At 40.5% G+C, this 118,899-nt stretch overlaps 3 protein-coding genes across 4 annotated transcripts; 1 reads left to right on the top strand and 2 right to left on the bottom strand.

Annotated features, from left to right (window-relative positions):
* Positions 1 to 29,064: 29,064 nt before the first annotated feature.
* Positions 29,065 to 50,421, top strand: tmem125a (transmembrane protein 125a). The gene is made up of 2 exons (XM_077584469.1): positions 29,065 to 29,383; positions 48,819 to 50,421. Exon 2 carries the CDS (start codon positions 49,151 to 49,153, stop codon positions 49,850 to 49,852), a length of 702 nt encoding a protein of 233 aa, XP_077440595.1. The 5' UTR covers positions 29,065 to 29,383; positions 48,819 to 49,150; the 3' UTR covers positions 49,853 to 50,421.
* Positions 50,422 to 57,399: 6,978 nt separating this feature from the next.
* On the bottom strand, positions 57,400 to 90,344 carry ap1m3 (adaptor related protein complex 1 subunit mu 3). Its single transcript, XM_077583995.1, has 12 exons — positions 90,088 to 90,344; positions 84,649 to 84,805; positions 84,078 to 84,145; positions 82,889 to 83,019; positions 72,290 to 72,437; positions 71,695 to 71,821; positions 62,918 to 63,060; positions 62,238 to 62,309; positions 61,844 to 62,002; positions 59,998 to 60,123; positions 59,844 to 59,919; positions 57,400 to 58,099 (listed from the first exon to the last, which is right to left on the bottom strand). Exons 1-12 carry the CDS (start codon positions 90,127 to 90,129, stop codon positions 58,077 to 58,079), a joined length of 1,272 nt encoding a protein of 423 aa, XP_077440121.1. The 5' UTR covers positions 90,130 to 90,344; the 3' UTR covers positions 57,400 to 58,076.
* Positions 90,345 to 92,377: 2,033 nt separating this feature from the next.
* c13h1orf210 (chromosome 13 C1orf210 homolog) lies at positions 92,378 to 109,543 on the bottom strand. Of its 2 annotated transcripts, XM_077584404.1 has the most exons (6): positions 109,423 to 109,543; positions 108,054 to 108,176; positions 107,277 to 107,339; positions 95,849 to 96,254; positions 95,533 to 95,712; positions 92,378 to 93,245 (listed from the first exon to the last, which is right to left on the bottom strand). In XM_077584404.1, exons 4-6 carry the CDS (start codon positions 95,901 to 95,903, stop codon positions 93,052 to 93,054), a joined length of 429 nt encoding a protein of 142 aa, XP_077440530.1. In that variant the 5' UTR covers positions 95,904 to 96,254; positions 107,277 to 107,339; positions 108,054 to 108,176; positions 109,423 to 109,543; the 3' UTR covers positions 92,378 to 93,051. The 2 variants fall into 2 exon arrangements, with proteins under 2 accessions (XP_077440530.1, XP_077440529.1); XM_077584403.1 differs by lacking the exons at positions 107,277 to 107,339; positions 108,054 to 108,176; positions 109,423 to 109,543 and adding an exon at positions 104,243 to 104,332.
* Between the last annotated feature and the right edge of the window lie 9,356 nt (positions 109,544 to 118,899).

Below are 118,899 nucleotides of genomic sequence, written 5' to 3'. Positions count from 1 at the left end.
TTCATCCTTTATCTCCCACCTTTAATCCACCCCTCTAAATAATTACCTTCCTCACTGACTCATTGTCGGGTCATTTGTCTTCCCTTCCCCTATCTGCATGATTACCAGGCAGCAAATTGTGTTTCTATCCTTCGAGCTTCTTCTGATTTTTGTACTGAACAGCTTTTAAATCATTTACCAGGTACGTATTGTACAGTGTGTCATTATGAGGATTTAGCTGCCCTATTTTTACTACCACTCTATTTTTTTAATATATTTTTTTGCCTGGTTGTATTTGTTCCCGGTGATTGACTGGCCATACTGTACCATGTCTCTCACCCAAAGAGATTAATCAGTACAGAAAATGGGTGGATAACATTTATGCCTTGAGAAAATAAGTCAAATTTAACATCTATTGATTCAATTGTGCCTCTAAGTCTAAGGAAAAAGCAAGCTCAAAATTAGCTTTGTGGTACAAACCCTAAACTCAGGAACTGTTCTCTCCTCAAAGTTGACATTTCATGGAAATGTCAATTAAAGGCAATTTGCAATGTTCAAGCTGCTAGCAAGATTTGAATCAGAAGCTGCATCAAAAGTCTGAAAGAAAATTAAAAAAAAAATACAAATAAAAAAGGGGGGGAAATGAAAAAAATGAAGAAGGAATATCTCAATTATTTATCAAACACAATGTACAGTTTGGAATTAAAATCACACATGCGCTACAGCCTACAGTAATCAATTCAATAATGATTAATCTAAGGGTTGATTCAGTAGTATGGGCACTATTTTTTTCTTTCATACATATTTTACATTTATTGAGTGGTGAATCTGATGACTTATTTGCTGTACTGTTGGAAGACAGTATGCTATAGTTTAAGTTTTCATTGTATAGACATCATTGTAGCGTAGGCTGTAGGTATTGTTAAATGATGATATAATTTGTTATCTTTCGTGTGTTCCAAAAATTGGAGATGAGACTTCTTTGTGACAAAGGCTCCTTCGAAGGATGATTTATTACAGAGATCTCCGGTCACACAAATTGAATATCACGTAAAGAGCGTGTCGATCAAAGAGTGCGTGCCCCCTCCCTTGCGAGAGAGAGCTCTTTATACACCCCAGTTTGAAAGCAAAACGCCTTTTTCTCCTCCCATGAATAAGAAAAACAGATTAGTTCTCACAATGTTACATAACAGAAGAAAAACAGAGAAGAAAACAGAATCTCAGTACACAGTTTGCACCTGTGTTCATCTTTTAGACACAACATATTCTTCAGAGTACCAGTTCGTACTTTTTCCCAAAACAAAATCTCACAAACAGATTGAACTTGACAGCTCCTAATGTAGTATAGTTGTGGGAACTGTGTGTGCTTTCTCTCTCACGAACAGAATATGTTCTCACGCAGGACACTGAGAAGAAATTTTAGATAAAAACAAGGTACCAGATAGGTTAAGGTCAAGTTATACTGAGTTTAACATTATTTCACCTGCTCTACACATCTATAACTAAATTCAAAATAGTTAAAATATAAAATAAAGAATTAAAAATGTTAACAATGTTAACATTCCCCCTATTGGGCTTGAAAAAGCCCAAAAATTAAACATTTAAACATTTTTACCAAAAGATTCCAGCAGGATCTTCATCGTCGCAATGGCTGGTGCAACATTAAAATAAGAGCAAATGAAAACATTCTTTTAGCAGGAGAGGAGGTCAGTCATATGTCAAAAACAGTGTGATTCATTAAAAGATTTTTTCAGTAAAATAAGCATATCATCTATGAAGACGATGTGTTGTGAATATGTTCAAAATTGTGGCGAGGGGATCCCAGAAATACCAGATTGGCATGACAGTCAGTATGAGAAAGAGTGTCCTGATGTAACCGCAATTGAAGACACATTTGAAGACGCAATTGAAGACGTGTTTTTGTTTTGAGCGATGAAGTTTGTTGAATGAGAAGGACATTTGTCAGTTCCGTTTTTGTTCTTGCGTTTGTTTTTGTTTTTAAGAGGGTCCTTCAGCTCTGTGATTGGCTGGCAACCCGTTCAGGGTGTACCCAGCCTACTGCCCGAAGCCAGCTGGGATAGGCTCCAGTACCCCCACGACCCTTGTGAGGACAAGAAAATGGATGGATGGATGGGTCCTTCAGCTCTTTTAGAACCCACGTCAACTGCCAGAGATGCAAGGATGGATCACCGGGATTTGTCTTCCCAAGGTGTGACTCAACCCTTGTGGAATGATGCCCGGAAAAGGACACGTGCCTCCAATCTCCATTGAGTGATGTCCTCAACGAAACTCAATCTCCATTGAGTGATCCTCAGCTCCATTGAATGATGTCCTCAGCTCGTCAGGTGGACACTGGAAGCAGTTGGCTGGTTTTCCAGTTGGCTCGTCAGGTCGTTCCCGTTGGTGGGGGTTGAGTAGAAGGCGGACCTGGCAGGTCTGATAGGCAAGATGTGGAATGATGTGCCCCCAGTGAACTGGACCAGATTGACCTCTCCATCACCTCATCTGGGTGCAGAACATTTTCATTTAGTCACTAATAAACATACATATTCATATCCCTTCTTTTTGAAAGAGCATCTGGTAGTTTTTTGTTAGTTTGGAGTTAGTAAATGTTAGTGAAGTTCTGTAGGTCCGTCCTGGGGAAAAATTCTGTTTGTTGTGACATTCAATCAAAATCCAGCCTTTGGCTGAGTTTAACGACCTAAGCACATTCATTAATGCTACAATGAAAATCTTATAGCCAATTCAAATCTGACGAGGCCAATTTTTGTCTACAGCTTATAATGATTAATGAAATGTTTTATCATAATGTTTACTGTTATAGATATGGCATGAATGTGCTTCCAGCCATAAAATAAATGCAACTATCACCAGCAAGTAAAATCATAAAATAACATCTGACCGCCAGAGCTGCTCACTAATAAGATATTCATGGGAGGATAAAATAGAACATATTCACCTTATTTTCGCCACTCTCTTCCATGTCTGTAGGTCCAATCACCAATCATCAATTGTCCTCCTGTGAATTCATTCATTCTCACGGACTTTATAGTTATCACATTGAGACTAACTTATAATTCTATATTTAATTCAATATGGACTGTTTGTGCCCTTCGCGACGATATACCCAGACAGACCAGTAATTCCCCCATCTGAAAAAAGATCGACTCAGATCATTTTCAGACCAGTATATAAAAATAGAACTGCAGCAGTAAATAAATTGTTGCTTTAAAAGAGGGAAATTTTTAAAAATTTAACCAGTAAATTCGCCAATGAGTCCCAACTCAGTTGTTTAAGTTTCAAAAGAGAAATGGGCAAAATATTAGAAGACCAAATTCAACAAGCGTCAAATAACAGAAAATATAATAATTAAGATTGAAATAAATTTTATCCTATCTTTATTCACATAAGCTGTTTTCAATTTCAGAAACCACACAAAATTTAACAGTATTGTCTTTTCTACTATAAAAATAGAAATATTGTAGCTTAAGCCCATAAATTTACAAAGAACCCCCGTTTTCAGCCAACCATCAATTATTATTAAGATATGAAGTCGCCCTTCATTTATCATTAATATTGCGGCACCCAAACGGAGTGGGGTATTAATTTTAAAAAGTTATTAGAGCCACTTTAGACAGGCCCATATCAGTTGGGTCAATAGACCACAGTGCTGCAGTTTAGTTTAGTTTTGTAGTTTTAACATGTCACCATCAAGCTTGCTAGTCCCCCTTGTTTTTTTTTTTTGTTTTTGTTTTTTCTGGGAGATCTCAGTATTGATCATTTGACATGTCATCATCATTGTTCTCCCTTTTTTTTTTTTTTTTGTATGTGTGTTTGTGCGTGTGTGCATGCGTGCGTGTGTGTGTGCGTGCGTGCGTGCGTGCGTGAGAAAGAAAAAAAATAAGAATTCCCATACCGTTCACCTAAACCGAACACTTCAAAATCTAGCCAGAGTCGTGGGGCCGCCAGGAGACCCGAAGGGGGACCAAAGAAAAGAAAGAAAAGCGAAGCCCAGCACCGACCAGACACCACCCACCGGGCCACTAACCTTCACCAACCCCAGAGACATCTAAACTCCAACAAATCAGGGAAACCTCAAGGGCCCAAAGGAGAAACTGAGGAAAGGTAGAAAGGACAGACGAAGCAGAGTGAGATCCACAGACACCAGCCTCCACCGAATCAATGACCTGAGGGAGAAACAAATTGTGTCTGAGTCTCGATAGATGCTGGTGTGGTGGATCTAGCATGCATGAAAATCTCCACCAAAGAGGGGAGCCGTCTACCCCCGCCAGGACAGAGCAAGCGCAACACCTCAGGGCCCCCCAGGTCGTGGCCGCGCCAAAGGACGACCCCCGGGCCCCGCAGGGGCCACCGGCCGGAGAGCAAACCCCGGAGCAGGAGCGCCCCCCACCCCAACGCGGCCCGCGCCCCCAACGCAGCAGGACGGGGCACTGCAGGCCCACCAGGCACCCCGCCGGCCCACAACCCCCGCTCCCCCCACGACCCTGCCGCCCCCCCACACCCGCCACCCACCCCAACCCAGCCCCAACCGCCCCCAGGTCCCCAAATCCCCAGACACCCTCCCCACCCCAGCACCCCCCCACCCCGGCAATCCCACAACCACCACCCCGCCACCAAGCGGAGCGCCGAGACCCGGGCCACGGATGGAACCCCCGGCCTAGGGGAGGGGGAGGAGGGCGGACAGGGGAGGGGGGAAGGAGACGACAGGAAGGGCAGGAGGCAGCGGCAGGGCCGCAGAGAGAGGGGAGAGGAGGAGGAAGGGCGACGAGGGAGAAGGGACAGGGAGGCGGGGAGAGGTGAAGAGGGAGAGGAAGCAAGGGGGAGGAAGGGGGAGGGGAGAGGGAACCACGGGGCACCCCGGCGGCCCACAGGCCCCGACCCGCGTCGCCGGACCCAGAGCGACGGACCGCGCCGGGGCGGCGCCGCCCCGGACACCAGGGAGAGCCCCGCAACACAGCACCCCCCACGAGACCCAGGGAACGACCAAGACGCAGCCGCCACCCAGCAGCCAACAGAGGGGCAGACCCACCCACGCCCAGCCAGGGGGGACAGCACCTGTAGAGTTAGTCCCCTGGCATGCAGTGAATCCGAATATTAGCCTTTAGTGCCCATTGGAGGTGAATCTGCTCGATCCTGTTGGCAGCAACTGGGTTCCTGACTATAAAAATACAACCATTAGTTACAAACTGTCAAATGCAGAGACATCAATGTAAGTTATCACGATGTGGTGGCTCTCGCTAACAGGCAGAATTAAATAACCAGAATTAGGTTAAAATATTCTATATACGTAGACCATATTTCTATGAATTTTGATATTTGTTTTTTATTTGAGGCCGATATTTTTTCCATTAAAATGTGATTTATGAGGAGGTTAGACCATTGGTCGATATTCAGAGTTTGTTTATTTTTCCAGTTAACAAGAATTGTTTTTTTAGCGATAGTAAGGGCTACAAGTGTAGATTGAAATTGTTTATGTGGTAGGTCAGTTGTTGTTAGGTCACCTAGCAAACACAAGTTTGGAGATAAAGGTATCCTATAGTCCAAGATAGCGGAAAGTTTTTCTAAGACTTTAGTCCAGAAATACATAACCGGAGTGCATAACCATAAAGCGTGAAAATAAGTGTCTGTAGTGTTTTGTAAACACTGGAGACAAATGTCGGAGTCGGAGAGCCCCATTTTCTTCATCATATATTGAGTAATGTATGTTCTATGGATAATTTTGTATTGGATAAGTTGTAAATTTGTGTGTTTTGTCATTTTAAATGCATTTTCACAAACTTGAATCCAAAAGTCAGATTCCGGAGCTATAGACAAGTCTGTCTCCCATTTTAAGATGGGTAAAGACATTTTATCCGTATATGAAAGTAACTTATATATTTTTGAAAGTTTTTTTGTTGTTGTCGGAGAAAGCTTGGTAATATCTTTAGCTAAGCCAGGCGGTTGGAGCGTACCCTGAAGTGTTGGAATTTGTTTCTTTATCATATTTTTAACTTGCAGATAATGTAAAAAATTTCCGTTTGTTATTTTGTATTTTTGGAGCAAAGATGTATATGATATAAACATATTATCTGAGAAGAGATGGTGAAGATGTGTGATTCCTTTCTGCTCCCACACACCTAAATAAAACGTTTGGTTGTTAATTCGAAAGTCAGGGTTATGCCATAGGGGAGAAAGCCCACAGGGCTCCACTTGGGCTTTTGTAATTTCTAATGCCTTCCACCAAGCAGTCAGGGTGGCGGAAATCATTGGGTTTTTAAAACAATTATGTCGCTTAATCGATGTTGTAATAAAGAGTAAATCTAGAAGTCTGAGGTTATTACAATCCTTCTGTTCTAGTTCCAGCCAACAGTTAGTATCTCTGTTGGGTTGTGCCCATAGAACGATATATTGTAGCTGGTTAGCTATATAGTAGTACATAAAATTTGGTGCCTCTAGACCACCTTTGGATTTACTTTTCTGAAGAGTAGATAGACTAATCTTTGCTTCTTTTTTTTTTCCAGTAAAATTTTGTAACGGCTGAGTCCAACAACTGGAACCATTTAGCCGTAGGTTTAAATGGAATCATTGAGAAAAAATAGTTTATTTTAGGTAAAACTTTCATTTTAACGGTGGCTATTCGTCCTATTAAAGAAATAGGAAGATTATTCCAGCGTTCCAAGTCACTATGAATGTTATCCAGAAGTGGAGAAAAGTTTAAATGAATTAAATCAGTTAATTTAGGTGAGATTTTTATGCCTAAGTATTTTAAATTACCTATAGGAAATGAGTAATGTGGGTCCTGGCTTGCAGGGTTCCATGAATTTTCTGTAATAGGTAGAAGTGTTGATTTTGTCCAGTTAATAGAATAATCTGACAACTGTGAGAATTTAGTTATTAAGTTAAATACTTCCCCTAACGAAATCGCCGGGTTTTCTAAATAAAGTAAAATATCATCGGCATATAGATTAATTTTATTTTCTGTTACCCCAGAGTGAATTCCTTGAATCCTTCTTTCCTGGCGTATGGCTATTGCAAGTGGCTCGATAAATATTGCAAATAATAAAGGGGATAGTGGGCATCCCTGTCTTGTGCCTCTCTGTAAAATAAAGCTCTTAGATATAATCCCGTTAGTAGTAACTGTAGCTTTGGGAGAATCATATAATACTGACACCCAGTGGATAAATGATTTCCCAAAGCCAAATTTATTTAAAACAGCAATGAGGAAGGACCAGTTAACTTTGTCGAAAGCTTTTTCTGCATCCAACGATATAATAACTGCCTTCTTATCATGCCGCTGTGACATGCTAATAAGGTTAAAGAGCCTCCTAATATTATTAGTAGAGTGACGATCTTTAATAAAGCCTGTTTGGTCGCTATGAATAATTGTCGAGATTACTGTTTCTAGTCTAGATGTGAAAGCCTTAGTAATAATTTTGTTATCAGTGTTAATTAGTGAAATCGGACGGTAACTTGATGGAAGGGTGGGGTCTTTTTCTGGCTTTAATAAAAGTTTAATTGCTGCTGTATTCATGTGTGGACGTATGTAACCATTAGTTTTAATTTCTGTTACTACTCTTAAGAATAGCGGAGCAAGCATTAACCAGTAGTGCTTAAAAAATATAGCCGGATAACCATCTGGGCCAGGTGCCTTGCCATTAGGCATACTATCTAGAGCACTGTACAACTCGTTTATAGTAAGTGGCGCTTCTAACATATCTTTATATTCAGTAGTTAACTGAGGCATATTTAAGATACTGAGGAATGCCTCAATATGCTCAGGGTTAGGTTTGTTAGTTTCTGAGTATAGGTTGCGATAATAGTTATAAAAATTTTGATTAATTTCTTCTGGTGATTGTGTACATTCACCAGTTGTCCCTTTAATAGCCGTTATAAGAAATTTTTCCCGATTGCGTTGAAGTTGGTTTGCAAGAAATTTACCTGATTTGTTATTATATTCAAAGTTGTTGTTTCTCAATTGTTGTATTATAAACTCTGTCTTTTTAGTTAGCATATCGTCTAACTGTATTTTTGTATTTTGTAAGTCAGTCCATATTTGGTCATTTGGGTTTATTGCGTACTCATCCGTCAGTTGTTTAATTTTATCTTCCAAGTCATTTTCAAATTTTTGATCCTGTTTCTTTTTATAAGATGAATATGATATAATTTTACCTCTAATTACTGCTTTCCCAGCTTCCCAGAGAAGAGATGGCGATAGGCCTGGAGAGTCATTTATTTCCAAAAAGTCTGCCCACTCTTTCCTTATAATTTTATCAAACTCTGCATCGTTTAGCAGTGAGATGTTAAAACGCCATGTTGGTGGTGGTTTAAAGGTATAATCAACTTGTAGGGAAAGTGAGACTGGTGCATGGTCGCTAATAATAATAGGATGTATTTTTGTAACAGTTTTATCAGCAATAGAGTTATTTGTAAGAAAATAATCAATTCTTGAAAAAGACCGGTGTACAGTGGAAAAGAAGGTAAATTCCTTCTTATTTGGGTTTTTAAGTCTCCAGCTGTCGACGAGGCCAAAATCATCCATATATTCCCCTATTACTTTAGTAGATTGTAATCGCCTTATACATGTTGTGTTATTAGAACGGTCTATTAATGGATTTAAGACTGTGTTAAAGTCTCCTCCAATAATAATAGTAGAGTTCGCTGCTAAATCAAACAGCTGAGAGAAAAATTCATGGAAAAAGGCCGGATCATCATTATTAGGGGCATATAAATTGCCAAATGTATATATTTTATTAAATATAGTTACCTGAATAATAATGTATCGGCCCTCTGGGTCTGTTATTATATTATTTAGAGTAAAGAGTAAATTCTTATGTATGAGTATACAGACTCCTCTTTGTCTGCTGTTATAAGGGGCAGAGTATGCTTGGCTAAAATTCTTATCAATAAGTAATTTTTCTTCAGATTTTTGTAGGTGGGTTTCTTGCAGGAGGCAAATATCTGCTTTTAATTTTAAGAGATGGTCTAAAGTTTTTATTCTTTTTGCCTGTGAGTGAGCGCCACAAACATTCCAGGAAACCAGAACTAATTTATGCATACAAACAATATAGGCTCAGTCCTGTGTAAATATCTGCATCGGCCATTTGTCAATACTGGCATGTTATAGGATAGAATCAAAGTAGTTAGGTGATTTATATAATTTGTGTAAAATATAAGGAAATGTGTAAGTAAATATAACAGTGAAAAAACGGGTAGGGATGTGAAAGTGAAGGAAGTTAGTGGGGAGTTAAACAACATTATAATACACCAGTAACTGGTAACCCAAGCGAGATTTTTTTTTGTTGTTTAAATCTACTTTTAGATATAGTTATGTATTATTATTATATTTATAATATAGCGTAAACATAATGAGTATTCATATTTTAGGTTTTATAACCACATATACATTATATGTATATGTATACATCTAATAATCAAACAAAGTTTAGTTCCATCGATGCTAATTAGAACAGCCAGGGAGTGGAGTTGGGGTTCCGGAATAGTTGGCCATCGATGTATAGTTTATCAACGACCATCATAGTCCGTTTACCCTCCTGCCTATTTTGTTTCATTATAGGAAACAGTACCTTTCGCCGCTCATTAATCTCTCTAGGGAATTGGTCATTTATTCCAAATGAGGTCCCTTTAAGCTCCCGTCCTTTACTTTTAACAAATACTTTTTGTTTAAAATGCTCAAATTTGGCGATAATAGGACGGGGTCTGTTGCCCCTACGGGCTCCAAACCGATGTACCCGGTGAAAGGAGATGTTATTTACCGTCTCCTGAGGAATTTTTAACGATGTCGTCATAAATTTTTTTATCTCAACCTCTGGATTGTCAGAGGTGTTCTCGGATATACCTAAGAATATTAAATTATCCTGCATGCTACGGGATTGAACATCCAGAATAGTTTCTTTTAGCATTTTATTTTCCTTTTTAATGGTTTCTAACTCGGCTGAAACAGTCACGAGTGTAGCGTGTATCTCGGCATTGTTGCGTTGGAGATCATTTATTTGTTGGCTGAGGAATTCCATACTTACCTTAAATCCTTTCACCTCCTCGCAGATTAGGGAGAGGACCTCTAATTTTTTATTTATGGACTCCAGCATACTGACCGAGACCTCCGTAGTGGTTAGGTCGTCCGTGTCTGTCGCTGAGTCATTCTTTCTCTTTTTAGAGGGTTTCTTAGACGGTTTCTCGACAGAAGAGTCCTCCATCGCGCAGTTGTAAAAATAACCGTCAATGAAGCGTTCGAGGTCCTCCACGTTGGATGGTATTCCAAATCTGTCGGATGAAAGAGAAAAGCCAAGATATATGATGGTTAAACTCGAATTAGTTTAGCATAATAGAGCTAGTTCTATCTTAGCAGCAGGGCGCTGCCATGTTGGGGTGTCCCGGTCTCGCTGTAGGTCTCGCGATAATCACAGCATCTCGCGCATGTGTCTCCCTTGTTGATGTCGGTCCAAAAGCTGATTGTTCTAAAACAGACATGGAGACAAACAAATCAGATTAAATCAAAATAGGCATCAAGAGTTTTAGAATATAATAAATCTGTGTGTATAGAGTGTTGCCAATCAGTTGTTTCTGTGTACGGAATGTTTCACTATATACAGTATGTTATCACCTTCTACCTGTTAAAAAATAGAGTGCAGTGTACACAGTCAGATACCGCATTATATGGTCTGAGATCACTAACTCAAGGAAACATTCTTGGTGGGGGCGGAGTCACCAGCGCAGTGGAGCAGTTTTTATGAGAAGATCTTTTCCCATAGGATTCACAGGACAGTTCGGGGCGCAGGAATGCATGCAAGGAAGTCTGTGCGGAGCACTGTGTATTGGAGCAGTTTGTTTGTATTTAAAACTTTTGCATGTCAGGGTACAGTCATTGTGGAAACTGTCTACCAGGTGGCGCCAGGAACCGCTGCTGTTCATCAGGTGGCGGCCGGGACTGCTGTTGTTCATCAGGCGGCGCCAGGTAGTGCTGATTAGGGAAAAAGGGCAGATATTGTTGTGATGATGCCCGCGTACGTAAGCCACGCCCCCTCTGCTGGTGGTAGTAGCCGCGACCATGTTGTTGATGGAAGCCGTGATCATGTTGATGGAAGCCGTGTCCTCTTTGCTGTCTGCAGCCTCTGCTCCAGATGCCACGTGTGTCCTGTCTGCATTCATTTACAGCCATTTGTCCAGTAGGCAGTTGACCTCAGTTGAGACAATGATCTTGATTAATGAAAGGCACCTGACTGAAACATAATAAAATCTGCCCCAACATTATTAGGTGATGACATATCAGTAAAAAGTCGGAAGAACAAAATCCTCCTTTATTTAAAAATAATAATAATTTTTTTTTTTTAAAAATGAAAAAATAAAAAAATAAATAAAAAATAATAAAATTCAAAAAGTTTGCAATTAAATATTTACTAATTATAATTCAGTATTGTTATGTTTTACAGTATTTAATTTAATGTGTTTTGCATACCTTCGTAAATAATACTTAAGATGAGATAGGATAGCTTTGCTCTAAAAATTTACAAATATAATACAGAGTCAATTGGCAAGTGTCCAATTTTCAATGAATATTCCACAAGATTACGGTCAATGAAGGCCGCATTCCCCCTTGTCAGCTTTTGGTCAAACATCAAGTCAGAGATTATTTTTAATTATATATCACCTCAAATGATGTCAAAAATGTGACAACTCCCAGATGACGCCCTCACATAATGTCCTGTCCAGTCTCAGGGACCCGCATGCAAAATGGCCAACTCCAAATTCTGAAATGGGACTCCAGGCAGAAAATAAAGGTTAAATAATGTTCTCGCGTACGAGGAAAATTATGAGGGAAAGACAATTAGCTATAACAAAAAAATATTTCATCTAAAAAAACAACCACAAAAAAAACCTACCATATATTTCTAAAAGCAGACCTTATTATAAAAATAAAAATACGGATGTCACCTGCCTCTAGCATCTGTAAAAGCAGACCTAATTAAAGCACATACAAGCGCAACAATCACACAATTAACCCTATCTCTTTTATAGAAAAAATTATATTCCCTCTTTCCAAAACTTTTGAGGCTTTCGGCTATTTAATTTGGAAAAAGAGTGACATCTGGCGGTCAGCTAGAGTCATAGCAACTATAGTCTTCAAAGTGATTCGCCTAATTAATTTATATTCCAATATCACAGCAATACATTCAGTCTTACAGTTGTGTATGTCTAATGAACGTGAGGTACACATGGAAGTGTTGCAATATTTTGACACCGTACATCTATGTTATGTGCTGTTATTCGTTCGATTTGTATTAAACATAATTTAGATATGACGCAAGTGCGCTGTGATGCCAGATAATCAAGTATGTCAACATCAGTCTTTAGGAGATGTTATTGAGGGCCTTAGAGAATCAGTTACGGCAACAATTTATGTAATGTCGTCTAATTATTTAACGTAGGCACTGACGTTCGCGGCCTGTATAACAGAGTCGCGTTGGAGATTTTTATTAGTAATATTACCGTCCCAATCAATTTATCCCGTTCAGCTTTTGCTAAACGATTTTATTTATTTTATTACGTAAATTCGTCGTCTACAGCTGTTTTTATTTGCAAAGCGAGAAAAATTGAAAGCTATTTACTTAGATATAATCAAAGCCATCCGAGCTTTCTTTACAAAGCCATCCAAAGTCAACATTTCAGCATTAATCATCATTTAATACACTTTTCTTACAGTTACGTCCGGGTTTTTCCTCTATATAAAAAAATACATATATCTCTAACACTTTTTTTAACCAGCGATCGGCGTTTACATACATATACAGTTGAACTGCCGCCTTTAAAGACATCAAGCAAACCCCAGATCTTATCGGAGTAAACTAACCTTTTCCACAATAAATTTAAATCCAATAGTTCAATATTAAATACATTTCACGTCATTATTTGACGACTGATTACTTAACCCGGAAGCTTCTCAAGACGTCTAGCGGAAGTACTATCAGGTCAACCCATTCGTTTTTTCAGACAAAAAGCGCCCCCGTAATTTATATTAAACATTAACCTATCTAGTTATTATTATATTAAAGTTATATAAATAGTTATAAATGCAGTGACGTCTCACTTATAATACAATATCATTAGTCGACAAAATAGCTCATCGCGCCTCCGTAAAAGTAATAAATGACGTCAGACAATTGTACTAGACAAACATGGAATACACACAAAAACAAATATCATGATCTCTGTCTTCTTAAAATAATAAATACTGCTTTAAGTCAATCACAAAGCAGTCTATCGGCTCCTTCGCAGCGAAACGTTGTTTCCAACATTAAAGCAGACCGTATTATAATGAGACTGCCATGTGTTTTCCGTAATTTTAATAAAACGCCCACTTCAGCCTGTTTGTCACAATTATTTGATTCAATTGTGCAAAAACCATCGTAATGTTACGTACCAAACTCTGGTAATATATCCTCATCTGCGCATGCGTAAATCAGTTGTCTTTCAGCTGAACAAACTTGTCCAAGAATCTTTAATACCAAATTATTCAAGGACCTCTCGATTGCACTAACAGCGGCGTACTATATCCGCTTGTGTCAATCTGTTTTACAACGCTGAATAAATGTTCAAGGATCTTTACGATGTCTCAACAGGACAGTACTATCCGCTGTGTCAATCAGTAGTCTCTCCGAAATGTATCCAAGAACCTTAGTTTGTGTAAACAAACTGTTTTCATCTAGCAGCTGCGCACTTACATTGGCAGCTGCGTGCAAGGATTTTAAGAACAAATTATCCAAGTACCCTCGTTTGCGTGAACAAACGGTTTTACTATTCAGCTGCGTATAAACCAACGTGACGGCATTTCCGTAAACAATGCTTTCGTCACAACGTACGTGTACAGTTCAAACACCGTGGTAAAATCCGAAATCAGAGACTTCGCGTCCAACCAAACGACTTCAAAATTCACCACTACCTTTCTCACATAGATCCCATCTCCAATGTAATTTTGCAAGACGAATACCAGCTGCAGCGCTCCCAAACAGACAGAATTCCTAAAACGTGGATAAAATGTCCACCAACCGTAATTAATGTGGCCTGGAATTCTATCCGTCCGTGAATGCCCAGCTCGCAAAACGTCCTTTTTTTGTCGGTGGTCACCATTTGTTAAATGATGATATAATTTGTCATATTTTGCGTGTTCCAAAAATTGGAGATGAGACTTCTTTGTGACAAAGGCTCCTTCGAAGGATGATTTATTACAGAGATCTCCAGTCACACAAATTGAATATCACGTAAAGAGTGTGTCGATCCAAGAGTGCGTGCCCCCTCCCTTGCGAGAGAGAGCTCTTTATACACCCCAGTTTGAAAGCAAAACACCTTTTTCTCCTCCCATGAATAAGAAAAACAGATTGGTTCTCAAAATGCTACATAACAGAAGAAAAACAGAGAAGAAAACAGAATCTCAGTACACAGTTTGCACCTGTGTTCATCTTTTAGACACAACATATTCTTCAGAGTACCAGTTTGTACTTTTTCCCAAAACAAAATCTCACAAACAGATTGAACTTGACAGCTCCTAATGTAGTATAGTTGTGGGAACTGTGTGTGCTTTCTCTCTCACGAACAGAATATGTTCTCACGCAGGACACTGAGAAGAAATTATAGACAAAAACAAGGTACCAGATAGGTTAAGGTCAAGTTATACTGAGTTTAACATTATTTCACCTGCTCTACACATCTATAACTAAATTCAAAATAGTTAAAATATAAAATAAAGAAAAATTAAAAATGTTAACAATGTTAACAGCATGCAGCCTACCCAAGCGGTTGATGACACACCATTTCTATAGAAATGCCACTGAGACATGCATGCAGTTTAGCTGAGGAGTCTATAAGACAACATGACCTGGGCTTTGACCTGTGCATTCACCATATCAAAGTTCAGAAGCCAATTATGAGGATGAAAAACGGACATAAACAAGATGAGGCTAAATTGTAAAAAAATATCAGTCAGTCTCTGGAGATTACAAAAAGGGACCATCAAATAAAGGAGACTTTTCCTTACATAGTGTTAGTGTGACATTCAGTTGCTGAATCCACAGATCAAGTCTGAATATAAGACAGCCCTGAAGTCTACACTGATGATGCTTAACATCCCATGCTTTTAAATGACTGCCAGTTGGAGGTAGATACTATTGTTTTGCTTTATTTCCCTTTTTCATGAGGAGAGCAGTAATCAAAGGTATGGTAATTATGGTGTCATTTCCTCTCATCCGTCCAAGTTTAAACAAGCTGCTTGGGATGCAAGCTGTCATGCTTTGAAGAAGAGAATGGCAAAGAACCCTTGCGGTATCTCACTGAATCATCTAATCATCAATCACATTTGCACAAGCCTTTCTAAATCCTCCATAATGCTTTCTTCCTTGTTTGTGCTCAGTCAGTCGTAGTCAAACATCTTGCATGCTGATGCGAAGGAGCTACCATTGTAGGCTTGAATGGTCATACTGAGCAATTGCCCAAGAAAAGAAAACACATGTAGGGCTTCACCATATACTGATTTGCAATCCTAATCCTAACTGCCTTAATTATCCAGTTTTACAAACCTTCTGAGCAATAATACAAGCAATGTATTGTAAAACTCAGCATTGTGTAAAAAGTGACCTAAAGGGGAGAAAATTAGCACAAACGAATCCCTGATAATGTTCAAATTGATTCTGGCATCAAGAAGTCCATTAAATCAGCCTCTTTAAGCAATGAAACATGACTGCGCACACCAGCTCAATACACTGCATCAATATTGTCCCAAACTTTGCCCATTCATCAGTGTGTGTTGCACAAGTCCGATCCTTTGCAACAAAGTTCTCTGTACTAGTTTGCATAGGGCTGTGTTATGAGGGCTTGGTGGCAGTGACGTGCAGTGAGCTCTAGGTTTGGGTAGGCAGGCAGTCACAAATTGAGACACACACACCAATTACAAATTTGTGTGTCGGCAGGCGAGTGTACAACGTATCCTAGGGTGACCATATTTTCATTTCCCAAAAACGAAGACACTCAGCCTGACGTTGAGATACTTGATACTCAGATACAAGATGCCATACATTCAAACTATTTTAACATATGCCTCCTCTGTATGAGTAGAAAATAAAACGAAAAAACATTACTCTCTTTTGAAGTCTTACATTTTTTGCCCTGCAATATATTTTTATTTATTTTTACTTCGAGCGGGGTTCGTACCCATTGCCTCCGGTGCGGCTGCTCAATACTTGCCACTCAGCTAAAGTTCTGGGCCACCGTCAGCCAGTGCGCAGTATGCCAGCCACAGTAAACGTTGCAATGCACTCTGCCTCCCATTTGCCGCTCAAGGAAAAACGGACAATTTCAAACCCGCCCGGAAAGAATGTAATAAAGTGAATATCTCCCTGTTAAACAGCTTAATTCCTCGCAAAATCAAGCTAGCAATAGCAATAGCAATGTCAAACACCATGTAGAGTGAAACAGCCAGTTAATCGAAGCACATCCACAATCTTTCCTTTTGCACCATTCTTTGTGAAAAGTACAAATAATTCTTTGTCCCTTACTTTGCTGAAGATCCGGTAGCTAAGGCGTTGGTCTCCCATCCTTCAAAAGATGGCGTTTTCCCTCGAAAGAAAGGCATGAACATTATTATGCACTCACACATTCACACTGTGGTGGCGGTAAGCTACTTAAGTAGCCACAGCTGCCATGGGGCAGGCTGACGGAAGCGTGGCTGCCAGTGTGCGCCTACGGCCCCTCCGACCACCACCAAACATTCACACCTTCCATTCACCAGTGTGAGTAGCACTGGAGACAATGTGTGTGAAGTGCCTTTCCCAAGGACACAACGACACATGACTTGGGGAGAACGGGTATCGAACAGCCAACCTTCTGGTTAGTGAACAATCGTCTCTACACCCTGAGCGACGGCTGCTACATACCAGTAATTTGTTGCATTTACTGTACAGAACTATTCTATCCATTCATTTTAAAACCTAGCAGAATAACTAAGGCAAGTGCAACATTGATTGACAGTAGTTTTGTAAATGCAACTAATGGGAAGATAACGCGGATTATTATTGAATGATGTAAGTGACAGACTCCTTAGTACAGTGAATTCACCAGAAGCAATTATGGCTTTCAAAGCATAATTTATACGCAATACGTACGCACGTGCAATACTTGAGTGTGTAAGTTTATAATACTTATGTGCTATTAGTATTTTAGTGTGTATGTGTATTTAATTTGACGTAGAGTTTCTCACCGTCTCACTCATGAAAACACTATAAACTAATTTGTTTTTGATTAAATAATTTCCTTCTCCTTTCTTAATGTGATAATTTATTGTCATTCATAACACAATATGTCCAACATAGTAATTCATTTGGAGTAGTAGTATAATAAAAGTAAGAAGTTGTGAGTATATTTTGCCCAATTATCATTTGTAATTGGTTGTAGAATGTAAACAGAAATGTTAGGTAAACTCTACCCAACATATTTAACTACAGAATGTATGTAATATTTAACTACTCTATGATTTATATTTACCCAATTAAAATGGCTGCAAATTGTTACCCTACATTTATTGGGTAAATTTTATAGGTTTTTTTTTTCAGTGCCATGGCAAGAGGTTTATGAAGAGAACACCCACTGAGCAAGCCGTAGATAGGCATACGTAGATTGCAATATCAGATTACGTAATTTCGTCAACATCATTTCAACGTAGATTAGTGACATATATAAAACGTCTGTGCATAGGTGAAATCGGGTTCAAAACAGGTCACGTGGACGTCCTTTTGGGGCTTTATATGGACCAAATTGTAAGTCTATATTCATCATTTAAAATGGCTAAAATAATGGTCTGAAATCATGCATGAGATTGCTCAATAAAGAAATTAAATTATATTTTACTAATCCAGTTTGTTGTTGTTTCATTTAAAGCCATATGTGTGCTTTGCTATGTGTCCATCAGATGGTTCGGTCCAGATGAATGGCATCCTTTTCTTTGCCCTCCTCCTCCCACATTGCTTTAGCATGCATCTGAAAAGGAGTAATGCGACTTATCTTGAGCAGATCAGTCGGACCACTCCCTGAATGTAGATATGCGAGAGTCTAGAGAGGTGGCGCCTATAAACTCTGGGCACCCTGTCGTGAGCTTTCTCCAGTTCTACAAAGACACAATGCAGCTCCTTCTGACCTTCTCTGTACTTCTCTATCAGCATCCTCAAAGCAAATACTGCATCTGTGGTACTCTTTTTTTTGGCACAAAACTATACTGCTGCTCACAAATGTTCACCTCAGTCTAGCTTCAACTACTCTTTCCCATAGCTTCATTGTGTGGCTCATTAGCTTTATTTAGTTGCCACAACTCTGCACGTCTCCCTTGTTCTTAAAAATGGGCACCAGCACACTTCTCCTCCATTCCTCAGGCATCTTCTCACTATCTAAGATCCTGTTGAACAACCCAGTAAGAAATTCTACTGCTACCTCTCCTAGACACTTCCATACCTCCATAGGTATATCATCAGGACCAAGTGCCTTTCCATAACTTCATCCTCTTGAATGCCCTTCTCACTTCATCTTTGCTACTTCCTGGTCACCTCTTCTACTCTTCATTCTTTCTTATTTTCCTCATTCATCAACTCTTCAAAGTACTCTTTCCATCTTCCCATCACACTATTGGCATCTGTCAACACACTTCAATCCCTATCCTTTATTACTCTAACCTGTTGCCCTTCCTTCCCATTTCTGTCTCTTTGCCTTGCCAACCTGTATAGATCAGTCTCACCCTCCTTACTATCCAACCTAGCATGCGTCATCGTAAGCCCCTTGTTTGGCCTTTGGCACTTCTACTTTCACCCTACGCTGCATGAAAATGATATATATATATATATATATATATATATATATATATATATATATATATATATATATATATACACAAACAGAAATAGGCAATCCCATAGAAATCCCATTTCAATAATTTTCAAAATTCACATGAGTACAATCAAACAAACAACAACATAGGGCACTTCCATTTCAAATAGACAGAAAGGGCAATAAAAAAACAAAAATCACAATTACAGTCTTTCAATAAATGACGCCAGTCTTGCTGCATTCTTTGTATTAATAAGTAACAGCAAATTATTACATGATTTCAATTCATTTTTCTAATGAGAAATATTTGGTTTTGTTCTAAAAATATATATTTGTGTATATATTGTTTACCTAGTAAAATAATATTGTTTATGCAAAAGTCAAAATTCTTATAAAAAAACCCAAACCAAAACATATTTCATATCCATGATGGTAAGATTACCAATCTGTGTCTTTTACAACAAATACAATGTTGAAAGTCAAGTCAATTTTTTTTTAACATACTCGCAGAAAAAAGAAAAGATTATCCAAATCTTCATTTACACTTTCACAATAAACACAATTTCCCACATCCATCTTAAATTTATCTTTCAAGTTATTTTTTGGGATAAATATTATTAATAATTTTCAATTAAAGTGCCTTGGTTTTTGCTTTGACCAGAAATTTCAAATATTTACATCTCATTGCTTTACTATCTTCTAATGTAAAGTAATTAAGTATATAGTCATGTTTGAATGAACTAAATAAACAATTGTATAGTAACTGGCTAAATATAAATTTGTTGTTGCATTTGTCATTACAAAAATTAATGGCATTAATGAATAGATGCCTTAAAGCTGGCGGGATTTTCAAAATGTATTAGGTGGTGTATATATATATATATACATACATATACCACACACAGGATAGAATGAATTTCTACATATGGTCGAAACGTAAAATTTAGAATAAAAAAAACACACAACAACAATAAAATACAAATTCGTATATATTTTTTTATTAACTAAAAAAATAAAAAAAATTGTTATGTTGTAATTCTAGGTGATTCATGGAACTATAGGATAGACAAAAATAAGCCTGGTGCTTCAGTCTATTCCTTTTTCAGTTATTTATTGATTTGTTCAAAAGAATGTGTACAGGTATGGGTTTTATTATAGAGCTGAAATAAATCATTCATTCATTCATTCATTCATTCACTCACTCACTCACTCACTCACTCATATATGCTCATGCTCAGACAAAATTCATATCATTAACAAATGAACACTGTTCAAAAAGAAGGATATGCAAAACAAACGTATTCTTGATTTTACGATGATTCGACAACACAAATATAATTCTCACCATCGCCACAGGGATGTACTGACTTATTAGTAAAAGAAAGTTCAGAATATGAAGTATTCTGTTCTAGTGACCCCTTTGACATAAAGATTTACAAACAAACAAACAGACAAACAAAATCTACATTTCTAAAGTCAAATTTATTGGGGGGTGAGTGTTTGGGAGAAAATGTTGTCTTAAGTGTAGCAGCCCCTTATTTTGAGTGTGTACGTGTTAGTGGTTGTGGTGTTTTGTGTGCACCAGTTTGTGCATGTCTTCCTGTCTGTATGAGTGAGTGTGAATTTGTACATTCATGAATAAAGATTTGCTTGGAGTGCAGCAGCTGTTATGTTGCTAGATTGGTTTGTGACCCTTTTAATTAGAATTTATTTGAACTTTTCATTTGATCATACGTCTGGTTTTGTACTGGCTTACTGATACATTATTGTTTACATACATTACAAACTTTTTATCCAGACACATATAGATGCCCAAAATGCCCCTTTGTCCATTTATATATTTATTTATTTTATATTAAAATAATAATAATTTGGTTTGTGAAAGTACTGTAGTTTTGTTGCCGTTCAAAACAAAAATTCAGCAACACAATTTACATAAAACTAATTATTATTATTATTATTATGTTATCCTTGGATGACGTCAAACTACGAGTTGTGCTTTCATTCTGCCAGGTCGCTCGCCACTACACCTGCGGTCGGTAAATTGGTTGCTCCTTTGGATTTACGTAGTCTCACTCACAGTAAACAAAAGCCAAGTTCATAGAATGCAGAAAACGTAAGCAAAACCAATGCCTTTATTTGATAGATCTTGTCGACATGAGCACAAAGCATGCTGCGTCTTAACCATTTGGGCGCAGTTGGCTCTGAGGAAGATGTTTCAGTTTCATAAAGACCGCGATCTTTCCCATCCACTTTCACCACGGCAAAAATCTCCGCTGGTAAAACTAACGTTCCTCTTCCATTGGGACGGGGCATGGCGCTTGTGTAGTGTACAGCTTCTGCTCTCGTGCTGTGTCATTCACGTACGTTTCGTTGAAAAATAACAAATCTTTTCAGTGAACGTGAGTGAACGGATCACTTCCTGAAGTGATTAGTTCTTTTCTCAGATCATTTGAGCTCAGCCACGCTCATGTCGTCAATCTTCGTGAACGACCAATCAGCAGCCAACGTCAGACACGGGCGAACGTACTCCCATGCTATTGGCGTTAGCCAACGCGGATCAGTGAGTGAAGGAGTCAGTGAGTGAACGTGTTGCCATTTCCGGTTCACGAACGTATCAGCGAGTGAACGATTCTTTGAGTGAACGATTCAGTGAGTGAAAATATTGCCATTTCCGGTTCACGAACATATGAGTGAGCGAGTCAGTGAGTGAACCTGTTGCCAATTCCGGTTGAGGAATGACTCAGTGAGTAAACTTACTTTTGTTTTTGATAGAAACACACTCATGACAACAAATATAGCAACATAACATTAACTGTGTGTTTCTTTATTTATTAATTTTTTATTTATTTTTACGTCTGTGCCGGGTGGGGTGGGGTGGTCAGGGGACGGTCCTTTTTAATGAACTGACTCTAAAGATTCAGTTCACTGAAAAGAACTGTCATGCCCATCACTATTCTGCTCTAACTACTGATGCGTTTAAGGTAAACGGAATATGTCAGAATTTGTAACTCTCGCCTACAATTTTAATAAACTCTTCCTGAAGACTCCAACTTGTAGCATGTACTCAATGACAGCTGAATTGAAATATACTTCAAAATACAATTAGAAATTGCTACATGATCTTTGTTTTTATTTTAACTAACAGCTCATTTTTGAGAGTTTGAGGTCAGATTAAGGTCCTAATAAAAAACAGGTAGCAGTGTGTTCAGAAATTAGGGGGACAATGAAGAATCCAAAAGAAGAATGAGAAAAAACATGGGTTCGAATCCCAAGTGGGTGGATAATGCAGGCATGTTATCATGTGCCCCTTTTTTTTGCTTTGAGCACCTGCCCCTTCAAAGGTCACTGCACGCCTCTGATAGATAGATAGATAGATAGATAGATAGATAGATAGATAGATAGATAGATAGATAGATAGATAGATAGATAGATAGATAGATAGATAGATAGATAGATAGATAGATAGATAGATAGATCATCAGACATCATGGCCTAATTTGCGTACTTGGCAATTTGCATGTAATAGTAATGGACGCTGTCGGAGAGAGGAATAACGTGGTAGAGGCAAAAAGTGAGTTCAAAAAAACATCCAAAGACTACTAGAAAAAGTCACTAGATTTGTCGCTAGCCAATTTTGACAAAAGAAAAGTCACAAGGCTAAGAGGCTTTGGAAAGTCTCCAGATTTAGCAATAAAGTCGCCAAGTTGCTCTTGTGTGTGTTTCTTTTTAAAAAATATTTTACTGTCTTCTAAGTGTACAGTTTTTAATGTATTTATTTATTTATATTTTCAATATTTTACTGTATTTTAGGTGTAAAGTTTACTCTGTTTGGACTGGAAACAAATATAGTATTTTTTAGAGTAAAGATTGATGGAGATAGATAAAAATATGTGCGATTTTGCTGCTTAATTCATATTTCATCCATCCATCCATTTTCTTAACCGCTTTTCCTCACAAGGGTCGCGGGGGGCGCTGGAGCCTATCCCAGCTGGCTTCGGGCAGTAGGCAGGGTACACCCTGAACTGGTTGCCAGCCAATCACAGGGCACACAGAGACGAACAACCATCCACACTCACACCTATGGAAATTTGGAGTGTTTGATTAACCTGCCATGCATGTCTTTGGAATGTGGGAGGAAACCGGAGTACCCGGAGGAAACCCACGCAAGCACGGGGAGAACATGCAAACTCCACCCAGGAAGGCTGAAGCCCGGACTCGATCTCAAGTCCTCTGCACTGGGAGGCGAATGTGCTAACCAGTCATCCACCGTGCCGCCCTTCATATTTCATAAATTCAATATTAATCAAATTGCTATGTGTAGCCTAGTGGGGGAACTTTTTAATTTTAACTTGACTTCTAGCCATTTTCACTGAAGCAACCCTCTTCTATCCCTGCTATTTTACTGGATTTTGATTGATTTTGCAAGGCGCACAGAATATTGTGTTCTATTGCTGTAAAAACATGGAACCTACCAAAAGAAAGATTAGAGTCTCTTCTTTCATCAGTGTATTTCTATCTGTTCCCATTTTGCAGCAATTAGCATTAGAATATAGCTACGTTTCATAATTATTCACAAATCTGCTTAGAACTGTGGGGAAAGCAGCTTGTTGCAACATGGTTGATCTCTTATACTCTGCTGCCACCTGCTGGCCATTATTTGTAATAACTACAATTGCTCCTCCGGTTCTCTGCAGTTCAGAGGCTGCATCAAAGCCTTCTGTATGCTCTAAAATTAAAAAAAAAACAAAAAAAAACACATAAAAAACATATAAATACGTGCTTGGGATGCTTAAAACATTTAAAATAGAACATGTGTATATGTAGTTTGTTTTTATGTTCTTGGTCTTGTCACTGTCTCAGCTTGTCTCTGTCTTGGTCTTGACTCGGTTTGGACTCTCAAACGCCTTGGCCTAGTCTTGATCTCAGTGACTTCTGGTCTCGGGCAAATCTTGGTCTTGGATAGTGTGGTATTGACCTTTATTGTGGGGATTTGTGTGTACACATAAACAGGGGTAGCATAACGAGGAGAAGAGTGATGATGATTTTTAAGCTCATAACTGACAGGCTCCCATGAAATTTTTTTTTTCAATTTGTCATTGGTGAGGTGGGGCCCAAAGTGATTATTTTCATGGGGCCATCATTCCCTGGTTGCTCCCCTTAGCACAGTATGTCCCATGGAATATATGCTGATTCATTCCTTCAATAAATAACCTAAAAGCTCCAGTTGTTTATCGCCAACTAAAAATACATAAAATTTCAGTGTAAAATACTTCACTTTTGAGAAGGGTAAATGTACAGACTTCTCAACCCCATTTCAGAGTGTCGCTACCATAATGAACAGATTGCCGTACATCTGTTCACAAGAGCACGCGCCCTTTTTGGGAATGGAGCTTGAGGTGTAATAAACACAGATGGAGTTTTGCTGCCGGAGGGAGTGCCCAAAGAAAAGAATGGACTCGGAGCAGGAACATGGTGAAAAACAAGTCACTGTGACCTGTGTTGGAGAGAGAAGCATTAGAATGCAGCCTTCACTCTTCAAATTACAGTTTAAAAAAAAAAAGTCATGTGGCAAAAATAGAAAATGTTGAACAAAATCCTTGTATGTGTGCACACTCGTCGCCATAGGGGCCAGACCACCAAGATGATTGTGCCACACCTTTTGAGGCATGGATCTCTAAAAAATAACCTTTTTATTATATATTTTTTCTTATTATGGGTTTTAAAATACTAATGTTGAGTTGTTTATCACAAAGACATTAAGAATGTGAAGAAACAGTGGTGTGATTTAGTTTGATTGATGGCCAGTCTTATCTGCAACAGCCAATAATGGTCTTACTGAAAATAATGTTAGGCACGCTGGCTTATATGTGAGGAATACGTCAATGTTGGCATGTAAGAGTCATGTACGTTTTTCAAAGTAAAGCTGCAAGTTTTTTTTGTTTGGTATTGTGGACAGTGGCAAGATATGTCAGTATAACATGTACGTAGTTGTAAATGAGAAGTTCCATGGACGCTGGCGCGCACAACCCGCGTACGGCAAGTGAGGAGGGACATACTACACTAGTGTCGGCAGCTAAAGAAACCACGAGAGCCACATATCGTTTGGGCATCTAAAATAAGGTTGGATTTTGCTTTCTTGTTTTCTTTTTAATTCTGCTGCAGACACCCTTCAAACAGGTGGCCCGTTCGAAGCAATATGTCAGCGCACCCACCATATTGGATGTGGCTGTAACTGTATTCACCATTAAATTGGCAAATAATTAGTAAGATTGAGTAGGAGGCATCTTTACAAACAGGTTCACTTTGACTCATCCAATATGGCTGCGACGTCAATGTACTCTCGACGGTGTCGCCGTCTACTGTATGTGTATGTACTGTAAATGATAATACTTGTCAGCGTGCACCATTCAATGAATGGAGGCACTGCAGTGCTACGTGAGTTTATCCAAATATATGGGGCAAGTTAATGCTGTCGGGTATTCATAATAATTGGGCCCCCCCATGCATTTCATGTGCCCCCCTCAAACCTGGGCTCTGGTGACGGGTCTGGTTGTGTGGTCAACTCCGAGTTTGGCAGAAAATCAGAGCACGACACAGGATTGCAGGTCACACCCACTGAACTTAAAGCTGTCTGTCATGACAAATAAATGATGGAAATGGATAATTTTGCATGGCAAACCTTTAGTCATTTGAATTCTTTTTAGCCAATAAAACATTGGAACGTCCAACACAAGTTTCCTTTCTGGAAAAGGGTTGATGAGAATATATGTAATTTCAGGTTCCATGGTCTTATCTGTGCTCAGGGGGCTGCCACAAGTTATCATCTGTGATGCTATCATCCTATTATTACTTTTTACTGCTGCGTATAGGATGTGCTGTGATCCTTCACAAATAGACACAAATAACTGTGACATTGTTAAAATAGCATTACTTTAAAAATATACTTGAAAATGTGTGGTATAATACAAATTAACACTAGGGATGGCCCTATAGGTGAAAGATATTTTGAAGCTCACATGGTAAATACAAATCAATAAATCTCAATTGCAAAATAAAGAATGTAATTTATTCATTAACTCACTCAGTAATGTGGAAGTAGAATTTAAAATAAACTCTGATAAGTAATATTTAAATGCTGGGCATAGTACATGAAAGTTATACAGACTTTCACATGGAATATTTTAATTATACAGCCAATAATTGTCAAAGTGCCTATAATGGAAATGTGTCCTTTTCTAAATGCGGGGTGTGATAAACTGAACCTGAAATTCTCCGGAACACATAGATAGTTAAATGAGCGATCTTGACACGTATCTCTTACATACACACCATTGCATCAATCACCACAATCACACTCACAAGTTTTTTCTGGCTTTGGTCTATAAATAACACTGTCTGTGCACGTGGCATCCTGTGGTAGCACTTCAATGAGTAAACGATTAGCTGTGAATGAAACACTTGATCTAAATTTGGAACGTGGCCCTGAAGGGGATGAAATATTGAATGTGAAGAAACAACGGCGGAAGAGAGTAGCCTGCTGATGACGGCAATATTAAATATGATATAAACTGGAAAACAAATGAATCATGAATCAACATCGATGTTTGTTTCTTCAGCTGTATTAAAATAATTTGTGCATCATTGTCGGGGCCGGCCCTAAGTGAGTTGGTGCCTTAGGCGAACATGCAGATTAAGCCCCCCGGCGGCAATAATTAATTAATTAAGTGATTGAGTAATTAAATAAATTATAAATTATAAATATATATATATATATTAGGGATGCACCAAAATGAAAATGTTTGGCCGAAACTGAAAACCGAAAATGAAAAATGCATGGCCGAAAACCGAAACTCGGGAAAAAAATTATGCCAATTTTTACTATCATTGCATTTCTTCTTTTACTTTTGGCTTTTCCCTTCCCCTTATTTAAATTTACAGTACAGTACAGTATTTAAACAATAAAAATACCTTACCTTACCTGTTGTGGTGTGATGGCATCAGTAGGATGATAAATGCTATGTTAATGCTACCTTAAGTTCAGTGCTGAGTTTGTGCATTTTACATTGGGCATATTGTTAGACTATTCAGCGGTCCTTGCGTGTGTTGTTTAACATCAGGCACAATGCTGAACAGCTAAGGGGGGTCCTCGTGCCAGTATTTACAGAAGTAGTCACGGTAGTTACAACTGCGCAATAATCTCTTTCCTAATTCCACTGTGGTTTGTAGCACTGCATGTTCTGCTTTGCTGACACTGGTACTGTTGTCTTTCTTTGGGCCCATGGCAAAGAAAATTGTCATGGAAAATTCAAAATGCACTCGCGAGTATGGAGCACCTCCGGGAGTCTTCACGATCTGACTGTAAAAGAGCAGTGCATCGTCTCAACTACCGCAACGTGAACATTTGGCATTGCTTGGCTTCGCTCGGCTTCACTCGGCTACGCGTTTTCAAGGTACATTCAGCTTAGCTTGCTTTGCTTGGGTGTCCGATAATGAGTTCAAACTCCGAAGCATTTTTTACTCAGATTTTTTGGTTCAAGTCCGAATTGCACGAGTTTTGAGGTTCCACTGTATATATATTTGATAGCAGACTACACAATAAATTCAACATTTCATAGATAACTGCAAATAAAAAAGAAATTCAAAAAGTACGCCTTTACTATATATTTGTTCATGTTAAACCAGCAGGCAATTCTTATCTTGTATAAATTATTGTAGAGTGGCTGCTTTATTTTTAAGCTAGTAAGCAATGCTTCGCTTTGGTGCACAGAGTAGTATGGCTGTAATGGTGGAGTAAACAAGTTGCAAGCAAGCTAAGAAGCTAACGCTATTTTTATGTTTATTTTTATAGACAATGATGATTGACTGACATAAATGCGTCTACCCTGGACCGTTTTTCTTTCTCCTCTCGCTGAGGGCTTGGACCTTTTTATTGTAAATGTTTTGAGGGATTTTTTAAAATCTTTTTTTTTATCTGCAATTTGGTGCCCCGTCCACTAGATGGCGCCCTAGGCGACCGCCTAGTTCGCTTGTGCCCAGGGCCTGACCATTGTCAATTATAGGATTAATAAACAATTGGTTTATCAATTCATCAATCCATCTATTTTCTAGCACTTGGCCTGGTTGTGGAATTTGGGTGAGTAAATGAAAAAAAAGAGAATACTTTTTAAATTAGGGTTGCGTGAATATCGATACCAGGTATTGTATCAGGCCGATACCCATCTTATTTTAAGCCAAGGCTGTATTATTTCTATAGCACATTTCATATACAAGGCAACTCATTGTACATTGCACAATCAAAGACACAATCAGCATCAACAAAACCAACAGTTAACGACATTCAGAAGCAAAGCAAATAATACAAAAGTAGTTTACACAAAGTACTAAAAAAGAACATACATTGACGACATTAAAATACATAACAGAAAACTTAAACTTAAAAAAATTTAAGAGTCAAGAAAAGCAATAAGAATTTATTTTTTTTTAAACAAGTAAAAGAAAAAACAAAGCAGTTTTTAAACTAGATTTAAAAATTATTTACACTCGGAACTGATTTCACTTCTGTGGCAAGCTTATTCCTTTTGTGTGCAGCAAAATGGCTAAACGCAGCTTCACCATGTGGCTCCACTATTGACCCAAGTCTGCAAATCTTAGGTGTCTGTACTACTCGTGATCGTGGCTGATACTGGTATCGGCCTACTCTTGTGGCTGGTTTACAATAAGGAACTTGAAATTAGAAGAATATATTATTTGGCATTAATTCCATGCAATTTGACGGGAAATGCCATATTGGGATTGATAGATCTTTCTTTAGAAAGATCTGTCTTAATTCTTTTTTTGTTTTTTCCGTTTCAATATGTGATTTGTGCATAAAGAGAACTATTTTTTCTCCAAAATTCTCTTTATTTTGCTTGTCAGCATATATTGCATTGTGCAACGACAGTTTTATCACTATAGGATTAAAAATAAAGAAAAAGATTGTTATTATTATTTAAATTAAAAGTCGGTGTTTGAGAAAATTTCAGTAAAAAAAGAAAGAAAACAAATGCTGGAACAATAAGATCCATTGTATATTAGAGCAAAGCATACCTCTTCAGATGTAGCCTACTGAAAGGTTTAATTAAAACACGATTGCTGTATACTTTAGTATAGCCTATCACAGAGAAGGTAGTGCAGTGAGTTCCCGAGTCACCACAGGCTGCTCTTCCCCACGGAGCACTCGCGTCGGTGTAGAGGTCGCTCCACCGACCGTGTCCCCTCCCACCCGCGTCCCGTGCCGCCTCGCACTGCCAATCCTGCAGCAGACCAGGGGAAGTCCGCCCGTTGCTGGTGCCGATCAGGAAGCAGTACAGAACTCTGAGACAGAAATCGGAGCTACTATTAGACTCAGTGATCCACGGAGGCTCGGATGCATGCACCGACTGCTGCTGCCACTTCTCAACCGGAGACACACCTGGAATTCGGATAGAAAGGACGCTCTGAGCAGTGCAGACTGAACACTGGGGAACGACACGCATCAGCTGAGTGCACAGTAAGAATGGCTATTGTGTTAACTCGGCAAAAGAGGAAGAAATTATATTTTTTTTTTTTCCTCTGTTGACAACTTATATTAAGTTTTCTTTCGTAAATTATGAATATCTTGTATGTTTGGTTTACCTGTACATTTATGGCACAATCTTAAATCTTGGAACAATAATAAAACATTAATGGTGCGGGGAAAAAAACGAAATATAAAACATGGGCTTCAGTTATTATATTTTGTAGGCATGTATATATGTATGCTACTTTGAAATAACATAATTTAATGTGGACTATAAATTAGATGCAACATTATACAACAATATTTATTACATGTTTTAATTCAAGAATAGTATTTCACAATTCTATTTATTCATTGTTGCCCAATTTGTTTTCAATCATAGAAAGGAAATAAAGCATGGTGCCAATGTATCATAGCCTAACCTTTGCACTTGTAGGGTGGCCCAAAATTACAGTGCACAGATAAGCACTGTACTTCCTCACATGCTGTACGTACATTGACGTCAGTTAGTTTCACTGCATTATGGAAACTCTATTAAACACACAGAGTGGAAGTAATTGTGCCACGCGGTTCCCACAGATCAGGTCAACACATTTCATATACGAGAAAAGTTCAATTGTTTGAACTGTATATGCCACTGTGCAAAAAAATTACTTAAAAATCATCCAAGATGTGGTGAAAGATGTGAAAACAAGTCAGGCTGAAAACATGTGATAGTCCTCATTAGTAAGGAGCCTCCGGTCAGCAAACAGCATTGGATGAAAGGGCTGAAGGAAAACAGTACTGGTGATTGAGTCTGGAGATGCCCGTGTGAAGCAGCTGGGCTCTTATTGGTGAGGCAGTTAGGTGTTTATGTTTGTGATACTGGTGACAGACACTGAGTGCAACAGAGACAACGGCTGAATCTTAAATATCCTGGCGAGAGGTGTCTAGTTTCTCAGCAGGTATACAAAGTCAGGTTACTATGGTGTCAGTTGTATCTGGATTCTGGACATCTATATGTGCACCTTCCACCTCTGTTCATGACTGTACCACTGTGGCAAAACCATTTAAATTCAGCCAATTTGGAAATGGTAGCAAATTGTGTAGCCTAATTGTATTGCAGTAAATTTAAAGACCCTGTAGAATCATTTTCATGATTTGTTTTTGGATACATTAAATATGTTGAAAGATAAATGCTGAAAACGTGCAAGATGGGCAACAATTTAGAACGGAATAAAGATACTATAATTAACGAAATATCTACAACTAAATTTGAAAAAAACATTTTTGTTAACGAGTAAATCGAAAAAACTGAAAACTAACTTTAAAATTAGTAAAAATGTCCTTTGGTTTCATCTTTGTGAATTAATATCATAAATCAACTTTCAGAGTGAATTTTAAGTAATGCAGAACAATTGTGTACTGAATTGTTGAGATATAGGCATTAAACTCCTTTTCAGTTTCTCAGTTGTCTGGATTTTTGGGGTGTGCCTAAAATGGGGCCCAGGGACATTTGGGCCAAAGTTATAAATTGGCCCCCTCCTGCTGCGTGCTGTTAGTTCATCTGTGGCTATCCGTTGCACTTAGTAATGAAAGATTGCCCCATTTCTACCACTAGAGTTTGCAGATAACCATTAAGCTATATCTACAAGCCCAAAAAAATGCATCTTCCCTATAAGGTGTTATGCCATGATGAGTTGGACAGTTCCACTGCAAAGTGGATAATCTTGATAATTATGCGTCTTAAATGTATTCTGGGGACGGGAATTAATAAACTTCGGCTTCACCCTGTCAGCCCTTTTTCTTTTCGGATGTAACGAATATATGTTGTGTGGTAAATTGTTATGTTGAAACTGTCACAATGATTTGTCCGAAAGGAAAAATGAATAAATAAATAAACTAAAACAAAACAAAAGTAGCGATTGTGCTACTAGCAGTTAGTAGCTATTGGCCACTAATGGGCTTGTTGACCGGCTTTGGGCCTGTCCAATACTCCATATCCTTGCTCCATGCGCCTTGCCTAGATCAGATCCACACAGCAGAGACACTTAATGGAAAGTTAACTGTTTATATGTTCGCTTTTTCGTGAGCTATTTAGTTTGCTAGACCGCGACGGGGTGGTCCCATACATTAGCGCCTTGCTTAGTGTTGGTGTGTCTTGGTCCCCACATAACAGAGGCACTTAAGGAAAAAATAACTGTGTATTTATTAAAAATAGCGGCGGAAGTTTTTCAGCCTGCAGGCGACCACTGATACAAATAATTTTATGCACTTGTAAATATTACCTTAGTTTCTTATATTTATTTATTTATTTATTTTCAGTTATTCACATTTACTTAAAAACATTAGGTATATTTTAATGTGCTACTAGGTTTTTTTTGTGTAATATTTTTTTTACAGCAAATGTTGAGGTAAATTTTAAATTGCATTAATAATTAAGATTTACTCAGTATATTAATGTGTTTAACTTTATTTTTAATTTCAAATTGTTTTCAACAGAGTCTGAAACTTGGGGTTGTCATTTTTTTTCTGCACTTAAATTCGAAATAAGTTTTTATTTTGTAATTTGAGTCTATATGTCATCGGCTTATTACACAGTGGGTAACTGGTTGTCTCGCCCGCCTCCCAGTGCAGAGGACGTGAGATTGAGTCTGGGTATATGGTTGTTCCTATCCATTTCAACAAATTTAGTAACAAGATGTATTGGGTTAAGAGTTTGGTATAATTAAATAAAGTCAAATAGAAAAAGTTAATACAATTACTATTTGTTTCATATTGGTAATCATTTCATGTTTTTAAGATTTACTAAATAGGTAATGGCTATGACCTAATTACAATAACTAAATCTTACTACAATATTGTACAAAACTTTATAATTACATTTAGTCAGAGTTACTTAATATTTTCCCACATTTAATGCTTAATTGCATCATGTAAATGTTACTTAATTCTGGTGAGTGCGATATACTTGATACAAGTCGTTACTACAAAGACCAAGATTTCTTGCGAATACAAATAAGCGAAGAAGAGGAAAAGGAGACGAAGAAGAGGTTGTGAGCATGCGCACAACAAGAGCAATGCCCTGTTGAGTCAAGGTATTCCGATTGCGTTTTTATGAACCAGTATTCCGGTTATGAAAGGGGGTAACCCAAGGGGCTTATTCAGGTTTTTTAGAAACCCGAATAAGAGCATATTCCGGTTATTGCACACATTTACCTTTTAAAACAATGAATGTTGTCAATATTCGGGTTTTAAAAGGGTTATTGCCTGCATGTAAACGTAGTTAGTGAGAGACTGACCACAACAGAGTCAGACGTACTAACTACTGCCAACATTAAAACATGTTAACTTAACCCTATAAAGTCTGAACCATGAAATAAAGGAGAGTAAATTCAGATTCTTTGTATTTATTGGTCCTTTTGAACAAAAAAAATAATAATTCTTTTGAAAATCAACTCCCACATATGAGTTTTGATTTGTGTCATATTTGATACATCCGGTCACAATGCTTTAAATTTGTACATTTATAACTGTTAAAAATATAATAATAAACAGACATATCAAACATATTAGTATTTCCAAAAATCAGAAAGAACATTTCCCAATAATAAGTATAGGTGTCTCTCCTTTCTCAATTTGGGTGATCTTGCAAGGTCGCTGGAAAAGCCATCAACTGGGTGATGCTGCCCTCTAATGGATTATCCGTGCAATACATGTGTTAAATCATATACACCAGGGTTTTAATGGGAAAAAAATATTATACTCATGAAATACAGGGCTCAAAATGTCTTGTATTTAATATGATACGTTGGCTTTATAGGGTTAAATGTTGTTAACATGTTAAGTTAAATGTTTGGAAAAAATGAGAAGGTATGGAATTTCATGTAAGGATCGCTATGTATACTTTATGTCTTCTTGCAATAAACAGAAGAACACATAATTATGCATGCTCACAATTGTTCCCTTTGCTTTACTGTGTCATGTTCTGCTTCTTTGTTCATTGTTGTCATGGATTGGATACACTGTGTCACGCTGATATGATGTCACACTATTTACATAGCTGATGTGGATATTGCAGCAGAGACTGCGGTAAGACCCAAGTCAGATCAAGGTTTACTGCTCTAAAACTGCGGAAATTAGACGAAAGAAGCCTGGAAGTGAGTGTGATGAAGATGAGCTGAGTTCACAGTCGACTAAAGTAAACACTGGACGAGGCAACTATGAAGGAGGAAGCTGTATTTATAAATAAGGACATGCCAAATTTGTTTGTTTTTCTCATGTATCCCATTTGATTACTATGAAGTCAGAATGCCACAGTACAAACAATGTAAACATCACAACACTGAAATGGCTGTAGCATACTGTGTATGTGTTTTATATGTGTGTAAAAAGCCACGAGGGCCTTGCGTCATGCTGAATTACCTTGAAGCACAAGCACACAGGTCTCTCATTGCAACACCACAACTCCAAAGTAGACAGAGAGATAAGAAGTTCGGGAGATAAAGAGCCCTGCTGGTGCAATAGAGGGCGTACGGAGTGAGGATGAAGAACAAAATGTGTGAAAGGTGGGCAAGATAAGCGCAGGATATAATTGTAAATGAGGGTGTGTGGAGGTCTTGGGCCGACTGAGGTGATGCTGAGCCGTAAACTGAAAAACGAGCTCATGCAGAAAAGTGGAGTTAAGCCATTTTAGAGAGGCCAGAGTACGCAGGGGCATGAAATAGGATGGATCTGTTTAAAGCCTCCACTGACATTCATAAACGACTCACAGCTTTGTGTGGCTGTCTATAGTCAGCCTGGAAGAAAATCTAATGTTTGAGAACACTACACAAGCATCTCAGTTTTGTAGTTTCACCAGTTTCCATTCCACTGTAAAAAAAGAATGAGTAATATTTACTTGAAAACACCTAAGAAAGTTTTTCCACTCTGACTAAAGAATATTTTTTAGAAGAGGATAATTTCAAAGAAAGCCCTTTTGTTTAGTTCTGAAAAAAAGCAAAACAGTCACTCTGCAATAGAGACTTAAATTACAAAATAAAATACTCAGAATTTAGGATTCATTTATAATAAATTAACCAAAGTGCAGAAAAAAAGACAACTCCAAGTTTCAATCTTTGTTGAAAACAAATTGAAATGAAAAATTATACAGGTTAAATGTTAAGCAAGACACTGTATAAGTTGTTGCTATATAAGTCGTAAAATACACACATGGCATTAAACAGGAATAATCATAATTAATTAATTAAAAGCACACTAATATATTACGTTAGTGTACATGCATAGTTCAATTAGTGTATGTCAAATTAGAAATTGTTTCTCTCTCTTTTTTTCTGGTAAAGTTTACACGTTTTTAGCAGTTCTAAAATTAAACACAATAATCGAGTAAATCTTACTTAATTTAATTTAAAATTTACTTCAACATTTGCTGTAAAAATATTACATGAAAAAACAAGTAGCACTATACCCAACGTTTTTAAGTAAATGTGAATAAGTGAAAAATAAATAAATAAATATAATTATGAAACCAAGGTAATATTTACAAGGACAACAAAAAATAATTATTTTTTTATCAGTGTACACATTTTTGGTGTGTATAACATTGGATGAGAGGGGCCTGCTTCACTCATAATTTATACCAAGTGTGATGGCTCTCTGCTGGTGCGTCTAGTTGTTCTACACTAAACTCATCTGAGCATGCATGTATGGACTAATTTGTGTATTTGGAAAAGGACCCTCAACAAACTGTTCTTAGTAAATTTAAAACAGACTTGTATATCAAGAATGACGATTCAGACATTCATACGAGCCATAGTCAACAATATTTATCTGAATTTTACAGCTGATACTGACATCCTGTTTATCACACACAAAAAAGGAAGGACAGGTCAATTCACAGTATGTAGCCCACATACTTCAAACCGCCTTTTTTTTTTTTATCTTGTCACAACACAGCAGACAGGTCAGATTTTCAAAAGATCGGAGATTGGTGATCGGCCAGAAAATTGTGATCGGTGCACCCCTACCATTTATTAACAATTTATAAGCATAGAGTCTTACAAAAAGGCAGAATCTTGAAATACGGCAATACTGGCGGCCTGTTAGGCCTATGAAGCACTGGGTGGAAACACTATGAATATATTTTTGCTAAAGCCAGCCACTTGTTACCTTAATGTGATTATGATCAATCTGCTTAACTATTGAGCAGGTAAATATTTGCTTTATATGGTATCGTTTGGAACCCTGGCTGACCAAGTAATAGTTTTAGTAAGTCATGGGGTCTGGCAATGTATGGAGGTCCAAAACTTAAAATCAACAGATGACTAAATAAGTAAATAAAAGTTAAAATAAAAATGGATATACTGTAAAAAAATATATATAATTCAAAAATTAAATTTTATATATATATATATATATATATATATATATATATGTAGTTTTTATTTTCATTTATATTAATTTTATATTTAATTTTTGAATTATACTTTTTATACCTGTTTTTATTTTCACTTTTATTCATTTATTTAGTCATTTATTTACATTTAATTTAGGTAGTTTTGGTCCTTCATAGCTATGTACATGGCAATAGCAATGTGTCAATAGCTAGTAGAGAGGTGGGGAGGTGATAAGGGACATTAAATTCTTCTTGTGAGTTAACTTGACCATTTTTACTCTATGGGGTAGATGCCACGGACTTCCGACTTCCGGGTTTTACACATCAGCGCCGTTTCCGGCCATTGCTGGCCACGTTCCAACACTCGCACCCCCACCCCTGCGCCCCCCAACCGCGTGCTCCCGCTCATCGGCGGGAGCACGCGGTAGGGCGTCTCGGCTATCTGAAATGCTTCGGACACTGAGACAGACACTACACACTCGAAGCCTCACACCCGTCGACGGTAACGCGCAACCGAAGGGCACAATGGCGGAAGTGCAAGTACTGGGATGCGGCCCATATGTCGCAAACCGGAAACGGAAACAAAGTTGATGGGTGAAAACCCGGAATTCGGAAGTCCCGCCTCAGCTGTGGTATATAGTCCATTGTATCTTGTGGCCTCATGGCTGCCTCAGCTGTGCATTGTGATTGTTATTTAAAAAAAAAAATCTAGTGTTTGCCAACCATACTGAAAATCCCAAGAAGAGCACTGAAGTTTCAGCACTGTCCTCAGTCAGAGCTTCAAACATCCGTTTCCCTTCCATGCCACACAAGCTTTTTCTCCTCTCCCTGTGGCACTTGGCACCAGTGCCCATCACATAGACAGATGGAGCCAACCCTGATCCCTCGCCCCGCCTGCAGGGACGCCAAGAGAATCAATGCCTGACTAGAAGAGGGGGCTGTGTGAGTGAGTAAAAAAAGAAAGGAGCAGAAGAGTGTATTGCTTTGTCACCTCGGCAACACATCACTAGGTTTCCTGTGGACTGCCCTTCAGCCCAACCCATCAGCCCTGTCATAAAACATACACAGCAGGATATTCTCCTTGCTTTGCTATCGTTTTGCTTTTTCTTTGTTGGATGAGTAGAGTATGTTAACATCGACAGCATTCTAAATATAGAGAAGATTTGAGTGAAGTATCACAAGATGAGCTTTCATGCCAAAAAGACGTCTGTTCCCAAGGTGGCAAAATAACTTTGTTCAGCTGCTTTAATTGTGCTGTCACATCCTTGTAAGGCGCAATCTGTTCTTTCCTGGCAGAAAAAAAGCGAAATAAAACTTTATTTTATTCTGCAATAAACATTGTAATATTTCCCCATATTGTTTAATGTTTTGCTTTAACACCGCACCCGAGCATCAGCAAATTTAACAAAATGTGTTTACTGTATACTTTCTTAGTCCCTCTGGATGTCGCTGCTACCATTTAACCTATTTTGCTGACAGATAATCTGATTAGCATATTGCCAGACAACCAATCTTGAAGGAACAAAGTATCAACAAATAACTAGGACACTAATGGCCAGTGGAATTAATTCAGGCCCAACATAACAGAGGGGGGAATACCGGAGTCCCAAAGCTTCCCAGGTAATTGGAGTGCAGCATGGTGCAACCCCACCACCCCCACCCCAAAGTATGTACAGTGTTCATTTATGTATTATTCATGCTACAGCTCTTTTTGTGACCTTGTAAGGCTAATCACTTCCAAGAGGCAGACAATGAGAGATACAGATTGAGATTTATGTTTGAGGTTTCTGATTATCCTTTTAGTTTTCCCATCATAACTCGTAAGTCATTTGCATAAAAAAAAAAGGAAGAGGATAGTCAGCCTGTCTTTAGTCATTTCATTCTCTGCTGCAAGCCTGAGTGGCCAACATAAACTTATCATTCCCTTCACTTCAAAGGCACCTATTTTGAATATTTGTCATGAATAGCATCACTTTTAAATGAATTTCTCCATGTTCAGTTCCCACTTTTCAATGAATAACTTATTTCCCTGGGAGTTTCCACTTTCACTTTTTATTGACCTTACGTTAATGCTGCTTGTTTCTTCAGGGCCAGCAAGCAAGCCCTTTTCTGCTGGTCTAAACGCTATCAGAAGCAATAACCTAAATTTACCACCTAAATTCAAATTTGTTCCATGAAATTGTATTAATTTATTCACACAGTGTATTGTTTTCATTTTGTAACGTTTCTCTTGGCTTCAATGGTCACCAATGTTAGATTGTTTTGTCCAATCATATTTCAGTCTCTAATGGATCTATTTTCATGAACGGTGCAAATATGACGCGGCCTCCGGTCTAAATCTGTGCAGAAGCAGATTAGAAAAGGTGTTGGCAATTTCATAGACAGGCGCAAGCTGGCACATTTAAAAAAAAGGTAGTTTGCGTTGTGGCTGTGAACACAGCCAACTAGTTGCCACCAATCAAAGCGGATCCTGCCATTCCATTTAAATACACACTCTCATCTTGTATGGGGAATCTCTGTGAGGAAAAGAAAGCAATCAGTACTACTGTAGTTCTTGAGATCGTTGTTGGTCTCGAAACATTTTTTAAGTGGTCTCGTCTTGCAGGTCTTATCTGAGTCTCAGACAGGGTGGATTTAGGATTTTTGATCCAGACCAGTCGAGATCAGGCTGTAATCAGTGAGAAACACAAAATGCAGGTGCTCGCGTGCTGCCTTCCTGGTGGCGCCAAGAGTGCCACGCCCCCTTCACCTAGAGAGTGGATGAAGACAGGAAATGCAGTGCCACCGAAAAATTTGACAAAATATTGTCAAACTCTTTTGTAATAGAATAATAAAGTTTAGTTTCCAAAACCATAAGGAGTTTGCTTGTAAAGCGACATGTAAGCAGAAACACTGTTCCAGTGCGTCGGGCAGTAGATGGAAAGGATCTTAACAAGATACGAGGGTTGTGGCTTGACGGAGGATATAAACATTGTCATTTACCATTTTTCGAGACCATTTTTGATCCCAGATCCAAAGCACCACAGCTGAAACTGACGCCAGAGCCCGACTCCGGTTGGAGGACGCCGCCAGTGACCCCGGCCGCGTTAAGCCTGGCATCGCCACTGGACACGCAACCACGAGGTTTGGGACCATCAGGTGTTGACAGTTTCCAACGTGGACCCATGTCGACTCCCCCGTTGGAGAGACACATGGGCGTGGCCTGGAAGGATTAGGACAAGCAGGCTCGAAACATTGCCAAGTTCGAACCGAAATCAGCGGGGTCCCACAACACATCAGAGTGCCTGAAAGACATTTACTACGATCTCCAGAGGTTGCCAATGGCAACCGTGGAAGATAAGTTGTACTTGATAAAAATTACTTCCAGCTGCGCAGTCAACCGACTGCTGGAACGGCAGCCTGCTGATGTGTTGTCTGATCCTTTGGCTCTGCATCAGGCCATGGCACGTGAATTTGATGGCTCTCCTGAGTTGATGGGCATGGAAGTCGCCATGTTCGTCAAACAGGTGAAAAAAGGAGCCCCTTCAGACTTTCTATAGTCGTCTTCGCAAAGCCTATTTTAGGACTCGTAACGAGCCCAACATGGAGGAGGACCTGAGTTTCAAAACATTGTTTGTCCGGAACCTCCAACCAAACCTCAACCACTACCTAGGATTGGCTTTGTGTCCTCAGACACTGAATAGCTTGCAGCTGCGCGACTTAGCCGCTAGGGGCTATGCAAAATTAAAAGCTTCAACCCCTAAGGTAGCAGATGCCGACGTCTATCAATTGGATGTGGGTCCCCCGTCGGAGCTCGAGGGAGCCTTCTCCGATGCTCCAAAGGAAGCCCAATCCAAATTAAAAAGGTCGAACCAAAACGGTCTCAATCAAACGGCAAATCAGGCCGCGCTCCAAAACTGACAGCCCACGTGACGAGCGACCGGACGGAGAAAGGCAAACTGAAAACCGCCGTCATTCCAGATTCACTAAAAGTAAACCTAATTTGCGCTACAATCTAAAAGATGAGGAAACCGAATGCGCCACGGCAACCAAATCTCGCCGCGAGTCCCGGAACTGCCAAGACGACTCCGAGACCGACTACAGTGCAGTTGCCAACGGGATACTCAAAGCACTCCTGAAATCATCAAAAGAACAGTCTGTTCAATGAGCCGACAGCCGGACACCCACTGACATGACCCGCCAACAGGGGTCACGAGCGGGTCCGCCAGAAGCTGAAACTCATAAACTGCATTCTGACTCAACGGTATTGGTACTTTGGGTTGACTCCAATACGACTACCGAGGTGTGCGAATTGCGATCTACTGACAAGCGTTCCAACAGCTTTTAGGCAAACTCACCACCAGGTTGATAGCTCGTAAATTCTATCTGAGTGTCACCCTGGAGTGACCTCTGACCTACGAAGCACTCGAAGATCCTGCGGCAGACGTCTTGGTGATGTCGACCACAGTGTTTGAGCAACTCTGTGCCGCGTCGCTAGCTAACGACGACTGCTCCGCCTACAGCGTTGGCCACTTACCGTTCGCGCCTTTTCACCGACTAACACACAACTGGAGACTGTTGTAATGGTGCATTGGTCCGTTGGCCCCATCCATCCATCCCCCTATGTGGGACCCATTGAGCCGGTCCCCCTTCTTATTGGTCAAGACCTGTTGGTTTGCTTCCAACCCATCATCGACTACCAGAAACACCAGATCTGGGCCCAGGTGCGGCAGGCTCTGCCGACAACACTCCCGGGCCATGACTGGTCTTAGCTGTGCACTCTGACTCGGGCGCAGCCACCACACATGGAAGCAGGCGCTCCCACAGGGAACTGGGGCCCGACACTTTCCAAGGTAGGACCACTCATGTCTCCTTCGAAGAACCGGCTGCGAAGCCGCAACATCTTCCTGTGTGACCTTGATCCGCCACCGGCCGACGCAGGGTACACCCCTCGCATCATCGGAGGTGTCCAGGTGCAAGGTACACCTGTTTTTGACGCTGTCCTCGCCTTGTGGGCTGACAAATCAGCCATTTCTACAGCTTTTGCTGACGACTTGCGGAATCATGACCTAAACATTTCTTTCGTCTCCAAGTCTTGCTGGTTTCCTTTTTTTTTTTTTTTTTTTTTCTTGGGAGATCTCAGTATTGATCATTTGACATGTCATCATCATTGTTCTCCCCTTTTTTTTTTTTATTTGTATGTGTGTTTGTGCGTGTGTGTATGCGTGCGTGTGTGTGTGCGTGCGTGCGTGAGAAATAAAAAAAAATAAGAATTCCCATACCGTTCACCTAAACCGAACACTTCAAAATCCAGCCAGAGTCGTGGGGCCGCCAGGAGACCCGAAGGGGGACCAAAGAAAAGAAAGAAAAGCGAAGCCCAGCACCGACCAGACACCACCCACCGGGCCACTAACCTTCACCAACCCCAGAGACATCTAAACTCCAACAAATCAGGGAAACCTCAAGGGCCCAAAGGAGAAACTGAGGAAAGGTAGAAAGGACAGACGAAGCAGAGTGAGATCCACAGACACCAGCCTCCACCGAATCAATGACCTGAGGGAGAAACAAATTGTGTCTGAGTCTCGATAGATGCTGGTGTGGTGGATCTAGCATGCATGAAAATCTCCACCAAAGAGGGGAGCCGTCGACCCCCGCCAGGACAGAGCAAGCGCAACACCTCAGGGCCCCCCAGGCCGCGGCCGCGCCAAAGGACGACCCCCGGGCCCCGCAGGGGCCACCGGCCGGAGAGCAAACCCAGGAGCAGGAACGCCCCCCACCCCAACACGGCCCGCGCCCCCAACCCAACGCAGCAGGACGGGGCACTGCAGGCCCACCAGGCACCCCACCGGCCCACAACCCCCCGCTCCCCCCACGACCCCCCGCCCCCGCCACCCACCCCAACCCAGCCCCAACCGCCCCCAGGTCCCCAAATCCCCAGACACCCTCCCCACCCCAGCACCCCCCACCCCCACCCCGGCACCGGCACCACCACCCCCCCACCAACCAAGCCGCCCCCCGCCCCCACCCCCACAACCGACAGCCCCCCAGCCCCCGACCCCAGACCCCGGGGACACACCGCACCCAGGCATCTGCGCCGAAGAGGGGGCCGGGCAGCGGAGCGGAGAGGGCACCCGCGCCCACCCCACCACGCGGAGGGACGGAACACCAGGGGCAGAAGGGGAGATGGGGGCACCGGAGGACGGGCGGCATCCCCGAACCCCAGGCCCAGCGGGGAGAGGCCCCGGTCGTCACTCCAACGATCTAAGTGAAAAACTAACCCTGTTACTAAGTTCGCCAGCTCGCTGACTGGCGAACTCTACCCCTAAACCGCACACGGACAGGCGACCGCAGCACTACTCCATACTGCGGTCTGCCCCAACCGATGCCCCCCCCCCCCCCCCCAGTTGTGTGGTGCATTAAAATTTGGAGGGGAGCTGCAGGGCGGAGACGGTGTCTCCACCCCACCCCACTCCCCCCCAAAGTGTGTTATGTAAGTTTTGCTGGTTTCCGTTGAACATGGAACCCCCTTTTCCATTTCTGCAGTGGGCGTGTGTGCCTTAAACATTCAGTGGACTCAGCGCTCACTGACCCACTCCTTCGCTCCACACCCTTTTTATTATTATTTAATTTTTTTCTGGAGTGATTTGGCATGTCATCATCATTGCTCTCCCTTTTTTTTTTTTGTATGTGTATGTACGTGTGTGCGTGTGTGCGAGTGTGTGTATTCATTAGTTCACCTAAAACCTATTAAAAAATCCCATACCGTTCACCTAAACCGAACACTTCCAGCCAGAGTCGTGAGGCCGTCAGGAGACCCGAGGAAGGACCAAAGAAAAGAAAGGAAAGTGAAATCCAGCACCGACCAGACACCACCCACCAGGCCACCAACCAGAGTCCTTCACCAACCCCAGAGACATCTAAATTCCAACAAATCAGGGAGACCTCAACAGACCAAAGGAGAGACTGAGGAAAGGAAGGAATGACAGACGAAGCAGAGTGAGATCCACAGACACCAGCCTCTACCGATTCAATGACCTGAGGAAGAAGCAGATTGTGTCTGAGTTTCGATAGATGCTGGTGTGGTGGATCTGGCATGCATGAAAATCTCCACCAAAGAAGGGAGCTGTTGACCCCTGCCAGGACAGTGCAAGCGCAACACCTCAGGGCCCCCCAGGCCACAGCAGCGCCAAAGGACGACCCCCGGGCCCCTTCGCTCCACACCCTTTTGCTGGGTGCAGACTTGCTTGTCCGCCTTGCCATCCACGTAGAACACCATCAATAATGTACTGTGGTCCCTCACCAACTCGGAACCTCTTGCGTGTGTTCCCAGTCTGGACAAACAATCCGTTCCAACTTCCACAACATCACTCTAACTGTGCCCGTGCTTAGACACATTCCAACTGACTTGTTCTTGGCTGAAGACGCCAACGGCCGAAGACTCACTAGGCCATCTCAAAGTGTCACAGTTAAGCCTGCCGGTCCCACCAACGACGAAAACATCGTCCAAGTGAACCCCAAGGATCAATACAAACGGGATTGAACCACAATCTAGCCGTATTCAAGGCCTTCTAGACATCAAAACCCCCACCGATGTTTTGAAACTCCGCAGCATCCTGGGCGTGTGCAACTTTCCACGCCAGTTCACCGAACACTTTGCTGACATAGCACGCCCTCTTACTAACTCGCTGAAGAAAGACACGCCCTTCGGTTGGGGTGTCAAACAAAACAACGCGATGAACACGCTAAAACAAAAGCTGGGCTCCGCCCTCCTGTCTCGCGTGCCCCGATAACAACAGGGAATTTTTCTTGGAAGTAGGATTCTCCGACTATTGTGTGAGCGCAGGTCTAGACTAAATGTACGACCAGGACAAACGGGTAGTGGCGTACGCCAGTAAAATGTTGAACGGAGTTGAAATACTCTGACTGCGAAAAAACCCTGCTTTTCACAATATGGGCAATAAAGCATTTCTCGAACTACATTGGATGACAATAAGTAACTATTGATACAACCTATCATCCGGTTACCTTTTTCAACAACCCATGCATTCGAGATGGTGTTGTGACAAATGTGCGCATTGCCGGCTGGCTTATGGCATTACAAAGTTACGACGTTAGGGTCCGGTACACCAAAAACTCAAAGTTACCGCTGGGTACCGATTTAGCGATTTGCCAAAACTGTGTGTCGACCTCCTCGACCCCGCCGACAGACGTCGCCGTTACACCGATGTCGGAATTCATGCGTCACCGCTATTTTGAGTAACATGTCTGCAAGGACATGCCTACAGCTTATGTGGATGGCTGCTTTTACCACCACCAAACCCAGCTGCAGGCTGAGGTGGGCATCGCTTGGGTCAACGACACCGTGCAAACCACAGCAATTTCAATTAGGCCCTCACTCTTCTCAATATGCGAAAATTGCTGGCATCCTGTTCACACTCAAATTTGCAATTGAACACGGTGTCACGTTGCTGGTTAATTGCACTCAAACTATGACCGCCTCGCATGCACCTGTCATCTACCGGCGTGACGTCGAAATGGTTTCCTTACGTCAGCAAAGAAACCCATCAAACACCGTGACCTCATTAAGACGTGCGACCCCGTGGTTTCCTCCAATAATACGTACGTCCGTTGGAAAAAGGTCTGAGTACACTCAAAAGTTACGTTAGCCTCAGCAAGGGGCCCTGAACGGGACTCCTTGGACATTCAATAACTCTGGGCTTCCCTCCCAACCTACCATAGAGTTCCACAGTTTCACGCGTCACCGCTCTGCGTTCACCACGCTGCGTCCGCCGCGCTGCGTCCGCCGTGCTGCGTCCGCCGTGCTGCGTCCGCCGTGCTGCGTCCGCCAGTTTCTTGAGACACTCCCGCACGGACTACTTAGGGACCCGTAGCGTGTATACCGGCGTTCGGACCTCCGACTTGGCCTCCCAGGAAGCCGGCGACCCCGCGTTGTTTAAAATCAGTCTACACCTGCCTGACCTTGTCACCAACCCCGTCTCTCCTGACGCGTTATGTGACGACAGAAACTTGAAAGACTTGCTCTCTGTGTTGCAAAGGCTGGTTAAATGCTTTTTTTTTGTGATTCCGCGTCTCCGCCCACCCTGCGGTTGGTGGTTTCACGGAGCCAAAGGAGGGTCTTGCTAACATATGCCTACGACACGCCTTATTCAGGCCACTGTGGATTCAAGGCTACCATCACCGCGCTACAACAAATAGCGTAATGGCCCCGCATGCATAACGACGTGGCAACCTACATTAAAGGATGGTTTGCTGCCAGTTTCGGCCAGCAAACCCGAGTCACCGAGCACTACTCCAACATGAAGGAGTCACCTTCCCATGGTCTGATCTCCAAATTGATTGGGTAGGACCCCTGGTCAGATTGCTGGGAGGGAATAAATACTTTCTTAATAATAAATATGTGTTCTCCCGTTTCGGGTTGCCCTCACGGGCCAACTCGGACAGGGGAACCCACTTCACAGCTGAGATAATGCAACAACTTTGGCAAAGGCTGGGAATTAAGGCCCGGTTGCACATTAGCCATTACCTCCAGTTATCAGGACAGGTGGAGCGGACTAATTGCACCATGGTTTGTGACTTGCAACCATCGGGAGTGGGACACCCGACTCCCACTGATACTTATGACGATTCGAGCCACCCCGAACGAATCCACTGGGGTGTCCCCCTCTGAAATGATGACCGGACGGCAAATGACACTTCCCCTGCACCTGACGTACCAGCTGGGAGAAACTAACCTAGCACATCACCACCAACCGGGACTTGTGCCAGCCAAGGACCTGCCGCAGCATCCATGCCGCACGTGCACCTCTCCACCAACCGGAGACCTGCAGCGGCCACTCAGTCGTGCGCCCATCACCATCAGTCAGAGACTCCAGTGCAGCATTCCAGCTGTGCGTGCGCCAACCGCCCAGATCGCCCCCAACAGATTTTTTTTTTCAACTGAGGATCGACTCGAGTCCCTCTCTCTCCCGTGCACCTGAACCAGCCCGTGAGTGCGCCTTCATTGCAATCTGACTATACCACTGGTGCGACGCTTTTATTCAAATATAAAAGGATTGACAGGTCGTGGGGGGAGCGGGGGGTGTGGACCAGTGGGGTGCCTGGCGGGCCTGCAGTGCCCCGTCCTGCTGCGTTGGGTTGGGGGCGCGGGCCGTGTTGGGGTGGGGGGCGTTCCTGCTCCTGGGTTTGCTCTCCGGCCGGTAGCCCCTGCGGGGCCCGGGGGTCGTCCTTTGGCGCTGCCGCGGCGTGGGGGGCCCTGAGGTGTTACGCTTGCTCTGTACTGGCAGGGGTCGACGGCTCCCCTCTTTGGTGGAGATTTTCATGCATGCCAGATCCACCACACCAGCATCTATCGAAACTCAGACACAATCTGCTTCTTCCTCAGGTCATTGAATCGGTGCAGGCTGGTGTCTGTGGATCTCACTCTGCTTCATCTGTCCTTCCTTCCTTTCCTCAGTCTCTCCTTTGGTCTCTTGAGGTCTCCCTGATTTGTTGGAATTTAGATGTCTCTGGGATTGGTGAAGGACTCTGGTTGGTGGCCTGGTGGGTGGTGTCTGGTTGGTGCTGGATTTCACTTTCCTTTCTTTTCTTTGGTCCTTCCTCGGGTCTCCTGACGGCCTCACGACTCTGGCTGGAAGTGTTCGGTTTAGGTGAACGGTATGGGATTTTTTAATAGGTTTTAGGTGAACTAAGAAATACACACACACTCGCACGGACGCACACACGCACATACACATTCTCACTCACGTACAAAAAAGAAAAAGAAAAAAAAAGAGAGCAATGATGATGACATGTCAAATCGGTAAAATTACCGAATGAACAATACTGAGCTCTCCAGAAGAAAAATAAAAAATTGGAAGAATGGATATTTGTACTTTGTCAGTGGACAACAGTTGCAACACTAACTTGCAGTTGGTCTGTCAGATGCAGGATGTGAAATGTTTCAAAGAACAGCATGTTGCCAATAAACACCCCACCTCCCTGCTGTAATTACCGTACTTGCCAGTTGCCGCGTCACACCCTTTGTATGTCAACTCGCACTCCCTATGTCACTAATGTTATTGTGCTTTCTACAAGGTGAACACTGCAGACACTCATAAACAATGTATGTAAATCTGTTTCAGAGAATCACATTTGAATTATTTTAAGTCTTTTGTCACTAAAACATGATCTCAGTCCCGAATGTGCAATTATGTTTGTCGAAATACATGGTGTCGAGTTTTGATTTTGCTGAATTGTGTTTTCCGCCACAGAATGTGAGGAGAAGTGTAACTACTATCAGCTTCTGTTGGGACGTGTGAGCTTGTGCCACACACTGCTGACTTTGATAGATATGAAGCAGTTGCCAGGTTTTAGACAAGATGCTGAGCCATAACCTTGAGGATGTTTGTTAGCATGTGTGCATACTGCGCTGTATAGATTTGCATATGGTTGCATGATGGGGCCTGTGATGAGCTTTGAAACTGTAAGAGATAAAATATGCTGTGGTAAGACAAAAGGAAAAGAGCATCACAGATAACTTTAAACTTTTGAAAAAATGCTGTCAGGAAACAAAATGCCTTGATGCTGGTCAATCTTGCAAATTTTAGCATTCCTCAAATACCAGTAGATGCAATTATGTCCTCTAGTGGCTGGAGTAGCACTGGTATGTCCACTATGTTAGAACTGCGTGCAGGTTGTGAAAAACAGCTCCCCCATTTGGAAATAATAATAATAATAAGCATTTACCTATTTTTTTTCTTTTAAAACGCATTGCTGTTGCAGATCCCTCAACAATTATGTGTGAATGCTGATGATAAATGCTATAAATTTTCAAGGAAGAAATACTTTGAAGACTGCTGTACATTGTTGTTAATACAGCACAGGATATCATGGCAATCTTTTATACCATTCACCAAAGAGAGCTGTGAGCACTGAAAAGAGAATATCAGGGCAATCTTACTGGATCCTTATTCCAGAAAACTGGTTTGTGACCAGGAAAATTTAAATAACACACCTAGATATCCCAAATTCATCAAGATGTGAAGAAATCCAACATGGCACCACAATAGCGGTACTTATTTTGAATGTAAAATGTCAATATAAATGATGTTCAATTATTTGTATTTATTAGTTTGGTTGTCAGAATGACAATAATCTGCATTTATTACGTACAAAATGTTCTGCATATAAAAACACGTAAGCCTATATCATCTTACAATAGATTTGGTCAAACAAAGTGACAAAATCTGTCAAACAAAAGTATCATCTTATCAATTGTTTTCAACAAAATCAATAATCAGATCTACAACGTGTCTGTTTTGATAAAAGCTTTGAGGTGATTATGTAAAATTATTATTTCACGCCGTGATACTGTATTGCACATTTGATTTTCAAAATTGTGGTACGGGCACCACTAGGGATACAAGGGCTACCTGTAGTGGTATGCAAAGAAATCACTACCCAAGTGCAGTTCAGTTGTATTTTTTAAGTATTTAATTCTTAAAGCGTTATATTTAAACATTTATTAAAGCTCAATGTATAAACTTGTATGTGCAATACATGTTTATAGACAACTTGATTAAATTGACTATGATTTACATGGATATCCTGTCTGACTCATTTAACATAATTCATAAACATATCAAGTAAAGATGTAGTTTAATATGCAAGTAGTTGTTTGTTTGGTAAAATCTGTGGAAAATGAATCTACGTCAATTTGATGAAATCTTGATTGTGTGTTTTGTACATTCTTCACACTGTCAGCCGATGTTGCAGGTTTCTATGTAGCACACCCACATTAGCATAGAGATAACAAGACCCAAAATGTTGGTTTTAAACAACCACAAAAATAAAATTGCTTGGATGTAAATATAAATCAACTGTGTGTATATTCAAAGTTAATTTAATGCATTTTTAATGTCACAAATGTGTAGAGCAAAACTATAATATGGCACTGATGCTCCAATGCACTTGTTACCAAAACTCGACATGACAAAATAAAAATGTCAGCCTATAGAATCCAATGCAAATACATTTATAGTATAAAATGTATAACCAATGTGCCTTTTCTTCCAGGTGCTGTCTGCTGCCTGTTGCAAATTTTCCTCCAGCTTAGACGACGGTACCTGAATTGACTCTAAAAGTCTGCTGGGGATAAAATGATATAAACGCAAGTGTTTTTAAACACACACAGCATTGCATCCGATTCCCATGCGAAAGCCTCTCAAGTGACCTCGGAGACCTACATGTTAGCATCCAAATTGACCCCCGCTAAAACCCCTGGGGTTGCTGCTCCCGACATCACTAGCTGTCAGTAAAGGTGACACGGCTTGAAAGGATTCTTAAGTGGATTCTTTTTCCTCTGTGGTGGTGGCGGCCTCATTCATCAGGCTGGGAGTGGCAGCAGGATGCCTGAACTGGACGATATTCCCCCCCTGAGGGGACCTAGAGGCCCTGAAATGGGCCTCAATGACCCCGCTGACCCAATTCAAATTCAGCACGGCATCCTGGAGGAACAAGTGGAGCTGTGGTGGTTCAGAGAACCCGGCAAGTCTCTGCTGTGCTATTCCATCGCCGTATTACTAATCGTGGGCTTTGGGCTCGGAGGTGTCAGCCTCCTCTCCACCACCACCAGCGTCTCGAGCGAATGGCGGCTGGGCGTTGGCACAGCCCTTTGCTTGCTTGCCTTGGGGGTTTTGCTCAAGCAGCTGCTTAGCTCAGCCGTGCAGGACATGAACTGCATTCGAAGCCGACAGCAGATTGACATTCTGAAAAGTGGAGGATTATCGGATTTCCTTGTGGTTTTGATTGCTGGAATGTCCATGCTCATTTGTGGAGGGGTTCTATTGCATCTGGCCCTGGTAAACCATATGCCCAAACCTGGACAGGCACTAAATGATATGTACATATCTGGTGTGGTGTTGGTGACTGGAGGAGGAGCTGCAGTTCTGGGCGTTGGGATTTACTCTCTTGTGGTCATCCTGCTTGAGCAAACACGGCATGGACGAAGATTTGTGGACAGGATTTTGAACATCTTCACCATCTCTGGACATATGGACCACCGGGCTCGTAGTAGAGAAACTACCTCCAGTCTGGCTAACCTCATATGAAATTAAACAGCACAGTTGCAGCTTCTTTTGGGATCCAGCTCCTAATTTCTGTACGTTGAACTGACTTGCGGTCTTTTTAGGGGACAGAAATGTGAAGATGACACATCTTTTCAAAACTGACATTTTGCTCCATGTTTGTCAGCATCGAAGCCAAACTTAAGCAAAACCATGACATCTACTGTATGTGAGATGAAACAAAATGAAAAGATAGAAGACTAACACAGTGTCCCACTGTTTCAGCACATGTAACAAGTACAAAACCGCATAATGCTGCCTTTAAAAACTCTTATCTGTGGAAGCGTTTAACCCTATAAAGCCTGAGCCATGAAATACAGTATATGAGAGAAAATTCTGATTTTTTGTAAATAGAGTATTCATTGGTCCTTTTGAACAAACAATTATTTATTTATTTTAAATCAACTTCCACATATGACTTTTGATTTGTGTCATATTTGATATATCCGGTTACAATGCTTTTAATTTGTACATTTATAAAAGTATCCAAAATATGATAATAAACAGAAATATCAAACATTAATATTTCCAAAAATCTCCCAGAAATGTATAAATATGTTCTATTTTAAATGTTCTAAGTGTCCCAAAGATGTATTCATATGTTGTTGTTTTTTAAAATATATATATACTAGAGCATACAAAACGCTTTGATACAGCCCCTCAACAAACGGCCAGCAGTTGGCAGCAGAGCAAAAGAGATCAACCAGAGCCATGTTGAAAAAAAGCTCTTTTACTCACATTTCTAAATAGATTTTTGAATAATGATGAAATTTTGCTAAAGTATACTCTAATGCTAATTGCTGCAAAACAGGAAAAGATAAAAAAATATATATTTTATTTTCCGGATAAAAGAAGAGACTCTAATCTTTCTTTTGGTAGGTTCCATATTTTTATAGCAGTAGAACACAATATTCGGTGGGCCTTTCAAAATCAGTCAAAAGCCAGTAAAACAGCCGGGAGTGAAGGGGATTGCTTCAGTGGAAATGGCTGCTGAAAGGTGTCTCTCCTTTCTCAATTTGGGCAATCTTGCAAGGTCAATGGAAAAGTCATCAGCTGGGTGATACTGCCCTCTAATGTATTATCCGTGCAATGCATGCATCAGATCATATACTTCAGGGTTTTAAAGGGGAAAACATGTTACACATGAAATAGAGGGCTCAAAATGTCTTGTATTTAATATGATACGTTTGACTTCATAGGGTTAACTGCCAATGTCAGTTCTGACTGGGCTACATAGTCCTAAAGTGATTCTGATGCATTGATAAAATGTAGGCCAAATGCTAAAAACATGGCATTTCCCCCACCCCCCAAAATGTCATTGGGTATTTTCCTGTAATGCCACAAATCGTACCATGTGAGTCACAATTCATGATACTGAGATAATATTTAAATTATATATTAATTTTTTTATTTTTTTAAAGATAATGAGATAATATGATCTCAATGGGCGATGCAAACAGTAAAGTTCTTTGCAAGGCTCTCATTACTTGATACAGAGATCCTGGTGAAAAACACATACTCAGCAAAAAACAAACAAACAGAAATTGCCAGTAACACTGGAAACGTAAAATGGCTGACCTCTGGCTTAAGTACGTATAAAAACATTAAGTTTTTTCCATAATGCCATGGAGTATTGACTTCTGTATGTGCCCGTGGAATTATGCGAAAATAGCCCATTGTATTGTGGGGAAAATGTTGATTTTACCATTTGGCCTACATTTTAATAAAATGTTTAAATTATTTTACCAATACGTTCAAACGACTTTATCAAGACTTTCGAGCAACATACTGTAGCTCTTTCAGAACCGTTTACTCCACATCGGCAATTTTTTTTCTTTTTTTTTCATGTGTTAAAGGGACATATGGGCTGCATTTCTGACCACTGATCCTTGTTTTGGAATTAATGATGGTGCAGAATAGTTTAATTACAAATACGGGATGTCAAATTGTTGGATCACCTTCACAATGGCCATATCAACGGAAGAAAAATGCAAAATAACAAGTGAGTTTGAGTAAATAGAATAAATCATGGCTTTTTTTTACTCTGTTTAAAACCTGACAACAATATCTCATCATGTTTTTTTTTCTATCCCCACTTTTTTCTTTAATGATAACAGTAACTGACTGAAATAACATTTTGACACAAGCTGTTGATTCAAATACTGTTAGTCTGTTGGTTAAATTAAATAAATAAACATACAAAAGCAAAAAATAGAAATGGCAACAAAATGAAAACTACAAATATGTGAAATGTGCGGTCCATTAAAGGGGACATACAGTAATACAGAAAGCGTGACTGGGTTGCTGCACATCCATTAGCTGTGCAATTACAACCAAATACATTTGTGAGCTTCCCTCTACCAAAAATTTGCCTGTGTGCAACCACCTCTGAATTTTACCAGATTGTGAAGTAACAGTGAGGCTAATTAAATAACACAGCACTAACACTTATCTGCTCATGACTTGGAAGCTAAGATGGGTGAAGATCCGCCATTTACAAGGGACAGGGGTACACGACATATCATGTCAATACTAAGAGCTGCAGTGTTAGCGTAAATATGATCAATACCTACTTTGAAACCCCAGCCCTAATCTAAAACCCCTACATTGACCTTAACCCTAGTTTAAAACACCAATTTTAAACCCATGCTGGTTTAAAACCCTACATTTTAATCCCTGCTCTAGTTTAAAGCCCTACTTTGAAACCTTAACCCTAGTTTTAAACCCAAACTTTAAACCAGGGGTGCCCAAGTTCGGTACTCGAGAGCCCCTATCCAGCCTGTTTTCCATGTTTCTCTCCACTAACACACCTGATTCATGATCAGGATCGTTATCAGGCTTCTGCAAAGCTGGCTTATTAGCTGATCATTAGATTCAGCTGCGCTGCAGGAGGGAAACAGGCTGGATAGGGGCTCTCGAGGACCGGACATGGGCACCACTGCTTTAAACCCGAATGCTGGCTTAAAACCACACCTGAGGTAGTGTGGTGTGGATGTAAGAGATGCCCCGTGTCACCTCCCCATAGAGCTCCGGTCATGTGACTATTTCTCTGAACACGCCCCCCTGCGCCAGGAAAGTAGTGGTGCAGCGTTAATGGACTGTAATGGCTAGGAGGGCTAAAACTAGCGTAACTTTCCGTCCAAGAGCATTGACAGTCACTTTGATGAAAAGGACATGATATACATGCGCTAGGTTGTCAGGTTAGATTGCCGATGAAGTGTCAGGACTCAGGAGTACTTTTTTTTTTTTTCATCTCGGCGACACTAATAGTGGAATTTCCCCCTCTTACACCAGTGAGTGCTTTCAAATTTGAGCAACAAAGGCCTTACAAGTTTGTACAATCCGGATTTATTTCCACTTTATGTGTGGTCAAAATGCCATTGAAGTTAGCAGTTTCAAGCAAGTCTTGCAGTGTTATTTATGTACGTTAGCAACTTAGCAGCTGCTAATTGGGCCACGGCCGCCGTCATTTGTACCGTAAAAAGTCTTCTTTATGGTGATGGTCAGTTATTAAATTCAACAGTGTAATATCTATTAAACCGTAGCAGCACAAATGAACGAAACTGATTATTTCCCCACTATTTTGCATGTGGCAAGAGTTAGCATCTGCTGATTTAGCCACTATGTACAAAGTGCTCCATTGGCTATGCATTGGTTCCACTTTTGGTAGCCTGGAGCATGCTCGATCCTTTTTTTGTCTGTTTTTGTTGTGGCAGCTGGTCCATAACAGCTGTCAATCATTTTTGCCGTTTACTCAAAGCGGCAGACGCATTTTCTGTGCTGCATTTTGGGACGTGTGATGTCAACATCCGGATCTCTATTGGCCCCACCCTCTGCATGTCCTTCTATAATATGTTTTGAAAAGGCAAGACTGTTAATTGACTCTAGGTGTGCTTTCAAGTGCACATGCAAGTGTAAAAAGTTCTCATAAAGAGTGGGCCATGCAGTGACCTTGGGAGGGGCAGGTGTTTAAAGTAAAAAAAGGGGCACATGATAATGTGCCTGCACTATCCACTCTCTTCCTCTGGCTTCGCCCTGCCCATGCATAGTTCAACATCTTTCGGTTCCAATCGCGCACGCTCAGACGGCACCTCGCTGACGCGGCGGCCGAGACGGGCCGGTGGTGCGCCTGGGGTTAACGCGCCCCGCGGGGCCGGGATCCCACCACGGCCGGCGCGACGCCGACCCTCACTTTCATTGCGCCTCGGGGTTTCTCTGCAAAGAGGGGAAAGAGGACGGACTTTCATATGTGGTCCTAGATCAGATCTATCTGAATTTTTGCAATGCGACCGCAGTCTGAACGGCCAGGTCGCATATATCCGACCTCGATGTCATCAAAAGTCCAATCAAAAGCGGGCGGGGGCATTAAGCTTGATTTATGCGTGACGCATCCGCGAGGCCTGCACGGCTCAGGCAAAGTTGTTTCGAGTAACAGTTGTGACTTTATATTTGACTTTAATTTAATCCCACTTGAAACCTTAAGTATAAAGATGGCAATTGTGGTGGTTATATTAGTAATTTAGCATCGTTATGAATCACTCCTCTGTAGATATGAGATGGTAAAAATATGAGCCCCAACAACGAATTTATAAAAGTCCGTGGCCCTGACATGCTGGACCATACTTATTTACTTCCGCAAACACAGCGTTGTGAGTGACATTGTATCTTCTTCTGCGCATGTGGGTCACTTTGGGTAGGCATTACGTCCACACAGCAGACAGACTGAGGTCACAATTAATAGGTAATGTGCGAGTCGCATCACAGGCGCATTGCATTCACATTAGATGTCGCATTTGTTTTTGTAATGTGAATGGTACATAAAAAGATCGGATTTAACAAAAAATCCAAATTGGGTATCACGCCCTGCAGTGTGAATGTAGCCTTAGCTTCGAATGAGAGTGCATCTTGTAGTATGGCGTCATCTTCGAGGATCTCGTGGCCAAAGAAATCGTAATAAGAATTTACCCGTAAATTATGTTGTTGAATTTTAATTTTAAAAGGCAACAAAATTACTTGCGCACACACACACACCACACAAAAAAAATAATGGACAAAGGGGCAATTTGGGCAATCAATGCCAAAGGGCATGTGCTCGGGCACCCATTACAAGTCGACTCATTGTCTGCTGAGGCATGGCATCCCACTCTTGTTCAAGGGCAGCCCTCAGGTCATTGAGGTTCCGGGGTGCAGAGTTTTCAGCCTTTTCACAACGACACAGCTGATCCCACAGGTTTTCAATAGGATTCAGGTTTAGAGAAAGTACAGGCCATTCCATTTGAGGTACAACAGTCTCCAAAAGCCGTTCCCTGATGATGCCTCCACAATGAGCTGGAGCATTGTCGTCTGTGAATTTTGCCGTTAAGCTCCTTGTGAGAGAACAGCAACTTAACTGAAACATTTAACAGATAGACATGTGCATTAAAAAGCTTAGAGAATGTCACATTCAGTTCACTTGTAAAGGTTTGAATGCATTTTAGGCTCGTCCTGAAATTTCACCTGAAAGCCAAATATCCATAACTTTTTGTGAGTAGTGTATGTGGAAACAGGAAGCGAATATGTAGAAATTTTGAATTAGGTATACGATGAACAGTTTAAGTTAAAACAGTTTGAATCTAATTGATTTGAAAAAGTAATGATTATTGACTTTCTATTGGGAAGTGTTTGGGGAAAAATATGGTAGGGATAACCTGAACCTGTTTGAGCCTTAACACAATTAATTTGCTAAAGCTCTGGTATTGAATCTCATTAGATTGAGCAGGTGTACCTGACGTGGTTGGTGCTCGCCAAAAACATTTGAAGGCATCCCTCACATTTCTGCACAATATAATGTGTGTGTGCTGAGCCTTTAAAGCCTTCTTTATCAGTCTGTGCATATGTTGCTGCCACACAAAAGTCACACAGTGAGCTATTGTTATAGCGAGGGCAGAAAAAAAATATGGAGGACCAGTGCATAAGGCGGCAGCCTGCAGGGGCTGGCACAGGTTAGCACCAAGCACTTTGTTACACACACACCCACGCACACACGCACGCACACACACACACACACACGCACACACACACACACACACAGGTCAGAAGTGGGATTGGCCCAAGGCACACAAATATTAGAACAGACAAACCACACGCAAGCCATCTTAAATCTTAATAGTTGATTTTTTTGTGTGTGTGTGATTTTAATTGCTACTGATTACTTAAGGTGCTATCTCACTGAGCCCCGAAGGCTTGCCAGTGTTTGCAAACATAGCGAATGTTAGTTTTTCATCAGGCAAATGTTTGCAAAGATGTTTGCCAGACATTAACAAACAGTTTTAAATGACCACAAACAGGTTTTCTTTTGTCACAGTGTATTAATGACCTTATGCAAGATTTTTTTAGCAAATGTTGGCTATTTGTGAATCTTTTTTTTTTAAATTCACATAAAAAAGCCAGTTCATAACACAAATCATGCCTCAAATATTTTATCAAATTTGGTTTTCAATACGGGTAACCTAATGATTAGTTTTAAACTTACAGTAATAAAGTACCTAATAAATGATATAAATCCAAAAAAGATGCTATTCCACATAGTTGCTGCTAGTATATTTTATTAGTCTTTGCAAATAGTGAGCTGTACATCTGCGACCACATCAGTCCTCACCCTTGAATGAATGAATGAATTCAAACAAGTGTTGGTGTTAACCGCTATGTGATCAACTACATTTTGTGTAATACAAGTACACACAGTAAGTCTTATTTGGGTTTCAGCCAGTTGTACATGACAAAGTGTCTGTTGTAACAGATAGGTTTCATCCAATCAAATTTAAGACTTTATAAATCAAATTCACAATCTACTTAGGTTGAGACCTATATATAGGAATACAGGCTGAACATTTATATACATATATTTGGTATGTCCCTGATGTTGTGTTGGCCTATTATACTTCACAACAAAAAGTAATTCTTTTGGGGGTGGGGTGTGTATGGAGTTTCTTAATAGATACTAGTGACGAGTTGCCTTTTATGGTAGATAGTCAACAGATAATAAACAGAGCCGAATAGATGTTGCTTCACATTTTCTACAGTATCAATCAAATCTGGCAGGTGTGATTCTTCACAGGTAATATTTTTGTGTTGGCCAGCCATCTCAGCATTTGCAGAGGATATTGCAAAACGGTTTACCTGTCAGCACAGACCGCTAAGGTACAATTGACAATAAAAATAAATCCAGTAAATAGTATTTTTGTGAACTTGTTGGTCAGAAATTTCAGAGAGCCTGCAGTGAATGATTGCTGCTGAGCTTCATTTTTGATGATTTGTGGAATTAAATGAAGATGGGAAATATTTTCAAACAATTTCAATATTTTAGAATGTACAAAAAAAATATTTTAAAATATATGTCAGAAATATTAAATTTGGAAGGAAACCTCAAAAAAGATTTGACTGACTGGTCAAGAGTTTTCTATTAAACATGATCAGATTCAACAATAAAATCATTCAGCACTGAGGGTAATGTGCAAGAGGTATAATGAGAAACTGAACGCTGAACTCCAAACTGGGAACTAGTGTTTATTATAAACAACATGTATAGCTTTAGGTTATGGGCTCTGTGGGGCCGTCAGTGATGTAATATTACCCTGTAACAGTCTCAGGCAATATTGTCACTTATTAATCATTGACCTACCGGCTGGTGTTAGGTTCACTTGACTGATGATTATGTTCACAGTGCTATTTATAATGATATATCAACAATGTATTTAAGGCAATTAACAGAATACAGAGGCTCTGATAAATACAATATGCTTCCTCAAAGGGTAAAAGAAAAAAACCCAATTATAACTAAAACACAACCAGATTATAAAATGCTAAAGGTTTCCATCATGAAATAAATAATGCAAACAATTGGCAATGTTGTTATCTGTAGGCTGGCAGTCATCTATTGCTGTTGCTCATCAAATAAATAAAAAAATAAGTATAATGTAATAGAAATTCATACATTTAAACATCCCCCCCGAAATTACTGAGAATTAACATCAAATTGAATAAGAAAAAAAGGAAAAGCTTTCAATATAAATCGACTGGAAGTGGATTTGTGGTGTAAAAGAAAAATTAGTTTTTGCCCAAAATAAGGCATGATTTCATGCTGTCCCAACACACACAATAAGAAGTTGAGAGGCATAAGGACAGGAGAGGAAGACGCAGAGTGCCATTCGTCTAGCAGCATCTTCGCCCTTTAGTTTGTCCGGAGTTGGTAATCTGCCAACAGATGTAACAGTAAAGCATTAACACATAGCTTTTGTCGCCATCATCACTCCTGCACATCCCATCATTGGCAACATCAAATCCTTTAACAAGATTTACACTCATACTGGCTGTAGTGTTGGCTCACTAAATCAAATAGTCAATAATGACTCTCCTTAGGCAAAGGTGAAAGGAAATACATTGGTGACAAAGGTCATTAGAAATAATGAATAACTAGTATGTAATGTAATGTAAATCAGATGTGCCCAAATGTATGTATTGAGGCAATATATGTATGTTATGTGCATTAGATTAGTTCCAACAGTGCCTCTAATTCTGGCAACTTGAACTCCAACAAACTCACATTAAAATAAAGTTTTTATTTTTATTTTTTTTATAACAAACATTGTGCTTAGTGGACTTCCATGGACACCATCTCCCGCAATCGCCGTACAAATTGTTTAATTTCATGCATAATTTTTATCTGAACAGGAGGATATTCTATGTTTTAAATAGCACAAATCATTAAAAATAATAACATTCTGAATGTCAGATCAAGATGCAGTGGGACATCTAACCTTGGTTTTCAAACTCAAAAGTGCTTCAGGTTCAGATTTATATTTTTTTTAAATTCATCTCTAAAAGGGCAATTCCCTCAATCACAACCTGTCCAAGAAACATGAAAATAACAAAAGACCAACAGGGGGAGAAGCCTGGTGGATTGCCTTTCAGTGCACTACGTTTTTTTTTTTAACATGTGATGGTATCACATGTGAACTTGATGTTAGTGTCCACTGAGATAATGTGCTCGGTGAAGGCTTGCACGTCTTGTCTTTTGATTTGAACCCGTGCCATTGGCTTATCTGTACCACTGACTTGGAATTGTTCCCTTAAGCTCTTTTTAACATATGCCTCCTGTTTATGGGTAGAAATTAAAACAAAAAACATAACTCTCTTTTAGAAGTCTTACTTTTTTTTTTTAATGGGTTGGGGCAGGTAACAAATCCATGCCACGATCACGTCTACAGGTTGGGAGCACAGAACGCTACCAGGGAGCTAAAGTTCTGAGCTGCGAAGCTCAGGACATTAATTTTAACGCTCAGTGTGGCACATAAAAAGATGACCTACTTTTTTCTTTCAAAAAATATTTGGATATTTTTATTATATATAAAATAACCTCCAAATATTTTGTTGTCAATTTATCGTTTAATATGCCGTTATCCCTTTCTGCATTCCTTCAAAAATAAAACTGACACTCAACAGGAAGTTACAAAATAAGAGTTACGAGATTGTTGAATATTTGGCAAATTGACCTGTTGTCACACACACACACACATACACAAGTTTGTCGTTCCCCCAACCGTAACTCCAACCATCAAAAATGATTGCCTACCCCCATTCCTTATCCTAACTTCAACCATAACCTAATTCAAACCTAAACTTTACCTAGTCTTGACCCTCAAAAAGAGATCTGAACTTGTGGGGACCACTAAAATGTCCCTACGATTTCAAGTTGGTTCCCACAATGTAGCAAAGACAAAGGCACACGTCAATTGAGTTTTGGAAGTGGTGTGGTGCATTGTCAAACAAAGTTACTGTTGGCCACATACTTTGCCATGTTGTCACTCATTGAGTTGATGCTGCTGAAAATGACTATATGGGGGAAACAAATGATTCAAAATTTCAACTAAACAGAAGCCAACATCCCAGAATGCTTTGTTTCCTTAAGTAGTAAGCAACTATTTAAGTGTGTTCTTACCTCCACTTTGTGTGATGTAGCGCACCCAAGGCAAGGCCTGGTAACCACTCTTTTCTATAATCTTTAGGTAACGCACCTTAGCACAAACAACAATAAAATGTGAATTGTACTGAAACAAAGGTAAAGGAAATGTTTCTCTAACACTGACTCACACCTGAATGCCAGACACAGTAAAATAGGGTATCTCAAAGTTAACGATGATGGGTCGTTTTGCATCCAACTCATCACTCTCCACACTGGGTAGCCCAAAGTGTGCCCGCATAATGTATTCCTTGCCGCCCTGCAGACACGTGGACAGAAAAGAGAGGAAGTTCTTAATACATCTGGTCCATTATTACATTACACTGTGTCCACAAAGCATTACTTTAAGTCAGGGGTCTGCAACTTGCGGCTCTAGAGCCACATGTGGCTCTTTAGCCCCTCTCCTGTGGCTCCCTGTGGATCTCCCCAATTTTTTTTTGTACAAATTAATATTATTTTTTACATATTTACTTTATTTTTAGATAAAATATTTTGTAAATGAATTAATAATTTAGATCAATTGTTAAGTCTTCAGGAAAAGAGAGAAAGAAGGTAAATTAAAAAGTTTTTTAAAATTACCTGAAAATGTCCAAAAGTGACCAAAAAATGTCCAAAAAGAAAGAGGAAATGCAGAAAATTACCATAAAATGTCCATAAAATTGTCCAAATAGTCAGAAATTGTATTATTATTTTTTTTTACATATTTACTTTATTTTTAGATAAAATGTTTTGTAAATGAATGAATAATTTAGATAATTTTTTAAGTCATCAGGAAAAGAAAGAAAAAAGGTAAATGAAAATGTTTTTTTTAATTAGCTAAAAATGTCCAAAAGTAACCATAAAATATCAAAAAAGAAAGAGGAAAAGCAGAAAATTACCATAAAATGTCCATAAAATTGTCCAAACAGTCTAAAAAAGTAAAAAAGTAACCATGAAAAGTCCAAAACAAAATAAAAAAATCAGAAAATTACCATACAATGTACCCAAAATCTGTAAAAATAAAGTAAACATTTATTTTAAAAAAGAAAAAAAGAAAATGTTCAAATAATAACTGAAAAATGTCCAAAAACAAGAAGGAATCTAAAAAAATGACATAAAATTTACACAAAAATTACCAAAAAGGTCAGAAAATTGATAGCCAAAAAAGGAAAAAAAAAATAAAAAGTCATAAAATGCCTAAAAACAGGAAGAAGAGGCAGAAAATTACAATATGTCCGTAAAATCGTCAAAAATATAAAAAAATTGACATAAAGGCAGAAAATTCTAAAAATGTATGAAAAACGAAGTATGACAAATTGCAAAAATAAATTATAACGGAAGATGAAAGGAAGAAGAAAATGAATCTCTAAGTATTTGGTGCTGCATATTTTTCTGTTATAAGCTCTAATTAGCTCTAGGGCCCTCACTATATTAGGCTTTTTAGTTTCACTTATCACAATGCTTAAATGTTTTGTGGCTCTAAACAGATCTTTTGTTGTTTATATGGCCTAAAATGGCTTTTTTTGACACTAAAGGTTGTGACTCCTGCTTTAAGTTAAGATTTTATGTAGATATTCACTAAAGGTAGATCACTGTACAGTATGAAGTCTTTCCGACAATATGCCCAAAATCCTAAAGGGTGTGAAGTTTTGAACTTCATGGTATCTTATCTGTGTGCGAAAATGATCCTACATGCTCGAGGAATCCTGCATCATGGCAGTGCCATCTTGAATTTGTGCCATCAGGGGGAAAAAAGAAACCTGCTCATTCAAGATTTTCAAGTATCTGACCAACTTGAACCAAATGATGCAGGAAAAATAACACGCAGTCTTGTCCTCAACAAAACACTAACAATAAAAAATCGAACAATACATACAAATGTGTGCATGTGTGTTTAAGATAACATCTTGGCGATGCTTTTGCACTTTACAAGCCAACCCAGCATGCAAATGCATGTAATGTATTTGAAAGAATCAAAGATTAGGATGTTCCGTACTAACAGGGAAAGATTTGATGTTCCACTGCACCACATTTTTCTCAGGCACCCACTTGGCACTGCCTGTGCTGGTTTTGAACTTTGGTGAGTCGGCATCACTGGGCACTGGCACCAAAATGGACACATTGTTGGCAGTTGATCGGCTCTTAAACTGACTACGAGCCTGCAATGATAAACAGATGGTAAACCTAATGCCACAACACATTACACAACTTTGCAGAAAAAGAAAACATTCATATGAAAATCCAAACCGTGCACTACAGGTATCACAGTGGCATTTTTTAACGGCCCATGTGTCATGAATACTCAAAAGCTTTCAAAAGGAGGAAGGATTTGTAAGTGGATAGAAACCCTTGTAATGTTTGTGTTTATACCCGTGCATCATTTGTCATTCATACCTTCACCTTGATCTCGACCCGGCTGTGGGAGAACTTCTCTATCACACTCTCGATCCATATGAGTGGCTTCACCTGTCAAATGGAAAGAAAGAGTGGACAAGGTCAGAGGGGTGAGCGCACACCTGAACAGCATCATAACAACACACATTATCAAAGGGAAATAGTGTACGCTCCGGTTCAGGTCTGGATATCTACAGATATTAATGATAAACCTTGCCCAGATGTGCCGTAAGTCTTTAAAGTTACCCATGAGGTCGTCGGACCGGGAAAATAATGAGCATTAAACAACAACCTCTATTTAAAAAAAATATATTGCATGCTGGGCTCCAGGTGTGTCTCAGGCAATCGTTTGGACCACATTGTGGAAATGTGATACAATCTAGTTTGTTGTACAATCAAATTAATTTGTGTATATATTAATGTGTAAATAAATAAAGCAATTCCATCAACAGTTGTGGAAATAGCAGGCACTTACTACATACAGGTATATGTAGCAAAATTTTTGGGGTGACCCTGTCTATTTACCGTATTACATGCACATTGCTGTCATGCATAGTAAACAATAGCACGAATAATTTTATGCTCATTGCAACTGAATAGAGCAAATAAGACTATGTATTACAATTTTAAAAGGGTCTGTGATTGCCCCGTATATGTATATTTATGAGATTCCCGTTCACCATTGTGTTGAGCCGGTAGGACATGAGCTCGCTTTCGCCATCAGGTGGAATGAAAGAAATGGTGCGGTCATTCTGGAAACGCGACAGACGGACACACTGATGGAACTTTACATCCTCCAGCTCCACGCTTTTACTCTTGTCTCCTGAGACAGAAACAACACACACAACAAACGGAAAATAGTGAGGGGTTTGACTCATTCAAAACAAGGTCAAAGTGATCAAGACACTATTCAGCATTCTCTCTCTCTCTCTCTCTCTCTCTCTCACACACACACAACCATTATACACAGTGTGCTACCGTCTGCCTTTCTGTCTAATTACTGTACTGTATTTAGCTGTCAAGCACAGCCTTCAAAACACACACACAAACACATCTCTATTGCTAATCTCTACAGTAGTCTTGAAAATGAAAATATATTTATATCTGAAACTTTTACTGCCATACACAATATTGACTTAACACAAATTCAAATGGGTGTTCTTATTAATATTCCAAAGGTATGTGAATATATGGTATGAGATTGCAGCCGCCAGTGTGCTCAATTTCTATCACTGTGCTTTGCATGAGCTCACAATGAGTCCATCTCTCCGTCCATCTTATATGATGATGTCTAAAACAGTTAAGGAAGGTGAAGTCATATTAACATTACCATTTAATTACTCTCCAGACGTCCAAATTAAAAACCCTGCCACAGTTTAGGGTGGCCAGAGGTCCAGATTTAGGCCGGACAGTCCTACTTTTCAGTGACGTCGGGCGTCCTGCGCAAAACTAAGACGGACGCTGGTTTGTCCGCCTTTTAAAGAAAATGAGTCGTGGTTGTTTTGTTTTTTTTGCACTCAAACAAACACGCATACATCCAAACATGGTCTCCCAGGTGGGGATGCGCACCCACACCAACCTGCATCGTAGGCAAGTGACGGTACCACTCCACCACCTGGAGCCCCCGTGGTTGATTTTATGTGACTCAACATCAGCCCCACCCGTTTGTCACAACTCGTCTGTGATTGGCCAAGAGTGGCTTCAGTTAAAAATCTCGTAAATCATTGGTTCAACAAATGTAAACAAATCGCCACGTGTGGCAATCTGACTATACGTCATTTCCTCGCCGCCTTCTTCGACAGGCAAAAATGCCAAAACGCCAGACATCTTTTAACTCTTTCACTGCCAGACGTTTTCCGAAACGGGTTGTCCCCACTGCCAGCCGATTTAAGCATTTTGAGTGATCTTTCAAGGTCCACAGAAAATGTTGTGTTTGGACTATGGAAACACACATACTACCAAATGAAAGATTGGACTCTCATTTTTCATCAGAAAAAAAAAGTTTGTTTCTAGCTTATTCCGTTCTTCAGTAATCAACAATAGAAAATGGTAACTTTCACCGAAATTCTCTGTTTTGAAACAAAAAGTGGAGAAAAACGGCTTTTTGTGAAACGATGTTATTTCATGCACTTCAGTGAATTGTACACTTCTTTTTGTCCATGAATGATGCCACAAACACCTAAATAGTGCTTTACTTCTATAAAACAGTACCACCAACAATGAAAAAGTCTTTTTTTATAACAAAAAAAAAAGTTTATTTACATAGAAAACTAACAATTTGACAAACTATTTACAAAGGTGTACAACAGTGCATGTGTGATTATTTACAATTGTGTGGATGTTTGAACTACATAAATTTTACTTTTGTGTGGTAAACAGTGTAACACTCGCCTGCGTGCAAGGGGACACTGCAAGATTTGCACCACAGCCTTGTCTCACTGCGAATGCCCCTTCGCATGCAGACCCGACACCTTCTTGCTGGCTTTTTTTTCCGGGAAGTAGCAGGCATGTGTTCCAGCGTGTGTTTGGCCATGTTACCATCAAGTCGGCTTTCAGGATCAAAATACGGTGACCTAGTATTTTGTCTGGCTTCCTCATGCTCTTCCATCCCAACTTCCTCCTGGTCTTGTGGCAACAGCCACCCTCTCACCACCTGCTGGATGAACTCCAAAAAAGGTTGACTCGTCCCATTTTTTTTTTTGTACAATATGTAAGCATTGAACATGCATATTTGGAAAAGATAGGCAACAAACTTTTTGTGCCACTTCAACGTTTTCCGTGTGAATGGGTGGTACGAGATGTTTTGATCCATCTTGTCCACTCCATTCATCTTGGAATTGTAGTCCACAACACAAATTGGTTTTTCGAAAGGCACTTTTTTTTTTTGTGCCTTCCGCCACACCTCCACTGTCCGCATTTCATCTTTGTGAAACGTTGTCACCATCCTCAACAAACGTTTGTTTGTCCTGCCATGCCACAATTAAAACATTTGTGTTTCCCCCCCACCCCAAGGCCAGTGTTGGTTAGGCACGTTATCTCACTGGGTTCACCCCTGTTCTTCCTCAGCGTTCCACAAACATTGGTGCGCGCTGCCAGGAGACGTTCACACAAAGCAATAGAGTTATAAAAATTGTCCATGAATAGTGTGTACCCATTTCCTGGCAGACGATCCAGTAAGTTGAACACTGTATCGGGGAGAGAACAACTAATGCCAACATAGGGTTGCATATTGAAACAATAGCCGGTTTGGGAGTCACACAAAATGTATGATTTGATCCCATATTTGACCGGCTTTTGGGGGTTGTACACTTTGAACGAAAGACGTCCCTGGAAACTCATCATTCCCTCATCAATACAAATATTCCTGCCCGGTTGAAACAGTTCCTTGAACTTGTTTACAACGTGATTGAACACAGGACGAATTTTAAATAGTTTGTCGTCTGAACTGTGTGCCGTCTCGTTGTCGTTGAAGTGCAGGAAACTCCAGATGAGCTGGAAGCGGTTTCGAGGCATTGCGCGACTGAAGAATGGTGTCGTCTCTATTTCGTCCTGAGTCCAATACATTTCGATACTGGGCTTGTTTGTATACCCAGTAAGGAATTGGAGTGCAAAAAACGTTTTGAGCTCAGACACAGACACTGGCTTCCAAGCACGACTCCTGCAGTGTGGCAGACTTTCAGCCCGTTTTTGCATTGACTGACGTGCAAATAAGTTTGTCTGATCAGCAATGTGCTGCAGAAGTTCGTCTGTGATGAAGAGCTGCAGGAAGTCAACTGGCCGGGTTGAATTCAGCTCTGCTGCGGCACCTCTTGGTCCTGGCTCCACAGTGAAGGGGAAGGAGTTTGGCTGCCAGCCTGCTTCATGCCAGCCAGATTTTTGGGGATCTGCAAATATACATTTCAATATCATATAATATTCATTTTAGATCAGTGTGATGCAATATATATATATAAATATATATATTTACGTTTTTTCTTGGATCCACTGGTTGATGGACCTTTATTCTGCTCACTCTGAGGAGCGTCACTCTGAGCTGCAGCTGAAAGAAATATATACAATTACAATAATATCGAAAGAGCGTTTTCTTTTGTTGTTGCGGTGTATTGAAAACACTTTTTTATACCTCTCTTTGTCGTCTTTGCAGTGGGACGTCGCTGTGAGCACGATCCACGATCTATGAATGCACATTCACGTTACACGAGGTGCTAGCAGCGTGCTAGAAAAGTATCTCATAGCAAGTTTGTGCTTACCTTCGACGTCTTCTGCGGATGAAATACTGTCCGATTCACTTTCTCCGTGGTCAGACTGTACCCACTCCTCCGAAGAATATCCATCGGACTCAGGATACTCTTCGTCGTCGTCCGATTGAACGTCCTCGTGCGGAGAAGTGCTCGGTCGTGCACTACGTTTTCCGGCGCTAGCACCGCTAGCCTCCGAGGCCTTAACACGCGGTCGAAGCTGCCGCCGCGTCAACGCTGCAACTTCGGCATCAACCTCATTGTCGCCATCATCATCACCTTCGTCGGATTGAACGTCCTCGCGTGCAGAAGTGCTCGGTCGTGCACGACGTTTTCCGGCGCTAGCACCGCTAGCCTCTGAGGCCTGAGGACGTGAACGAAGCTGCCGCCGCGTCAACGCTGCAGCTTCGGCGTCAACCTCCTTATCACCATCATCATCGCGGTCATCATAATGGTGCACTTTAGCACTGGTTGATGCTTCTCCTTTTCCAAAAAATCGATCAAGCGTGGTCTGCTTCTTACCGTCGGTCGCCATTTTTCGTCTCTCCTCAACTCTCGTCTACTCCTCGACGCTCTAGCACCGCCTGGCCTTTTATACTACTGACGCCCACCCGATCTTGTCAAAAGAGAGTCATCGCTGCCCTCTAGGGGCCAAAAATAGTCCTTAGGCACAACAGACAGACTTGAAACTTTGACCAGACATGCGGGAGGGTTTCCTCTACCCGTTTCAAAAAAATAAAATAAAAATCATTGGATGACGTCTTTTGACGTCATTGGCAGTGAAGCGTAGGTTTTTACTTGACGTCTTTAAACGTCAGTGGCAGTGAAAGAGTTAATATTGAATGGACAAAAGAGCACAATTTCCTGGCCAAAAGCAGTCGAGACTGGTTTCACAGTTTCTGCACGCTTTGCCGGTGTGATGTTGATGTGAGCAGTCAGGGCAAAGCAGTCAGAACGTCAAGCAGGGGCCGAAAAGCAAGAGGTGAGCAGCAGGTGCGTCATCATTGAAGACATTTTTTCATTGTTATTTGCTTTTCAAAATAAGTTATGTTTTGTGGCAATACTAAAAATAATTGATATCTCAGCTCCTGAAGCAGATAGAAACATAATTCAAAAAACATTTCAGAGCTTACATCTGTGGCGTTCACACAAACATAAGTTTATTATTATAAACCTTCAATATTTTTTTAAATTAACAAATGTCTCATCTGCGGGTACATAACTCCATATGTATTTACCTATAACACTGGAGCACAGTTGTAATTACTTTGGGGGATCGATTCATCGTCCATTTCGTTACAAGGCCGTCAAAATTTTCAACATCCTCAATGTCTACAACCATATTTCTTAACAGTATGTCATTGTCAACTTGTTCCACTGATTCGAATTCCTCTCGTGCCGTCGTCAATCGTGTCATTTATTTCATAACTCCCGCAAATCTACGTCAACCATAAACGCTCGAATACAATTCCAGGACATGCTACGAGGTCCACGTCACCCTATCGTGCATATTCTGATGAATTTAATCGACTAAGAGACCAATAATTGATCAAAACAAAACCAAATGACTTATCCGCTTTCGCGGCTTTAAAGGGAGAAGAGTGCTGGAGCGCTCCCGGCTTTAACTCATTTGCTCCCAAAAACGTATAAATATGTTCTATTTTAAATGTTTTAAGTGTCCCAAAGATATATTTATACGTTTTTGTTTTGTTTCTTAGTTTTTTTTATGCTAGAGCATACAGAAGGCTTTGATGCAGCCTCTCAACTGCAAAGAACAGTTGAAGAAATAGTAGTTACTACACAAACGGCCAGCAGCTGGCAGCAGAGCATAGAAAATGAACCAGGACCATGTTGAAAAAACCCTCAATTACTCAGAATTCTAAATAGATTTGTGAATAATGATGAAACTTAGCTATATTGTAATGCTAATTGCTGCAAAACGGAAACAGATAGAAATATATATTTTTTCCTGATGAAAGAAGAGACTTTAATCTTTCTTTTGGTAGGTTTCATGTTTTTATATCAATAGAACACAATATTCTGTGGGCCTTGCAAAAGCAGCAGCAGAAAGCGAAGGGAGTTGTTTTAGTGAAAATGGCTAGGAGTCAAAGGGTTAAAAACATGGTACTGTAAACAAAAAAAAATTGTCAAAAAGAAGTTTTGACTGATATACAGTGTTTTTTCGTTTTCCGCTGAGGTTAGGTTCCAAAAAATACTTGAAATCCGCGAAGTATTTAGCTTTAGGTTTTACATTTATTATAAATGTTTTAAGGCTCTAAAACCCCTCACCACACAGTTTATACACGTTTCTCAGCAAGGCATTTACATTTTCTCACATTTATCTCGTTTAAACATTCATAAATTGGATAAAATAGGTAAATTACTGTAAAATAAATAAATAATTGCACAAAAAAAAATCTGCAAAAACAGCGAGGCTGTGAAAAGTGAACCGCGTTATAGCGAGGGAACACTTAATAATTTAAAAAAAATATGTCCTCCTTTTTGATCTTATGGATGTGGCCACCCTTGTTTGGCTTTAGCCCCAGGTGCTAGCTAGCGAGCTCCCTGGGTGCTTGTTTACCTGCTAGGGAGCTAGCTAGCTAGCACGAGGGGCTAAAGCCAACTGTGGTAGAGTTTTTACTTTGTGGACCTGGATTTGCCATCTGTTACTCTGTATACCGGTAGTTTTCCTTGTGGTTAGTAAATGACCACTGTGTATAAACTTAACAGTGGGCCCGCAAAAACCAAAAGTGTCACGCATACAGTCATGTTCCATTTTCTGCTGCTCAACCAGTCTCCTTCAAATAATGGTAATAGTATGGAAAGGCATATCAAGGCAACATTTTAATTTGGTTTTAGTTATAGTCTTTTGACTAAAATTCATTAAAGTTTTAGTCATAATTTAGTCATCTGTTTGTTGTATTTTAGTTTTAATCAAATTTTTAGTCGACAAATGAAAAATTTCCTTCAGCATACATTTCAACTTTTATCCAGACAATTATAACTTGAGCTGTCAAACGATTACATTTTTAATCAGATTAATCACATTTTAGAATTTTGATTAATCACGATTAATCGCTTAACAAAAAAGGCTCAACATTTTTTCCCCGCCAAATTTGAAGAGCACCATGTTATGTGTTAATTCTTTTGACATTTAATATTAAGAGGACATCTTCAACATTTGTTGATCCACTGCACACGCTCATCCTCCTCTTTTTCTAATCAGTTAATTACTTGCATAATTTGAAATGAAAAGAAAATGACCCTAATATTTTGACATGAACAAATATTCTGAATGTGATATGCAAACATTTATTAAATGCTTTACTTTAATGCATGTAATTATGTTTATTGCTCAAACAGAATCTTTGCTACCCTAAACGTAGCCATCCACTGTCACGCTGAGGGATAATCTGTGATCAAAATTAAAAGTGACATTAATCTGCCTTAATTCATGATTAATGCGATAATTTTTTGTGATTATTTAATCAGTTAACGCTTTAACTTTGACAGCACTAATTATAACTCACCTATTTGTAGCTGTAGTTTAGCAAACAATATATAATAATAATAATATATTTAATACAATTATGTTAAGTTGAACTGACAATAATATGCTGCTTTATTTAATTTTCACCTAAATAAAAAAAAAAGATGCATAATTGCTTGAGATTAATTTTACAGCTGCACAATGAATGTAAACATGTTATAACATTAAATAAAGTGCAGTGAACAGTTTCTGAGTCAATCGCAGGCCACACAGAGACGAACAACCATCCACTCTCACAATCACACCTATGGACAATTTGGAGTGTTTAATTAACCTGCCATGCATATAACAGTGCCGCCCCGTTTGATTTTTGTCTGAGAAAAAAAAATTGTGACGAAAAATATGACAACAAATTTTCGGCGAGAAATTGCGTCTCATGAGTAGATTGCAGTGCGAGATTAACGTAAAAAGTTGTTAAAAAGTGACCTCTTTAATAGTGGCACCCATAATCTTTGTTGGAATAACAAATCTCTTCTGCTGTGGATGATGTTGAATGAGTGGCAGAAAATTGTTGAAACAAATGTGGGCCGCTGCGCCTTCAGTTAAATCCCCCCAATTCAAAGTCAACTAAAATGTGTTCAAATGTTTTCATATACACAGGATTAAGTTGTGCATGCTTGTTTCATATTTTTTTGGGAACCATACTTTATGTGTGCAATGCCACTTTTTTTTAAGGGATATGGAGCTGCACGTTTAACGAATGCAAATCAGGGCAACACTTTTGAATCGATTCTCTCTTTTTCTGTTCAATTCAATCTGTTTGTTACTAACTTGCAAATGCATTGAGCATTCAGGCAAAGGTAGAAGGTAAAAGTCATTTGAGACATGTTCTGTCACTGCTTGGACCTGAGGGGCATTAACAACAGACAAGTCTGTGCATGTGTGTATACGCTATAGAGGGGAACAAAAGATGTGACAGTGTCCCTTGTGGTTCTGTTTTGTCCTTCTCACCTGGTCTTAGGGTTTTAACACAGAACAACATCAAAATAACCAGACAAAAAATAGACCACAGTGTCTTCTAAAGATATTTGACACTAATAGGTTGGGGTTAATTTGACCATATATCTGCTCATACTGATTGTAATTAAAATATCTTGAGTTAAACTTAGCAGAATGAAATTATCTGATGAGTAATCATCATTAATCAAAACCACATGACATTTTTATGCAAAGTTAAGATTTCTCTGAATGGCAGTAATTTGACTCTTATGTACTGTAAGTGCAAGTCTTTCAACAAAGGATAAGAGAATTAAGTTACTCAGCTTCATGTATATGCAGACCTTATCCAGAAGGGGGCAGTGTTAAATGATGTACAGTAAATTATAAATAGGCTCTTCCACCCTCCAAACATGGAAAACACAAATTTGCATCAAAATTCGACTTGTTTTATTGACACAATTTGGCAGGGTTTCTCTTTAATCATTTTCAAATTAATTATTAAAAATTTATAATAATTAGCCTTTTGTAAAACACAGGATGTTCATTCCAGACCTTTAACTTTTTGCAGGGCTGTTACCGGAGGAGAGTAAAAGTAAAACACCACGCCGGTGAACTTCAAGCCGTCTCAATTTAAAAACAGAGGCAAACTACTGATGATTGACCAGCAAAATTGGTCTCCATATTCCGTACAAATGCCCGAATATACTCATACTTATGAGCCGTTACTTACTGCCTGTGATTTCAAACAGCACTTTGTCATTAAGGCCCAGTCGAAGTTCAGGCATCCCTGAAAGGATCACTTTAAGCTTAATGCAGCCCACTATTTCACTTCGCAGGACACTGCCAGTGGCATTCACCTTTAGGAAAAACAGATAAGGAATTAGACATTAGCAAGAAAAAAACAAAACATTTCCATTAACATGATGAGAACAGAATACGCCAATCAACCTTTTATCACACGACAAAAATATTTGTCGGTAAAACGTCCAAATACAATAAGCATTTTCATAATGTTTCGAATCCTTTGTTGCAATAATCCACATCCAAGGAGGTTGTTTACAGTGCATTGGGCTGCGAGCCTTCTGATGATGTTGCACACAGTAGACACAGGAACATTCATAAGCTTTTCTGCAATTGCTGTGTTCTTTCTTGTGCACACGTAGACACATAACACAAAGGTTGAGTCATCGTTTCCTCATTTTAATTGGCTCCAAGTGTTATTTCTAAATTACCAGTTGTCACTAACCATAGGTAAATTTAATCACAGGTGCATGAGTAAAATACAATTATTTCTTACAATTTTGAACAAATTAATGTGTCCTCACCAATAGGTTTACTGACTCAATGACATCCATAAAAACTTCATTCTTCCTGTACTTGATGCCCTCTGACCTCCAAGACACAGCATTGGTGACAGTGGCAGGAGGTCGAACAGCCCCAATCTCGAGTTTGTGACCCTGCTGGGTAATGTACCTAAAAGGAGCAAAAGAAAATAACGCTGGTTTATAATCAGCACAGCAACCTGATGTATACAGCACTGTAATCGCCCTCTCACTTCTTGAGAAAAAATGTCTTTCTTTTGACATTAACAAACAAGCCTTAAAGGGCAAGTCAACCCCTTATAATATGTTGGATGCACCCTCACTAGTCTAAAAATGGCATTCTGATTAATATTGTGTTCGTGGAATAGGAATTGAGCAGCAAAATGACATAGCATGCTCAGATTGTGAGTGATTTGTCAACACCTGACTTCTCCTTTAAATATGAAGTGAATAAAAACAGCTATTCTATTTTCACTGCAACATGTGCTAGTCTATCAAGAAGCTATCTATAATTTTATGTTAATATTATTTTGCTTCAGACTAATTGGCACTGTGTACAGATTACTGATTTGTGTAATTAAATATAGTGATTTGCATAAGCTATTGTTGCATTTTATGCATTCGTTTTAATAGGTAAAATTAAAAATTAAAATTAAATTAAATTAATTATGACAATAGAGGATTTGGAATAAATTAATACAGTCGAATGGATCAAATATTAGTTTTGGATATGCTTCTGATAGTGTTAAGATGAGCACAGAAGGCCAATGATGGGCCATCACTGCATAATTCAGACTAAATCTGTTATTCTATAAAGATTTAACCACACCAAAGCCAACCTTCATGTGTCCCCTTCCAATTTTGTCTCGAGCTCTCCCTCACCAGCATCATCTATAACAGCATTATCTACTGGAAGTGATTGTTGAAAAAAACGTCTTTCTGTATCCTTTGCGTCAGTTGATCCTACATTTTGTTTGTGTGTTGACACCAACTCGAGGAGTTCTGAGAGATCAAAGGCATACAGTGAACAAGCCAGTTTGTGGTGGAGGTTTTGTTGATTTTTGTCCCAAATGTTGCTCAGAAATGCTAATGAAGTGATCTGCAATGGGACTTGTCAGTATAATGTCAGATTAGCATAACAATAGCTGTCACAATCACGCACAAACATGCATAATGCACCGACACATAAATGTTCATATGCACAACCCACACACACCTTGCGTTTACTGTCACCAGATATGATGATGTTGTGATGTAAGGGAAGTGATGTGGGGAGGGGTTCTTGTGTTTGGGGCATGAAAAGGTTACAAACTATAATGTGAAGTATACTGCAGTCTGAGGTTGTTTGTGTGTGTACGTTTGTGTGTGTACAGTACACCAAAGAAAAGAGGGGGATGAAAGCAGATGATCTAACTCTGCTTAAGTACTTTTATGAATGATTCAAATCTTGCATCGTAGTAAACTAGCGGCTGACAGCCGGCCACTCATAAAAGCTAAATTGCAGAAATCAGCACACTGCACGACAGTTCAGTGGCGTTTCATTTGGCCGCATCACTTAGTGTGTGGCGCTTTAAAGTTTGCAGGGATGAAGAACCTAAAGGTGTGACAGATGAGATGTCAATAGTTGGGTTTCCATCCACCCATTTGTATTCCTATTTTCAAGAAATGCGAAAATAAAACTGAATGGAAACGCAAAAAATTCGAAAAATGGCCCAAAATTCGCGAAAAGGTTTTTACGCTTAGAGGGGGTGGATTTTGTAGCGTATTGAAAAATGGAAAAAGCGAATTTTGGTGATGGAAACAGGTTTTGAGAATAACCGCTGGCAAGACCGGATACACATTGCACGTTTTGATCAAATATTATGTATACAGTGGTACCTCGGAGTTTGAACATAATTTGTTCCTGCAAAGTGTTCAAAGTCCGAATTGTTCAACCGCCGAATCATTTTTTCCCATAGGAAATAATATAAACACAATTAATCCGTTACACTACAGTACAGTATTTAAACAATAAAAATACCTTACCTTACCTGTTGTGGTGTGATGGCTTCAGTGGATGATAAATGCTATGTTAATGCTAGCTTTAGTTCAGTGCTGAGTTTGTGTATTTTACATTGGGCATATTGTTAGACTACTAAGCGGTTCTTGCGTGCGTTGTTTAACGTCAGGCACATTGTTGAACAGCTAAGGCGGGGTCCTCGTGCCAGTATTTACAGAAGTAGTGACGGTAGTTACAACGGCGCAATAATCTCATTCTTAATTCCACTGTGGTTTGTAGCACTGTATGTTTTTTCTTTGCTGCCACTGGCATTGTTGTCTTTCTTTGGGCCCATGGTGAAGAAAATTGTTGTGGAAAAATCAAAAGTAGAGTATAGAGCAGCTCCGGGAGTATTCACGAAATGACCGGAAATGAGCAGTGCATCGTCTCAACTACTGCAACATGAGCATTTGGCATTGCTCGGCTTCACTCGGCTACCCGTTTTCAAGGTACGTTAAGCTTAGCTTGCTTTGCTTGGGTGTTCAAACTCCGAAAATGAATTCAAACTCTGAGGCATTTTTTACTCAGATTATTTGGTTGAAGTCCGAATTGTATGAGGAACAGATGAAAACGGGTCGCATATCTGTTTTGCGCATTTTCAGTAAATTTGCTTTAAAAAATTTGAAACAATTGCATGGAAACCTGACTATTAATTTGCCATGCATTCTCTGGCATACTCTGGTCTGCGTTGACCACTTAGCTTGGGCTTCACGTGTTCTGCTGACTATTTTGGAATATCTGAATTTCTGACCCCCTCAGTCCTGTCTGAGCTAAGCCAATTGGCTGCTTGGTTTGAGACTAACAACTCAATAATTGACAGCTGCATGAGTTTGAGGTGTTAAGAAAGTCATATTTTCCCCTTTTTAACTCTTTGACTGCCAGACGTTTTCAGAAACGGGACGTCGCTAGTGCCAGCCGATTTAAGCATTTTGACTGATCTTTCAAGGTCCACAGAAAATGTTGTGTTTGGACTATGGAAACACACATACTACCAAATGAAAGATTGAACTCTCATCTTTCATCAGAAAAAGTTTGTTTCTACCTTATTCCGTTCTTCAGTAATCAACAATAGAAAATGGTTAGTTTCACCGAAATGCTGTTTTGAAACAAAAAGCGGAGAAAAAGAGCTTTTTGTGAAACAATGTTATTTCATGCACTCTAGTGAATTCTACACTTCTTTTTGTCCATGAATGATGCCACAAACACCTAAATAGTGCTTTACTTCTGTAATACACCACCACTAACAATGAAAAAGTGTTTTTACATTGCAAAATACGTTTATTTCCATTCAACAGTGTAACAATTTGACAAAACAATTTCGCAAACTATTTACAAATGTGTGCAACTGTGGTAATATTTACAATTATGTGCATGTTTCAAATACAGTTTTTCTTTTTGTAACGCTCTCCTGCGTGCAAGGAGAGGGACCAGGATTTGCACAACAGATTACTTTCACTTTCATTGTCCCTTTTGCGTGCAGACGTTACACTTTCTTGACGGCCTTTTTTTCTGGGGAATAGCAAGTAGCAGACTGTACCCACTCCTCCGATGAATATGCATTGGACTCGGGGCACTCTTCGTCGTCCGATTGAACGTCCGCCTGAGCGTGCTCGGTTGTGCTCCGCGTTTTCCGGTGTTAGCATCGCTAGCCCGTGAACTTTTATGACGTCGTCATAGCCGCCGCGTCAGCGCTTCCAACTTCGGCGTCAACCTCGGAGTCACCATCATCATCATCGATGATGATCATCGTCGTCATCAATGTGCTCTTTAGCGTTGGTCGATGCCTTTCGTCTTTGAAAAAAATTCCCAAGTGTGAGCTGCTTGCAACCGCCATTATTCGCTTTAGCTCCACCTCACGTCTTCTACTGCCGCGTCAACGCTTCCAACCTCGGAGTCACCATCATTATCATCGATGATGATCATCGTCGTCATCAATGTGCTCTTTAGCGTTGGTCGATGCTTTTCGTCTTTGAAAAAAAATGCTCGAGCGTGAGCTGCTTGCAAACCGGTCGCCATGTTCTCTTCCCTTCCCCAGCCAGTCCCTTCTAGCTCCGCCTCACGTCTTCTACTGACGCCTACCCAATCTTGTCAAAAGAGAGTCATCGCTGCCCTCTAGGGGCCAAAAATAGTCATTAGGCTCACTAGACCTGCTTGAAACTTTCACCACAGCTGGGCAAGGCTTTACTCCACCCGTTTCAAAAAAAAATAAATAAATAAATGGGTAGACTTCTTTTAATGTCTTTGGCGCTCCTCCGTAGGTTTTTGCAGAACGTCATTTAACGTCTTTGGCAGTAAAAGAGTTAATAATAGTCTTTTATATAGCTAATTCATGCTGTGAGGCTACTGAACTCTGCCCCTCTTCCCTCTCTGCCCCCCCCCCTTTATGGACAATAATAACATCCAACAACAACAATAACTTTGAACCGGTTTGCATTGTTGCAGAATGTCACTACTCCCTTTTTCCATTTACCCTTCTTACTCAACGTTTGACGACCATAATATTTGTTTAAATGATCCGGTTTTGCACTGATTCACAATGTCATTCTTAGGTATCTGAATATTTCTGCTCTGCACTTTATTAATGACAAGACCTTAAGTTGTGCTTTATGTTGTACTATGTCTTATACTGTGTCGAATGTTTACACTGGGTTATTTTATGGGCATTTATTTTGTGGGATTTTGCACTTTACCAACTCTGCTGTATGGATGCTCCAAACGAAGTTTCGTTGTTACTTTGTGTCAATGACAATAAATATTCTGAATCTGAATCATAACATTAAATGATTGGTCATGCAAATGTGTTATCTGCTCTTTGCAATAAGAAATATAATTCGAACACTTTCCTTGCCCTACTGGGGGGTAAAGATCAGAAAGATGTCGTTAATATTTGTCAACTGTGGGCCTGGGAAGCCTTTTGAGACTCTTTTGTGATTAAGGGCTATATAAATACATTTGACTTGACTATTGAGCTACAGTTTCCAAGTGAAAGTGTCTCATGCTGTTTTTTTTCTTTATTTCTTTGAGAAAATCAAGGAGGACACATATTGTTGTTATTGAACAACGGATGTTAAATAAAAACAACAGCAATTTGCATAGCAATTAAATAAAAATAATGTTTTACAGTTATAGATGCCTACCAGACTTATCATTATAAACCGCCTGTAGGAGTACTTCTTCCACTATTTCTTCCAAAAGCGTCAGTGGAGGAAAAGCCTTGAAAATATTAAAATAAAAAAAAGTCTAGCGTGTTTGGGAATTTGGCAGACTGTGCTGCACCATGCTGGTCATTCCGGCGGACCGAGGATGTTTTCCTTACACGCTCCTGGCAATTTGGTGGCAGAAACTAGACTAAACTTTACGCCTGCTAAAACCAGGTCGAAGTACACACATGGGCATGAACGATCAGGTTGGAAGTCAGTCTCCAAGTGCTCATTTTCCACCCGGTGATCCGTGCTCACCCTGGCCAACTGTGCATCATCTGCAAGTGGAGGTAAATAATAATAATGCATTCGATTTATATAGCGCTTTTTTGGACACTCAAAGACACTTCACAGTGGTTGCATTATTCGTGCACTCACACATTCACACTACTTAAGTAGCCACAGCTGCCCTGGGGCAGGCTGACGGAAGCGTGGCTGCCAGTGTGCGCCTAAGTCCCCTCCGACCATCACCAAACATTCAGACCTTCCATACACCAGTGTGAGTAGCACTGGAGGCAATGTGTGTGAAGTGCCTTGCCACACGACACATGACTTGGGGAGAGCGGAGGTCGAACAACCGACCTTCTGGTTACTGAACGACCGGCTCTACACCCTGAGCCATGGCCGCCACAAAGGTCATAGTAGTAATAGTAGTTTCAAAGTACGGTTTGAAAATAGGGGTCTAAAGCATGGTTAAAGTTTCAACATAGGGTTTTAAAATGGGGTTTCGAAGTAGGCTTTCAAAGTAGTTTTGGGGTTTCAGAGTACAGTACAACGCTTGTAGGCATGCAGCACAAAAGGAGCATGTCGTATCTACCCATTTATATCTATGTATGCTGTTTACTGAAGCACGTTCTTGAACATGCTATACTTGGTACTGTATACAGTTGTTCGCCACCCCCCTCCCCAAGCACCAGCCAGCAAGGTACGTTTTTCAGACCGTACTTTTCAAACAATTTCAGGCGCTCCTCGGGTGCTGATGAGAGTGCGTTAAAAATGAGCACATCACCCCCGTTGGCTCCCTGTTCACCTCCGCATTGAATTTAGAATCCTCCTTCACACTCATCATCCCAGTCTGTATGGAATAGTCCTTACCTACCTCACCAAACCCCATCTCTCACATACCTCAGCCACAACCCAGTCAGGACAACTGCACCATCCGTGCCTGGCCAGGACTTGGCTAAAGACCGTGGGAAACACGGCCTTCGAGGCTGCCGCTCCCTTCTATGGCACACTCTCCCTGATAGGGGTGTAAATTGCCTAGTACCTGGCGATTTGATCCGTATCACGATACATAGGTCACAATTCGATTCAATACGATTAATCAGTTAATAAGTTGATTATTGCAATTTTTTAAAGTCAAATTTAGAAAATACTAATCAGTAAACTTGTAGATGTACGCTGTAAGATTTGTATGAAAATGTATTTATTCATCTGAAACTTCAGGCTTATAACTGTGAGCCACTGTATTTAACAAACAATCTTTTGCAATCTGTTTTAATAAAATATTAAAGCTTAATGTTCCATTAATATAACATTCTTCCGTGCTTGACGTGTGAACCCTAAACCTAAGTAAGACGTTTTGTTGAATATTTCCATTAAAAAAATTATGTTTAAACATCGATTCGGCCGCATATCGAATTAATTAGAGAATTGTGCGCTGTAATATCACGATATATTGCTGAATCTTTTTTTGTTTTACCACCCTTACTCCCTGACAACCTCAGGGCTCCACAGACGGTGAATGTATTTAAAAAAGGAATAAAATCTTTCCTTTTCTAAAAGCTTTTCCTGGCTGATTTTATCTGTTGTTTGATTTTATTTCTATTGTGTTTTCTATTGCCAGGACTGTGCATTTTGAAATTTGTCTCCAAATGTCAAGTGCAATATAAACAAAATTGAATGGTGCACAGTACTGAGCATTTTTAAACGAAAAACAGAGACAAGTCTGCTAAATCGATGTTGCACTGTATACATTTTGATTGATTTATTGTTGAGAAACCAGATAAAGATTTGCTCAAATGACTGGGGAGACTATGTCTATGTTGGTTTCTCCCAAAAGAGCTGGACGGGCGAAGTGGCTGGGGAAAGGGTCTGCTAAAGCTGCTGACCGCAACCCGACCCCGGATAAGCGTTAGATAATGGATGAATAGATAGACAGTGGGTTTTCATTCTGGCCGTGTAACAGTAGACAGGTAGGCAACCCTGGTCCTCGAGAGCCACAGTCTCAGTAAGTTCTTGCGAAGCCGGAAAACGATCCTCACCTGTGTTGGAGGAGGAAGACACCTAAACATGCAGGACAGCAGCTCTTGAGGATCAGGGTTGCCTACCTCTGCTCTTCACCATCACCGGGGTTTTCAAGCATTGTAGTCTACATGTGCTTTGTGTACTTGGAGAAGGCATTTGACAGTGTCGCTCAGGGAGTTTTTGTGGAGGTGGGATGCTAGGATTTTGAGCCACCAGACCCTTGATACAGGAACAGGATGTTTGGTCCCTTTACAAAAAGTGTCAGGGTATGTGCCACATTGCTGGCCGTAAATCAGAATTGTTTCCATCGAAGTTTAGACTCCCCCAAGGCTGCTCTTTGTCGCGGACTCTGTTCATAACCATAATGGTCAGAATTTGTAGGCGCAGCTGAAGATATGAGGCGCTCCGAGTTGGTGGCCTCAGTATTGAAACTCTGCTTTTTGCAGATGATGTTGTACTTTTGGCTTCAACAAGCCTCTACAGTGTCTCCAAGTCTGACTGAAGTAGTTCACAACAAAGGGTGAAGTGGTTGGTAATGGTATGGGAATCAGCACCTTTAAATCTGAGGCCATGGTGCTCTCTTCTCTGACCTCTGTCCAGGTCAGGGTCGAGGTCCTGCTCCAAGTGGAGGAGGTCAAGTATCTTGGGGTCTTGGAGGAAGAATGTAGCGGGATATTTGGCAGGGTAATCGGTGTAATAATGATGGAGTCTCCGGATTGGTCTGTCATGGTGAAGAATGAGCGAACTTTTCGACTTACTGGATGAGCTATGTTCCCGCGCTCGCCTAAGGTCGCAAAGTGTGTGTTGTGACCAAAAAACAACAAAAACAAGCAGCAAGCAGCCAAAATGAGTTTCCTGCGCAGAGATTGAAGCTCAGTCAGGAGGGGCTCAGAGTAGAGCCACTCTCCTCTGGTAGGAAACAGATAAGGTGGCTTGGGCATTAAGTTAGGTTGCCTCCTCGATATCACTCTGGTGAGGTGTTCCAAGCTTGTTCCACCTGGAGGAGGCCCTGGGTATCTCCATGCTGGAGAGACTGTGTCCTGGCTGGCCTGGGAGCGACTCAAGATCCCCCCAGGAATAGCTAGACGAAGTGGCTGGGGAGAAGGAAGTCTGGGCTTCCCTGCTTTAGCTGTTGTCCCCACAATTCACAATTCATGCACAACTTTACACCTTTGCTGTATATCACGGCTGCAGCAGTGTTACTTTTCACATAATATATTTTCACAATCACTATACACTTGCATTAGTAACTCCAATGGGCATTTTTCTCTCTGTTGTCATGGTTAATCGAGATGATAAAGTATTTTTTTGTGGTTAAGCATGGACTTAACGCAACGTGAAAATATTTAGTTGATTGAACTGATATCAATTAGCTGTTCTGAAACCAGATACTCAAAAGTTTCCCATCTCAGAGTAATAACATTCAGTTCAGCTTTAGACTGGAATACCCCCAGGTCTTGGCTGAATTTGTCACTCGGCCTACAGAATGAAACATTAAAATATCTTCTGATCGAATACTCTACATTTCTAAGCTTGAACCAACTGCTAGAAAATGGCTGAGAAATGTTTGGGGGGGGAAAGTGCACTGTGAATTGACAGTGAAACACACTGCTCGTACTGCAGGCTAGCCACAGAGAAAACACTAATTCTATAGTGGAACAGAATTGCCTCTCTGAGCAAGGGAAAACAGAAACGACCCTGTTAACAGGGAAAGCACAGTGAGCTTGAGTGACACAGTCACTGCCTTTGGCTCAGTTCATTTCAGTCCCTGGATAAAGCTCCATTATTTGTTGTAGCGCCCGTCATTAGTTATTATGTCACACAATGAAAACAATCAACAGACCCGCTGAAACTCTGACACTATTTACTGTCAAATAAGCTTTACATTTGGATGGCACCGTTTTTTGGAGAACCATGGCTAAATCCATTTCTTGCCCATCAAGGACAAATTGCGGGTTTTGGTGTTACTTTGCTTCGACACAGACATCATGGTGACTGTTTTAAAGCAGGTTTTCACTGTGCTTTTAGACAGAGACATTAAAAAATGCCTGCAAAGTTATGTACAAGTTGGAAAGCACAACCTATGATCACCTTCTCTGAAATTCCTTCAGGTCCCTCTGTCGTTGGGTTTTTCCTTTAACCAACTACACGGTAAATTCTGGTGAGTAAGTTTGACTCTATTTAAATAGGGACATAATAGACTCAGTTTAAGAGTAGGCTAAGATTTACACTAAGAAGAGAGTAAAATAAAGAATTGAAAAAAATAAATTAAATAAAAGTCACTCAATGGTTGAAGAACAAACTCACGACCACTACCACCTGAGCTATGCCCCTCCTATTGTTTGCTTATCTCAAAGAGACCAAATATATATATATTTTTTCTCTTGGAGTTAGGAAGATTCCAGCTGAGATGAGTGATATACTAACACACAGTAGGAGCTGCGTGGCTCAGGGAGTAGATCGGCTGTCTCCCAAGCTAAAGGTCATGAGTGCGCTCCTTCACCCTTAAGAGACTTTTAATAACTTTTTTTCCCAATTCTTTATTTTACTCTCTTCCAAGTGTAAATATTACTCTAAAACTAAGTCTATTTCGTCCCACTCTAAATAGAGTCACATTTACAGAATTTACTGTGTATTTAGCCTACTGCAAGTGTGGTGTACTCAAGTGTAGACTAGCAACACAAACAAAGGAAGGCTTTTTTTTCCTGAGACTACTAATAAAAAATGCACAGGACGTAGCAACAAAGGAAAAAAATACATGCCTGGGAAAACAACATTCACAAAACAATGAGCACACAAAGAGTGACTAGAACTAGGGGAGCTCAGAAGAATCACACAGATGAGGTAAAGACTCAGCTCGGGAGAACACAACACAACCCAAATGTATATAATTGGATTACACAAAAGTAGTAGGATGTGGTTAACGTAACCAGGTGGAACTAATGGGAAAAAATGGTCAGTTATAATCCAATCACACATGAATAAGCAGCCCTCAAGTCTCAACAAGAATAACCAATAGAGCAGACAAACAAGATTTTGTTATATTTAACTTCAGAATGCATATTTTCCCTCACAAAAAAAATAACGACATACTATTATTAAAATGTGGTTTCTTACTCTTGAAGAATCTTGCTGTCAGTTGTTTGTGGGAATCCAAAATCCATGACTTCGTCCATCAATTCATACACGGTCACAAAGTTGTCACGAATACTCTCCTCCTCCAGCTCCTTAAAGTACTCCTGAAACACCTACACAGAGATGTTAAGACGACAGAGTTGCCATACAAAGAATGGGAAAAGCAAGTGTAACCATTTCTAATGCTAAAACTAAAGATATGCGTATCTGATGTCTTTGTCTGCTAGCAAGTCATATAGGCTGCATTGCACTCCCTGATATGCATATCATAATGTCCACTCAAAATTGATCAATCATAAAAACATTCTACACATTCTCATCATCTTTTTCTATACATAAAATCAACCTAACAAATGGTTACAGGTGATATTTAGGCACTATTTAGTGTTATATCTATGAATAAAATATGATGACAACCATCACAAAAATCCACCATAATTGCATTACACCACAATTTAGACCTGCTTTTAGCTGGTCTATATTCTAGTCTATTTCTGTCACCAAACTGTCAGGTGCATTAAATGAAAAACGCATTTGGTGCGCCAGAACACCGAGTGGGGCGCAACACAGTCTGCCAAATTCCCAAACATGGTAAAATTAAGATATACCAGTTTTTACGCTGAGCGCACGAGCGCCTGTCACCATAAAAGGTCCCGATAAATTTAGCATCTTGTTTATGCTACATTGCTGTAAAGCTTACAGTTAGCTGCACAGGACAATTTAGGGAGGTCATTAGTTGCAAGTTGTAGTAACAATATTATTTACACTTCATTAGCAACTTCTTACATGTAGGGAACATAGTGTGGGGAAAAACTATTCCGTAAGCAATACATTATTTGTTAAATCACACATTTCAAGCACCGTAGACTTAGTTGAAAAAGTATTTTTGGTCTAGTTGATGTCTTCAGGGTTTTTTCGTGAAACATTCATGAAAATATTGGGAGGGGGTTCTCCTAAGTGGTCATGAAATACATATCTGAATGCATTCAGAGAAAGACCACTGGTTTAATAATTTATTGTTTTTATGAGAATTCCTAGCTATGTATTGTTATCCAATGGAACGTCAAACAAAAATGATATACAGTAGTGCTAAAAAAACAACAATTGAATCAGTCAATCACAAATTGTGGATAAAGAGCATGTAAATGTATTATGATAAAAATATACTGACCTGGACAATTCTATAAAGGAAAGAATATACCAGAGCAGCATTGACATTCCTTTTGGTCATGGCCACCACTGAAAATAGGACAATTAAGAAATAGTAGTTCTTGAAGAGAAAAATGCAGAATATGTGATGACATGGATGGATGAAGGGATTTAAAACATGCTGCCAATACAGAATGAGATAAAGGCAAACTGAAAACTTAAAGGATTTAAATTTGAAGCAAATGAGAACATGACCACGGGGAAGTATAATGACTTAATTGCCCAATTGGGAATTGCACTTACAACCAAAATTACATGATATATTAATAATATGTAACACAAGTTTGACTGTTAAAAAATGAATATTACTGTGCATAACATATAATGGTGTTGTGATGCTAAATTTTTGCAGCAAACTAAAATGAAGCCCAGATGCTGCCTGTGATAAAAAAAAAAAAAAAAACTCTAGTCAAGCAGGAAGAAAGTGTTTCCTTTGTGTATGTATTTTTTCCATTATTTTAAAATTTAAAAACACAATGCATAAACTCATTTTAAGAAAGCACACAAATAAAATGTGAATTCTATGTGGATACAGTAAAGGTTGTTATGTTTGATCCAAAGAAAGTGTGAGGAGCCATGGGTGATTATTGGAGTCATCTCTGCCTCTTCTTCACGCTTAATTAGGAATGGCATGAAATGGTCAATCTCATTCATATCCATGTTTCCCATGTAGTTACGGCAGATCAAGACCTGAATGCCATAACATAAAAAAATACAGAGCAAAGGACACTGTTAGAGAAGCACAATGGTGTCATGAAATATTTACAGCTTGGTTGAGGAAACAGATCAGAGCGCTCCATATTCAAGGTTCTTCTCTGAAATCTGGTACACACATAACGATTGTTAACATATAGTTGTTGTTGTTTTTGTTTTTTGTTTTTTTTTAATGTAAACCACCCAACACATGACACAGCACACCCCACCCTAAACAATCTCAACATTGCCAATCACAACTTTGTCGTCCAGAAGTCAGGTCACAGGTAGGCAGGCAGGGTAGTCTTTTTAGAAACCTTATGGTGCCACTCTGGATTGTACATTCATTACAAATAGGCAAATTGATTTGTAAGAATATAGAATATAAATGTTTTGAGTTTCAAAATCGATCATACTCATACAAGATGCGCAATTGTGGCTCCCTCACACGAGAACTGAAGTTCCCTCTCCTAAAGACAAGCAATGAGCAGGACTAAATGAAACAGATTTCTTGTAAAGATTTAGCGTTATAGTGGATGCTCCTAATCTCATCAGCAGACAATGAATGTACGGATAAATTCATTTTAGACACATCAAATTATTCTGTACACCAGCAACTACACTGGCTTAGCATTTCTGAAACTGCCCGAAAGGGATAAGCCTCTGTCAACTCAACAATGTGGTTCGATCAAAAAGAAAGAACCAATTTGGGACTCTTATTTTGAAATACCATTTTGAAGACGGGAGTTTGTATCATCTACGTAAAAAAGCAACTGGAATGTAGTGGTTGGTCATCATGTATGACCTGAACAAAATAATATTAATTTTGTCCAACAAATTTCATCATAATTTAACTTGTGTGGCTAGCTAGCTTGTGTTGTTTAGATGGCTAATTGTTAGCCTCATAAATTTGACTTGCGTTGAACATATTACAAGTATGTGGTCCAACCAACCATCATCTGGTTGTGACTAAAGCTTTCCATGACAAATGTATGTCCTAAATTACTGTATAGATGTCCTTAATTATAGATAAAAGTAAAATAATTTTTATATAAATATTTTTAAATATTTTATGTGTTTTTATAAAAATAAAAAAATGAATAAATAACTGTGCTGGGTATGGTAAAATCATTATCTGTCAATGACCCATGTACACCATGCTGCATATTATAGATAACATGAACCAAATGAAAATGGAGAAGTATATGAGCAGAACATTTAACTAACTTAACTCTAACTTAACTCTTGGTGACGTTTCGTGTTTGAGTGACATCATGTTGATTCAACCAACATTAAATGTCAAAGAGCTGCAAGAATGTAGTTAATTTTGATTACAGACCACAATCACTACAAATGGATACAAATTACAAGTACAATAGTGTGTGTGGACACACAGAAAGCCATACAACCAACACAGAGCGATCAAAGCTCCAACGCTTGAGGGATCACACATGGTTTCACATGGTTTTGTAATGCAGAAGGCTGTGCTACATGATGCAACAGAGACAAAGAGAAATAAATGAAAAAGAAATGCCAGAAAGGTATTGTCATCTGAGCTAGGAAAAGAAAGGATTGAATGAATAGGTCACTGCTCAGATTCTGTGAGAGAGAACTACAACACAGTAGTACAAGTGCAGAGCTCACCGGTGAGAATTAAATAAAAGACAATTCCCCAAATCACAACAAACTTCAAGGCTGACATTGCCTGGAATTTACTTAAATGTACACACCAAATACAGAAAAAAAGATGTATTAGAACAAGTTCCAGGAATTGTATCACAAAAGATATATTTCAAATACTTACACTACATAGTGCGAGGCAAGGACCACATGTGGCCGCTTTACCGTGACAATGCACCTGCTCACAATGCCCTGAGCATCTGACATTTCTGTCAAGAAGACCATCTTCAAGGGATGTTCGATACCACTTTTTTTCAGACCGTTTTTCTTTTTTACCTGTACCAGTCATAAACTCTTGAATAGTCACTAATATCAAGTACCGATACCATTAGTATTCTTGTTACATACAATTTACAACCCCCAACCCCCCTCCTCCTCCTCCCAAAAAGGACAGATGATTTTAATGGAAGACCAATATACCCCAAAATAGCATTTTTCCTTCAAATTACACAAGAGTAATAGAAGTTTTCTATTCTTTCAATTTCTAATTTCTAGTTACTGATCATTTAACGGCGTGACCGATACTGGAGTCGGTTGTCGTCTCGAGTTATCAATACCTTGAAATAAGGCCTGGTATCAGCCCAGTCATTAATCATAAAAAATAACAATAAAAATCATACCACCAATTCTCATCTCATTGCACAGTGTCTTGTAATTATGTTTCCTATAACTGAAGTAATAAGCTGTTCTAAAGAGTAGTGTTGGTCCGATACCACTTTTTTGTTTTTTGATACGATTTCGATACCCGGTGCCGTATCGGCCAATGCCAATACCATACCGTTTGAAAAAACATGTTTGTTTGTTTGTTTTTATTCTAAAGAACTGAATACTCACTTGGATGTAAAATCATTACTATCTTAGTCCGGCCCTGCTTAAAAATCTTTATGAAACAGGAAATGCATGCACCGAACACCTGTTATCACACATCGGTGAGTGTGGGCTGCGTTTAAATGTCTTTACTAGCATTGGTTAATGGCATATACGCCCGTTATTTGTTAGTACTTGTCGATACCGATGCCAGTGCTTTAATGCAGGGGCCCCTCCCGATACTGGTATTGGTATCGGCACAACACTAAAGAGATCCAGATTTATAAGTCAGTAAGAGTACTAGCACAGCATTAAACAGATCAATGAATTGTAATTCTGATTAACACAATAAATGATTATAGGAAATCAAAGAGATTACAGACAGAGACACGCATTAAAATGACAGCGTAAGGCACATCACATTTATACAACAGCATGTGTCAGATCCACCATCTCTATTTTTACATCTGAGTTTGTCGAATTGTCGGCACACATCCATTCAGCTCCCGTCTATTTTCTCTACCGCTTATCCTTACTAGGGTCGTAGGTGAGCTGGAGCCTATCCAATATGACTTTTGGTGAGAGAGTCTGCATCTTGGATTGGTCGCCAGCCAGTTTCAGGAAAACAACCATTGTAGGCAGACCGTTACTTTACTAAGAACCTTTTGTCCAATTATAGTACTGCAATGTTGCTAAGTAAATTTTAACATTGCATGTAAATTGCCATGCCTAAAAAGTTTGGCTTAAGAAGTCCCAAAGTGCTGCTCACTATAATGAGACTATCCCACTGCTCATTACAACCCCAAGCCGAGGTTTGAACAGACTCAGTCATTAAAAATGCAATCAGAAGACAGTGGGAACAAATGAGGCTGTGCTGATTCCAATAGCCTGACATTTCAGTTTTCACAGCAGGTGACAGCACCATGAGGCCTGCAGCCCAGGAACTCCGGCAGTGAGTGGCAGGGGAAGAAAGAGATGTGGTCCTAAAAAGAGGAGCGTCAGGAAAACTGAAAGTAATGATACTGACTTTACTGACTTGCCCTTGGGCAAAGACAGAAAGCAAAAACCTTTGATATTTAAAATATCCAGGCTTGGTCCTCTTTACTGCTAGTTTATTTAAGTGAATACTGATTTGTTATCAATACCTTTTACGATCCTCAAACTGGATTATCCAGCTAACTAGCAAACATATTAAATTTCAAAGCCGAAGTAAATGCACTTTAAATCTGTTACAAATAGGCTTAAATAATAATAGCTAACAATCAAAACGGAGCTAAGCCTATTGTTACTGCAAAATGCTTTCACACAACACAACTTGAATTTATCTGCATAGAATATGTTTTTATAAGAATGGCGTGCACACTTGGTAGCTATGTGACCATTACTCGTGACCCAATTTTTGTGTGATCACATCACGCCAGGTCTGTTTAAGCTCCTCTCAGAAAAATGCGCTCTGGCTGCTTAAAAATGGGTTTTCCAAATCTATTTTAAATATGACAGTACAGTACAGTGGAGTCCCCTCTGTCGCCTCGGTTTCAATATGAGAATTTCCATGCAGTTTTTCGACGTTTCTTGCTGGCACGGCAAGATAACTCATTTTGATACCTCCAAAAGTCTTGAAAAGTAGCTTTTCTTTCTTTACACCACCATTTCATCTAATTTTGAGGTAATGCAAACAAAGTTACATTCAATTTGTATGATGCTTTAGAGCAGGGATGTCAAATATACGGCCCGCTGGCCGAATCAGGCCCTGAAAAGGGGTTTAATCAGGCCTGCGAGATGATCCTGTAATGTAAAAAAAAATGAGTAATGTCAACCCAATTTAATCGTGTACAAGTTGCATTGCTCATCTGAAATCCGTTCTCCACATTTGACCCATCCACTGAGGGAGCGGTGAGCAGCAGAAGGGGGAGCGCTTGGGGATCATTTGGTGATCCAACCCCTCAATTCCAACCCGGAATGCTGACTGTCAATCAGATGGGTCCCATTTTTATAGTCTTTGGTATGATTCGGCTGGGGATTGAACTCACGGCCTCCCAGTCTCAGGGAGGCCACTGAGTTTGACACCCCTGCCTTAGAGGATGGTACAGTGCCCAAATGTTTTGATCATTCCGAATTAATAATTCATATAATTGATTTATTATAATTATTATTACTGAGCTTGTGAAATTGTACACTTTGTTGTGGGGTGTTCCCTTAACAATTCAGTTTGTTTGTTTTTTCTTAAAAACTGGTCACAGGGTATTTTTTTAATTTGAGTTTGAAAGAAGCCGTCATTTTTGTCTGCTTTATGAAACATTTAAATGTAATAACTAATTTTCAACATATTGACCACATTTAAACACCATTTCCTTTCTATTTTAGGGTCTTAAAAATATTCGATTATTTTTGCCACATACATATAGTTGGTCATATTCAACCACCAATGTCTCATATTCAACCACCAATCTCAACTAAGATTGGTCTTGAGACAAATTAAATTGAAATGCAATATTTAAGAAATGATTAGGCGTAGGGCGTGCTTATAAACAATTGACCATTTAGAATAAAAACGGTATATTTGTTTTGCATACTTTGGAAAGGGACACCGGTTAGAATACAAGTTGCATGGTTGCACAAGAACAGCTCGTTTTTTGTAGAACCAGTTCGACAAGTTCTTTTCTCATTGACACGTCTGTCTTTCATGGAAACAGAAAGTTTCCATAATTGTACACTTCATAAGATCCGAAAAACTTAACCATTTGTTTTTGCTGTTGTTGAAGCAGGTGTTTTAGATCATTTTCAAAACTTACCTTTCCCTTCAGGTCCAGGATAAATAACGCCGACGCCGACATCTTCGTTGTGGGGTAAAATCCTCAGATACTGGAACCTAGCTTTATAAGTGTGTCTACAGTTAGCAGTTAGAAGTGGGTCACTTGTGAGCAATAATTTTAGCTCCCATCATCTTTCTTCCTCCTCTCCTCCACTCTGCCTCTTTTTGATGCGTTTCCTTACGCTTTAACTTGCAGAGCGTCGCTTCCTGCCCGAGTGTCAAGCTAGCTGTTGTTAAAAGAAAATAAATACTGTATTTCCGGTATGTAAATTCATGGGAGCCGTGCAACAAACACAGACTTCTCGTTTTGAAGAAGATAATCAGCAGCGACCTAATTTAGCGACACGGAGACTACTGCTGGTATAAAATTTGCGTTTGTTATGTGAGGTATCACTAAAATGTTACCTCAATGATTGATCATTTGAACTAGTCATCAGTCGTAACTAATTTGGCAAAATAATAAGTCCTTACTGATTTATCACCTGAGAAGAACAAAATACATAACTGTATTTAGTTAGTTAGTTATACATAACAGCTTTTATTCTATCAATACAGCTTGTTCCCATAGCTTTGCAAACGTTTTGAAAGCATCAGTACATATTTTATTGGCTAATGACAACTGAAAAAAATATACCTTCCTTGCATGTGTATTTTCAGATTAGAAAGATATTTTTGAGGGGAATGACAAAAGACAGCACAAGACAATACACAATAATCACTTTTAGCACCAACAAACAATGCTCTTAAATATGGCCATGGATGGGGATTGTCTAGCATCTCCAAATCTGTTGCCGTCGCAGTAAATGCTCCCGAGGTCACGTTACTCAGTCTATGTTATCCCTGTCCCTGTTTTTCAGTAACATCTGATTTTTAATTTGATGACAATATGTAATGTTGAAAGATGTTCTCTCATCTCTCATGAAACATGACGTATAAATATATAAGTATGAAGGTAAATCTATTTTCAGCCCACCGGATAACTCAAGCAATTTGAATTTGTGGAAATTTCCATCCACTTTTGACAGACACATTGCAATATTGCAACAAAATTGGAATATTATTTTTCTAATAATGTAGCGGATCTCTAATCTCCTGCTCACTTTAACTGATACATTTTAATGTACGTACAGTAATCAAATATGTTTGTTTTTTTGTTTTTTATGAAAACCTCCCTATATCTCCTGATTGTAAACTTGACATTCTGTGTTTCTTGAGACTTGGGTGCCAACATCACTAGGCCTTGGCTTGTTATTTCCCATCAGCTGGATGGTCACTCACCCGGTCAACATGTGCAGTTGGGACCCATGTGGGGTAAATGCGGGCTTCCTGGGTAGCAAGTGGGCATGGGCTATAAGTGGGCAATGAGACTGGGTTCCATGTCTTTGTGGGCACGGGCTTGAACTGGGCAAATGTAGTGGGTGCAATAAGGGTAGAACTGGTCACCCATGTCTGGGTCTCATATTGGCTAAATGAGTATGGGTTAAAACTAGTCACCATTTATTATGTGTGGGCTACGTGGGCATGGGTTACAACTGGTCCGCCATGTCTGGATCCTGTCTTAGTTGTGGGTGGGCTAAGTGCACTCTAAAAACAGTTGGGTCAAAAGTAACTGGCCAAGCATGTCTGGGCCACATACTGGCTAACTGGCAATCGGTTGGAACTGGTAACACAAAGAAATGTTACATGGGTTTACAAATTGGCAAAGGGGGCATGAGTTAGAACTAGACACCCATTTCTCTGTCCTGTCTGGGTTATGTTTGGGCTAAGTGGGTTACTGGCCATCCATGTCTAAGGCTCATAAAGTCTTGGGACAGGGGTTAGAAGTGGTCAATGTCTGGTTCTTGTATGGCTTTTGTGTGCGCTAAGTGGACATGGGTAAGAACTGGCCACTGATGTCTAGGTTTCATATGGGCTATACATGGGAAAAGTGCTACTTACACTGGTGCGAATGTTTGGTGGTGGTCAGAGGGGCTGTAGGCGCACACTGGCAGCCACGCTTCCGTCAGTTTGCCCCAGGGCAGTTGTGGCGACTAACGTAGTTTACCGCCACCAGGGTGTGAATGTGCGAGTGTATGAATAATGTATCCAATGTGAAATCTGATGCATTATTATTATTTGATTTTTGATTTTTTTATTATTATTCAAAGTAGACATGCAGGACCCGGAACACTTCATGGGCTAATTGATTGATTAACTATTGTTTGTCCATATAGAGTTTGTCTCAAAGCAAATTCTCATGACAGAAAAATAAGCATCCACAAATATTTTGTTTGTTTGCGAAAAGTTTTCTTTTATTTTTTTAAATAATGATGCATGACGTTACAATTGTGTAACAAACAAATGCTGTTTCAATTTTTTTCCAAAGTGAAATAACTGATGTGTCTGAAAGGTAAAGTGGAAGATGACAACTTGCTTCAGTACTGATTTTAGATTTTGCCTCTTTCTTCATACTGTTTTTATACCCTTACATTAATACAATAGACACTTTTATTATTAATTACTGCATTTTTAGTCAAGCAAAAATATGTACCCTGCATGGCCTGTGCTCCAAAATCAATCAAGTCACTCTGAAATGATGCAAAGAAATTGATTGCTTCCAGCTCATCATTACAATTGTCTTCAAATTTTATGACTTTGATTTTAAGTGATAAAATATCCTTTCTCTGAAAGCCTAAAATAAATGGGGCATGTTGCTCTTGGCTTCATATCTCAAAAACAATTTTAAAGGTCTGCACCCTTGAATGACACTTATTATCATTGTGTCCTTAAAATGCAGGTGTAATAAAGTGCTTGATAATGTCCAAATGCTTCAATTGTTAACTACACAGGTGGTCATTAAAATATGCAACAGAGAATATATATTTTAAAAAAAATGCAGGAGTGGACATGAGGATTCTCTTGAGGGTTCAGGAATTTGTGTAGCAAATGAAGCGAAAATGTACTTCTATGTAATGGTGAATTCAATCACATCCATCTCTCCCTCTATATCATCCAAGTTCTCTGCTGCTCTTTCAGCTCTCACTCTTTCACTTGTCGGGATATAGTTGTCCTCAATGAAGCCATCATCATCTTCAGCACTAACAGGATGGTGAGGGTTCATTTCACTTTCTCCATTCATATCAAACTCCACTTCCAAACCTGGACACCACAGCATGTTTTTAGTTCTAACAGGTAAAGAAAGAAAGGCTTATATACTGTACATGTTGTAGTATAGAATACAGTGTGATTGAATACTGTAAAATAACTCTTGACTCTCTCTTTCTCTCTGACTCTCTTTTCTAAAATTTTACATGTATTCATCCAGTAACATACGTAGCTAGTCCACTAAAAAAGAAATAATCTTTTTTGAAATTTGACCTCTGCATCTGACCCATCACAAAAATTTGACTTCTGCATTTGACCCATCACAGCTGTGTCAGGCTTGCTGAGTAATGGAATACATGTATCGGTATTCATATTTATGATCCCAGAGATTTAGGGGGCCCGCATGCATCTATTGGGAGCAAGCCGCAAACTTGACATTACAGTCAGGGTTCCTTTTAATGTTAACATTTTTCTTTACATCATGCTCCACCAAACTGACTGCACCTATCAGCTTGTATGTTTCCTTCAGTGTGAAATATTCGGGGATGGGTGGAGTGATAGCGGGTGGCATCATGCTCATCCCCACGGACATGTACAGACGCTCCCCTACTTACGAACATTCGAGTTACGAACAACGGTACATACGAACATGTCTGCGCGCATGCGCGCATGTCAAAAAATGTTCGTAAAGAGATGCTGTAAGTTAGATTTTGTATTGCGCACATTTTTCCGAGTACTGTAGTGCTTCTTTCCGCCGCTAATACCGACGCTTGGCGCTGTGAGAGCTCACCCAGCATTGGAGGCTCAGCAACGTGTCGAAGAGGAAGAAGAAGAAACGCCTGTCGCTCATAGATAAAGCCATCGCACTCTTCGAGCAGCAAGACCCAAATATTGAACGTTGCACAAAGGTTGCAAATCAATTGAATGATGGCATACAGTGCTACCGCATCATTTATGATGAAAAAAGAAGAAAACTGTGCAATCGTCGTTAGATCGCTTCTTTCGGCCAGTTTCTAGTAAATCCTCCAAGGAAGATACTCATCAACCCTCATCTTCTTCTCCTCGACCCTCAACTTCTTCCTACATTGAAGTTACGGAGGAGGAAGTAACTTTTGAAGCCCATTCCTGCGACGACGAAGAACCTCTCATGATATAAAATCCTCCTCTTCCTCCTCCTCCATCAAATCCTTAAGCATCGAATACACCTTCCAAAAGTAAGTTAAACTTCATTTTATTTATCTTATTACGTACATGTACATACTGTGTGTGTCTCTCGCTCTCTCTCTCTAACATACGTAGTACAGTACTGTACGTATTCTCTTTAAACATAAATTATAATACAAAATATAGCACTGAAGCAACTTACGAACAAATTCACCTTACGAACGATCGCTCGGAACGTAACTCGTTCGTAAGTTGGGGAGCGTCTGTAGTGTTATGTTAGCTAGTGTACGACACAACTGGGATGGAAACTGTCAAAAATAAGAGGAGGGCACCTTCGAGCAAAGCCCAAACTCCAGCTCGGACTCCGAAAAAATTGAAAAAATAAACAAAAAAGAAGAATGGTCTCGCTTTCCCTTGTTTGCAGAGTTGCCAACTTCTAAAGTGAATTTGTGGCTCGAATCCCTGTTGAGAAGTATTGAATGTATCTGTGTACTATTTTTTAAATAAATATTATTTTTCATATATGAACCAAAAAAGGAGAGCATTTGTTACCAAACATCACAGCTGAGTTTAGTGACAAAAGCAGGGAGCCATAACACACACGCAAGTTCGTCGGAGCGATGTCATCAGGTGGCGCTTTTTAAATGGCTGCCGCTAGATGACGTCGCATCTCGGCGACACAAAGTTAAAGGACCACACACAATTCTCAGAAAACCGTTCAACCTTCCTTCTTTCGGCTGCCGAAATTTCTCTTGCGCATCTCACAAATGCATGTTCCGTACAAAAGAGATAAACAAGCTTTTCAGCTATATAAGATTTATTGCCATTATTTATACACCCTGGCTTGGTGACCACTCAGTCGCATGGCACCTATGGAGATGGACCACCATTCTACCACACTGCCTACACCAAAGTCAGGTGAATGAATTGCTATGACACCATCGTTTATATTTTTTTAATTAAGCACTGCTTAACCTTGCTAGGGTCTCAGATGAGCTGAAGCCTGTCACAGCTGAAAATGGGTAGAAGGCTCAATAGTCACAATGAAAGATGACATGAACAGGTTTTATGACAAACTGCCCTTTGTTTTGTTTTTTACTCTTGGCATAGCTTGATATCTTGACTACCAAAACATCAACAATAATGAATCATTAAGTTGAATGGGTAGAGGACTAACCTGACTGCTCACACTGGCTAAGTGTCTCTGTCTCCCTCAACCGAGTGTGCCGATAGCTGGCCAGGTAGCGTCGAAACACTTGACACTTAGCCAAGAGAGCCATTAGAATGGACATGGAGATAGCAATGGTCAAGACGGCTACCAGGAACTCCCACTTGTGAGAGGTGGTCTTCCTTGTGTCTGAGAAAGCAAAATCACATCTTGGCATCAACAGTAAAATACATTTTCTTTTCAGTTGATATTTGATCATCTATGTTCAAGTTTTAGTATGAGACTAAATCAAAATTATTTTATAAATGTAGCTGATTTCCCTTACCATTCACAACTGGTGTAGCTGTGGGTAGTGTGCTTATATTTGACAATGCTTCCATCCCTATTTCCTTTTTCTTGGCTCGTTCCTGTGTGACTCGATTTGCAGCTTCTTGAGCAATACTTCCAGCTTTTAATAAAGGGTTTTACGAGTGTGCCCCATTTATGCAAGTCCAGGTGACACTACCAATTTTGTAATTGGTGCTTGGGTTGCAGTTCTTCAACGGGTCAAACTCACTTCACTGGAATCTCCTGAGATTATTTATGGAGGAAGTTGTATGGATTCACTCTTGACCAGAAGGGTGTTGTAGCCACAGAACACCACTAGAGGGCAAGGTTGAATGACAGAACACTCCAGAGTAGTAGTGAAAAATTCTCCACATCTGAGTAGATCGTCCTCATGTTCAGTAAGACTGAGTGAAAAAATAAAAAAAAATTACATACATGGAGATAAATCATTATTATAATCTTTATTGTATCTGTTTAAAATGAAATTCTGTAAAGATTAAAACAATAAAAAAAAATCCTTGTGAGCTGTGAATTATTTGTGCAAGTAAATACATATTTTATTAGTCTGTCATGCAAAGACAACAAACAAATGCCCTAAATCGAAATCTCTAAATCTCACATGTGTCATTGTGTCATCGTGAAATGTATGGACTATGGAGACATTGCATGCATTTCTCGAATACAGAAAGCCAAATTGATTTTGAACTGTCAGGAGCTCCTGAGGATAAGAACCACAACAGGAAAAGTGTGTCGCAAACAGGAAGCCTCGCATAGTGAGGAACCCTCCTCCTTAGGTCTTGTTGACACAAAATACTAAGCAAAAACCACAACATTGTGTTGGCGTGAACAGATTTATTTTTCTACATTACATGCATTACAGCTTCCTAAAAAACACAGTAGACCCTTCATATATATATATATATATATATATATATATATATATATATATATATATATATATATATATATATATATATATATATATATATATATATGCGGCCTTGGTCTTGTCTCGGTTCTCAATACTCTCTAGTTTAGATAATTTCTTGGCCAAAATGTAAGGTAAGGTTTAGACACTGTAAAGAAGTAAACTAATTTCCTGACTATTGAGTTCACCTTAATATAAGCTGCACCCACAAAATTTTAAAAAGAAAGACAATTTGCAGATGCCCACGTTGTTACATGGTATATTAACTAAGCAGTATTTTCCAAAGCCAGTTTCTTGCCTTTTTTCACACCGCTATATCTTTCTTGTGAATGCACACAACTGAGGGCAACTGTGGGGTGGTACAATTGGGATTGGGCCTTAATGTATTGGTGATTATGAAGCTTGTTAGCTCGCAAAAATCCCTATTTTAGTCGCAGGATTCAAAGCATGTGAAAAAAGTAGCGATAACGATGTTTAGCATGGTCATATTTTGCAGTGCCATAGAACCGAAATTAGTTCTAGTTCTACAGGAATGGCTAGATTGTGTTAGTGTACCTACTTCAGGTGCTGGTAAGTTCAACATACTATATTTGTCTATACATGGTAATACTACTTATATATGTATTATATATGCTTAGATATTATATTACTTTACAACATTGTCAGTGCTATGCTGCATACACTTGCTGACTTTTTCCGATTCATACGGGATACTCCATTTCTCAGCCATTTCTCCCGCTAATCTCACAATTTTACAGTGAAGTAAAGAGTTTTCATTTTGGGGAATATTTAACACAGTATCTGGCAACCTAGACTTGCTTGCATTGTAAGCGACCTGTTACGAAACTCTTGCTGGAGGCAGTGATAGTCAAGATTTTGATTTCACCCATAATACATCCAAGATTCTATACCAGTAAAGCAGTTGGAGGCTGGAGGGGAGGGGACGGCAGCATGCAGCGTGATACCGGTTCATGCATGGCAGAGATGGATAGTGAAAGAGACAGCTAGACACCTGACACTGGCCATCGAGAATTTATAGCGGCCATGCACCAGTCTCCCTTTCCCTACAAGTTGATTATACCTTTAAACCACCCCCGACATTTGATAAAATTAGAAGAAAAGAGTGGGCAGGCATTTTGGAAATAAATGACTCTCCAGACTTATCTCCATCTCTTCTCTGGGAAGCTGGGAAAGCAGTAATTAGAGGTAAAATTATATCATATTCATCTTATAAAAAGAAACAGGATCAAACATTAGAAAAAGACTTGGAAGATAAAATTAAACAACTGTCGGATGAGTACACAATAAACCCAAATAACCAAATATGGACTGACTTAGAAAATACAAAAATACAGTTAGACGATATGCTATCTAAAAAGACAGAGTTTATAATACAACAATTGAGATACAACAACTTTGAATATAATCACAAATCAGGTAAATTTCTTGCAAACCAACTTCAACGCAATCGGGAAAAATCTCTTAAAGGTGGTGAATGCACAAAATCACCAGAAGAAATTAATCTAATTTTTTACAACTATTATCGCAACCTATACTCAGAAACTAACAAGCCTAACTCAGAGCATTTTGAGGCATTCCTCAGTAGCTTAAACATACCTCAGTTAACTACTGAATATAAAGATATGTTAGATGCGCCACTTACTATAAACGAGTTGTACAGTGCTCTAGATAGTATGCCTAATGGCAGAGCACCTGGCCCGGATGGTTATCCGGCTATATTTTTTAAGCACTTCTGGTTAATGTTTCCTCCACTATTCTTAAGAGTAGTAACAGAAATTAAAACTAATGGTTACATACGCCCACACATGAATACAGCAGCAATTAAACTTTTATTAAAGCCAGAAAAAGACCCCACCCTTCCGTCAAGTTAACGTCCGATTTCACTAATTAACACTGATATTAAAATTATCACTAAGGCTTTTGCATCTAGACTAGAAACAGTAATCTCGACAATCATTCATAGCGACCAAACAGGCTTTATTAAAGATCGTCACTCTACTAATAATATTAGGAGGCTCTTTAACCTTATTAGCATGTCACAGCGGCATGATAAAAAGGCAGCTATTATATCATTGGATGCAGGAAAAGCTTTTGACAAAGTTAACTGGTCCTTCCTCTTTGCTGTTTTAAATAAATTTGGCTTTGGGAAGTCATTTATTCACTGGGTGTAAGTATTATATGATTCTCCTAAAGCTACAGTTACTATTAATGGGATTATATCTCAGAGTTTTACTCTACAGAGAGGCACAAGAGAGGGATGCCCACTGTCCCCTTTATTATTTGCAATATTTATTGAGCCGCTTGCATTAGCTATACGCCAGGAAAGAAGGATTCAAGGAATTCACTCTGTGGTAATAGAACATAAAATTAATCTATATGCCGATGATATTTTACTTTATTTAGAAAAGCCTGCTATTTTGTTAGGGGAAGTATTTAACTTAATAACTAAATTCTCACATTTATCAGATTATTCCATTAACTGGACAAAATCAACACTACTACCTATTACAGAAAATTTATGGAACCCTGCAAGCCAGGACCCACACTACTCATTTCCTATAGGTAATTTAAAATACTTAGGCATAAAAATCTCACCTAAATTAACTGATTTAATTCATTTAAACTTTACTCCACTTCTGGATAGCATTTATAGTGACTTGGAGCGCTGGAATAATCTTCCTATTTCTCTAATAGGACGAATAGCCACCATTAAAATGAAAGTTTTACCCAAAATAAGCTATTTTTTCCTCAATGATTCCATTTAAACCTACGGCTTACTGGTTCCAGTTGTTGGACTCGGCCGTTACAAAATTTTACTGGAATAAAAAAAAAGCAAAGATTAGTCTATCTACTCTTCAGAAAAGTAAATCCAAAGGAGGTCTAGAGGCACCAAATTTTATGCACTATATAGCTAACCAGCTACAATATATCATTCTATGGGCACAACCCAACAGAGATACTAACTGTTGGCTGGAACTAGAACAGAAGGATTGTAATAACCTCAGACTTCTAGATTTACTCTTCATTACAACATCGATTAAGCGACACAATTGTTTTAAAAACCCAATGATTTCCGCCACCCTGACTGCCTGGTGGAAGCCCAAGTGGAGCTCTGCGGGCTTTCTCCCCTATGGCATAACCCCGACTTTCAACTTAACAACCAATCGTTTTATTTAGGTTTGTGGGAGCAGAAAGGAATTACACATCTCCACCATCTCTTCTCAGATAATATGTTTATATCATATACAGCCTTGCTCCAAAAATACAAAATAAAAAACTGAATTTTTTTTCATTATCTGCAAGTTAAAAGTGTGATAAAGAAACAAATTACAACACTTCGGGGTACCCTCCAACCGCCTGTTTTAGCTAAAGATATTACCAAGCTTTCTCCAACAACAACAAAAAACTCTCAAAAATATATGTTATTTTCATATACTGATAAAATGTCTTTACCCATCTCGAAATGGGAGACAGACTTGTCTATAGCTCCGGAATCTGACTTTTGGATTCAAGTTTGTGAAAACGTATTAAAAATGACTAAACACACGAATTTACAACTTATCCAATATACAATTATTCATAGAACATATATTACTCAATATATGATGAAGAAAATGGGACTCTCAGACTCCGATATTTGTCTCCAGTGTTTACAAAACACTACAGACACTTATTTTCATGCTTTATGGTTATGCACTCCGGTTATGTACAGACGCTCCCCTACTTACGAACATTCGAGTTACGAACAACGGTACATACGAACATGTCTGCGCGCATGCGTGCATGTCAAAAAATGTTCGTAAAGAGATGCTGTAAGTTAGATTTTGTATTGCGCACCTTTTTCCGAGTACTGTAGTGCTTCTTTCCGCCGCTAATACAGACGCTTGGCGCTGTGAGAGCTCACCCAGCATTGGAGGCTCAGCAACGTGTCGAGGAAGAAGAAGAAACGCCTGTCGCTCATAGATAAAGCCATCGCACTCTTCGAGCAGCAAGACCCAAATATTGAACGTTGCACAAAGGTTGCAAATCAATTGAATGATGCCATACAGTGCTACCGCATCATTTATGATGAAAAAATAAGAAAACTGTGCAATCGTCGTTAGATCGCTTCTTTCGGCCAGTTTCTAGTAAATCCTCCAAGGAAGATACTCATCAACCCTCATCTTCTTCTCCTCGACCCTCAACTTCTTCCTACATTGAAGTTACGGAGGAGGAAGTAACTTTTGAAGCCCATTCCAGCGACGACGAAGAACCTCTCATGATATAAAATCCTCCTCTTCCTCCTCCTCCATCAAATCCTTAAGCATCGAATACATCTTCCAAAAGTAAGTTAAACTTCATTTTATTTATCTTATTATGTACATGTACATACTGTGTGTGTCTCTCGCTCTCTCTCTCTAACATACGTAGTACAGTACTGTACGTATTCTCTTTAAACATAAATTATAATACAAAATATAGCACTGAAGCAACTTACGAACAAATTCACCTTACGAACGATCGCTCGGAACGTAACTCGTTCGTAAGTTGGGGAGCGTCTGTATTTCTGGACTAAAGTCTTGGAAAAAACTTTCCGCTATCTTGGACTGTAGGATACCTTTATCTCCAAACTTGTGTTTGCTAGGTGACCTAACAACAACTGACTTACCACATAAACAATTTCAATCTACACTTGTAGCCCTTACTATCGCAAAAAAAAAAATTCTTGTTAACTGGAAAAATAAACAAACGCTGAATATCGACCAATGGTCTAACCTCCTCATAAATCACTTTTTAATAGAAAAAAAATCTGCCGCAAATAAAAACCAAATATCAAAATTTATAGAAACATGGTCTACGTATATGGAATATTTTAACCTAAATCTGGTTACTTAATTCTGCCTGTTAGCGAAAGCCACCACATCGCGATAACTTACATTGCTGTTTCTGTATTTGGCTATTTGTAACTAATAGTTGTGTTTTTATAGTCAGGAACCCAGTTGCTACCAGCAGGATCGAGCAGACTACATCAATCGACACCTTAATCACCAACTCCTGAAGATTCCCCTCCAATGGGCACTAAGGGTTAATATTCGGATTCACTGCATAACAGTGGGTTAATTCTATAGGTGCTGTCCCCCCCCCCTGGCTGGGCGTGGGCGGCTCTGCCCCTCTGTTGGCTGCTGGGTGGCGGCTGCGTCTTGGCCGTTCCCTGGGTCTCTTGGGGGATGCTGCGTTGCGGGGCTCTCCCTGGTGTCCGGGGTGGCGCCGCCCTGGCGCGGTCCGTCGCTCCGGGCCCGGCGACGCGGTTCGGGGCCTGCGGGCCGCCGGGGTGCCCCATGGTTCCCTCTCCCCTCCCCCTTCCTCCCCCTTGCTGCCTCTCCCTCATCGCCTCTACCCGCCTGTTCTCTGCCTCCCTGTCCCTTCTCCCTCATCACCCTTCCTCCTCCTCTCCCGCTCTCTCTGCGGCCCTGCCGCTGCCCCTTGCCCTTCTTGTCATCTCCTTCCCCCGTCCCTTCTCTCTCCCCTGTCTGCCTTCCTCCCCCTCCCCTGGGCCATCTGTGGCCCGGGTCTCGGGGCTCCGGGGGCCGGGCCGGGTGGGTGGATTGGTGCTGTGCCCCCCCCCCCCCGCTCCGGTGGACCTCCTGGCACCTCGAGCGGGCCCCAGTATCCGGGGGGCGAGCCCTATAGTATAGAGCAGTGCTGCGATCCCCTGTCCGTGTCCCACTTTCCTTTTCTTTTCTTTGGTCCTACCTCGGGTCTCCTGACGGCCTCACGACTCACGCTGGATTCTGAAGTGTTTGGTTTAGATGAACGGTATGGAATTTTTTAATAGGTTTTAGGTGAACTAATGAACTCACTCGCACGCACACACGCACATACACATACTCACCCACATACAAAATAAAAATTTATTTAAAAAATATATATATAAAAAATATATATTTAAAAAATAGAGCAATGATGATGACATGTCAGATCGGTAAAATTACCGAATGAACAATACTGAGCTCTCCAGAAAAAAAAAAAGAGAGAATTTTGTGTGTTTCCCAAACGGCCCATCCAATTTTGGCGAGTCGCCAGTTCCAACTTCATTGAACTACATTTTTTCTTTTGGACATTTGGACACCTCACCAAAATGGTGCGGTAGTGCACTATATAGGGAGTAGTGTGCAAATTTGGACACAACCCTGGACACAGGCAGGACACCCGAGGATCAGGGTTCCCTATCCTTAGTGTAAAAATTCATTAAGAGCACCTTTCCCATTGACTTTTTGGTGTTTTGCTAGACATTTGCATGCCTTAGTCTTCATGTTTTCTCCCTTTGAGGATAGTCAAAAGGGTTTTGTTTATGTTTATAAAAGCACATATCTCTCTCAATCTCACCAGTGATTTGGCCTTATATTTGCAGCCATAAGGCCTCTTCCTTTTTGTCTTCACCAGCCATTCTCTTTGGTAGGCTTGTAAACAAAGCACAGGGCACATTTATCTCTTCCTGTTCTGTCCACATAAAGGCAAAGCACACATGAGATCTACACCACTGCAGGCTATTGGAACTGTAGCGTGAAAGAAAAGGATTCAGAAGTAGTTTGGATATTTACAATATTGTACAAGTATTTGAACCTACATTTGTAAATGGTTTTGTCATTTTTTTATTTAAGAGAAGGTAATTTTCTGTTATTTCACAGTATTTTTCTGGCGCCCTAGCTACTGGAAAATTAACGTTTTTTTTGTTTGTTTTGTTTTTACAAAAAACATTTCAGTGTACATCTCATAAGATTACCTTTCAAAAAAAATGTTAATACCATGAATACTACCATCTATAGGATATTACAGAAATTGTAGTTATTTTCACTTAAAAAAAAAGGTAAATTCACAAAGAAATTATGTTAAAATGACATATTTTTACTGTTAATTTTTCAGTAAATATTTTTTTTCCATTTTTTAAGGGTTTTAAAGTTGAATGTTAGATTTTATTCCATTAAATAACAGACAAATATTTGTGAAATTACAATACATCAATATATATATACAAGTGACAACTTTAAAAAATTTTGTCAACCGTTTCATTGAAGCGAGTCGATGCTAAAGACGTAATGTATAAGCTTTTCTGGTTACTTTTATTTTTGTCTTACATTGAAGAAGGAGTGCATGATTCAGTACTCTTTGTTTGGAGTACAAACAATAAAGGGATAATGCCAACATGTCAGTCGGCATTATCTTTTTGCAAATAGTTAACTGTGTATTTGATTTAATAGTTGCACAAAAAATATGACTGACAATAGGCTTTATACCTTAGTCAAAGTGTGGGGAGATGAGATTACCAATTAACACATTAGATATTTAACAAATCAGAAATCAGGCTTACATGAATTGATGGACTCTCCATTATAAATAACTCATAAATATCAGAAAACAACAATGAACAACCAAGGCAACAGACAATTCAGAGGGTTTCAATACCTGATCACCAGTAAATCGGGCCTGCTGCTGCCTTTACGGAGTTTATGTGCCGTACGCTGTCTCTCTGGTTTCTGATTCACTCAATTTGTCTGTTTATAAAACTGAGAACCGTCGTGCAAAGGTTGAAGGAGGCGTGCCCTGCAGCTACTTGCCTGAAGGGCTGTTAATGAGTAACTTGGGAGTTAAGGTGTGCTCCCGCCTACCTGGTGTTTGTGCTCCATTTAGTGCAGGTAGTGTTATCCATTTGCACCAGACTAGAAATAGATTGAATGATGAGAAGGTTTTTGGATAGGCTACCATACTATTACACTTTCAGAAAATGGAAATGATTTTAAAAATATATATATTGCTCTGCCCCCTCTCCTGTAAATGATTTGTGACCAGACAGGATGTAGTCCCTCACATCAAACTTTTGCCCAAAGTCAGCTAAGATCAGCTCTTCCCACCACCCTAAACAGGTTAAAGTGGTATTGAAAATGGATAGCTGGATGCTCTGCCCCCAATTTTATTCCCCCAGCCCTTGCAACTACAAGGAATCATTGGTCTCCAATGGAGTTCCCTTCTTACAACACAGGCGTAACCCAAATTGAAAAAACCTTGGTTTGTGCACTGGAACAGAAAAGGTCGTACCCTTTGCATGGTGAGGCAAACCATGACTAATTGAATGGTGTGTTCAATCACATTTGTCCAGATAGTGTATGATTCAACAACAGGATATTGCCATTTAACTATTGCTTTGTCCAGCCTGCTCATTTATCGCAGGATTTACATTTTTTTTTAAAATGCCGCGATAGGTGAAATCTGCAAAATGGAGGTTGACTTTTATGAGGGGTGGGAATATAACGCCCCTAATAAGCCATTATGAACCCCTTCACACGGCTCCCACACTTCTTAAAGGGGAAGTCAACCTCCCCAAAAAATCTTGACAGTAATATGTTCTATGCAGCCCCACTAATCTAAATACTGTATTCTGGTTAATAATGTGTTAGTGGAATATGAGTTAAGCAGCCAATCACAGCTCAGCTTCAGAAAACACGTGAGCTGTGATTGGTCGTTGCCTGAACCCTGAACAACTGTGATGTCATCTTCAGTCGACCACAAGTGGCAAAATGGCCGTCCCCTGAGAGGGATAAAAACGGCTGTATTTTGCTGCTTAACTCATATTCCACATATGAAGAATGTTATTTAGACTAGTTAGGTCACAAAAAAACATATTGTTGTCAAAAAATGTTTAGGTTGACTTCCCCTTTAACACTTCATCCATTCATCCATCCATCCATTTTCTTAGCTGCTTTTTCCTCACAAGGGTCGCGGGAGTGCTAAAGCTTATCCCAGCTGGCCTCGGGCAGTAGGCGGGGTATACCCTGAACTGATGGCCAGCCAATTGCAGGGCACACATAGACGAACAACCATCCATACTCGCCCCTTTCAACACTTGTTACATGTAATAAATTCAACTTTTAAAATGCAAAATTAAGAATAAATACTAAAGTGCTTAGAGGCTGCGCTCAGAAAATAATGTGAGCGGAGAGCTCCCTGCATTGGAGGGCATGGAAGGGACGACGGAGTGTCACCTCAATAACTATGTTAAAGTTTGTCTTTTTATCTTAAAATGGCTTACTTTAATCAGAAGCCTGTGTCACATTATAGGCAAAGATACAATCGCAGTGGGTTAGTGTGACTTTTAACTGAATGACACATATGAGCAACGTTATGAGTTATGAGCGAACTTTTTGTATTCATCTTCGTTTTTTGCGAGGGGTGTGTGTGTGTGGGGGGGGGGGTCACACACACACAAAATAGTGAGGTAAAACTGCAATAGATGAAATTATGGTCACAAATGAAAACCTGCGATAGAGTGAAGCCGCAATAACGGAACAGCAAAGGGAACACTATACACACATATTGTAGGCTATAGTAAATTATCATAAAAAATGGTTTGTTTGATTTTCAGGTGGCGTGTGTGTGAGGAAGTGTTTTATTAGGCTGAGGAGAAGAAAACAGATGAGATACCGTAGCTTTTGTTTATTTAAGATGTACAGCATGTGGGGACAGAGTAGACATTGGGTGGCTCCTGAAAGGAAAACCAGGTGACCCTGAAAACAATAGAGCCACTTCCTGGACACTGGTCCATTCTCTCTGTATCTTTGTTTCTCCCACTCAGTCACTCTTCCCTTTTCCTTCTGCATGTTCCAACATACAGTACTTCAACTATGCATCTTGATGAAGTTGGTTGGGACAAGGATGTGCTGCGACAGTCAAATTATACCTCCGTTGAATTTTTCTTTTTTTGTAAAAACTCATTTGAGAATTTTTTGTTGTATCATTTTGCTGTCTGTTCTTTTTAGTTACTAATCAGTTTAGACTTTAACTGAAGATCAAATAACATTTAATCATTGAACAATTAATTTGGTCAACATGGAAAATATGGGAGCTCTGGTTGGGAGATGGTTTGAATTTAAGGTTTCCTATTACCATGGACAGGCGGATGATCGGATATTATTCATGGTCATTTTCACACCCTCCTTACGAACAGCACAGATTACAAATAAAAAAATGTGTGGTGGTATCATTCTTAAAACAAATCCCACATTTTTGTCAAATTCACTTACATATAGAAGTAATTTCTTCATTTGTAATTGCCTACAAACAGCAGCCACATGGTAGAGACCATTTCCATACCATTGTAAACAAATTTAGAATCTTTTGCTTAGGTGCAGGGGAGAGTGTTCAGGGGCTTTCTATATTTTTGCTACCAAGGGATGCTTGCTATTTATCATCTCAAGTAGTTGGTGGAGGTCTCAGGCCATGGTTGTCTCTGAAAGGAAGATAGGACAGCTTTGCGAAATCCTCTAAAGGAGGAAATGACAACACGTGTCACACTGTACAGAACAATAGCGAGGCAGACTTGAGGAAAAGTCATATAACAAACAACTCACATTGTGACCATTAAATATCACCATGAGATGGTACTGATCCAAGTTGAACTCATGTTTTCTTTTTGCCTTACAAAGTTACCTTTCTGAAAACTTACAAGGTGACAGCTTCACATTGTATGCATTTTCACCCCCATTTTGCAAGTCCTTATGGTCTCCGTCTGGAAATGTGATAACATGAACAAGGCAATTTAACATCTGCTTTTAATCTGAACATTGAAGGAAACAGCTACAAATGTATATACCTTTAAAAAGGTTTTCCATCCATCATGATAGTGAAATATGACCTTGTTTCTACAATTGCACACATAATTTCATTTATAAATTGTGTCTTGAATGCTTCTTGATTACCCAGATTCAGCAGTAGGCTCATTTGAAATTGATGGTGGTAACATTGAACTTTCCTCAATGTACAGGATTTGTAAACTAGTGTTACAGTAGCTAGATTGCACCAACCAATAAACAGTATAGTGAGAGTAAAAGTATACAGAAACTGTATTGTTGGTTCGAATGTTTGTGTTTGTCTCATTGTGATTGAGCTCAATCTAAACTGTGTTTCTCTGCTTACATTTGAGCGTTCCTGTGCTGTTGATATCGTTGCACTGTACATCTGAATAATCAACCATGTGTATGTCAGGTTAAAACTCATGTAACAATAACGGCAATAGCGTGATATCGCGATATTAAAACTGCCACAATATCGTCGTGTCACGGTATTAAAAGCAGCACATCTGTTAAAAAAAGTTAGGTTGATTTCCATTTGTGCAGTTCTCTTGGCCTGCACAGGTACATAGCTGTGCCGGTAAGTACAACAAAAACTATGTTTTACACAGGAGCTGATACCCTCCACCCTGTAACTCCATAACTGCCATTACCTCTGCAGGCCTTTCCTGCCTGTAGGTTGACTCCTGCCCCTGTACTGCCTCCACTTCCTTCACACACATATCAGCCTGGAGCAGCAGTCCCTCTTCCTGAGTCTGGCTCAAGTTCTCTGGACACTGTGAACAAGCAACAATAGCTCATCTCACTCACTCTCTCTCTCTCGCACTCTCTCTCACTCAGATCACATTTCAGCTGTACATGATTTGATATGTACTGTATAACACAGTCCAAATTCAGCCAACAACATTTAATTGTGTTGGGGAAAACACTACCCACATATTTTGCTTGCCTTGCCTGAGAGTCTGCTGACTGTCAGAAAATGTGTTATCCCGTATGATCCCCCTGGAGGGGCTCTCTGCCCTTTCTCCATGTTAGATATGAAGGTCGACTCCTTGCTGTTATGATTGGGATTAGTCCGATTCAGAGCCTTTCCACAACACCAGTAATGAGTTGCGTGTCTGCATTCGGTACAGCTACCTGTGAGGTCACCATGGAGGGTTTGTTTGGTGTCAGGCAGAAAGGTCAGCCTATTTTGCATCTGCTGATGGACCCATATCACCCTCATCACCATTTCCAGAGTTTATATTCACCATATACAGACTGGCAGATTGGGGTTAGCGACAGGTGACGTGCGGTGTCAGCCTGCCCAATTCCGCCGGGTGTTTTCTTTTCATGGGGACTGGAAAATTGGGGAACTACTTTTTGGAAAGTGTTAAAAGCATAAGGATATACATTATGTGGACATGTTGCATGGACTTGTGAACATGATAGGCGGATGATCGGAATAATATTCGTGGTCATTTTTACAACCTCTATACAAACAGCACAAATTACAAATAAAAAATTGCCTGCTGGTATCATTCTTTAAACAAATCCTTTTTTTTTTTTTGTCAAGTTCACTTACATGTTAAAATCATAAACACATACAGCGTGTGGACATTTCAGACACAACAATGTGAAGATATAGGACGTGTAACGTGCTGCAGCATTACAGAATTTTAGCATGGAATATAAAAGAAAATTAATAAATATCACTATGCCACTATTCCTCGGGTAATGATAATGAATAAAATAATGTTTTGTGTGCGTGTGTTTATTTATTTATTTATTTTTGCTTCCTCTGTCATGTGGGACGTGAGTGATTGAGGACTAGCGGACACAAATGCAGGAAAATAAGAAAGTGAAACTGAATCAAGTGCAATGCGTGGTACTTTAATGAAACATAGGGGAAAAGGTGAGCAGACTGGACATGACATGACCATGACCATGACTGGACATGACGTGACTGGACTGGTCGCCATGACTGGACGGGACAAGACTAGACTGGTCACCGTGACTGGAACAAGTGTGACGTGAAGGAACCTGATTTGCCTTGCCTTGACTTGACTTGCTGTGGAGTGGCTATGGCGACGGCGGCGTGGTTGTGATGAAGATCGACGGCGTGGCTGTGACAAAAACAACTTGGCAGTGACAAAGACTTGACACACGAACTTCCATACCTAACGTAAACAATGTACCCACACAACAGACTAAATACACAAACACTAATGAGACACACCTGGGCAAGGGAAGACACACACAGATGGATGTGGTTAGACATAACGAGACAAGGGAAGAAACCAGGAGCATATGACAAAAAGACCAACCACAGACAAAAATCCAATCGCCACAGAACTGAAACATGACACCCTTAGCATTTACAACAATACAAATATCAATTGCAGGAAGAATATTTGACTGTTTTACAAAACTTTGTCCTTTAGTGTTTCATAGCCGGGGGATATTTGAACATCATTAACTTTGTCTCAATAGTTAAAAAAAAAACTTTCTCCAGCCACAGCCCCCCCCACCCCCCTAATTTTTGACAATTTAAAAATAGCTAATACCGTCCGGTTAAATATGTCGGGCCCTAATAATACAATTATTGAATGTAATTTGAGCGAATGTGTTATTTCAGATGTGTGTGTCTAGAACTGGTAACCCTTTCCATTAATCAGTACCCAAGAAGTAGCTCTCTGCTTCCTAAAGTTAGGTAACTCCTGCACTATACATGATTTGTGTTTGTATTTTCCATGAAATAACTAATATTGTCCAATTAAATCAGTAGGGCTCAAATAATACAATTATTAAAGGTAATTTGAGCAAATTTGTTATTTCAAGATGTGTGCAGCAAACTAGTAGCCCTTCCCTTTTTTTCATTTCTTTCTTTTTTTTTTGTCTCCTCAGACAAAACAAAACCTTTCAGTTGTTTTGCAGCTTCTGCCATGGCGGCAACAATCGCGAGTAGATGTTCTAACTTCCATCTTTGTAATGAATTGGGAAATGGGGAAGTGGCGTATGCCCACATTTGTAGTTTTTTTGTGTGTGGCAGGGTTCCTGCCACCCTCCTCAAAGTTGTTTAGTGCCAGTAAATGTGATACAGTCCCCCTCAGGCCATTACAAAGGTACCAATTATCTATCAGCAAGAGAAATGTGAAATGTTGAAAAGTTCCTAAGAGTTGCTTTAATATATCTCGATTAGATACATCCTCTATATCTTCTTATGTTTAGAAACTAAACCAGGCACAAAAGGGCTCCTGATTCATCCATCCATCCATTTTCCGAACCGCTTATCACTCTCAAGGGGGTGCTGGAGCCTATCCCAGCTCTCTTCGGGGAGCAAAATTAGTGTAAATGAAAGCAGAATGTTCTGCGATAATAGTGTTTGAGCTTTTAGTTTGACATAAAGAAAGATTGCTTTGAAAACAAGTGACTTCTCAAGATTTTATGGCCCTTTATCTTTGGGGGAAATCCGATTTACAGGGCATTTAAGAAATGTATAGGCACAGCCCCAACAATATCACACACTCCATTCAGGGGTCTTGGAAGGTGTGAGTGATAGCCTTGCCTATAGGCTCTCTGGGCCCTGCAAGATCAGTGCGTGTGGAGCCGTGCCAGTTCACCACACAATGAGGGGAAATGGGAATTTAATACAAACTTTCTCACAAATTTGCAGAGAACTCTTGTCTGAGTTTAGTCTCACTCAGAGGAACTATAAGCTATGCCATCACCACCTCCAACAACAAAATGTCACAAAATATTACACACACTGAGTATCACATTTTTGTAAATGTACTCGGCAAACTCTGTGAGGTAGGTCCTAAGTTTAAAAACATTTATATTACACAGGAGCAATAGTGTCCAAGTAAACAGACTGTTTTCACTTATGAAATCATGTCATCTAATGGGATTTTGACAACATGGTAAAGGATATAAGGCAGGTTAAGCACTAATTGTGATACCCCTCTATTCCCTGATTTTATATATATATATATATATATATATAAATTTTATGATAGACCAGCATATGGCTACCAGTATGCTGGTGGCTGCGAAGTAACGAAGTACCAATACTTTGTTACTATACTTGAATATTTTTTTCAGTATTTTATACTTTCCTGAATATTTATTTTTTAGACTACTTTTTACTTTTATCCGTTACATTTTTACATGAGTATCTGTACTCTTTACTTGATACATTTTCAAAACAAGGACGTTACTTTAGATTTTTTTTAATGCATGAAAATGATTAAAATACTTGACCTGGAAGAAAAAAAGCGGCTGACAATGTCTCCTGGCTCCGTCAATCATATGAAGCAATACGCACAGGTTCCCTACATCCCAGTTTGTGATTGGCTCGACGTAATGCTAACACATGATGTGTAATTGGCTAGATTATAACAAACTGTAAATATGAGGTCAATGAGCGCCGCCACTACAGAGGATAATTTGAATTTGATAAGACGAACGCTGCAGACTGCCAGTCAACAATATGACAGAAGGTTCAATCATGTCAGCGAGGACCAGCAACATGATAGTGTGTATCAGTGATACTCAACACTGTGGACTCGACGCAGGACAAGTCAGAGAGTCAACTGGCCGATGTCTGCACATTTTGGCTCCATTAGCTTAACATTAGCTTATTCAAATTGACATAGGAGGAAACATCCAACTATGTTTTCCTTTTACTCATCAAGTACATTTTCAGAAGGATAGCAACTGTTTGTAATTAGTAAATAAATTACTTTTTCACATTAGCTGGCTAACGACATGGTTAACAATACCTTCAAAACACGCTCGGTTTCCGGTTGCCTTTAGGAATAATGACTACCGCCTCCGATGGTATGGAAGGGAATTACTTCTCACGCATGCGCTGAATGTACGTAAAAGTCGGGGTCGGTGCGGTGTGTATTTACGTAATTTTTCTTCGCGACGTGCCGATGTCTGGGTCAAAGCCACAGGGGGTAGGCTTCGCCACATTTGGCCGACGTCGGATTGGTGTATCTAGGCCTTTAAATTCCACAAAAGCCAATTCATGTTATTCACATTTCATTTATTTTGAAGAATAGGCCAAAACAAGACATGGTGCCAAACACAGGCCCCCACTGCTTTCAATGTCCATCTGTCTGTGTCTTTCTGCCTGTGTCTATGTCCTGTTCAGTCTCTGTAGTGTTTTGTTTTTGTCAGTTTCCCAGTGGTTCTCTTTTCTCCCGCTAGATGGCGCAGGGTAATGCACATTGCACACCTGTGTGCAGTTACAATTCATCTTAAGGTTTGCCAGCACACCACAAGGTTGCTGAATCCTTTCTTTGTCCTTCGTTTGCTGTGTGCATTCTGGTTTACTCCTGTTTTTGTCAATTTAGTGTGTGTGTCTGTCTTCATGGCTCAGGAAACTCAATACGGAGACAGTATCATGTAAATTAGCTGCACTGTTACTTCACAGTGGGGAAACATTTAGAAGGCTTGCTCAGAGATATCCGTCTATCCATCTTCTGCTTATCAGTTTTTTGTTTTGTTTTGTATTTTGTTTTTGTCACGGGGGCAGCACCCGAAGCAGAGTAGGCATTCCAAGGCCAGCTCAGAAACATAGGGCTCTGTTTTGTAAATCTTGTGAGCTGCATGGCCTAACTCTGCATGAAGTTAGGTTAGAGTAGATCTGATGTTGGTAATGTCACAAACAAGCACAGGTCGGTGCAGAATCTTAGAGAAGGAGGGCTGTGGATGAGAAAATGGTTACAGTCAACTTCAATCATGGACAATCAAAGCGGCATTTTTTGAACCGCTTATTCCTCACAAGCGTCGCGGGGGGCGCTGGAGCTAATCCCAGCTGGCTTCTGGCAGTAGCAGCTGGCTTTAGGCAGTAGGCGGGGTACACTCTTAACTGGTTGCCAGCCAATCCAGGGCACACAGAGCCATTAACTTCTTTCCTTCCCTTTAAAGCAACACTAAGGAACTTTCAGTTTACATTGATTATGGCGGCAGAATATGGAAAAAAGCGGTAATGTTATGTTTGAAGGAAGACCTCATTTCCCATGAAGAAAAGCGTTGCGTCGTTTTTGAGCTCATACCAGCGAGTGAAAACCTGGCTAATGTTGATCCTTGACTGTCCTTTTGTCCAGGTAGCTTCCCTTTTTCTTTTTCCTGAGAAGAAATTTCAGTTGTTTTGCAGCTTCTGTCAGGAAAGCAGTAATCATGCGTCGACATTCAAATTGACTTCTATCTTTATAACAAATGGGTAAAGGGGGAAGTGACGTATGCCATAAAGCAGTCTGCACATTTGTAGTTTTTTGTGTGGCAGTGTTCCTACCATCCTCCTCAAAGTTGTTTAGTGCCAGTAAAAATTATACAGACCTCTTCAGGCCGTGGCAAACTACCATTCAACTAGATTTTAAGTCGATGTTTCTTCAGAAGAGTTATGAAAATATTTTATTAATGTTGAAAAGTTCTTCAGTGCTACTTTAAATGTGGCGCATCTTGAAACTTTGTGAGAAAAGATTATGAACAGATCCGGTGACAAAGGGTAGCCCTTGCGGAGTTTAACCGACATGGTGTCCGCAATTTGGACTAAACTTCAACATTGGCTGTTGTACAACTTGCAATACTTTTTCTCTCTTGAATACTAGGTTGGTTCAAACAAAGGTTGCAGTCTTGTGTGTGAATCCAGATGTGAATATCTGGGGGAAAAAAGGCTGAAATTGCACTGCGATTGGCTGGTGACCAATTCAGGGTGTATCCTGCCTCTCGTCCTGAGACAGCTGGGATTGGCTCCAGCATGCTTATGATCCTTGTGAGGATAAGTGTTTCAGAGAATGGATGGATGGATGCAGGAGAAGGCTCAAATGTTTATCATTTGCCTCATGTTTATCTTATCATGTCTCACAGAATGCTTTAAGTCTAGAGTAAAAATAAATCGCTTGCTGTCTGCTTCAAAAAGAGGCTGGATACCGATTGAATAATTAATGCTATTGAATTTTTGGCATCTTTAAATATAATTGCTACTAAGAGTAATTAGGCCACAAACACATAACTTTGCTTGGCAATGGTTCAGATGACATAGTTGCTTTAGTGCAAAGAGGTTTGTATGTAAAATAGTGCTGTATGACTAACACTTTATATCAATAGCACAAGAGTAATGTCTTAGATATGCAAACATAGGCTCATGGTAATAATGCACTTTTGTGAAGCCAGAGGTTGGAACATCTGTGCTGACCCAGCTTTTAGTCTCTTCTGTTTTGTCTTCCTATAAACTCCACCGGTGTGCAACAATCTCACATTACATCCTATGCTCATTTTATCAGTTTAACCCCTGGGGGTTATCTTACCCCTCTGTGAGTCATCACCTTATCGTGGTGGAGGGGTTTGCGTGTCCCAATGAGCCTGGGAGCTATGTTGTCCGGGGCTTCATGCCCCTGGTAGGGCCACCCAAGGCAAACAGGTCCTAGGTGAGGGACCAGACAAAGCATGGCTCAAACGACCCCAATGACGAACACAAACCTTGGATTTTCGTTTCCCTTGCCCGGACGCGGGTCACCGGGGCCCCCCTCTGGAGCTAGGCCTGGAGGTGGGGCTCGAAGGCGAGCGTCTGGTGGCCGGGCCTATACCCATGGGGACCGGCCGGGCACAGCCCGAAAAGGCAACGTGGGTCCCCCTTCCCATAGGCTCACCACCGCTGGAAGGGGCCAAAGGGGTCGGGTGCGCAGTGAGTTGGGTGGCAGCCAAAGGCGGGGGCCTTGGCGGTCTGACCCCCGGCTACTGAAGCTAGCTCTGGGGACATGGAATGTCACCTCTCTGACAGGGAAGGAGCTCGAGCTGGTGTGCGAGGCTGAGAAGTTCCGACTAGATGTAGTCGGACTCACCTCCACACACGGCTTGGGTTCTGGTACCAATCCTCTCGAGAGGGGCTGGACCCTCTTCCACTCTGGAGTTGCCCACAGTGAGAGGCGCAGAGCAGGTGTGGGCATACTCATTGCCCCCCAGCTAGCCGCCTGTACGTTGGGGTTTACCCCGGTGAATGAGAGGGTAGCCTCCCTCCGCCTTCGGGTGGGGGGACGGGTCATGACTGTTGTTTGTGCTTATGCACCGAACAGCAGCTCAGAGTACCCACCCTTTCTGGAGTCCTTGGAGGGTGTGCTGGAGAGCGCACCCCCTGGGGACTCCCTCGTTCTACTGGGGGACTTCAACGCTCACGTGGGTAATGACAGTGAGACCTGGAGGGGCGTGATTGGGAGGAATGGCCCCCCCGATTGAAACCCGAGTGGTGTTTTGTTATTGGACTTCTGTGCTCGCCACGGACTGTCCATAACGAACACCATGTTCAAGCACAAGAGTGTCCATATGTGCACCTGGCACCAGGACACCCTAGGCCGTAGTTCGATGATCGACTTTGTAGTCGTGTCATCGGACTTGCGGCCGTATGTGTTGGACACTCGGGTTAAGAGAGGGGCGGAGCTGTCAACTGATCACCACCTGGTGGTGTGTTGGCTCCGATGGCGGGGTAAGATGCCGGTCCGACCAGGCAGGCCCAAACGTACTGTGAGGGTCTGCTGGGAACGTCTGGCAGAATCCCCTGTCAGAAAGAGTTTCAACGCCCATCTCCGGCAGAGCTTCTCCATTGTCCCGGGGGAGGCGGGGGACATTGAGTCCGAGTGGACCATGTTCCGCGCTTCAATTGTTGAGGCGGCCGATCGGAGCTGTGGCCGTAAGGTGGTTGGTGCCTGTCGTGGCGGCAATCCTCGAACCCGCTGGTGGACACCAGCGGTAAGGGATGCCGTCAAGCTGAAGAAGGAGTCTTATCGGGCCTTTTTGGCCTGTGGGACTCCGGAGGCTGCTGACGGGTACCGGCTGGCCAAGCGGAATGCGGCTTTGGCGGTCGCTGAGGCAAAAACTCGGGCATGGGAGGAGTTTGGTGAGGCCATGGAAAACGACTTCCGGACGGCTTCGAGGAAATTCTGGTCCACCATCCGACGTCTCAGGAGAGGAAAGCAGTGCACCGTTAACACTGTGTATAGTGGAGACGGAGTGCTGTTGACCTCGACTCGGGACGTCGTGAACCGGTGGGGAGAGTACTTCGAAGACCTCCTCAATTCCACCAACACGGCTTCCTTTGAGGAAGCAGGGTCTGGGGACTCTGAGGTGGGCTCCCCTATCTTTGGGGTCGAAGTCGCCGAGGTGGTTGGAAAGCTTCTCGGTGGCAGGGCCTCGGGGGTGGATGAGATCCGCCCGGAGTTCCTGAAGGCTCTGGATGTTGTGGGGCTGTCGTGGTTGACACGTCTCTGCAGCATCGCGTGGACATCGGGGACGGTGCCTCTGGATTGGCAGACCGGGGTGGTGGTTCCCCTTTTTAAGAAGGGGGACCGGAGGGTGTGTTCCAACTTTAGAGGGATCACACTCCTCAGCCTCCCAGGTAAGGTCTATTCAGGGGTGCTGGAGAGGAGGGTCCGTCGGGAGGTCGAATCTCGGATCCAGGAGGAGCAGTGTGAATCTCGGATCCAGGAGGAGCAGTGTGGTTTTCGTCCCGGCCGTGGAACAGTGGACCAGATCTACACCCTCAGCAGGATCCTCGAGGGTGCGTGGGAATTCGCCCAACCAGTCCACATGTGCTTTGTGGACTTGGAGAAGGCGTTTGACCGTGTACCTCGGGGGGATTCTGTGGGGGGTGCTTCGGGAGTATGGGTTACCGAGCCCCCTGATACGGGCCATTCGGTCCCTGTACGACCGATGTCAGAGTCTGGTCCGCATTGCCGGCAGTAAGTCGAATTTGTTTCCGGTGAGGGTTGGACTCCGCCAAGGTTGCCCTTTGTCACCGATTCTGTTCATAACTTTTATGGACAGAATTTCTAGGCGTAGCCGAGGCGTTGAGGGGGTCCGGTTTGGTGGCCTCAGCATTGCATCTCTGCTTTCTGCAGATGATGTGGTGCTGTTGGCTTCTTCAAGCCGTGACCTCCAGCTCTCACTGGAGCGGTTCGCAGCCGAGTGTGAAGCGGTTGGGATGAGGATCAGCACCTCCAAATCCGAGACCATGGTCCTCAGTCAGAAAAGGGTGGAGTGCCCTCTCCGGGTCGGGGAGGAGGTCCTGCACCAAGTGGAGGAGTTCAAGTATCTTGGGGTCTTGTTCACGAGTGAGGGTAGGTTAGAGCGGGAGATCGACAGGCGGATCGGTGCAGCGTCTGCAGTGATGCGGACGCTGTATCGGTCCGTTGTGGTGAAGAAGGAGCTGAGCCAAAAGGCAAAGCTCTCGATTTACCGGTCGATCTACGTTCCTACCCTCACCTATGGTCACGAACTGTGGGTCATGACCGAAAGAACAAGATCCCGGATACAAGCGGCCAAAATGAGTTTCCTCCGCAGGGTAGCCGGGCTCTCCCTTAGAGATAGGGTGAGAAGCTCGGTCATCCGAGAGGGACTCAGCGTCGAGTCGCTGCTCCTCCACGTTGAGAGGAACCAGTTGAGGTGGCTCGGGCATCTGGTTCGGATGCCTCCTGGACGCCTCCCTGGGGAGGTGTTCCGGGCATGTCCTACCGGCAGGAGGCCCCTGGGACGACCCAGGACACGCTGGAGAGACTATGTCTCTCGGCTGTCCTGGGAACGCCTTGGGGTCCCGTCGGATGAGCTGGCTGAAGTGGCTGGGGAGAGGGAAGTCTGGGCTTCCCTGCTAAAGCTGCTGCCCCCGCGACCCGACCCCGGATAAGCGGAAGAAGACGGACGGACGGACGGACGGGGTTATCTTATTTTGAAATGGCTTGGTCAGAACCAACAAAAAGCCAAAAAATGGTCAAATAACGCCCAGGGGTTAAGTTTGGCTACAAAGCTTTGAAAATACTTTTTGGCATTAAATCAGGAGATTACATGACAGTACATACAGCTCTATACATTTGTCTGTATTATTGCTCTTGCATTTCAGTAGATCACTTTTGGGGGATGTTTTCAGAGCACGTCAGAACTACACCAACAAAGTATTCTACAAGGAGGGGCCCTATTTTGTGTGCTCTTATAGCACATCATATTCGGGATGGGGAATAGCTTTTTTGGGACCTCATTGCGCCTTGCTGGGCATTCTGGCGGACGCCAGGGGAAGCAAACAAACTTAACATAGATGAATGGATGCTGCAATTAATTCTGTTCTCGCAGAATTACTCAACGTTTCCTTGTTGAATGTTGAACAGCGAGCAGCGCTTCATGCATTTTTAGCTGGTAAAGATGTTTGTGCTGTTTTTTCTCCCCTACAACGAGAACGAAGATGACATTTTCATCCATGGCCGTGATTGGTCAAAACAAACATGCACACGATGCCGCATCATCCGATCAGCTCGAAGTATTGTACAGAATGTCTCCCGAGCAAATCACCGTGGAGCAGTCCCAGAGTGAATCACAATTATCAATCTGGCTATTGCCAGGTTACTGAGTGGACACTTCATAAGTCATGGTGCACAGTCTAATACAGTGGTTATTTACCTTGCTAGAGGTACTGAACCCCACAGTTTCCTACAAGTATGCACATTCACCGAACCCTTCTTTATAGAA

This window comes from Vanacampus margaritifer, chromosome 13 (genome assembly GCF_051991255.1).
Source record: "Vanacampus margaritifer isolate UIUO_Vmar chromosome 13, RoL_Vmar_1.0, whole genome shotgun sequence".
Classification (NCBI taxonomy): domain Eukaryota; kingdom Metazoa; phylum Chordata; class Actinopteri; order Syngnathiformes; family Syngnathidae; genus Vanacampus; species Vanacampus margaritifer.
This window is presented reverse-complemented; position numbering and strand designations above follow the sequence as displayed.

Bases quoted from the DNA above. Each gene is read 5' to 3' on its own strand.
- tmem125a (XM_077584469.1), top strand. From the start codon at position 49,151: ATGCCTGAACTGGACGATATTCCCCCCCTGAGGGGACCTAGAGGCCCT.
- ap1m3 (XM_077583995.1), bottom strand. From the start codon at position 90,129: ATGTCGGCGTCGGCGTTATTTATCCTGGACCTGAAGGGAAAG. The intron at 72,438-82,888 runs GTAAGAAACCAC...TGCTCCTTTTAG, and splicing joins GACAGCAAGATTCTTCAAGA to GTACATTACCCAGCAGGGTC. The intron at 63,061-71,694 runs GTAAGTAACGGC...TTTCTGTCTCAG, and splicing joins GCTGTTTGAAATCACAGGCA to GAGACAAGAGTAAAAGCGTG.
- c13h1orf210 (XM_077584404.1), bottom strand. From the start codon at position 95,903: ATGGAAGCATTGTCAAATATAAGCACACTACCCACAGCTACACCAGTT. The intron at 95,713-95,848 runs GTAAGGGAAATC...TTGCTTTCTCAG, and splicing joins AGCTACACCAGTTGTGAATG to ACACAAGGAAGACCACCTCT. The intron at 93,246-95,532 runs GTTAGTCCTCTA...TGTGGTGTCCAG, and splicing joins TAGCCAGTGTGAGCAGTCAG to GTTTGGAAGTGGAGTTTGAT.